This window comes from Heterocephalus glaber, unplaced genomic scaffold, assembly GCF_053883595.1.
Source record: "Heterocephalus glaber isolate CG9 unplaced genomic scaffold, H.glaber_assembly_v1.0 deba00001497, whole genome shotgun sequence".
NCBI lineage: Eukaryota > Metazoa > Chordata > Mammalia > Rodentia > Bathyergidae > Heterocephalus > Heterocephalus glaber.
The window spans coordinates 61,512,231-61,656,409 of record NW_028258320.1 but is presented as its reverse complement, the minus strand read 5'-3'; the positions used below and the strand labels follow the sequence as shown (position 1 = coordinate 61,656,409).

The 144,179-nt window shown below is 41.6% G+C and overlaps 2 long non-coding RNA genes across 5 annotated transcripts; one reads left to right on the top strand and one right to left on the bottom strand.

Moving 5' to 3' along the window:
- The first annotated feature begins 29,928 nt into the window (after positions 1-29,928).
- On the top strand, positions 29,929-124,463 carry LOC147825718 (uncharacterized). The gene is made up of 3 exons (XR_015440441.1): positions 29,929-32,491; positions 35,221-35,297; positions 123,082-124,463. It is a non-coding gene; the product is annotated as an uncharacterized LOC147825718 (long non-coding RNA).
- Positions 54,243-67,917, bottom strand: LOC110347811 (uncharacterized). Of its 4 annotated transcripts, XR_015440440.1 has the most exons (4): positions 67,474-67,888; positions 60,618-60,661; positions 56,722-57,085; positions 54,243-54,550 (listed from the first exon to the last, which is right to left on the bottom strand). It is a non-coding gene; the product is annotated as an uncharacterized LOC110347811 (long non-coding RNA). The 4 variants fall into 4 exon arrangements; XR_002392654.2 differs by having other exon boundaries at positions 54,243-54,622; positions 56,722-60,661; positions 67,474-67,917; XR_015440438.1 differs by having other exon boundaries at positions 56,722-60,661; positions 67,474-67,916.
- Positions 124,464-144,179: the final 19,716 nt, after the last annotated feature.

Sequence of the window (144,179 nt, the reverse complement as noted above, 5' to 3'; positions counted from 1 at the left end):
AAAATACATTTGTGTGAAGCTCTCTGCTTACTTTTAAGTACATTCTTTGGGATATCTCACATATTTTGTTTTTGTTTTGGTACTGAGTATTGAACCGAGGGACTCATGCTTGCTAGGCAAGCACTCTTCTACTGAACTTTACCCTCAGCCCCTTTTTAAAATGTTTATTTTGAGACAGGATTTTGCTGATTTGCTCAGGTTGGCCTCAAATGTGTGATGCTTCTGTCTCAACCTCCCACATAGCTGAGATTATAGCCATGAACTACTGTGGCTGACTATCTCACAAGTTTTGATATGCTGTATTTTATGACTGTTTTTTGCTACACTATAATTTCTACTGAGATTTCCTCTTCTAGTGAGGAATTACTGAAAAGTCCATCGAAAAGTATTTAGTCATGAGTCTATTTTAGTCTATTTTTTTCCTTCCTTCCTTCTTCCCTTCCTTCTTTTCGTCCTTCCTCCCTTCCTCTCCTTCCTTCTTTCTTTGCTTCCTTTTTTCCTTCCTTTTCTTTTTTTGTGGTCGGTGATCAAACCCAGGGTCTTGCACATGCTAGGCATTTTACCACTGAGCTACATCCCAAAAGTGGGCTACATTTTTTTATTGTACATTGAAAACTTAATGACATTGTAACCAGAAAGAATGGTCTGAATGTTATGAATTTTATGTGATTTTAAAAGTTTTCCATTTGACTTGTGTACATCAGCAAATAATTTTCTCTACTTATTAGATATAGTGTTCAATTTACATATATATATTAGATTATTAATTTTGTTCAATTATGTTCTTATTAAAGTTTGAACTACATTAATAATTTTCTGATAAGTTAAGCTCATTTATTATGTTGGTTTGTTAGTTTTTGCTTGTAACTCTTTGCTTTATGCAATTTTTTGTTTTTGGATTTTTAATGTATTTTATGAATAACATTATTTTTAGACTAATTTATTAGGTACATACAACTTTATGATTGTTACATCTTCTAGATGGAGTGAGTTTTCCTTTAATTATTTGTATGCTTCTGCATTCCTATTAATACCTTTGTTTTAGATATTATCTTACCCCCCCCCAAAAAGGATATTATCTTACCCAATATAATATTATTCTGTAAACTTTATTTTGGTTATCATTTGCATATGATATATATGTATATTCCATTATTTTCAGCCTTTCTTGTGGGTTTTAAGCATGTCTATTTTAAGCATCGTAGCTAGTTTTAAAAAAATGCATGTGCAATCTAATAATTTCAGTCTAACAGGTGGCTTTAATATATATTATACATATCATAGTGATATGTATGTGTATTTCTTCATTCCTACAATCTTATTTATTTGAATATTTTTATTGAAATTGCTTTTTCTCTTCAGTGCCCCCCCCCCAGTACTAGAGCCTTCACACTGAGTTACACCTCTGTCCTTTTTACTTTCTTTTTAATAAATTTTATTTTATTTTATCCCATTATCCCCTCATGCCCCCTCCCCTCCCCATGTACAAAAGTTTTGTTTCATTTTTTCCTTCTATTTTCACTTTTTTCTTGTCCCTTCCTTCCTTTCTCCCTTCTCCCTTGTCCCCCTTCCCATTGGAACACTTTCTTCCCATTTTCCAGCATCCATTACACATCTCAGTCCTTATTTCCATTTTCGGGTTCTCACACCAGAGAAACAATGCAGTATTTACACATGTGTGTCCGATTTATTTCACTTAAGCGTGTGGTCTCAATGTCCATCCATTTAGCTAGAAATATCTGAAGCTTATCCTTCTTTATCACAGAGTGGTATAAAAACCCCCACATCTTCTTCATCCACTTGTCGGTTGATGGGCATTTGGTCTGTTTCCAAACCTTTTTACTTTTTTGAGACAGGAGATCTTGCTATATTGTCCAGGCTGGGCTTGAACTTCCAACCCTTCTACCTTAACCTCCCATTCTGCTAGCATTAGTGGTATATACCACCACACCCAGCATCTCCTCTGTTGCTTTCTGTTGGACTAATAGTTTTTCATATTCCTCCCATCTTCTGTACCTCATTTCTGGTTTAGAAGCTATATATTAATAGTTTCTCTTAAAGTTTTATTCATCATGATTATATTTTTATTACACTCTGTAGTTGTTCAGTGATTCTAGCCTCTTCTCCACAATAACAATTGTTTTTCACATGTTACTTGCTCACCAAACACTCTCCACATTATCCTATACTTTATATTTACAGTTTTAGTCTTCTCCAATTTTAAAATAACAAAGTTAGTTATTTTTATAGTTCAACAGTTAATTACATGAGCTAGCATATATGTATTTAAAACTCTACCCATGGTTTTTTCCATTTGGGTTATTTTTCCTTCTTGCTGAAATTTTTTATAATTTTAAAAAACAAGAATCTTAGCATGTCTTTGTATTGCAGATAATGTCTATTTTATTTGTTTTTAGGAACTTGCTCATACGAAATGGAGGCTTGATGAGTCTAACATTGAATAGGAAGGATGGCAGACAGGAGACTCAGGAAAGAGTTGCAGTTTAACTCCAAAGGCAGTCTGTTGGTGAACCAATTAGAGTCAGTGTTGCAGAGGCAGTCAATGACAGAATTTCCTCCTGATTGGAAGAACTCAGCTCTTCATACTGTTTGGTCCTTTAACTGATTGGATGAAGCCCACCCACATTATGGAGAACAATTTGCTTTATTCAAAGTATATCAAATTAATTGTAAATGTCATTTAAAACATCCTCACAGAACTATCACAACAATGTTGATTAAATGTCTGGGTACTACAGCCTAGCTGCTTTAGTATAAAATTAGCCATCACACTCTGGAAGCTATTACACTTGCCCATATATATAGTTTTTTTTTTTTTTTTTAAGACTTTACTTTTCTTTGCATAACTCTTACATGCAGCCTAGCAATAGAACATAAAACTACAGTATTGTACTGTACAGTTCATTCAGCAAAAATTATAGTACTATCCTGTAGAAGAAGTCACCATAAAGCTGTACTGCTGCTCACATTCCTGTGTTTTAAGCCCAAATGTGGGTCTTAAGTCCAAACCGTGAGCCTTGGTGTGGGTTCAAATAGCCGTTAAACAGGTGGGTCATTAAACGAGGAATATCATTCCCCAGGATTTGGTTGTCCTGGTGTCCTTGAGGGTCATACAGCCAGTGCAGGGCACAGGGTGACCCAAGGCTGACCATGTATGGCCTCTCAGCAGCAAACACAGACTCCAAATGCCTCTTTATATTTTATATTAACTGTTATATGTCTAGTTGTGGATTTATTTTTATTTCTGCTTGGTGCTCAACATGTACAAATCTTAAATTCTTGAAGATTTTCAGCATTGCTATTTCTAAATATTGCTTCTCTACTCTTCTCTACATTCTCTTATTTGGGTTCTCCTAGTTGATGAATGTTAGAAATTAACAGTTTTTATTTCATATCTAATTACTCTTTCATATTTTAATTTTATTTCTTTCCATGCTGCAATCTAGGAGTTTCTTAGAAGTCTCTTGAAATTTACAAATTCTCTCTGTGTCTAGTCCAGAATTTATTTCACTTAGTAATTGTTTTCATTTCTAGAATTTCTATTTCATTTCTTACCTACTCCTTCTTGTTTTGTATTTACTTATTTTTGAATTGTTTTTAAATGAAGTTATATCTTCTTTTACCTCCTTATATATTTTAAACATAGAGTCTTTGGTGGCTGGAACTATCAACTTAATCTGAAGCAAATGCATTTATAGATTTTGGTGTTGATGACTGACTTGTAGTTTGATCTTCAAGCTTATTTTGAGTGGAGGACTAATTTTAGTCCTTTGCTAATTTTTCTCTTTATACTTGCCTCATCCTGCTTAACAGCTCCCATTTGCTCAGCAGAAATTAAACTTGCTGCTGCTTCCTGCTTCTGTCCCTAGAGATCAGCAGTTCAACTCTGCAGAAATGTTTATCTTGTGTTTTAGAGTCTGTCTTTCTCTCTCTCATAATTTAGCCCTCATTGCTGTGGTGTTTGGAGGGTGATGAAAATGTGAGCTTATTGTATCAACTTGACTAGTTAACTCATGTGACTTAAAATATTTTGCTTTAGTAATGATGTAAGATATATTATCTTGATGGAAATAACCAGAAAATAAAAGAAGTAGTTCAAAAATTTAGTCTTCTCTGTTGCCTACATTGAAAAAGATAAACTTTGGTTGGCAAAATGAAAGTGTCACTACTAGGTCCTTTTGTTTTTGTTCCACTTGCCTGAGACAGGAGTTTACCTTCCCTCTTGCCTTCTCATCTGGAAACTTCAGTAGTGTGAAGTTCCATCTCAGAGTTAAATGAGTGGTTTTAAAAAGCCCAGAGCATTTTGCTTATCATCAGCCTCAAACATGATTCACTTTCCAGAGTTTTATCTGAATGAAGCTTTTCTCATCCCTGAGGAAAGACTGTGTTTTATTAATCTTTGATTTCTGGATATAGGACCCTAGAGCTTCAGAATGGTTCTGAGGTACATGCCTAAAGGCCCAGGAAGGCAGATCAGACTCAGCTATTCCCCTCACCCTCCATCTTCAAACAGCCTAAGGAAAGTATTTGTGATGAGCACACCCACAGTGCTGGCACTGTCATCTCTTCTTATTGTCGCTCATGTGTGCTGGACCAGGAAGGAATGCATATTGGCCATGGAACCACTGAGTGGGAGAGAATTCAGATGTGATGTGGTAAATTAGAATGGTACTTCTGGCCTGCTGAGAGACGACTTTGATGGCCACCAGGGAAATGAGCCAGGAGCTCTGTGGCCTTAGGCTGGTAGTAGCTTCATCATTGCTAAGATGAGGGGCTGCAGGTGGCAATGGCTCAAAGTCTATGGCTGATGAAATGGTACTTTTCATTGCTCTGGGTGAATCTGACCCAGGGAAGGGCCTGGTTCTTGTGTCAGGTTGGGGATGTGTGGTTACTCTTTGAGTCTCAAGACACGATCCTGAAGATTGCTTCCTTGTCTCTGTTTTTTCTTTGAAGCGACCTCTTTAGATGGTGCTTTGACCATCTTCTAAGAATCTGACCAATGCCAATTCCTTTCTGAGTTTTACCTACTCCAAAGTCAGGAAACTAAAATGAAGCAATGAGATCAATGTTCTTTCCTCTCCCAGTCTCCTGAGTAAATAAAGGTTAGTGTTGCTGAAAAGTGGGATGATTATATTAAATTCACTGCTTTTCTGCTAAATCTTGATAAATACTAAAAGCAAAGGGAAAAGGGGGAGGGGGATCCTAAACCAAGCCTGGAAGTTTTTGAATGGCTAGAAAATCATTGCATTAAGCCATAATAAACATCAAACTGCAGGTATGTTATAATTTTATTTTTTTAAGAGAACATCAAATGACTGTAACTGCTTTTGTATTGGAGCAGGGAAGCTGTACCCAATCTTGAAAATCTTTCATCTGTTATCCCTAATACATACTCACAAGTACATTGCAGTCTTGAGAAAGTACAATTAAAAAGGGGGTAATCCTTTTTTCAAGTCTTCAGGTTTAATTTTCCTGATTATGGTAGATTATGAGTCATTCTGTGTCTTGGTCTCCAAGAGAGACAGCGCCTTCTCTTCAGTCCCTTTCAACAGTTGTTTATGGCAGTTTCAGCCTTTTTCTGCCTCTCGGAGCCTCTTTATTTTTAAAGCAAGACAGACAAGGCCTAAAATTATTCCATTAAAGAGGGGCAATTTTTGTAATGGGACTTAGAGTGCTTTGCAGAAGTGCAGGCAAGTTTCTTCAATATCCTGAGCATTATTCGCTCATTTAGTTAAATGATGTTTCTAATTCTCTGGTAATTACATGTAATGAGGCACTTTTTCTCTTCTTGATGAGACTTTAGCTTAATATGAGATGGCGTATTTTTTTCCTTTTTTTTTTTCCCATGGGGATAATTACCCCTTCCCAGGAAAAGCAGGGTTTGTTGTGCAGAATATAGCAAATTATTTTATTTCCTGCCTTCTTGACTGCCAGTAAATTATAAAATTAAGTTTCAGTGGTGCATTAGCACCATTTTGGAAAAGGCTTGAGTTTTCTTTTTTTTCTTTTTTCTTTTCTTTCCTTTTTCTTCTTCTTTTTTTTTTTTTAAAAAAATTCATGTACTGCTGTCCACTGGGACTGTAGAAGCTATTATTCATAGAATAGGCATTTTTCTGCCAATTCCTAGTATTCAAATGTATTGAAGTAGCAACATAGGTTTAATTTTTCTGGATGATGTCCAATGCAGAACGTTCTTATAAGCGCTTTTGTGCTCGGGTAATTATCATTATAAAGTTAAATAATATGTTCCCTCTTTTTCTCTGGTCTTTCCTCTTTTGGATGTCAAATTACCTTTTTTAATGTAATCCTTCAATTAGATGCAAAGCAACTAAATTTGAACCACATGAAGGTGGTGACACAAACTATTAAATGCAAGAAATTCAGAGTTAATATAGTCACTCTACTTAACTCATCCTGTTGTTAAAAAGTAAATTTGAAGAGAGAAAAATATGGGGAGAACGTTATTAATTAAGGACAATGTCATGTTGATTTTGGTCTCTTGGACTCAATTATTTTCACTGATATTAAGGATAATATATGCGTGTGTGCGTACACTTTTTCAGTTTTTGTTTCTGTGGAAGAAACATTTCTGTGGATGAAGTGGCAGACTAAGATGGATAGAGGTCAAAGAGGACCGGGAGCCAGGGGCTGAGTGTGGAGGTGGACTTAGTTTACTCCTGCCCAGCTGCATGGTTTGTGTAAGGCCATGCTTTCTGAGCTTTAACTCTCTCGTATAAAATGCATTATTTCCAGCAGATGGTCTCCAGGCTTTAGAGACTCCAAAAGGTCTTCAGATCACATAGTGAAAAGATCATGTGTTCAGGTCATTCCAAAGTGGCCCAGGTTTGGCGTTTTTTAAAAAAAATATGTGGTTCCCATTGGCTCCACTATCCCTTGTACGATGCTGTTTCCCATGGGTCCAGGTGTCTCCATCCCCTGGCTTGCCAATGGCCTGGTGATTATTGTCTGATGTCTCCTAAGCTCTAAGGCATGAGAGTGGGGAGAGACCACCCAATGTTGTGCTCCCGACCCCAAGACAAGTGTTTCAGGAACAAGTGAGCTGGAGTCCTCTGGTGCAGCATGGTTTCCCTTCAGTAGGACAGTGTCCGAGTGGGTTCTGACAGATGTCCTAATATTTCCCTCTTCTTGAGGGTGACCAAGACTTTTTGTGTGTTGTTGTTGGTTTGCATGTTTGAAATCAATGCAGTGTGTTAGAAACAACACTGTCCTTTTTAGATAGGATGAAAAAGCCTGTTTGATGTGGGCTGTTTTCTCCATGTTTTGAGAATGGGAATGTTTACCAAAGTGATGAATCTTTCTCATTTGTGTAATTAGCCTGCAATAAAAAACCACCCATCTGGAGTTTTTATTTTAAGTAACTGCTGTTTGGGGTAATTTTGTTTTAGAATAGCTATGTTGGTCATTTCACTTTTCTCCTTGGGGTCACCGAGGAGGCTCAGGCCTCCTCCCTGCTGGGCCCTCCCTCTGTGCGCATAGCTCCAGGCACAGCCTCTGTCTCCCTCAGTTCACCACAGCGGCACCCTGACGACCACTTGGCAGTATAAACTTTAAATCTCAGCAGAGACTGGAGGGGCCCAGAGTCAGATAAAGGGTCTAAGGTCTGGGTCTGCCATTTAGAAATTCTGTGACTTTGTGAAAATTGCCTCCCTTCTCTGGTCTTGTTTCCTCAAGTAGGAAGAGAGCATCATAATAATACCTTATAGGATAAAATAAGAGTCATGTACTTTACCTGCTCAGTAGTATGTGCTATCGCTGTGGTGGCTGTCATTATTATCTTCCTTCTACTGCTTGTTGGGCTGTGTGCAAGTGACATTCTACCCACCATTCCCGTAACTTGTCCCAGCCTTCCTGTCCTTGTGCCTCTGTCTATGCAGGCCCCTCTACCTAGCATCCTTTCCCTCTCTTATTTCCCTTGCCATGAGTTCACTCATATTCTCCTGCATTTATTTATCAAATATTTATGGTGCATCCATTATGTGCCTGTCCCATTTGCCTGTCCTGTTCTTCTCAGACATGTCTCTGGTGACTGCCCTGGCAGGAAGAGTCTTGTGGTTCCCCTGAGACCCACAGGCCCATGCTCTGCTGTGGCCACATATGCCACCTCAGCCTTTCTTATTCACCCCTGCTCTCATCTTCTCGGGATCCAGTCCCCAGTACCGCATCTCCCATGGAGGTGGTACATGAGCAGGACTGAATGGAAAGTAATCACTTCAGGAGTCTCAGCTCTCCCCACCCACTCACCCCCATCGTCACCCCAAACCCCGCTGGAACAAGAGCTTTCCTGAGAGTGAGGCCCCCTTTTCTGAACTCTCTTGGCTCTGAAAGTCCCCAGGGTGGTACTTGCACCCACTGTTGCCACCTGGTTGTATGTGTGCTGAAGTGGTCAAGCACCAGCCTGCGGCTGAGACTCCCTTCTCAGCAGCATATGGCCTTAGGCAAGTCATGGAGCCTTTCTGCTGACCCCCAACCCTTCCCATTTTCTGTTCTGTCAGTTCACATGCTGATCCCTTGATCCCTCTCATGGAGAGAGGCAGATAGAGTGATTGTGTGAAGCACTTAGCTCTGTATTTGGCTTGCTGATGTTAGCTGCTCTTGTTATCATTACGATGACTATTATTGGTTTTTCTACATGAGATGTTCTCTTTTTAAAAATGTTTTTATTAGTGTACTATTGTGATACAGAGTAAATGCATTAATTGTGGGGAATTGGGTACATCTACATATTGCATCTTGATCCCTTTTACTTTCCCTTCCCTTCTTCCCTCCCTCCTGTCTCCCGCATCCCTAGATCCCCTTCTTACCTTTCCAAAGAACCAATTCTTTGAATCACCGATCCTTTGTATTGTTTTTTAGTCTCAATTTCGTTAATTTTCACTCTGATCTTCATAATTTCTTTCCCTCTTTTAGTTTCAGATTTGGATTGTTCTTGTGTTTCTGGTTCTTGAGATGCGTCATTAGGCTATTTATTTGGGATTGCTCTGTTCTTATTATGTGTACATTTACAGCTATAATCTTTCCTGTTAGAACTGCTTTTCATCCCATAGGTTCTGGTATGTTCTGCTTCTATTGTCATGTGATTCTAGGAATTTTTTTTTTATTTCTTCCCTAATTTCTTCTGTGATCCAGTGGTTATTCATTAATATACTATTTAAACTCTGTGTGTTTGAACAGTTTCTTTGGCTCTTTTTGCTGTTGATTTCTGCTATGATTTCAGTGAACAAATTTTTTATACTTTTTGAGTCATATTCTAATTTTTCATTTATTCCTATAATTCTGAGGTTGGTTTTTTAACTTTTAATTTTTGTTGAGTCAGCTAGCAACTGTTCGATCCCGCTTGCATGGTGTCTTGTCATTTTTAGGGCATCACTGAGTTTATGATCTACTACATCTATCTTGTCTTCAGACACTCTGTCCTCATATTTGTCAAGTCTGCTACCCATGCTTTCCACTGAATTTTTCATGTCATTGATTTCTGCTTTCTTTCTTTTTTTTTTTTTTTTTTTTGGTACTGGGATCGAACTTGGGACCTTGCACTTGTGAGGCAGGCAGTGGAACCCTGAGCTAAATCCCCAGCCCCCTCTGCTTGCTTTCTCTTCCTATAATTCTTTTTCAAAGTAGTCATTCATGTTTTGTGTTATCTTGTTTAACTCAGTTTATTGTTTATTCCTTCTTTAAGCTCACAAAATATTTCATTGGTAAAATTCTTTATTTAGTTAAATCCTCCTTGAGCTCATTGAACTTTTGCAATTGCTTAAATGTTTTTTTTTTCGATCTCTTCAAACATTTTGACCACTTGGATTTTGAATTCTTTGCCTATGACTTCCTCTGCTTCAGTGTCCATGATATCAGCTTTTGGACTTCTTTTTCTCTTTGCCACATTGTTGCTTTCAGGATGTCTTGATTCTAGGTTTTGGAGACTATATATATATATATATGAATGATACACTTTTTTTTTCTTTTTATGGTACCAGGAATCAAACTCAGGGTCTCCCACTTGCTTAGCAAGTGGTATACCACTGAACTACATCCTCAGCCTGGAGAGACTATATTTTACTGTTAGCCTGTGCTCTGCCATTTTTAATCTCATCTACATGAGATAATCTCATACTTGCCTGATATCCTTAAAAATCACAGACCTTCAACATAGACTCCTGGATCCCACCCTGAGTTCCCAAGTCAGAACTGCCAAGGTAGAGTCTGGGAAGGTATTTGTTGCTTGCTCTGTGGATGGCTGGGAACTCAGCCTGGGAAACCATGAGGCACACATTTCTGGCACAGGTCAACACCTGTGTCCAGTGGGGCCAAATATTCCCCAGTTGAATTAAGAAGCGTGGTCTCTATTGGATTGAATACTACCCCCCCAGTTTTCTGTCCTTTCAGAATGTGACTTTATTTAGAAATAGGGTTTTTGCAAGTTTATCAAGTTAAGATGGGGTCATACTGGATTAGGATAGGTCCCAAATCCAATATAATTGGTATTTTGATAGAAAGAGGGTACTTGAACACAGAGACAGTCAAAAGCAGAAGTAGACCCTGTGAAGGTAGAGGCAGAAGTTAGAGCGACGATGTTGCAACCAAGGAACATCTGGGGCTAGGAGAAACTGAAGCAGACAGGGATGGATGAATGGAAGGATGGATGGATGGATGGATGACTCTCCAGAGGCTTGCAGGGAATATGGTCTTGTTGACACCTCGATTTTGTTCATGGCTTCCAGAGGTATGAGAAAATAAAATCTTATTGTTGGGAGTCCCCACCCCCCCATTTATGGTTATTTGTTACAGCAGTTGTAGGAAACTAATACAGGCTCTAAGTCACCTTCTGATAATTGCATTAAGGCAGAAACTCTGCCAGTGATGTCTGTTTTGTGAGTAGTTTGACATACTTCTCGCATTTATAAACATCTGTAGAAGGCTTAGAAAATAAATTCACCCTCTAGGCAAAATGGGAGTTGATACTTAAAAAAATACTTATGCTTAAATATTGAGGGTATAAGACACTTCTGGACCATGTGAAGCCTTCTGAGTCTCAGGTTTGTGTCTGTCCTATTAGATCTTAGCATTTGCAAGGAGGAAGCCAAACACTTGGCGGGGCAGATAAGCCACCAGTCATTCGTCAGTACTTTGAGGATCCTTGGATGTTTTGCAGACACTTTAGGGGAGGTGAGGTCAGCAGCAGTTCTAGTTTTGTCTCTCCTTCTTCCTAAGGCCTGAATGCTCCCGGCCAAGTCATGAGCTTGTGGATCCCCAGTTTTTCCACTTCTAATGTGGAACTACTAACACACTAACCTGTTGTGAGCAAGCATTAGGTGAAATCAAGCACATGTGTTTTAACTCTGTAGATAATTTTTGTTGTCTTTTTGATTTCAGTGTGATGAGTTGGCCATCATTGGCTCTAACATGGACAGAGAGGGAGAGAATTACTGTTGCAATCCCAGGTTACAGCTCCAGAGCTTTAACTGAAGTAGAAGGAATTTTTTTATTTGTGAGGATGAAAAATGGGACTAGGAACTACTGGGACACAGAATTCAGGAACTAGAGCCACCAAAGATAGTGGTGGGGACACTGGTGTCAATTCTGCAGAACTTGCTTGGTTCCTGCTTGAATCAGTACCTGTTCAGTGCAGTGAGTCCCTGACAATGTCCGTTATGGAGATCATCAGGTCCCAGGGTAGAGATTGAGAGAGCATGTAAAAAGTCGAGGGCTGGAAAATTCCTCTTAGCTTAGTAAGAAATACCCATTTGAATATTCAGTCCTCAGGGTTATAAATAACTGTGAGTTTTCATTGACACGTAAGCAGTGATACATTTCGTACAATAATTAGTTATTTGATTACTTTTGTTTTAGCCTGAAGTAGAGGACAATTGACAAATGTGAATACCTCTGAGACTGATGGGGCGCAGTAAACTAACTTTATTTATTACAAAATGCAATTTTATTAATATGAATTGACAGTAATTAATTTGCTAGTGTTGATGTTGTTAATAATTGCATGTAATTTATGAAATATTCATGCTAGAGTGGAGTAAAGTAATGCATAGATCCTCTGGCTTATTTGTTAAAAAGTCTGAGAATATTTCAACAAAGCCTTTCTAATTCAATGTATTCACATTGCAATGGTTTGAAATCCCCCAAAATATTTTAATTCCTTACCTTAGCATTTCTTAACTAACTTCTAAGTACTTCCAAGAATTTTGTATTTCAGGGGATCATGAAATTCCCTGAAACTAAATCACAGGGTATAGTTTTTCAGAGCTTCCCTCAACAGATTAAGTACCACTGCATTGTCAAAACTCACTTTCATAAAAGTTTCAAAAATAGTTATTTTATTCCCATTTCACAGATAAGGAAAACAAGGCTATGGGAAGTCTTTGCTCATAGTCACATGTGAGTTGGTGTCAGAGGGAAGACTCAACTCCAGGCACTCTGTCTCCTAAATCCAGGGCCCACAGAGTAAAATCTAATTTTGCTTTTATTCCATTTTTTTTTTCCCTCTGAATGAAAGTATAGACTGTTTCCCCCTCTAATTCAGTTTGGCCCTCTTGTTCCTAGAAAAGGATTATAATTAGAGGGAATCACAATTGAATTCAGCTAATGCGATCAACGACGTGGGGCCCCTGCTGGAGCCTGTGGTCCGTCTGTGTCAAGGCGCCTCAGCCTGAAGTCTTGCTTCAGAGGACCCTCCCTCCCTGGGGGCTGCGGGGTGGGAACCAGAGGGACAGCAGAGGCAGCTGTAGGGTGCCGGAACATGCTGTAACCTTCTCAAAGTCCTGGCTGCCTTCTTGACTCTCAGGGCTGACTTCTGGGGAGAGTGACCCCTGCTGTGCTGAGAGGGGCCTCCCTCCAATGTAGTGCTCCACTGCCGCCATCTTGAAATTCTAAAACATTTTTCAACAAGGAACCTTACATTTTCATTTTGTACTGGTCCTGCAAATTGTGTAGCCAGTTTTGTATTCCTCCTGGAACTCTGAGACAGGGTAGTTCTCTTGAGCTTCACTTCTTCATCTATGAAATGGAGATAAGATGATTTATTCTACCAGTCTCTGGAGCAGTTAGATGAGAGCATGCCTATGTGCCTTGTCAATTCTGAAGCCTAGGGCCCAGGTCAGGGATTTATGTTCGATTATCTCCTAGCTTCTGCATCTTCCAGTTCTCAGGGGAGTGATCTAGAAATGGAGCTTCTTCTGGAAGTAGGACAACTAGGAGATGGAGTTCAGTCCAGGGCTCTTTCTTAGCTTCCTACTAAGCCTATGTTATAGGTCAGAGGAATCAAATGGAGCCCTAAACATAGATAATCCAGGATGATAACCATGTCTCACACTCTTGGCTAGGGAACTTGGAGGTCAGCTCTAGAATCAGAATTATGTGGGAAGTTTGAAGTTTAAGACACCATCATCATTACCTGTGTCTTTTTACCCCTTGGGGATATGCCTTATTGGTTTTGAGAAGAAAGTAAAAGCAAAATGCTTTCCAACTGATGAGTATTTTTCCAGCTGTGAGACATTGGACATGTTTTCTTTCCAAAGTCAGTTTACTCTTGTATAAAATGATGTAATAATTGGAGTTATCTTTTTGGGCTATGGTGAGTCTTAAACAAGAGAATGCGAGTCAAACTCACGTCCCAGTGCCCAGCCTGTAGGCAGCACTCAGAAAGATCTAGCTTTTCTTTATTTTCTTCTCATTACTGTGAGTTAATCAAGTTTGTGCCGCTCACAAAAATCTGTTATCCTTGACAGGGTGGATGAAGGGTTATGGTGGGTGTGGCTGCCACTCCAGGCCTGCCCAACCCCTCTGTCACTTCACTTCCATTTTCTTCCTGTGTTAGTCCTCCTTAGTAGGCCAGGAGAGACTTCTGATCTCAGGTGGGACTGGGCTACCACCTGCAGATGCCTTCTTGCCTGACTCTGGAGTCTTCTTTCTCGAACCTCACAGCAATGATCTGCTTGCTCTGGAGTTGTGATCTAGGCGAGCTCCTAATCTAAACAGGACTTTATCCCACACCTTATCCAAGCTGCTTAACAGACACTCACTCCCCCTAGCTAGTTCCCAATGGATCTCTATTGAACAAACAAGGAAACTGAGCCTTGAAATGAAAGAAACTTCTAAATATGGGTAACACTTATTGTTATCCCTCCCTTCCTTTTCTCCTCTTTCTCCCTATCCTCCCCCTTCTTCTTCATCCCTCCTTCCCTTCCTTCCATTTTAACCGTTATTAAATGTGCAGCCCAATGGTATCAAGTACACTCACAATGGTGTGCAATCACCAGGCCCCTCTGTATCGAGGAAATCTGAGGGTGGTGCTCCTGGGTGGAGGGGGCTTTGGACTTCTCTGTCTCCTCCCTGAGTGGTGCACATGCTCTTTATCTTCCTGTGGGGCTATAAGGGGCCATTTCTGATATCTGCCACATCAGAATCAAGGTGGGCTGGGTGAGGGGCTTGAGAGACAACAGTCTGGGAAGAGACACCAGCAGGAGAGACAGGCTGACACTGCTGGGAGAGAGACCAGGAGTTTGCTGGGCACAGAGTCACTCTCGTTACTTGGAGGCCTGGCACCAAGAAGCACCCTTTCCCTCCTGTTCAGCGGCAGCCTCTTCCTCTCCACATTCCCTGACTTGCAATTTGCAGTGGACCAAGGTGTGATTCCTGGAGAGCACTGGAGAGAAGGCACAGGTCATGAAGAAATTAATGCTGAGTGCCTGGGAAAGAAACATCAGCTAGAGACAGAGGAGTGGGCAGAGGCTCTTGTGCCAGTGCCACTTGCCCGGGTTCAATGGATCAGGCCCAGGTAAAAGCTGGGATGCTAGCTTTGGGACTCCTGAGGTGAGTCAGCGTAGGTCAGTGTCCTTGTCTGCTCCATAATTAAGCATCAGCTGCCACACAACAAATCACCTCACATTTAGTGGCTTTAGACAAAAATCGTTACTTCAAACAGTTTCTGTGGTCAAGACCCAGGAGTGGCTTAGCTGGTGGCTCTGGCTCAGGCCTCTCACAAGGCTGCAGTGAAGCTCTGGAGCAGCTCCTGTCATCTCCAAACTCACCTGGGGTGGAAGGGTACCCTTCACACAAGCTTGCTCATGTGCCTGGCAAGGCATGCCTGATATTGCTAGGAGGCCCTGATTCCTCGTGTGGGTGTCTCCTGAGCTGCTTCAGTGTCCTCCCTACAGGTGGGTTGGTTTCCTGAGAGCGAGCGACCCAGGAGAGAGCAAAGTGAAAGCAATGACTTGTACGACCTACCATTTCCACAACATACTCTTGGTGACACAAGACAGCCTTATTTACACAAGGATGTAAATATACAGAGACAAGGCACATTGGGTCATCCCGAAGCCTGGCAACCACACTGGCTTCAGCATCCTCACCCGTAAGGAGCAACTGAGTCTTCCCAACACTGTGAGGATAAGGGAGCTCCTGTGTGAGGAGGGTGGGAAGCACTGTGGTACTCTGGAGCTCAGCACAAGACAGATGTGAGGGTTGGGTTTAAGCATCAACTTAACAGGGTTAGGGGATGCCCAGATAGCTGCTAAAACGTATTTCTCAAGGGTTTGAGTGAAAGCGTTTATGGAAGAGATTAACATTCGATCAGCAGACTAAGAAGATCTGCCCTCACCAAGGTAGGTAAGCTTTGTCCAATCCATTGAGGGCCTGACTAGAACAAAAAGACAGAACATGAGTGAATTTGCTTGGTCTTCTGCTTACACTAGCAGGCTCCCCATCCCCAGGTCTCAGGCCTTAGAGTTGCAACAGATTAAGAGTCACACTCCTGGCTTCCCCGGTTCTTCAGGCATCAGAACTCAGATTGGCTTATGCCTCTGGCTTTCCTGGTTCTTCAGCCTGCAGATGTCATATCATGGGGGCTTCTCAGTCTCAATAATCACATGAGCCAATTCCCATAATAAATTGTCATATTTGACAGGTTTGGTGCATGCACCTGTAGTCCCAGCTACTCAGGAGGCTGAGGCAGGAGAATTGCTTAAGCTCAAGATAGTGTCTACTTATTTAAGAGATAGGTAGATGCTATCTCTTAAAAACCAAAACAGTACCTTCCTTCCTTTCTTTCTTTCTTTCTTTCTTTCTTTCTTTCTTTCTTTCTTTCTTTCTTTCTTTCTTCTTTCTTCCTTCCTTCCTTCCTTCCTTCCTTTCTTTCTCTCTTTTTCTTTCTTTTCCTTTCTCCCCCCACCCCCGTTTCTTTCTTTTTTTGAGGTGGGGTCTCACTATGTAATTCAGAGTGGCCTTACACTCACTATGTAGCCCAGGCTGGCCTTGAACTCATGGCAATCCTCCTGCCTCAGCCTCCCAAGTGTTGGGATCACAGGTGTGCACCACTACACCTGGCTACAAACTTTCTTATATAACTATACATATCTTCTTGGTTTTGTTTTTCTGAAGAACACTAGTGCAAAAGTATAAGACAGATTGAGATGTCTGAACTGAGATATTATGTAAATGGAAAATATACTCCAGATTCTAAGACTTAATATGAAAAAGCTAAGAGAAATGATCTCATTCCTATGTTGAGGTGGTATTTTTAGCATGTTAAGGAGATTTTCAATTAAAATTTCACCTGTTTTTTTTTTCCTTTGTTAATGTGACTGGCAGAAAATTTGAAAACATATGTGGCTGGCATTCTAACACCCAGTGCTGGCCTTGACTACAAACCTAGGAGGATAGCGTTCTTATTTGTATCACCCTAGAGCTTCCAGAGAACTCAGTGTACAGTAGGTGCTCACTACATGTACAAGAAAATGCTGGGAACATAGAAGGTGTCGAAGGAATGTGGAACACACAGCCTGGGGCAGAGGGAGCCCTACAATATTTGGAGTCAGACAAACATGGATTCAAATTCTGGCTTAAGTCTTGGTTGGAAGAGTGCTTAACTTCTATGAGCCAGAGGCTGCACATCTGCAAAACAGGCTTGCTAGTCTGCTCAGCTCAGTCCCCTAGTGTGCCCATGGAGGGCTTATCATGCTGGTTCTTAGGGTCAGAGCATGCTGGCTTCAGGCTGAAAACAGCTCAGGCCGGGTACTGGGGTGAGGCTGAGGTGTAGCAGCTAAGGAGGACATGTGCGCATCCTGGGCTCAGGCTTATGCTAGCCACATGCTGGCTGTTAGCAGAAGCCTTTGAGTTTTCTCATATTCCTGTTGTATTTCTGTGCCCTACTGTGGCCTGGTCTTGCTCCTTGGTGGAAGCAGAACCTGCCTACTAGATGGTGAGAGCAGAGTGGCCTGTACAACACTGTCCTGTCCCCTTAGCCCAGCATGGGTGACAGCTTAGAGGAGGCACCTCCTGCAGTACAGACTAGTCCCAGGGCAGCACATAAGGGCACGCCAGAGGGGCAACCCTCCCCAGGGGTCTGCCTATGGCTAGCCCCCTGTTAAGAACTAGTTCTGAGCTTCACATCCCATGTCTGTTCCTAAAAGGACTGGAGACAGACAAAGGGGAGCTGCATTTTCTGTTATCAAGACACAAAATCCCTATACTTAATTAAAATGTGCCATGGCAACCAGTGAAGTATGTGGAGCTGGGTGCGCAGAGTGGCGGTTGCTGCCGAGGGCAATACCCACACGCCATCCCTTTGTTCTGGGCTCTGGGAGAGGTGATAGTGCAGTGCCTTTTGTGAGTGTGGCCTTTGTCTGGAGCATAGGACAGAGCTGCAGGGCTTCAGTGGGGCTGATCCTGTGGCCTTTTCGGGGTCAATGCCTTGTCAGACTGGGGCACCAGGCAATCCCAGAGCAAGCTTGACCTAGGCAACATCAGCGGAGGACCAAGCCAGGGACCCAGGGATGATAAGACCCAGTACTGCTGGTGGAGGCAGACGCACAGGAAGATTGCTGGAAGATGAGGCAGAAGGACTTTGGTAGGGTGTATGGGAGGAGAAGCCCAGTGGAGCTGAGGCGAAGGGCTGAGATCAGAGAAGCCTTCCTGGATAAGTCAGCTTCACCGAGTGGCTGAGTACAGGAGAAAGGAGAGGAGTGAGAGTAAGGCTGGAGGTGAGGAAGGAAGGGATGTTTCTGGTGGACGGAGCAGCTCGAGCTGAGGCATGGAAGTGAGAGAGAGAGAGAGAGAGCCGGGTGCAGGGATGTGTACTGGCCCCAGCTCCCATGCCATAAAGTGTTGGGGGACCAGGTGGGGGCTTTGGAGGCTGGGGAAGGATCCTGGAGGGCCCCATGTGCCAGGCTGAGAGGTGTAGATATTTTGCCGTGTGGGTGATGGTGAGCATAGAACGTTTCTCCATGCATTAGAGTCAGATGAGAGGTGCTGAGCCTGGTGGCTGCCAACCTGTGCTAGGGAAACTCAGATGAGTCCTCTGTCTCCCTGTGAGGTGTGACGTCCTGCAGGTGAGAGTGGGGTGACCTCAGTGAACACTCACGCCCACTATGGAAGGATAGTATAATGTGCACACTTAGTGGATGGCAAATTTGCAGAGACCTAAGGAGGAGGCAGCTGAACATCAAAGGACCAGAGCAAGTCTTGGAGTCAGATATCATTCTGCCTGTGTGACCTCAAACGAGTCACTTAACCCCTCTGAGCGTGGGCTTTTCATTTTTAACTTGAGGAAATGACATCACTTGCAGGAAGCACGTAACAAGTGATTGCTGCACAGCAGGTCTTCCACAGATGACATTTGCTACTAGTTTAAAGTAACACATAAGAGAACAGACCCCGGCAAAACAAAACGAAACAAAACAACAGAACCCAGTGAAGTTCACTTCAATCAGAGCCTATCAATTTAAGGTTCCTCCAGGATTCCGAGGGCTGTTGGGCTGGCTGCCAAGAAAGATGGACCACGTTAGGAACACGTTCCCTTTCTTTAGTGATAGAGAACCCAAGAATGCAGCAACAAGTTTACCTTCCTGAAGCCAACCAAGTGCTTGCCCCAGAACGTGAGCCTCAGTAGCCTGAAATATGATTGCCCAGGGCAGGGGTTTGTCAACCTCGTCCACTGACTGTATGCAGTGGCCACCAAATACCAACAGAATGGGTGAAGAAAGGTGGTATTGCCCCACATCCCAGGCTCCCGCCAGACCCTGTGGCTTGAGCAAGTGTCAGGAGATAGCAAGCCAGTAGTGACAGCACTGGCTGCAGACAAACTGTCATTAGACTGAGATTTGGTCACCACAGCTGCCGCAATACCTTAAGTCAAAGCCATATTAAGGCCTCTTGAGTGTTCCAGATGCTGCTTGTTGCCTTTGAACGGCCTGGAGAACAGCTTGGCTTATATCTTGAAAGGCGCAGCTGGGCAGGGGACTCATAGGGCCAAACTGGGAGCCTAGAAACCTCAAATGGCAACTTCTTGGCCCAGAGAGAGAATATACCTCAGTACAAGGGCTGTTGGTTGTGGGAGATGACTTCTAGGATTGTTTAAAAGACATCAAAACAGAGGCCGTACAGCCCCTGGGACAGTGGTTTTTAAAGTCATTTATTCATTATGAGACTCCTTGCTCCATCCAATTTTATCCTCTGTCTTCTTAGGGCCTGCCTAGCAAGGAGGAACCCATTCTCTTTAAATAAATACGGGCTGCTGCATCCAATTCAAAGAGTCGAAGTTCTCTTGGGACTTCTCAGTTCCCTTGTAAGGTTTAGGACTGTGGAATAGAATTAAAACACTAAAGACAAGAAGCCTGGAAAGGAGAGATGATGATCCCTGCCAGTTCTTCAGGCTCCTGCAGGGCCTGTGGCAATCTGCCCCACAGGGAGCCCATGCCACTGAGAGGGAAATGGTCCAATTCAGGACTGGTTAGAAATTGGGCTCATATACCAGCCATTAGGGAACTTTACTAGATGAGAATATGAGAACTTTCTGTAGTTGCTAAAGAAAGCACCATTCTTAATTTGACCTCTTCTTGGCTGTGGGAGATGGGCACTTTATCTGCAACTCAAGTGCCCAGACTGAGAAGAAAAAGGAAGCCTGCTGGTGTGAGAAGGGGAGGCTGACTGTGTCCTGTTCCCCTGTGGCCGCATGTCCATGCTGTGTTCTTGGTGTGCGGTCCCTAGAGCAAGTGCAGGTGCAAGGGCTAGTACAGGATCATCGGCAACTATGTGTCCATCAGACCGGCAGTGATGCTCTTCCCTTTGTAAGATGCACAATAATAGGGCAACTTGGAGTTGTATGAAGGCCTTCTAATTTATGAGCAGTGGAAGAAAACTGTTCAGAGCAGCAGCCGAGAAATCTATATTGGTGTTTGGCATTACATTCAAATAATTTGGTGATCTGGCTTACCCTGTGGGTCAAGTTGGTTGCCCAAGGTTTATATGAGGGTGCAGTTCCCTTAGACAAATAGAGTTGACAGTCAGTATCTGTAGGTTCCACATCCTTGGATTCAATCAATTGTGGATCAAAAATGTTCAAAACAATAATTGTATTTGCACCCAACATGTAGACTTTTTTCCTTGTCATTATTCTCTAAACATAACATTGTTAAAAACTATTTATATAGCATCTACACTGCATTAGGTATTACAAGTAATCAAGAGATAGTTTATAGTAGATAGAGGGATATGCACAGGTTATATGCAAATATTGCATGATTTTATATCAGAGACTCGAGTATCTGTGGATTTTGGTATCCCAGGGGTCCTGGTACCAAGCCCCCTTGGATCACGAGGGATGACTGCAAGACGAAAAAGAAGTGGTATGAGGTTAAGAGAGAGAGAGGCTGGGAGATTTGAGCTCTGGAACATGGTCCAGAGCTGTTTGACCTTGAACTTTGTACTTCACCTTTCTGAACTTCGTTTTCCTGAAAGATGAAACACGGATTCATGCTCAGTATTACATTCAGGTCCAGGTTTTGTACATCTGTAATGGTCTCCACTACCCTAGACTCTCATTAAAGCAAAGGTCAGCTTCCAGGAAACCATTCTTCTTTTTTCTCTTTTTTTTGAGACAGGGTCTCACTGTGTAGTTCACACTGGCCTCGTAGCAATCCTCCTGCCTCAGCTTCCTGAGTGCTGGAATTGCAGGCGTGGGCTACCACAATTATCTTGCTCCCTCTAGGCAGCTAAGGAGCAGTTAACCACAGTTAACCACTAATAATGGCACCTATACAAATGTCTGTTGAAGGTGCGTGTGGGAGACAGTTGGACAATTATGACGCTGGAAAAATGTTTTAAGCATGGTGTACACTGGCTCAAATCACCAAGTGGTTTAGTACTTGCACAAATAAACTTCACAAGCAAGGTTTGAAAGATGCTGTTTTGCAGTACCCTGGGACAAAGCCAGCAGGGAGGAGAGTTTGGAGGGAGCACATCTGAGGATTGCTTTCATTTCCATCATGGCCGACTTACTGCATTCTCCACATATCAATGTATGATATTACAGGGAAGACTCAAGATTGACATCAGGCTTTTTACCTTTTACCCCTCTGCTCCACACTGTCGTGGTTGAGCCTCAGAAATCTGGTGACTTGAATCTCAGTAAGACTGTTTTTCAGAAAATAACTGAGAGCTTCAAATCCTAAGTCCTTTTCAGAGAACTTAATTATTCTGATCATTTTTTTTCTCCAGATTTCACTTCTTGCCCAGCATCCATCCCCTGCCTCCCCAGCCTCTCTCGGAAGCCCTGGAAATCTCTTTGCTGTTTGGAAACGGAAATCACAGAGCCCCCTAGGCACACGGAGGTGTCACTCTTTCACTACTCTATGTCCATTAAGCGACAATTGCCCCCTCCTGAATGTTCACAGGGCCCCACGATGCACCCCATTTTGAAGGAGTGCCAGAGTACCTCAGTTCTTAGATTTCTATCTGTTAATGCAGATAGGAGCCATCGTCAAATAAAGCAAAACAGCAAATTTAAAGAGCTTTTGTTTTCGTAAAGATTAAATTTTCTGCTTAATTCTTTTATTTGCTCAGCAACTGCACTTGTTTCTGTGGTTATAAAGTTATCACTGTGCCTTGCACATAGGAGGTGTGCAATACATGATTTTTAAATGAACACAATCTTTAAAATTTTTTTATTTATAAAAATAAAGTTCAAGGGGCTGGCGATTTAGCTCAGTGGTTCTGGCGCCTGCCTCGCAAGCGTAAGGTCCCAAGTTCAATCCCTGATACCCCCCCAAAAAAAACCCCAGATGTTTTTGGGCCGGGGATTTAGCTCAGTGGTTTCACTGCCTGCTGTGCAAGCGGAAGGACCCAAGTTCGATTCCTGGTACCAAAAAAAAAGAACACAAAAATAAAGTTCAAATAATATACAAGTATCTGAAATTAAGTATAAATTTCTCCTTGCCCCCTGCTTTGATCTTACTCCCCAGAGTAACTGTACTTTGGTATATATTATTCTAGACTTCAGAATTTAAATATAATCTTCATGCATGTTTGCATGTGAACACATACATTGCATATACTGAGATTTTTCTCTCTGAAACTGAGATCATTTTATCAATAATGTGTTTTCGGTTCATTTTTTTTGACCCCCTGATATATCATGGATATATTTCCATTTCAGTTACTATACATTGATCTAGTTTTAATGGCTGTAAAATAATCTATTTAGTCAATTGCATTGTTTTTCCATAGTAAACGAGGCTGCAGCCAGCGCTTGTACAGCTGGCCTTGCACAGCTGAATAAGTGTCTCTGTGCATAGATCCCTAGAATAAGATAGGCCTTTTAATTAAAGCCCCCAACACTGGCCCTAAGCCTTAGTGGGCTGCTCCATAAATATTGGTTGATGACAATACTATGTTGTCATATTAATTAGAACAGGAAAAGACCCATTAGGGCAACAAATGCACATTCATAGGGCAAACTGGTTCTAAGGGAAGAAGATATAACCCTTAATATTCTCCTCTGTGAAAAGACAAACCACATTAAATGTATTAAGTAGCAAGGTGCCTGTGTACTAGCATGTAAAATATTCCCGAAGGAATGTTAGCTTGACATAATCCATAAAGATACTGCATTAACGATAAAACAGAGGGACTATTTACACAGCATGGTTACTGAGAAAATACACAATTTGATCTAGATAGAGGATTTTACTGTATAAATTATTGTAGCTTCTACTTCAATCACAAGCAGCCTTCAAGTTGGGCAATTGCCTTATAAAAAAAGGAGAAGAGAACAGTTTCCAATTGTCTGGAATGAGCTTCAAAAACAGGTAGCTCAGTTCTGATAGAACAATTTAAACCGCCCATCTCCTTATCTGATGTGGACATCGTTTTTCAGAAGGGGCAACCAGCTCAAATTAAATAGTTCTGCTGCAGACAGTCTGTCTGTCCCCCACACCCCCACCCTCTTCCCTTATGGGGTGCTGCAGGCCTCTGCTAATTTAGGAAGATTGGTCTGGGCAGTGGTAAAGTGAGATGAATAGAAACAACTTTAACAGAGAAAAAAATATAAATGATATTAAAAAAAAGAATAATGGGTAGTCTGAGGCTGATTTGACATGGGAGACTATATTCCTGCCTGGTTGATTGTCTCATAAACCCTTCTGAAACCCTGGGCTTTATTTGCAAATGATCTTCACTGTGGACCAAGAGTTCAACGGGAAAAATAATGAGCAAAATCTATGAGTTGGCTTGAGCCAAATAGGGCTATCGTGCCATTGTGAGAAGAGGTGAGAGAGAGCATCTCAGGGACCATTTTGATCAAATCGCCATGCTTCCGGCAGGGGCTGGTTATCTTATTGTCTCAGGTGCTTCAAGGGCCTCCTGGACTTGCCTGGTCCTCCTGTGGCCATGACCATTTTCACTTGGACTGAGTGAGCTCAGCTGCAAGGAGAGGAGGGGCCTCTCCTTCCTGCTGGCTGAGCAGCTGAGCAGCATGCGGTGGGCTGCAGAAAACACACATGAATTAGAAGACTCTGGGAAATCCAAGAACGTTTCCCTCCCTCTTCCTTCTTCTCTTTTCTGATGGGCTGCCAGATGTGACAATGCAGTCTTCCCTAAAACTCTCCTCCCTTCCCCACTCCCCCCCCCAGATTTTAGAAACTTTAAATTTTGAAATAATTTTAAATTAATGGAAAATAGCTCCCATGTTACCTAGATTTACCAGTTGGCACCATTTTGGCACGTTCGTTTTATTTCCGCAATTCTTCCTTTACTCACAGAGACTTTATTGTATATCTCCTGAGAACAAGGATATTCTTTTACACACCACGGTGAGGTTATCAACATTGGGAAATGTAGCGTATACTCATGCATAATATCTGATGCACAATTCACATTCAAATTACTACAATTTCCCAATAATGTCCTTTATAGCAAGTCAGTCTGCTCCCCCACCCCTTCTTTGGACATAGGGTTCTATCAAGGATCGTACATTGTTTGCGTTTTCCTGTCTTTTAAATCTGGAATATTTCTTCAGCCTTTTTTTGCCTTTTATTACCTTGATACAGATGCTTCTCAACTTACAACAATTATGGCCCCCATGAGCCCATCAAAAGTGAAAAATATTGTAAGTAAAAAATGCATTTAATACACCTAACCTACCAAACATCATAGCTTAGCAACACATACACTTTAGAATATGATTGTTTCCCCTCATGTTTACACACCTGAGTTGAGGTACGGCCACTGCTACTCCCCAGCATCACCAGAACATGTTGCATAGAGGTATCCTGAAAAAAGGTCAGGATTCAAAAAAGTATGATTTTTATTGAAAACATACAGTTTTCCCACCATTTGCAAAGTAAAAACAAAAAACCAGAAAACACTAAGTTGAACCATTGTTAGTTGAATAACTGTAAGCCAGGAACCACTTGTATTTTTGAAGAATAAGATCAGTTTTGCTTTTGCTTATGTGAAATGTTTCTTTATGATTTAATTCAGGTTATACATTTTTAGCAGAAAACCATAGCTGTCATCTTCCTAGTTGATCACATCAGGAAGCACATGAGATTCATTTGTCTCGTTACAAGTGACATTAACTTGGATTAACATCAGATAGGTAAAGTAGTGTCTGCTACTGTTAAATTACTATTTTTCTCCTTTATAATTATGTAGTAATCTAAATCTTACAATATCCTGTTCTCCATTAAACTTTCAGCCAATAGTTTTAGCATCCATTGATGGTTTTCACGTAGATTTTTTTACAGTTAGTGGGATGCAATAGCCAGATTTCTGGAGATGCAGCTGTTGGACAAAAGAATATGTCTCTGGACAGTCAGATTTGGTCCAGGCAGTTCAGAAAGAGGCCAGGTTCCCTGAAGTCGATTAAAATTTACCCTGCTTTTCCCTGCTGTAGGGGCTGTGACATTCTTCTTCCAAGTGGTGCAGGCTGTTTTGTGATGGAACCAAGAGCAAGGCAGAATCTCTTTTTGTCATTTGCAAATATTTACTGAGAGTCTACTTTGATCCAGGCTCTGTTTGAGGGGATGTAAAACAGAAAAAAAAATAGCTTAGTCCTTGTGCAGAGGTTGGTGGGAAGACAGATATGGATGCGGACAGGGCTGTGGCTCGAAGGGCAACATTTTGGAATTGGTAAAACTCTTGAAGACATAGGCATTAGGCAAAGCCTTCCTGAACAGAACCCCAACTGTGCAAGACATATTACTAAGGTTCAACAAATGGGATTATATCAAATTGAAAGGCTTCTGCACAGCAAAGGAAACAACCAACACAGAGAAGAGACAATTTACAGAATGGAAAAAATTTTTTTGCCAGCTAGTGGTTGGACAGAGGACAATATCTAGAATATATAAAGAATTCAAAAAAAATTAGACTACTCCAAAATAAAAGATCCAATCAAAATAAGGGCAATTGAAATAAATAGGCACTTCTTAGAAGAAGTACAATGGCCAATAAACAGATGAAAAAAAATTCAGCATCTTTGGCCACTAAAGAAATGCAAATCAAAACAACACTGAGGTACTATCTTACTCCACTAAAAATGGCTGTTATCAAGGACTCAAAAAGGAACAAATGCTTGTGAGGTTGTAGTGAAAAAGGAACTCTTCAACACTGTTGGTGGGAATGTAAACTAGTACAACCACTACAGAAGTTAGAATGGAGTTTCCTCAAAAAATTAAAAGTAGAAATTTCATTTGACCCAGCTATTCCTTTTTTGGGTATTTTAAAGTCATTATATTACAATGATACATGCATATCCATGTTTATAGCAGCACAACTCACAATAACTAAATCTTGGAAACAGCCTATATGTCCATCAACAGACAAATGATTAGAAAATGTGGTATATATGCACAATGGAATACTGCTCTGCCATAAAGGAGGATAAACGTGAGTCATTTGTAAGAAAATAGACGTATCTTGAGATCATAACACTAAGTGAAATAAATCAGAGACAGAAGATGAAATATCACATAATTTCTCTAATATGAAAGATCCCAAATATAAACTATTTAAAGAGCAAAATAAAAGAGGCGGTAAGAAACAAGGAGGTAGACTTTGTGGAGATGGGGAGGGGGTTAGGGGAAGGAAGGGGGAAGGGTAGAGTGGGAGTGGAGAAGGTAGAGTAAAAATGACCAAGATGTGAATACCAATTCCCCAAGATGAATGTAATTACTATTTATTGCAAACATAATGCATTTTTTGAAGGGCAGGCTTGGGAGTTGAGGACAACTTCACTGAGGAAGTATCCTATTTTGAAACTTTTTATTTTGAAATAATTATCAATTCACAGAAGATGCAAAGGTGATACAGGGAGGCCTCATATGCTTTTCATCTAGTTTTTCATTATTTTTTTTTAAGACAGGGTCCAGGCTGGACTCTAACTTGCGGCAGTCCTGCCTCAGCCTCCTGAGTGCTGGGATTACAGGTGTGCACCACCATGCCTGTTACATCCAGTTTATATTTAATGGTTTAATGGTTTACATTTTGCACGAAGCACAATTCCAAACCAGGAAATTGACATTAGGACAATGTGCATGTATTCTATGCTATTTTATCACGGGTATACTTTTGTGACCTCTACCACTGTCAAGATACAGAACTATCCTATCACCGCAAATACATCCTCCTTTAGGGTTTCACCTGTCCTCTCTACCCCTCCCACCATCTCTAGTAAGTGGTAACCACTAACCTCTTTAATCTTGCTTCAAGAACGCTCCATAAAGGAAATTATGCTTTATGTGACCTTTTGAGATTGGCTTCTTTTTTTATTCAACATAGTGCCCTTGAGATAGATCCAGGTTGTTGCATGAATCAACAACCCTTTCTTCCCTGAATCGCATTCCGTGGTGTGAGTGTACAGCAGTTTGTTTAACCATTTACCCTTTCAGTGACATTTTCGTTTTTCCAGTTTTAGGCTATTACAAACAGAGGTGCAATGCATAATTATGTACTGGAGTTAGTGAGGACATAGCTTCATTTCTCTGGTGTAAATGTCCAGAGGTGGAATTGCTCGGTTTTGTGTTAAGTGTCTGTTGGTTTCAGGATTGTTATGTCTTCATAGTGGATGGGCCTTTTTATAAGTGTGTAACATCCCTCTTTGTCCCTGGCAGTTTTCTTTGCTATGAAGCCTATTTTTCTGATATCAATATAACCATCCCTATTTTCTTTTTATTGATAACTGGATGATATATATTTCCACCTTTTACTTTCAACATGTATGAGATATACATGTGTGTATATATGTATCATGCATATATGTAAATATACTTCATATATTCGAAGTGACTTTCTTACGGACAACATGTAGTTGGATTTTTAAAATATATTGGCATTCTCTATTTTTTTAATTGAGGTGTTTAGATCACTTATATTTAATATATTATTGCTATGTTAAGATTAAGTTCCATACTTTATTATTTGTTTAGTGTTTTTTCTTTTTTTTGGTACTGGGAGTTGAACTCAGGACCTTGTGCTTTGTGAGGCAGGCGGCGGAACCACTGAGCTAAATCCCCAGGCCACGGTCTTGAACTTCAGATCCTTCTGCCTTAGACTCTCAAGTAGCATGCATTACAGTGTGTGCCACTGTGTCTGATTAGTTTTTTTTAAGTGGTTGTTCTAGATATTTCATTTTATATATCAAAATTCACTAGTGTCAACATTTAATAGTTCAAGTAAAGTGTAGAGAACTTATTTCCCTTTAGATTCTTTTTCCATTCCATGGTTATAATTGTCTTAAATGTTTCCTCTATGTACATTCAGCACCACTTAGGGAATTTTATAATTCTTGTCTTAGTGCCAAACATAATTTAGAAAACTCAGGAGAAGGAAGACTATTGTATTCACCTGTGCTTTTGTACATCTTCTTTCCTAATGTTCCAAGATTTCTTCTCTTGTCATCTCTTTTTGTGTTTAGAGAACTTCATTTACTCATTCTCTTAGACTAGATCTGCTAGGGATACATTGTTTTAATTTTTATTTATCTTGGAATGTCTTGACTTCTCCATTCATGCAGGATATTTTTCATTGGATATAGAATTCTACATTGACTACCTTTTGCTGTTGTTCCAGTATTGGAAAACGTCATTCCAATTCCTTCTGGCTTCTGTGGTTTCTGATGAGAAATCTGGTATTTGAATTGTTTTTCCCCTGTAAGGTATGTGTTGATTTTCTTATGTCTGTTTTCTATATTTTTTCTTTCCATTTAAATTATTAGAAGTTTAACTGTGATGTGTATTTTGAGATGGATTCTTTCAGGTTAATTTTATTTGGGGTTTGCTGAATTTCCTGAATTTGTAGTTCTATGTCTCTTGCCAATTTAGGAAATTTCTGACCATTATTTCTTCAAGTGCTTATTTTTTTTAAAGCTCTACCCACTTTCTCCTCTCTGACTGATACTCTAATGTCACAAATATTTGATCTTTTGTTATAGTTCCATAGGTTCCTGAGGTTCATTACTTTCAGCTTATTTTCTCTCTGGTCAATAGTGGATAATTCCTACTGTTCCAGATCTATCTTCTTCTTTGGTATGAGAAGTGATTTCAAATAAAACGTCAGTATTTGGGGCATGATGTTATGAGACTCTGAGTCTCAAAATTTGTTTTAGCTGGGCAGAGTGCAAATGGCTATAATCTCAGCTACTTGGGAGGGTGAAGCAGGATGATCCTGTAAGGCCAGCCTGGGCTATTGAAACTGCTGAACTACATATGAGATCTTATCTCAAACCCCATGCCCCCGAAGTTTGAGCCTCGCCTGGACAACTTAGTGACTTAGTGAGACCTGGTCTCAAAATACAAAATAAGAAAGGCTGGGGATGTAGCTCAGTGGCAGAGTGAATGCACAAGGCCCTATGTTCAATTGTAAGTACAGCAAAGTAAAACCCAAACCAACTTATTTTAGCAGGCTTCCTCTGGCACCCTTTCAGTACGTGAGGGGGACCAACTCCTTCCTGCCGGGTGGAAGTAGAGTTCAAGTCCTTCACTTAGCCTGCACTGATACCAAAGGTGTGAGGGCCTCCTTGTTCCTGCTGGGTGAGGTAGGGTTCATGCTGCTTTGAGGCGTCTGCTGATACCTCCAAGGCTGGGAGGGGAATAGAGGCCTTTTTATACCTGGTGGTGTGGAAGTCTAGATCCCCACCACCCCAGTGAGGGCTCCCCAGCCTTGAGCCACCCTCTGATGCTATGGTGGTCAGGAAGTACCTTGCTATTTCTGAGGAGATGAAGTCCCAGCTCCCACTCAGCCTTCTTTGCCACCTCCCCAGTGGGGTCAGGGCAAAGATTGGGGTGACTTCCACAGCCTGATGAAGGTGCACATCTAGGCTCCCCACTTGGCCTTGGGGGGTGCTGGAGGGCTTTGGGGTGTGGCAAGATCTGAGGACAGCGTTCGAGGTTTTACCCTGGGCCAGGGCGCTGGCTGGAGCAGGAGAGCAGTGAGAAGGCTGCTGTGAGACACAGGGGAACGCAGACGACAGTGGTGGGATGAGGATGGTGGGAGCTGGGTGGCAGCAAGGGAAGGGGTGAGACTGCGCATCTGCTGTGAAGGTGGAGTCAACAGTGTGCACCGCTGGGCCGGCTGTGGAGGTGGGATGGGAGGGAGGGGGCTGAATGAGCCAGGGTGGGGTGGGAGCAACGGCTGACCTAGGAGGTGTTTTGTTTATTTATCTTTTTTAATGTGACAGAAAGTTAGTGTGTCCTCATTTATTAACAGGAGCAAGGCATGTGGGCAGGTGGCTTCCCATAGCAAGGTAGGCTAGATGACTGACGGGGAACAGGAAAGGTGCTTGTGAAGACCGAGCAGCTGTCTGATCTTGGACAAGTCCTCTGGCCTCATATGGTTACTTCCCACACTTGAGCCTGGTTGGATCATCTGGACAACAGTGATGAAGAATCTGCCCCCATGCACCATCCACTGTGAGAATGAAAAGAGATGAAGGATACCTGTGCCTCATGTCTGTAAGAGAACCACGATGCTGATGCTTTCCCTTCACAATGGAAATAGGATGGAGCTGCCTCTTCTGTCCCATGGCCCTGAACCACGATTTCTCTTAGGGGGGTTCCAGGGCTGACATCCCAGAGGCAACAGGGCCTGATACACAAATTTGCCCCTGATCATGAACTCTGCTGAAGAGCTTCTCTCAGATCTGAAGGTGCTGTGGACCCCCTGAAAGCTGTTGAGGGCTTCAGCATGATGAGGCTTGGTGCAGGGCAAGCTGGGCACTATGCACAATTTAAACCAGCTATTTTTTGTGGAGGTGCTGTCCTTCCTGTGAGTTTAACAACATCCTCGGCCTTTGTCTAGTAGGAGCTAGTAGCACCCTTCTCTCTCTTTTTTTTTTTGGGGTACCGGGGATCGAACTTGGTTCCTTGCACTTGTGAGGCAGGTGGCAGAACCACTGAGCTAAATCCCTGGCCCATTTCTCTTTTTTTTCCATTTAGTTTATTGGTACATTTTAGGTATACAGTGCAGTTACATTCATCATTGGGATCTTGTACTTGTACATGATGTAACCTGCTTCTTATTTTTTCCCCATTTCCCTGTCCTCCCTTCACTCCCTCCACCCTTCCCTATTTACAAAGACTTTGCTTCCATTTTTTCCTTTTCTCATATTTTTTCTTTTGCCTTCCTTCTTTTTTCCTACCCCTCCCACTTCCCCTACTCATTTAGACCTTTTCTTCCTGTTTCAATGATTAATTATACATTTATCCGTATTTACACTTTTAGTTTCTCACACCAGAGAAACTATTCGGTATTTACACACGTGTGTCCTATTTATTTCAGTTAAGAGTATGGCCTGAATGTGCATCCATTTAGCTATAAATGTCTGTAGTTTCTCATTCTTTATGGCTCAGTAGTACTCCATGTTATAAAAAAACCCACCTCTTCTTTATCCAGTCTCCAGTGGATGGGCACTTGGGCTATTTCTAAGTTTTAGCTGTTACAAACTGTGCCACTAGTAGCACCCTTCTTTTGATATGACAACCCAAAATGTCCTCAGACATTGTGAAATGCTTTTAAGGTAGAAAAATCAACCTGTTTGAGAACCGCTGATGTAGACCAGCTACTGAGTTGCAGGGGCTGGAGAGAAGCAAAAGAGAAGATCCTTTGGGACTGTTGGATGAGGCTTCGGGGTGGGAGTTACCTGCCTTTCAGACAGAACATCTGGCTTCCTTTCGGCACTTTCACTTTCATCTGGAAATGGTCTCAGGGTGTTTGGAAGGAGGAGGATGGGGATGAGGGTCTCTTCCCCCTGTTCCTCCCTCCTTCCTGACTGCCCTTACTCTGACCTGCCTCTCATTTGCCCCTGCCCCTGTGGCTCTCCACTGTAGGCCAGCTGTGGGGCTTGTGCTGTAGAAAAGGTCACAGAAGTTCCAGAGCCATTACGAGAGGATACAGGGCCTCCCTGCAGTCGCTCCACTGAAGTATACATCTGTAAATAAAGATTGGCTAAAGAAGAGAACTTTAGTCAGATGTGGTAGCACATGTAATCCCAGCATTTGGGAGGCTGAGGCAAGAGGATCACTGCATGTTCAAGACAAGCCTAGTAGTCTTCAGTGGGTTCAAGTAAGTTCAAGGGGAGCCTGAACTCCATAGCATGACCCTGACTCAAAAAGCGGGGAGCAGACTTTAGATTCAGGCTGTTCCGTGAGCACTTTGTGCTTCTGCCATTTCTTAGCTGTATGGCCTCAAAAGTGAGTGACTTCCCCCCGGGCCTTGATTTCCTCATCTGTTCTCTGGGATGATGACATCCCTATTCATAGAGCTGCTGTAAGGCTGAAATGCCTTAGCAGATGCAAAACATTTAGTAGGAGTGTCTGGTACATAAATATTAGATGTCATCGTGGTTGTCATCATCATCATCATCATCATCATCATCATCATCATCATCAAACGATTCTATGCTAAAATGCTTGTTGGATTGTGGGGCTCTATATGCACGGTAGTTGCAGAAAGGGGGTGTGTTCAAAGACTCAGGGTTGCCTTAATGCTGCGTGTGTCATTTAATAACCAATTTAATGCATGTTTCCAGCCTCAGCAATACCTAAGCTCTCTCTTCTAGGACCAGCAAGCATAGGACTGGCAAGGGAAAGGGGATACCAATGTCACCTGCCTTGGTACTGACACACTTCCCTGGACAGGAATGGGCAGAATGGAAAATAAAGTTCATGACCAGGTAAGTGGTAAGGCACCCCTAGAAATGGGAAGAATCTCCCATGCAGATAGCCAACATGACATCTCCCCCATACTGGTTGGGTCCCATGTCTTCTGGGTCCATTACACCTCAGGACACATTTCTCAATGTCCAAGTAAGATATGGTGTCAGTTTAACCCAATTCCCCATACCCTGGGACCACAGCTTAGCTGCCTGAAAGCAAATTAAGAGAAGAAGCTGCCAGCTGAAAGTTATAGGTTTCTTCCCCTGCTAATAATTGCTCTTGTCACCAAAGAATGGGTCTGACCCTCCCGCCTCTGATGATGGATTGGAAAAGTTTAGTTTGCTTGAACTTGGTGGGAACTTTATAACCACATCTGTCACAACAGTCTTCTGCTCATTTGCTTGTGCATCCTGGAGAAACTTTGAGCTTTAAGGCCCAGTCTCTGTGATCTACAGCACTGGCATTCTCAGAGGCAACCAAAGGATGGCTCTTCCTAGGTTGAAGCGATCTTTTTCTGGTATTGATTGGAAAATCTCCCAGTGTGACATAGGTGGGATGATCACTTTTGACTCTTGACCTATGGATTGGTCCTTCCCTCCAAGTTGGTATTGTGAGACCAAATCTACCCTTACTACCCAGTTTAACTGTATTCAACTGGAAAGGGGTTTATTCAATTAAGGAGTTTTTTTTTTTCTTAATGGGGAAAGGGTACATGGAAAAATTCTTACACACACACACACACACACACACACACACACACACACAGCTAGTAAGAGAAGCCCACTCCATACTGCAGTAAAGAAAAATGGGCACTGTAAGCAATTCAAGATTACTCAAATTACTGCAAGTCCGCAGAGGGAGGGGAAGCAGGAATTGGAAAGGGTCATGCACTGAGGGTCATGTCTCTTGAACCTTTCAGCCACATCTCATAGCGGAAGATGGCTTCCCCATAACCTGGAGAGTTTACTTGTCTCCAGATTGACTCCAGTCAGTCTCAGGGGCCAGGATAAATATACTCCAGCTTCAATTCTAACCTCCATCCTAAGGCCAATCTCGTGGTCAAGGGCAGAGTTCGGTATCACCAACATAGTCCCCTGGGTTGGGAGAAGTAGCTCTCACAGAAAGAAGTTTTTAGTAAGTTTGGGAGATACCTGTTTCTGTTTTTTATTATTATATAGGAAAATACTCCAAAATAGTAGATTAAAATGACAATCAACTTTGTTAATTCCCACGATCCTGTAGGTTGAGAATTTGCACCTAGCACAATGGGGGTGCTTTGTTTCTTTTCTGTTTGAGGTCTCCTCAGCTTAATAGCCAGGATGGTTTTTACATTTTATATGTCTTCTGGCTCAGCTGGAAGGTCCAACCAGGGTCATGTTCCCACCTCAATATGTCTCTATCTGGAGTCTCTAGTAGGGTAGGTGGGTGTTTTACATGGCAGCACTGAACTCCTTAGAAGTTAAAAACCTTCTGGAAGCCTAGGCTCAGAACAGGCTTGGTGTCACCTTCGGTGCATTTTATTGGTTAAGAAGGTTGCAGGCTTGGCCCAAATTCAAGTGAAGGGAATCGCACAAAGGCCCAGACAGCAGGGGTATGGTTCACTGGGGACCACTAAGGTAGCAGATTACCAGAATAATCCAAGATTGTCTACTACAGGAAACAACCAGGTCAACTTTATTTGTCTGTCTTTTATTTACTTCACTAGCTGCTCTAAGACGGTGTACACATACTCAGTACAGCCAAGTTAGCTAATCTCATTTACTATGGAGATCAGCACTAATCTGCAGCCTTGTCCTTAACCCAGAAGGTAAATTTCCACTTTGAAGTACATCTATGATATGACAGAGCTACTTAACAACTGGTTCCTCCCACATCTTACTTAGAACTCCATACGTTGTAGCAGACTGCCCTGTTGTTTCTTAAATGATCTGCCCTTCATCAAGTGCATCTGTTGCAATCATCCTGAACCCTGCTGCCAGACTGATCTTTTTAAACTGGCGCTTTTACTGTGTCCCTTTCCTGCCCTAAAACTTCCAATGATTTCCTTTTTATCTACCAATGAACTCTAAAATCTTATCCTGATGTTCAGTGTTTTCTGTAGTCTGGCCACAACCACAATCATTCCAAAGTTATGGCTTATGTGCTCCGACTCAAATCAGTCTTCCAGCCACTGCAGTTTTCTCTCTGGGCCTGTTCTGGCTCCTTCTTTTCATTCTCCCTGGTCCCCTATGTTGGAATATCCCTCCTCTCTCACATGCATCCACACTGGCCTTTTCTACTAGGCTCCACATCTCACTCCTCTCCCAGCCACTCCAGGCCACAAGAGTCTTACCTTCCCCCGGAGGGGATCTGTAAGTTTTAGCAGTTATATTTAGCTTGGTAGTTAGAAGGAATTTAGGAGGGTGTATTAGTTAGTTTCTTTGTTGCTGGGACAAAATACCCAACACCCACACTTATGGAAGGGGAGGTTCATTTTGGCTTATAGTTTGTAGAGGTTTCAGTCCATTGTCAACTGGCTCCAAAGCAGGTGGCATGACAGAGTGGTGTGGTGGAGGAGGTTTGCTCGTGGCATGGCAGGCAGGAAGCAGAGAGGGATCAAGGGAGTGGGTAGGGAGATAGACCCAGGCCACGCCCCAAGTGACCCACCTTCTCCCACCAGGATTTACCTCCTAACATCACATTTGGCAATAAACTCATCAGTGGATGAATCCATTGGTCACATGACCTTTTTTTTTTTTGGTACTAGGATCGAACTCGGGACCTTGAGCTTGGGAGGCAGGCGGTGGAACCACTAGCTAAATCCCCGGCCCCACTAATCCGCTGGTGAGTATCACATCTCCATGATCCATCACCTTCCTATAGCCCCACCACATGAGGCTTTGGGGGAACATTTTAGATATAAACCTAAAAGAGGGATAATTGAGTCTACTTTTAGAAAGTAGGAACCCCTTCTGTAGTAGAAGGGATGGGCACTCTGGTGGTGAAACTCATGAGTATCAGAGTTGGTCTAGCAGAGTTGCATCTTGGCTCTTCATTCATCAGCCATTTGCTTGGGTTTTCCTCTTTTGCAATTGACAAGATATCAGTATATCCTCAGAAGAAGTAATGAAGTAACACCAGTGAGCAGATGGCAAAGAGATCGGAAAAACACAGGCCACAATCTTCATCCTTTTGTCACCTGCCTCCAGCTTCCTGGAGGCCATCTCAATTTTCATAGACTCTCATTCTTTAGTTTGGTGGCCCAAATCTTAGAATGTTCTTGGTTTATGGAGCTTCAGTTTATTTTTTCTACTTTAAAACCATTGGTCCTTGCTCTGGCCTCTGAAATGACCCAATAATTAAGACACACTCTTTTCTGTGAACATTCCACAAACATCAAAGGCAGTGTATGATCTGAGTGAGTGCCTTAGCCTTCAGGTTGAAACCTACCTAATTCCCAGTCTGATAGTGTTAAGAGGGGGATATTTGGGAGGCGAATAGGTCATGAGAGAGATTAAGGCCCTTATAAAGGATGTCTAAAAGCACTTGTTTACTGTCTTCCTCCACATGAAGACACACTGAGAAGGTGCTGTCTATAAGGAATTGGCTGCCGCCTAACACGTAACCTGCCAGCACCTTGTTCTTGGACTTCCCATCCTCCAGAACTGTGAGAAATAAATGTTCGTTATTTATAAGCCACCCAGCTTACAGTACCTTTGTAGCAGCAGCTGGGACAGACTGAGACAGGTAGTTCTTCTGTGGTGTGAAAGCGCCTCTCCAGGTACAACTCCCCATTTCCCTACTCCATTGCTTAGATGGATGGATTTGAGATCCTTGAGACTTAGAGTTTACAGATCTGTCTTCAGCCATCGTCAGAACACATCAGCACAGCAAGAACTCCTTAGTGATCAGCGGTTCCTCTTACTCTCCCACCCTAGAAGGGTCAATTTCAGAATACAGAGGAAAGGATTCACGGCCCATCCACTCATGGGAGATTTTAAATTCTGTTTTGTATCATGTTGGGTGATCAGAAAGTGACACGCCCAAATCATCTTAGCATGTGCTCCTGTAGAAGGTCCTTTCTGAATTAGATTGAAAGTCCATTTCTCATTTTTTGATATGAAAGCAATGTGGTCAAATCTTGTTTGCACTTTTTGCAAACTGATTGCTGTCTTCTCTCATCTCTTTGTCCCTGCAGTGCCACTGGGACTCTGTTCATGACCACAGAAATCTCACACTAGGAGGAAGAACTAAGCCTTCAGCACTCCCTTGGCTCAGTACCAATTAGGGGCCCTCACCTGACACAGCAGCCTTGGCAGAGAGCTACCCCACCCATCTCTGTGTGTCTAATGATCAAAGCGAAGCCCTCCAGTTTGTATTGGTTTCAAAAACACTTTAAAGTTTTTTCTAAGGGTGGCTTCAGGCAAAGAGAAAGGAAATGTTTTCATAGACCTGCTGGACATTTGGGGATTTGGAATTTCTTTGGAATTCACAGAGAATTTAGCATTTTGTGGTACCCCATCCCCTCTGGCTCTTCATGTTTATGCTGGTTCCCATATGCTTTCCCCTGTGCAGCTAGTTAAACATATGTTGGTTTACTCGCACAGTTGCTAATAACAACGTTATGATAGATGGGATCCAGCTACGGCACCCTTCAGAGCATCTGTAGTGCTACTTGTGTACCAAGACAGCCTGTTTGGTTTTGCATAGACTAAGCAAGTTTAATTTTGAGACTACCCAAATGAAATACGAAGGCCTTCTTACCTACATGGTGAGGGAGAGTAGTGCATGATACTGAAAATCCATAGACAGGGCCTGGGGCTCTAAGGATTTCCAGGAGGAATCTGGGATTTTTTCCTAAGGAACAGATTGGCTGGGGTCCCTTATGAATTTTAAGTATTTTAAGTGAAATCAATATTTGTTGATGTAATAGAAAAGAAACCTCCAGTTGTCTGAATAGAGAAAAGCTCTTCGATGCAGTGATAAAGGAGGCCCTGGTAGGTGCGCTCACCCTGTTCCCTCCCTGCCTCCCTTGGGGTCCCCACCCGGCCACCCCCCCCCCCCCCAGAAACACATTTGTAACCATTACTTGGGTGTCATGTTCGTAGATGAAATGCATTCTCGCCCTTTGCCTTGGCGGCTGCGTGCAGGAACAGGTCTGGCCACAGAGGTGAGTAGGAGGCCAGGCTGGGCTGCTCACTGCCCAAGGCCCATGAATCATGTCAGGCTGGCTGGTAACCTGAGCCGGCTCACCCCTTGCTACAGACTCCACGACACTCCTTCCAACTTAATTTCAGCCTAAGGGATGCTTTTAAGAAGATTTTAGAGCGCAAAAACATCTCCTCAGAAGAATTGTAGTTACATTAAAAACTAATTATCGGAGCTTAGGGGTATAGATCCCCTGCCATATTTTACACAGAGAGCTATTCATCTCCCAGACCCTGAAATATCATTACATAATAGGCTAAGGACACTAACCCAGGGGATACTGGGGGAAAGCTGGTAAAATCACCAAATGCCAGAAAATGATGAGTGAGATGATTATGACCGCATAACTCTGCCCTCTTGCTAAAGCAGTTCTAATATGACACAGTTTAAAAATAACACCTCCTAAATGAGCCCATGCATAGTGTGGGCAGTGTGGTTTGTCTGGGAGACCTCTGGTTAAATGTGATATTTATCTTTGAAAGATCTTGGCTTCTTTGGGCACAAAGAACTAGATGTTGGAGTGAGGAAAAGAATGATGTGATGAACCTGGCTGTTCATAAATGGATTAGAAAGCTCACTTGCCATGGACATGACTGTGCCAGGCATTCTTATAAGTTACCCGAGCGTCCCAACACACTAATAAAGGTGAATGCTACTACTGTCATTTTTTTTTTTGGTACCGGGGATCAAACTTGGGTACTTGCGCTTGCACAGACTACTGTCATTTTACAGTCGAAGAGGCATTGGGAATCATGTTTTTGGTTACTGTTAACAGGAAACTTAATTCAGATCGGTTTAAACAGTAATGTACTGTTACAAGTGCTTGAAGATTCAGGTTAATGGCAGATTTGAGTTAGAGATTCACCAGGTTATCTTGGACCCCGTTTCTTTTTCTTTTAATTTTATTTTTTATTAGTACATGTTTGTAGTACATAATGATTACATTCCTCATGAGGACTGGTGCATGTACACAGCATATCTTAATTCTTTTCTCAACCCCTTCTGACTCCTTTCTATTCTAATCTCTTGATCCCCTTCGCATTTGAGAAAGGTACCCTTTCCCCCCAGAGATTGGATCAGGGCCTTGCACTGACCTACATCCCGAAACCTTTTTTGAGACAGGGTCTTGCTAAGTCTCTAAGTTGCTCAGGCTGGACTTGAACTTGTAATCCTCCTACCTCAGCCTCCAGCAGTACTGGGATTATAGGCATGTGGCACCATCCCTGGTTTAGACTCAGTTTCTTTTCATGTCTCTGCCCTCTAGAGTGTCTGCTTCTTCCTCAGGCCAATTCCCTTGCTGTTTCCAAGGTGTCTACCAGCAGCTCCCAGGATACCATACTTCCTCACTCACATCCAATGGGATATCTGTGACCCAGCATTCCCTTCCAGAGTCCTGGAGTTCTTTCTGATTGAAGTAGCTTTGGTCACATGGCCATGGATAAATCAAGAATGGGCTGATGGGCTTAACTGAGGTCACTTGTGCTATCCCTGGAGCTGGTGTTGAGTCTTTTTGTTGTTGTTGTTTGGAGACAGGGTCTTGCTATGTAGCCCAGGCTGACCTCGAACTCATGGCAGTCCTCCTGCCTTAGTGTCATTGTTCTTGAATCCATGAGGACCCCAAATGGAAGCCTAGGGAATAGTTGCTGAAGAAACCCCAGATGTTTACCAGAGACAAGGACCTAAGATAACTGGTCCATGATTCATGAAGGTAATTAGTGACAGAGCTGGAATTGGAACTTAGCCTTATTCAAGTGTCTTTTCTCTGATCCATGGTCCTTCTAGTATTCTCTGACTCTTGAAGTCTTATAATGGCTATCTTATATATATCCCTGTGGTTTCCTCACTAAGAATATCACTCTGTACCTAAGTGATGCTAATTTTTAGCAAACGATTCCAGAGAAACCTTAGGATGTGTTGTCTTATGATATAAAGTGGTAGAAAGGACATTGAGTTATGAACTGAAACTTGGTTGCTCCATTAACCTTACAAACCTGGATCAAGCCAGGCAATGCTATTTGAAGCTGGCATGGTGGCACAGGCCTTTAATTCAAGCATTCTAGGAAGCCTTGACAGGAAAATAACAAGTTCAAACCCATTCTCAGCAATTTAGTGAGACCCTACCTCAAAATAAAAAGTAAAAAAGAGCCAGGGATGTAGCTCAGTGAGAAGGCTCTGGATTCAATCCCTGGTACTACCCTCTGCCCACACAAATAGCGCTGTTTGAAAGAAAAGTGCTAAACATTTATGTGCATGTAAATTATTATCTTTATGTATAGGATCATGATCTCTTTTGTCCCAAATATGAGAAGCTGACACCGAAAGGGTCTCTTTTAAGCCTCAGACACATATTTTCTTTCTTTTCTTTTTTTTTGGTACCGGGGATCAAACTCGGGTCCTAGCAGTCAGCGAAACCACTGAGCTAAATCCCCGGCCCTCAGACACATATTTTAATTCAACAAGATTTCTCATTGATACAGCCTATGAATATCACTTAAACAGAAAATCTGCAAATCTTCAGGAATGTTTCAGGAAACTGATGCCAAAGTGGCGGCAGGACATGCATTCATAAGAAGCTCTTAGTGGCCTCTTGTTGAGGTGTGATGATTATGTATGTAAATGTTATTCTACTTTTAATTAAACTATAGCCTCATTGATATGGAAGGTGGAAAGACCCTGACCAGTTCCATTTCAAGTTACAATACAGCTAGTGTGTAGAAAAAAGCATGGGGAAATAGCGAGAATCACAGGGAACTTAGATGAGATCTAGGGCCCCTCCCACACTATTACCTGTCTTCTCTGTGGCTTCATTATGAATGGACTCTGGCAAATGAAGCCCACACTTTCAACAAAATGGAAAGGTCACCCAAAGATTTGACACTGATTCTCAAAGAGATGGTTTCAAGAATAACCGTGAGCTTTTAGAAATTATGTAACCACCAGGTATGAGCATGCGTACAGACAACTGCATAGGGTGACTACAAAAGGGAATCATGTGGGGAGGTCAACAGCATCCTTCCTTCCTTGCTGGCTTCTATTCATTCCACAATTATAATTGTTGAGCACCTACTATTTGCCAGGCACTGTACTCAGTGCCAGGGATATATACACGGCAGTGAACAAATAGAGAACAGCTCTTGTGCTTGGGATGTTGCAGCCAAATGGAGGGATCTGGGCATTGCATGTGTTTCCTTCAGTAAGGTGTTAGACCAGGCTTCCCTTGAGGCCCTGGCACGAGAAGGGGATGCCACATGTTGATTTAAGATGCTAACTAAAGGGCTGTGTTTCCAGGGTGAGTGAGGTGTGTGCCAAGGGCTCTGAGCTGTTTCATCTAGGGTATTGGGCGGGGGCACAGTAGACTCCTCCTCTGTGATCCCACCGCACCTAGCTTTATGTATTTCCCGGAAGATACTAAGCCTCTTCTTATGTCTGAGCTCTGCACATGCTGTTCCTCCTACCTGAGTGTAAACCTCCTCTCTACCATTCATCCTCGGCTTGCTTAACTCTTATTGTCTATCCCTGAGCCCTAAAGTTTGGGTTAGGGTTTCCTGTAGACTGTTCCTGGTTCTTCTTCATTACTGTCATTAAATAAGTACTTACTTAGCTACCTATTGTTCTACTAGACTTTGACCTTGAGGTCAACTTGGAGAGAATGACTTGGTCAACATTCCATTTTAGGATCTAGCATGACACCCTCCTCTTCACCTGCTGTTTTCCAAGGTAGCTGAAACTCCATACTTTTCTTCATCTGGACTCTGAAGACCTGCACAGTTTCCAACATGACAAGATATTCTGACAGTCCAGAGTCCTTTGGTGCTCCCCAGGGTAGAATTTATCCTGTATGCAATCACCATGAATTTGGCCCAGTTTTCCAAAGGAGACAAATTTAAATGTAGAGGGAGGTGCTCGCTTCGGCACCACATATACTAAATGTAGAGGGAGCCCTTTTCCATTCTCAGGGTTGTACAATTTGAGCAGAAACAAAAGGAATCCACAGAAAGAAAGTTAATAAAACAGCCCACCACCCAGAATCAGTGTTTTCTCAAGAGGCAGCACAACTGAATGTATCAAATATAACCTTGGAAAGTCAGATATTTCTTCCTTGGGTTGGACTCCACCCCTGACTTCTTACATGATTAATAAAGCAATTTGCATTGTCTTGCTTCCTGGGAGCAACTTCTATCTTCTAGTGACTCTAAGATATTTTAAGGGACAATTTAACCAGCTAAAACACTGCTTCAATAGCAAATTCAGTTTCTTTCCTCAGATAATTTAAAGTGTTGCTTTAAACATTCTCAAGACCGTATAATTTGAAAAGAGCTACCTTTGTTGAGCACATAGTCTGAGGCAGATGCTGTAAGAGGACCAGTGGATACAGTTTGAGAAGACAGAAGCTTTTCTCCAGGGAACCTGTAGTCTAGTCTAAGGTGACCGATATGAACATATGTCAATTAAGAGTGGTGAATACTTATGAGAATGAAGTGCAGGCAGGTTGAGGGGGTGACTTCACTCAGCATATACTTGCTGAGTGTCCCCAGTGGGCCAAGCTCAGTGCTAGGCTCCAGGGATATGGTGCTAGGGTTGAGACACTGTGAGCTCTCTCTTTCTCTGTACACATACACCTAGGAAGGGCCAAACGGGCACACAGTGAGAAGGCAGCTGTCTGCAATCCAGGGGAAGAGGTCTCACCAGACACTCACCCTGCTGGCACCCTGATCTTGGACTTCTACTCTCCAGAACTGTGAGAAAGTAAATTAACATTGTTTGAATTACCCAATTCCTGGTATTTTGTCATGGCAATCTAAACAGAGTAATATTTTCAGCAGCCTGAAAGCAGGGGCCAGTAAGCTTTTCATGCCAAGGGCTAGATAGGAAATATTCTACGTTTTGCAGGCTGCACACTCTCTGTCTCAACTACCCAACACTGTTCTGACATGTGAAAATAGTCACAGATAGCACATGAATGACTGAGCACAGGGTGGGTATGTATGTATGTATGTATGTATGTATGTATGTATGTATTTAGTTATTTTTTGGTATTGGGGATTGAGCTCAGAACCTTGCTCTTGCCAGGCAGATGCAGCACTACTAAGCTACATCCCTGGCCCAGGCTGTGTTTTAATAAAACTTTATTGATGGGCACTAACATTGGAATTTTATATCCTTTTGACATGTCCTGAAATATTCTTCTTTTGACTTTTAGAAACCTTTAAAAAATGTAAAAAGCAGTCTGAGGTCAAAGGCCATATAAAAATGGGTGGCAGGCCAAGTTAGGCTGTAGTTTAACTCTTTATGCTAAATTGTAAAAGGGTATGTTATGTCATACCAGTGTAAGCCTTGAGGGGGAAAATGAAGCTTTAGAATAGTGTCTCATTTTGGGGTTGGTTTTGAGTTTTTTTTAGGGTACTGGGGTGTAAACTCAGAACAGGGCCTTCATATTGGGCTATATCCCCAGATATTTTTAACTTTTTACTTTGAGACAAGATCTTGTTAAATCACTAAATTGCCCAGGCTGGACTTGAACTTGCAAACCTCCTGTCTCAGCCTCCTGGAGTGCTGAGATTACAGGCCTGTGTGGCCACACCTAACTTGGATAGGGATCTTGACCTGTGGTCACACAAATTACTCTTGAGAAATGGATTGTCTGTAGACCTGCGTATTTGTATACACTTTGTATGCTGGCTGACCTGTTTTGAGGTTATTGAATAGATCAGATGGCAAGTTACATATATAGCTTGTTTTTCAAATCCTAATTCAGGAGTGTGTGCCAATGGGAAATTGAATATATTCAGGATTTTCAGGCTATAAAAATTTGAACTTGAATTTGTGTACCTTCTGGGACACACTTCTTAGCAATTCTTGGATTCCTCCCTCTGTTTGCTTTAGAGGTAGGATCTCAGCTGGGGGTGCCTCTCAGTGGTAGAGCACTTGCCCAGCATGTGTGAGGCCCTGGGTTCGATCTTCAGCCCTGAGAAAAAAGGTGGGACCTAATGGAAGAGCTGTGGTGTGGAGAGTTAGTGACAAATTTTTCAGTCACCACATGTGCTTCATGTTCAATCTGTATTTAAGTTTATCTTTCTGTGCTTGCATGCTCTGAGCAATCCCACCTGTTGCCATCAGTGGAGAGAACTGCTTGGAATGAATGGCTTTCCAGTAGCAGTATTGCTTTTCTATTTAGGGAACTTCTGCCGTCTCAATACCCCAGAAATCAGCAGATTTGAAGAGGTTGCAACTGCATTATGCTGAAAATGATTATTGAAAGGAAAATAAAGCTAAGTGTGGTGATGCAGATCCGTAATCCCATACTGAGGCTGAGGCAGAAGGATTTCAAATTCAAAATCAGGCTGGAAAACTTACCAACACCTTGTTTTAGAATTTAAAAAGTAAAATTTAAAATGTAGCTCAGTTGCTTAGCATGCACGAGGCCCAGGGTTCAATCCCCAGTATTAAAAAAGAAAAGAAAATAAACATAGGAGATGGAAGTATGGAGGAAATTGGAGTGGGGAGGAAGAGTATGGAAAACAAGCAAGCAAGTGGAGTTTCAGTTTTTATTGAAGAAGAAAATTGAAAATTGAAGGCGTGTCGAGTTTTTTGAAACCTGGATGGGCTGGGAGGCCACATGAAGTGTAAGAACAAGCTCGTGGATCACCTGACATGGCAAAGCTCTGGTTTCCCATCCTCTGCTCTTCCTTTGATGAACAGAGCTTTCTCTTAAGTAAACAGTTAAGGCCTAATTGGATCATTGGTGTGGTGTCACGGTAATTAACACACAGCCTGGAGTAGTTATAAATGTCAGCCTGAGCTGTACCAAGTACTGCTGGGTAAGTGGAGGGGACTGTGGGACCCAGCCAACATTACCCATGCTCCATTGTTCTTGGTGAGGAGGAAGAAATAGCAGGCATATCTCCCAGATACATAGTGTATTATACAGAGGTTTAAAAAATGCCCATCTAGTGATTAGGGCGTTATTATAATGCTTAGCTAAGAATCAGTCAAAATGATCCCAAAGAGAAAAAGCAGTAAAGCAATGTTCTCATTGATCTTGTGTCTTGCTCATTGGCTAAGGCTGGGATGCCGAAACCGACTTGAACAACTTTGGAATTCACTGGGGCCTTGTGGGAGAGGTGTTCTATTGGGATTCAAGTACAGAACAGCTGGACCTCTGGGAGGAGTGGCCTGAGGTTAGGGAAGTTTGCAGGGCTCTCACTACACCTCCAGTCTCTGGTCTGTGTAAAGCCTCATTATATCACCTCTACCTGGATGTTTTCTCCACTGGAGTTCAAGTAAATGTTGAACATTCAGCTGCCTGGTGAAAGAAAAGCCTTCATTTGGAGGGGTGTTTGCCCATTTCTGTGATGTAAATACATCTGCCGTGGAAATTGGCAAACATTGATTCCAAGCTGCCAGTATGAAGGCACACTGGGGAGCAGGTATGCAGCATGCACCAGCAGATAGTATTTCCACTATACAGATGCATGGATGCCAATAAGCTCAAGAACATAGATAATAATCAAATGCAGCAAAATAACCAGGAGGTGATGTGTTCTGAGTAGTTGTTACCTTTATTTTTAATATAATTAATTTAAGTTTATATCAGTTAATTTTTTTTAAGTTCTGGGTTGCACATGCCAGTCAAGTGCTCTACCACTGAGCTATGCTACCAACAAATTAATTTTTAGTAATGACAGTGTTGAACACTTTTGGCTTGCAAAATTCCTGATAACTTAATAATTAGCTCTTGGGAGCTTGTATATATGAGCGGATTCTAGCACATCACTGTTTTCCCCCACTTTTCAGTATATAACATGGCTGTACACAGCTGTATTGCCCAGAGGGATTCCCTAGTGGCCTCATTTTATCTTCAGAATTCCACATTCTGGCCATTAATGCTCCCAGTTTACAGATGAGGAAACTGAGGCTCAGAGAAGTTTAGTGACTCAGGAAGTTGTAGAACAGAAACTCACATCCAAGCCCACCCTCATTCTCAAAGCCCTCTTTCCATCAACCAGGTTATCTCTCATGTGGAGATAAGATGTGGCATAAAATCAGATGCTTGACCAACAATAATGAAGTTCCTGATCCTGTGGAGGAATTGCGGAAATTGGGATATAGAAAAAGAGGGTAAGGGCTGGGGATTTAGCTCAGTAGTTCCGGCGCCTGCCTCACAAGCGTGAGGTCCCAAGTTTGATCCCCAGTACCAAAAAAAAAAAGAAGGTAAAAGAAGATAATCTGAATAAGAGAAACATGAGCAAACACATGTATTATCCCCCCCCCTTCCCCCATCCAATCTCTGTGCAACTGCCTCTTCTAATCTCTGGAGGCAACAGGCAGATACTGACTTCATTGTAATTTAGGGTTTTGTTGCCGATCATGTTGAGCTGAATAGGAGTATGGATGCTCATTTTTACCTCATTCATTGTTTGTCTTCTCTGGCCACCTTTGTATGCTTCTGCCTCCAGGTATTGGGCACAGTTAATTCTTCCTGCAATTAGTATTCACGGTCAGCTAAGCAGAACTAATGCAACAAACTGTTTTTACTTTGAAGGTTATATTACGGGTTTCCAAGCTCCTACAAAAAAGGCTCTTTATGAATAAGATATTCTTGACTATCTCTAGGAATTTAATTTTCCCTTTTCTGAATTTTCAAACCTGCCCATTGAATTCTTTAATGTGAGTCCCCAGGAAGCACCCAGACCAGGACAGACCACAGGATGGAGTCAAATTGTTAGTATTTAAAGACATTTCCTTCTCTGAGGGTGCAGGACAAGAATATATACTCCTTGTCTGAGAGTGGCTGTCTCTTCATTTTCTCTGTTCCTTTGATATACGTATTATCATTATTATAAATTGCTTTGGAGAAAAAAAAGATGACCACTCATATGAAATAGGTACAAAGAGGGGGCTAAGAATTCTGACTTCTGATCATTTCAAGAGTATATGTAATTATTGCAGGTAATTCCCAGCTAGTAGGAGCAGCAAGAAATATTCTTTAAAAAAGATTCTTAAAAATAATTTTTTAGAATACCAAAGTGTGACCTCACACTAAATGCATGATACCAATTAATATTTTTTTTTTGGTACCGGTGATTGAACTCAGGACCTTGCGCTTGTGAGGCAGGCGCCAGAACCACTGAGCTAAATCCCCGGCCCCACCAGTTAATACTTTAAATGGCCCCAAATGGTCAGAAAATTCATTTAGCTGCCTTGTAGAAATTTTAATGGCTCCAAAATGATGATACAAATCAGCCAATTCAGTCGTGTAAATGTAGTTCAACACAGTGAGTACATTCTCTTTCTCAGCTGCTCGGCATTTAAGATGTGCAGACAATACTATTTTGCTGTATCTTATTTTTTTTTTGTCCTCCTTATAACTAAAAACAGCATCAGAATTTCGAATGACATTTTCAAAGATTTACATTGCTTGAAAAATCAAGCAAAGTCTTGGAAAGACAATCTGACTTTTAAAAAGATGCCCTCAATTCTTGGCTTCTGAATCTTAACATATCAAATTTTGTTCACATTTTTCTTTTCAAACTTGAAGTTTTTTCCTATTTTAAAATTTATGTTGAATCTTTTAAAACCAGTGAGTCATCTGCCCATGGGGTTGTGTTTCTCATTTTGGTTTGGCCACTAGGAAGCTCTGGGCCAAACTTCTGGATGGCTTCTGGCAATTTGTAGGACTGTATGGTACTGAACCAGATATATACACCCTATCTCTGACTCCACTCCATGCCGTGCACACTAGCCCTATTGTTTCTTATTTGTTAAAATTGTTGTGTATGATTTCTATAATCACCTGATCCTCTTTTCCACCTTCAGAGAATAAGGTGAAGTACATAGAGTGTGAGAAAATAGAGACAGACTGCCCACTCCCCCAAGGGGCTATCATTTTTTTCTGCTGGGGTTGAGGTTTCCCGCTCAGGCACCTCTGCTTCATCACATACTACCAAGGAACCCACCCAGAGAAGGGCCCTTTGATGCCCAGTAAGGGGGGCAGTCAAAAAACACAGTAAGGAGATGAGAAGGCTGGGAGTTGCTTTAGAAGGCTGGAAGTGGACTTTCCAAAGCGATTAAACATCATGGGAAGAAGTGATTCTGCTCTTTGTCAGGGAGTCTCCCTAGTGCCCTGCTGGGGAGCATGGCCTGGACACAGGAGATGGGCTGTTCTGGCTGGCAGGTGAGTGTTTTTTTACCTAGCTCACAGACCAGAGCCTGCAAAGTCTCCTGTGGCAAACTATGTACATGCAAATTCAAAACTATCACTTCTCCTCCTTCTTTGCTTCCCAAGAGATCTCTCTTGAGGCAGTCTCCATCAGATGCCCCAGAGGCCATATCCATTTGAAGGGATATTGCAGAGTTGCATCTACTACTCTTGTCCAGGACACGCAATACCCTCACCTCAGGGGAGAAAGGGAGGTCTTGTTTGAAAATATCTATTTTCCCCAGAGGATTCACTGAAAGAACTGGATAAACCTAGAGCTACTTCTGGAAGAAAAAGTAAAGCAGAGGTTTCTCTCCTAAACTCTGTTCAGTTAGTAAGATTCCTAGACACACACACACAAACACACACACACACACATGCGCGTGTGCACACACCTGAACATAATGCAAAGGCATAATTTGCTGTAATTAAAGCATAAAATCTATTCTCTTGCAATACATCCAATGAGCTGGCCTTTCTTCTTCCAGAGAATGCTGCAGATGTGTAATCCAGTCTACTGATGGCTCACTTCTCACACACACACAAAAAAGATATCTGTTGGTGGACTTCTCAAAATGTGTGACTAGGACAACAGAAATTTCTGACAAGTCAAGTACAGGTGATTAAAGCTTGCAGTGTAAATCAGTTAACATCTGTAATTTTCCTTGTTCTCCAATGCTATTAGTTATTTGAAGGGTAAAAAAGGATGTTTTACTTAATTTTTTTGAATCTTACTAGGTACCCGTAGCTTAACTTAATGATTTGTATAAGTGATAGTAATTGCTGGGACTACAGTTGAGTATTATTAGCTATAAAATGAACATAGTTACATGTCCAACAGAACTAGCAAGGGACAGAAATGCAGTTGTATCCAAGAGAAAATAATTACAGCAATAATCAGTGTAATTCATGATAATGGCTGAATTGAATTTCACACCATAGCTCCAAGCACTTACATTTAATGAATGTAGTTTGTGCTTGTTTACTAAAAAGGTTTTTAGCAGAAAATCGATAATGTAACTTCAGTGTTTCTAATTGCAAATGCAATTATTTTTTTTAAAGTAGTGGTTCAATAAGGATTTTGTAGAGAAAATTGAGGCATGTGAGTGCTGCAAATGCTGGTGCTTTAATTAGTCTACCTGTACATTAGTGCCATGGTGCCTTAATATCTATTTATTACAACATATTGATTAAAATGGATTTGTATTCAATTTTAAGGCTAGCTAATGTAATGGACATTGAAACTTTTCTGGAAGCATTGGCTGGGATTACAACATGCCACTGGGTAATGAGGCTTTCTACAAGAGGTGATTTCAGAACTCATCTGACAAAGCTGGTGGTGGGACTAAGGCAGGCAGGGATAGAGCACGCACAGCCTCTGTAGGGCTATTGGCAGGGCCACCTGTCCTGTAACTCAGGAGTGGGAGGGGGTTCACAGTCTTACAGATTCCTGCTTACTTAGGATTGCTGTGTGAATCTTTTCAAGCCTGTCATGTGCCTGAGGTGGCCACGTGGAGTCCTTGAAACCCTCCGATGGATTTTGAGTATGGATTTCCACAGCTACTAGTTAGCTTGACCACTTAATGGGAAGAAGCCTAGGGAATATGCCTGAGTTCTCAGCCTATGAATAAATTGGTTGACTCTGTTTAGGTCTGGTGTTCTAGGTCCACACTGTTGTAAAATGGATCAGCATTCTTAACCGAACAGCAATTCTTTCTCAGAACTAACCCTGGGCCTAACTTTCTCTTTTCCCTTGTTTAAGACATCACTGTCACCATCAGGCCACTATCACCACCATCATCATTGTCACTTTCCTCTTCCTTGATGTCTTATCTCCATGGCCTATGGTTTTTATAGGAGCATTATGCCCACAAAAGAGTAAAGATTATCTCTTGAGAAGCTGAAAATTCCTCCTAACTACATGCATTGGTCAGGGATTTCTTTTTGTTTTTTTTGGTTTTTTTTGGTACCGGGGATCGAACTCGGGTCCTTGCACTTTCAAGGCAGGCGGTGGAACCACTGAGCTAAATCCCTGGCTGGGCAGGGATTTCTAACTTTGCTTTGATCATATCCTGGAGTTGCTAGCTCAAAATCACATCAATTTTGAACTTGAGTTACATATGACAAGGAGCAGAATTGTATATTTATAACCAACACAGACATACTGTTGAAATCCAAAGGGGTTGTAAGTCCTGACTCACATAATCTTGCTAAGGGTCTCTGTGAGAAGCAGGTTTACCTAGAAACCTGAGCTCCAACAGGGTCTTCTATCATAGTTGCATTAAACATGAGCTACTGGCAGAGGGCCGACTGAGTTTCTGGGTTGTCATGACCAGGCCTGGGGTGCCTGCTTTCCTCCCACCACCTCCAGGCAGCTTTTCATAAGAAAGAAAGGCCTGTGGGCCCTCCCTCTTCTGGCTTTCCTGTGACATTTCAGAAAAGAGTCCACTTGATGTATACTTTCTGCATGTGCTACAGATGCTAGATGCATCTCATGGATTATCTACTTTTACAACTCTTTGAGCCAGACAGTACTGTTACTTCTATTTTCCAGACAAGGACAGTGGGTTGGAAAGTCAGTGGAAGAGCTGGAGTTCCAAGTGCTTCCCCATTTACCTCACTGGCTCCCTGGGGTCTGTCCAAGGTTCAACACCACCTACTATTTATTATTAGGTTGTGCCATCAGATGTGTATTTTTCTCACTTCTGAGCTAAAAGTGTGCTTTCTCTCTATCCCCTGGCCTCCTCTACTCCTGGTACGTTGTCCAATTACTATTAGAGAAGGGCATGCAGGTGAATCTGACTTGACCATGTCTCTCTTTGCACAGGGGGGATGCTGTTTCCCACAGCCAAGTGGGTCCATGCTCCATCTCCCTAGAGTTTGGAGGGTGAGGCACCTGACCTGAAAGCCTGCACACAGGGCCATCTCTGTGTGTTGAGAAGTGCTGGCACCTGCTTGACAGCCATGTGTGTAACTTTCATCTTCACAGGTGCCACTCAGGTAGTAAGGGGGATGGAGCCCAGGTGCTGAGCTGAGAAGGGGTCAAGTCCCACCCATCCCTGAGCTGAGTGCTCTCTTGGGAGTTCTTCTTCTTGACCTTTGATTTGCACATCTGCAAAGTGGAGCTAATTATCCCTGTCCCGACTTCCTCCTCAGGTGAGACCTTTGATTCTTCCTGTTTTGGAAAATCTGAGGTGATGGACTAGGGCAGGGCATTCATCTAATTAAGGAGGAAAAGATAATAGCCAGAGGATGAATTGGGCTCCTGGTATCTGGTTTGGTCCAGTCCATAGGCAAACAGCCCGTAACGCCCCCATCCTTTGCCACCCCCAATCCTTTGCTAGCTAGACTCCTTAATCCATGAATTAGAAAGCTCTTGCTTGGCCTATCCTTCTTCATCTTTTTGGCACACAGTATAGGTATATACAATATGGCTCCATGGAGCCAACCAGGAGTCCCTGCCTGGCGGAATGATCTCTCTGCCAGGCTGAAAAAGACAGACAGCCTATTTGACCAACAAATGTATAGAAAATAGCGGCTGGTAAGTAGCAATTACATAATAATCTTGTCCAAAGAAAATGCGGACTCAAATTAAGATGATTTCACCAGGAAAACATTAAGGTATACAAAGAGTTCTTAATAAATAGAAATAAATAGTACAGGGTTTGCGCCATGGTTATTTTCGATGGTTATCTGCCCTTGCCGCTGCTGCTCGGGCTGCATTTTCCGCAAGGCTCAGTGCGGCATTTTGCTCTACAAAAACAACTAGCTCCTTTCCAGCCAATGATTACTTGTAATTATGCTTTCCCCTGCTATTATTCTAATAGACCTGTCATGTTGCTCGGAGGACTCTGGCGTTTGGAATATACAACAGCTTTTATGGATGGACTGCTGGAACACTTAATATAGCTCTATTTTTGAATTATCAAGTTCTATCCTTTTGAAGTCTGTGTTAGTGGAACTCCTATTTATGAGATGTGCTGTGTTTAAAGGTTTGCTATTGATGAAGAGGTCCAACAGAGCCTTTATCGTAAGTACAGCAGCATTCTCCCTGAGAGATAAATAGCCGTGCTAAAAGGTATGGTGTGTACCTAGGCTGCAAATTACTAGCCAAGTACCTCGTAACAGTATACTTCAAAAATACCTTTATGCTTCTTGTTTGTTCTCTTTTCCATAGAGATGAATGACATTTCTTAAAACAGAGAGGGGAGGAAGCATGCTGGCCATCGTTGGTCATCATCATTAATTAGGCTGGAGGACACATTTGTTCTGGCACAGGGTGTCTGTCTGAAGACAGATGCACAAACATAGCTCACATCCACTGTGCTTTCTGTTTTGGGATTGGCTTTGCTTTAGGTTCCTTTAACTGAAAGGTAGACTTGGCTGAATCTAAGCCCTTCTGGAAGGGAAAGGAGGGTTTACGAAAATGGGTCAGCCAGGCAGTGGTGTCTTTTTGGGGAAGGGAGGCTGAGAAAACTGCTGGGGGCTGAGCAAGGACCTAGAGCTTCAGGCAGTGGTGGGTACAGTGGGCAGTGGTACTGTGTGTCTGGCAGACTGGGAGGCAGCTCCAGTGATCGTAGAAGGGGGTGGCTTGGTACAGAAGTTGCCATCCACTGTGGTTCTCAAAGGTCTGTATTTCTGGGGACTTGGATGATCACTAGCTCGAATTGAAGTTTCCTTTAGCACCTCCACCAAATAGCTTGTTTGTAGGCCCAAAGGTTGGAGGTCCTTGAGACTGGAGTAAGTGGACAATGCAGTCACTTCTTTTGGCCCTGGGTAGCCATCATGTGAAAAGCTACATTGTGTAGTTGGTGCATACAGGGACTTAAGGGGAATATGTGCTCTGGCCCCTTGGTATTGTGCAGAAATTCACTTGAGAAACTCCAAGCACCTAGCAAGGGTCCTGGAAGCAGACCTAATTCTCTAAAAGCCAACATGGAAAACATAGAGAGGGGCCCACGAGCAGATTTTGACCATGTGGCAAGAATTCCCATCTATTCCCTGAAGAAAGCAGGCTATTGCTCCAGAATGTTTGCCTGTTGTTTTTCATTTGGAACCTTTATGCATCAGAACCCTGACTACACACTCCCTGTCTAATTCATCTTCACCCATATATTTTACCATTACTGATAGCCTTCCCCTTAAGCTTGTCTATTTACTAGCTGGTATGACAGATGACAGCGACTCTGAGCCATGTTAGATGGCATTTGTATGGCTCTGGTGCCAGAAGCATTCTAAGCGCTGGTGTTGCATATTTATTGATCTCCATATTCCCAATAATCGGATGCCCGTCACATTTGACAACATTATGTGGAGAGGTCAGCTAGATGGGGCTAATGAAACTGTTTCCAAGATGGATGTTGTTTTCCACAACATTACCCTTGCAAATAGCTGTCAGTGGGGGGATTTCACTGTTGGACCAGGCATTTGAGAACCTCCTCCCTTTTTTTTTTAATAGTTGACATTAACATTAAACAAAACCTGAAGCTATTGAATCTTAGTATTTATATACGATAGAAAACATGGATGCCCTGGCATCTTTCCAAATGAAAATCTTATTAACAGACCTGGTGCTTGTGGCAAAGTCCTCAGCAATTGCAGATTGGCTTGGCTGTCTAAAATGCTTGACAGATTAGCCTGAGATGATGTGAAGGACCAAATGGAAAAGGGTAAAGTCTGGAGGATTAAACCAGCAAATAGAGAGGCTTGCTGCAGACCAGAGGCAGGCAGTACTTTCTGTTTGTTTTCTGCGCTACTGTGAGCAGTCAGCACAAAATGCACTGAGGTTCAGGTAAAGGAAAAAAAGGATTTACAAAGAGGATCCGATTTGATGAAGTGCTGCACATGAATTAATGACTCTGGAAATGCATTGAGGGCAGTAATGAAAATATTACAGATCTCCTATATCTTACGTGGATCCAGAGCTTTTCAAAAGTCTTGCAAAGGGCATTTAGAAACTCCTCACTGTCTGTCCTATGTTGGACAGTAACCCTGAAGAGTCTTTCCAAGGAATGCCTCCTGGTTATGTTCCAGGTGGCTACTTAGTCTGCCAAAATTCATTGGGTAGTTGTAAGCACTTATATGCCCTTGTGTTTTTTCCTTTTGCGTATCTTGGATAATTTTGAGTTCTTTAAGAAAAAGATAGTAAATACTTAGTTTGAAATGCAATATTTTACAAAAGCACGTACATGTAGTGGACTCCTTCATAGAAGTGCTCCTCTTCCAACTCTGCCTTCGAGCAGACACACACAGGGATCTATAATGGAGTTAATAATCCTTGACTACTGGCTCATCCAGAACTTTCTCAACAATGAATTCATTTATCCAGTGCTAGCATTTAGGAACATTAATTCACCACATTGCTTATAGTCAGAAAGATAGAATAACTTCTCGACTTGTTTATTTTGTACTTGTTGAAGAAAGGATAGCAGAAAACTGCTGATTAACTATTGAGCCTTTTTCATTTGTGATTTTCAGTACGTCTTTCTGTGACATCCCTTTTCAGGTTATGCCTTTTGGATTGTATGGAATGAAGAGGCAGAAAAGAATTGTTGAGTTCAAGAGCAGTGAAGTTTAGTGCTCGGCAGATGTTTACTTTCTTTTCAGATGGAGAACTTGTTTCTTCTTCATCCCTCTCCTGCGCTCTCCTAGAATATATACCATCAAGAAAGTGTATTCTCTTTGATGAATTCTTTAAAGTAATAAGGGAAACAAAGTCAGACAAAGACAGCTTCAGGTGAGGTAGAGTGGTGCAACATACTGCCTACAATTTAAGAGATAAAATTCTCATTAAAGAAAAACATCCTAACCAAAAAAAAAAAAAAAGAAAAACATCCTCAAAAAGTAATATATGAGAGATGCAAGTTACAGCTACCCTAGGTAGCTTTAATTTAGGCTTGAGCAAATTACATGGATAGTAGTTGCTATAGTAACTAGTAGACAATATGGCATTTATGTTGCTATTGAGATATCTTGTAGTTTACTAAAATAAGGGATGGGGGCTTCCAGGAGCATATGAACACTGTACAGAGGGAACAATTCTCGTAAACATTTTACTTTTTCCATTTTAGTGTTTTTTTATAATGGAATGAGTATCTACAATTATATACAGCCCGTGGGTTGGTTTGTTGTTGTTATTAATATTTTTTCCCAAATGAGATGTCCCTTTCAAAATCTGGTCCCTGTGGCACAGCTGAGGATACCATGGATGCCAGATTGGCTGGTTTCCAGGAGGAGACTTCCATGTTTCCTATACTTGCTGTGCAGTGTGCATCAATGTGGGCCTGTTGAAATCAGACTCAAAGACCAAGACAGCTGGAGAATTCAGAGCAGGAAAGATGCTGTCAGAGGTTGTGATTTTATGCACTTGGGAATATTTGGTAATTAGCATACTTTTGAAAAGCATTTGAGATCCCTTTTGGAAACCGTTAAGTTGTTTCAAAGAGAACTTGTGCTCAAATGCATTGTTTCACATGTGAGGTTCTAAGAAGGCAGTGGAGAACATGCAAAGTAGGCAGTTGTCATTTTTGCCTTGAGATTTTGGCAGGTAGACCCAGGTAACTCAGGCCCTATTTTGGGTTTTAGAGCCCAGCAGCGAATTCCATAACAGATTACCCAGTGGTCTATCTGGTTTTTCACAACTACAGATCACCAATTCTAAATTTGGTTTGGGCAGACTCAGCATGTTTTCAGTCCCTTCAAATTCTTAAAGCAAAGCAGATTTATACTAATTTAATTTAACAATTCATGTCAATCAGGACTTCTTGCACTTGGGATGGAAAGGGGAATTCTTAAGAAGAGGAAATGTAGAGGTAGGGCCCCAGGATCCCTAAATCAGTGATGGCAAATCTTTTAGAAACTGAGTGCCCAAACTGCAACCCCAAACCCACTTATTTATCACAAAATGCCAACCCCGCAATTAAACCTGAATGGTTGGCTGCTGGGGCGATGTTGGGGTGACTTGGCTTACATGCCAAAAGAGAGGGCTCTGTGTGCCCACTGCAGCACACATGCCACAGATTTACCACCACTGCCCTAAATGATGGGAATCATGGAAACAAAGTGGGGATGCACTGAGATGTCTTGAGTCTGCACATGTTCTGGACTTGTACTCTTAGCACAACTTCACATGCAGTTTCCTCTCCACAAAGCAACATGAAATAGAAGACTAAGCATAACCTTTGATGCTAAACCTGAGTTCTAGTCCCAGTCCTGCTATTTCCTAGGATTGTGGCCTGGGGAGGGTAAGCGGTCCAGTAATCCTTCTCCTTTGTAGAATTCATCTAATAAGGCCCACCTGGTTAGTTGGGACTTGTGTTAATCAGCTTCCTATCACTATAAAGCAAATGGGAGGTAATCAACTTATAAAGAGAGGTTTATTTTGGCTCACAGCTTTGGAGGATCCAGACCATAATTGATTGGCCCTGTTGCTTCTTGGCCTGAGGCAAGATAGCACATTATGGTGGGACAAAATTTCTCACCTTATGGCCAAGAAGCAAAAGAGACAGAGGGATAGAGAAAGGACCTGGGGTCTCACAATTGCCTCTGAGTGCATGCCTCAATAATCTAAAGACCTCCCACTAGGCCCCACCTCTCAAAGATTCTGCCATCTCCCAATAACACTAAGCTGTGGTACAAGCAATTATTATTAATTAATTATACTGGGGATTGACCCAAGACCTTGCACTGAGCTCTACCCCCAGCCCTTTTTATTATTTATTTATTTATTTCTGAGATAGAGTCTTGCTAAGTTGCTCAGGCTGACAACTGCCTCAGCCTGCCACATAGATGGGATTACATGTATGTGCCACTGTGCCCAGAAGGAACAAGATTTTAACACCTGGACCTGTGGGGAACACTTACCCAAACCATAGAAGTCCTGTGAGCAAGAGAGTGCTGGGATGCTCAGATTCCAGATCTGGGCTGTGAATTCCACCTCTCAAGAGCTGTTCTTTATCCCTACTCCCACTCTGGCCAGTCTGGCTGTCAGTATCATTGGGCTTGTTAGCCTCAGAGGACCCTATTGTTTCTCATACTCTATGGTTATAAGGCATACTCTTTTCCAGTTTTCTAAACACTGCATCTTTGCTTTAATAAATGTGTGCAAAGACCTCTCCTGTCTTCATAATCAAACACAAATTCTTCTTTTTCTGAATTTAAAAAGCTGCTCAAATGAAAGTTTGATTTGAAACGAAGTCATGTATCTATCCAGGTATGGCTTCTGGAGCTGGAAAGAACAGAAGAAATCATCAGTTTGAGCACTTTGCTCCAGGCTGAAAATGGATTTTAATTTCTATTTTATAAATGAAGCAATTGAATTTTCCCCCAGAGTCCAGGTGACCATGCTATCTCATGACCTTCAGTAATTTGGAGGCATCTATTTCTATGCATTTATATTCCCAGAATTTGCAAGAGGGAGGAAGTTCCAAGGGAAAATGTTTAAAGGGTGAATGAGTCCAGTGAATCTTTACTCAATTACTGTCAAAACAAACACTGTCACCAAGAAATGGATGTTGGGCCAGGAACCTTCAGGAGTTGCAGAGGGAGGAGGAGAAGGTTCACTGAAAAAGAACAGCATCTGGTCTCCTGACTGGATTCTAATCCATCTCCTAAGCCCTCAGTGCCTGAGATACTTCAGCATCTCACCGTGTGGAATTCATTAGACTGTGGAGGAAGTTGAGTAAGAATCAATTTTTTGTCTAGCTCCAGAAATTCTTTGGAGTAATAATGTCAAAATGATTATCTCATCTGTTGAAATTGGCTGGAAAATATCAGAATTTCTCTGGATATTTATGAGATTACTATGTACCAGCAGGTCTGTACATGTGAATGTGACTACACAGATGCCCGGAGAATGTATAGGCAGCCAAGTACATTTATTTTTACAGAGGGTAATTATTACAGTCTCTCCTCCCAGAAATGAGCCTTTTGTTTTATGTTTTCAATGAGAACTTTGAAATATTAAGATATTTTACTGCCTTAATGTTCTGAATTGTTTGCCTCTCCATATTGCAATCTAAAACTCATTAACAGTTGAACAATTTAATCAGAATGAATCAAATTGTGAAATGGATACACAGGCAGTTCACATAGCCATAAAGCATGGCTGAAACTTTTCTGAACAGCTTAATAAAACTTAGAAGGCAGCAAGAAATAAATGATTAGCCTAGACAGTATCAGGGTAAACAGAACCTGGAGCCATGAACTTGGTAATTGTTCTCCCTCACTCAGCACATTTGCCAAGTCTTGGTCTTAATTCATGAGATGGACCCACGGTTATAGGATTTAAGCTGGCAGTTTTTCTGTAAGATTTTTCTCTTAATAGTGGGCATGATCAGGGAAGCAAAGAAAAAGTATGCACATTAGGCCTGACCTCAGTTCTGGGAGTATTCTTCAATTAAAAATACATCCCAGTTTTGGAAGAAGGATTCAGTTTCAAGAGTGATCTTTTCATTTATTTAAAAATATTATTTATCCCAGAATTTTCTCTGTAGAGGCAGTTAAATATGTTTTGTGAAAGTAAGCTTTCATTTCATTTGGGTTGTACCCACATCCAGTACAGTAGTACATCCATTCCCGGACACTTTTGTTTGTGAACAATTTGGTTCACAAGCAGAAGCATTTGGAAAATTTTGTTTTTGTCTGCAAACTCTATGAGTAATGTGACAAACATGACTGCAGTCACCTTTCCCAACAAACATAAACGTGGCCATCTTTTCCAAAATCGTGGAACAAATAGTTTGTGATCCGAGGTGCCACTGAACTCCAAATGTGTGACGGAGCCAGTGTTATCATGCATCTGAATTCAAGGCCACCAGTAGGTGACCAACTTGACCTATATTGCCCCAGATTGTCTGTGTTAACACAGAAAGCCCTGTGTCCTTGGAACCCACGGACTCTCAGGCAAAGGGGATTGGTTTCCTGAGATAAAGTCCCATGTTCCAGAGACTTCCTGGCCTCAGGGCCTGAAATCATTCTCTCTCCCAACATAAGTTTTGCTTACAACCTCCTAGGTAGATGGTTGTCCAGAATTATTATGTGCTTTTGTTCACAGTACCATCTCCCCTTCCTGCTTCTTTTTCTGAGGATGAATTGAAGCATCTATTCAGTCCTCCAGCACAGGTCTGGATATTTGAGCCTTTCCCATTTCTATGTGGCCAGTGAGAACTTGTAAAACAACAATATAGTCTACAATCTTAATACTATAGCTTCAAATGGTACCTCCTAAACCATATGTCTTTGTTGTTTTTATAATCTGCACCAGCAAACACCATCTACACCTGCTCTGCACAGAACTTGGTGGCTCCAAAGTGGAAAACTCTTGATCCGTGATTCAGGGACATCTCATGGCCCACGGCCAATGAAGAACCATCAGAGCAAGGGCCAGCTCAGTTCCTCATAAATTATTGCTGCCCTTGTGGAATGTTTCTAGTTCAAAGTCAAGTTGATTATTGTGTAACAGTTTACATATGGAATAATTCCTTCTTAGATCCTTTACTTGAGATTCTCATCTACTTGGGTTTACTTCTGATGCTTTTTCTAACATCCTACATTGGATTAATCAAGATTTGGAAGTTGTATGTGTTATTTCTGCTTGTTTAGTGGCTACCCTTCACATTTAACGTCCTTAAATTACATGTAACATGTTTATATTAACAAAAACTTGTTTCTTAATCCTTCTAAACAATATGAAGTCAATAGAACATTACATATCAGTCAGCAGTTACACTTGTTATTACTATTAATACTATTACTGTTTTATTATGATAGAGTATTTTGTAGCATATGCCAGATATTAAGTCTTTTCACATAGAAATACTGTAGCTAAAAATAATTTTCTTCCTCTTCAATATAACCAGTATGCCATTAACAGTAAACAAAATTAAACGAAAGTAAAACAAATGCTCTCCTATCCCTCTATATTTAAATTTCCCCAGCTGCCTCAAAAATTTGTTTTGTAGATGGTTGGTCTGCATAAGTAGCTGAACAAATATCAGATTTGATATTTTATTAAATACTTCCCACCCCTGTGTTCCCATTTAAAAAATCCACTTGTATCTTAAAGAAAATGTGAAATGTTCCATAGTCTGAGTTTTGCTAGTTGTTTCTAGCTGATGTGCCACAATTTGTCCTCTTATTCCATAAGATAAACCAGTGTTTGAATCCAGTGACTATTTTACATTCAGGACTTTTAGGGTAAGACAACTTTGGAGAGGTGATTATGTATTGGTTGCACTACTTTGAGAGGCACAGAAGTGTCTTGTTTCCATTTTTATTGATTGATCAGGGTTTGGGTGATACTAGCTGACCCCCCCCCATTATGTAGTCAAAATCCTCACTTAATATTTTATTTTAGTGTGGTAAAATATGCATATATGTAAATATGCATGTTAAATATAAATAAAAGTGGTTAAAATTTACCATTTAAACCATCACAAAGTATATAGCTAGTGTCTTTAAATATTTTCACAATGTTGCACAACCATCACCACCATCCATTGCTAGGTCTTTTCATTGTCCCTATGGTTTGCATGTATTTCCTCCAAAATTTAAGTATTGTCAATGTGGTAGTGTTAAGAGGTGATTCTCCTCCTTCACAAGTGGGATTAAGGCTTCACTCAGTGTGAGGCTCACTTGCCCTTCCAGCCTCTGCCCTATGGGATGCTCATGACCAGTGGATTGTCATCTCAGGGCTCCTTCCTCCACTCATGAAGATGGAGCCAAAATGTGCCATCTTGGAAGCAGAGAGTGGTCCTCACCAGACACCAAACCTCTGTTGTCTTTATCTTGGATGCCTCAGTGTCTAGAAGTGTGAAAAGATAAATAAATACTGTTCTTTATTTTTTCAAGACAAGGTCTCACTGTGTAGTTCAGGTTGGCCTTGAACTCACTATGTAGCCCAGGCTGGCTTTGAACTCTTGGTGATCCTTTTGCCTCAGCCTCTTGAGTACTGGGATTACAGGGATGTACCACCATTTCTGGCCTAAATTACTATTCTTTACAAATTACCCACTCTCTGGTGTTTTGTTACAGTAGCATACATAGATAAAGACCATACCCACTGAATCTCTGCACCCACTGAACATTACCTTCCCATTCTCCCATGTTCCTAGACCCTGTAAACCCCCAATTCACTTTCTGTCTCTAAGAATTTGAGTAATCCAGGTACTCCATATGGGTGGAATCATACAGAATTTATTCTTTTCTTTTTTCTTTTTTTTTTGGTACTGGGGATGGAACTCTGCAACTTGTACTTGTGAGGCAGGCGGCAGAACCAATGTGCTAAATCCCTGGCCCTAGAATTTATTCTTTTCTGACTAGGTTATTTCACTTAGCATAATGTCTTTAGGATTTATCCACGTTTCTGTTTAAGACATTACTTATTCCTGAATAATAGTCCACTACATGTACATGCTACATTTTCTTTATCTGTTGATGGGCACATGGGTTGCATCTACCTTTCGGCTACTGTGAATGATGTTGCTATTAACATGGATGTACTCAATGCTTTTATCATTCATTGATGACATTTCTCTAGATCCATTATTTTATTATGAGTTACAAAATGATTTTTAAATATTTTCTATTATTATTATTATTTTTCTATTATTATTATTATTATTATTTTTATTCTAATGTTTTCAGAATAATGCATCGATGCATTTGTATTCTACAAAGGTGACCCAATAGTTTGTTTTTTTGTTTTGTTTTATTTTTGTGTTTTGAGACATGGTCTTGCCGTGCAGTTCAGACTGGACTTGAACTCACTATGTAGCTCAGGCTACAAACTCATGGCAATCCTCCTGCCTCAGTCTCTTGAATGCTGAGATTACAGGCATGCACCACCATGTGTGACGCAAACATTTTTTTTAGCCGATTTTTTTCATAGCTTTTCATGTTGTTTGCTGTGTCCTTTGTCACAACGCTAGCAGCCTTTTATCACCCCTTTGTTTTCTGGAACTAAACGATATCCCAGATTATTGTTGTACATTTTCTACCCATCCTTGAAATCATCCAGTTTTCCAAATAGACATGGTTTCTTTGGAACCAGGTACTTAGAGACTACAATCTGGGCATGTGGTATGCTCATTACCAGCAGATTGTCATTTTTTCTAGGCTTTGCAGTAGAGCTAAAGTGTGTTATTTTTAAGAAGAGAAATAATCATGAAGTCATACTGATATTTTAAATTCAAATTTGGAATCAATGCATTTAGTTGTTTGATTCTCTGTGCTATCTGTTATGATGATTTTCTTTCTAAAACAGGACTCAGTAAGTAGTTTAGGCTGGCCTTGAACTCCTGGCGATCCTGTTAACTCAGCCTCCTGTGCCACCACACCTGGCTTTCTTTTGATGACAGTCTTGATTCTGTTAGATTAACACAATTGTTTATTTTATTCTAGACTATTGTTTGTGGCTTCATAGTTAACAGTAGCTATGTTTATATGATAAATAAATACGAACACTGTTAAAGGTTTTTTTCCCTGTTCTTTTTGTCCTTAGGTTATCTCCCATTAGGGATATGCAATTTTTGCACTGTTTTGTCAATTGAAGTAACTGACACTAAGTTTCTTTGTGTGTCTGTGCCACCAACTCGATACACAGTTATGTCCATTTGCTTTAGTGTGTTTTCAAGCTTCAGGATTTTTTTCTTAAAAAAATTCTTTCAACTATGAAACTGTACTAAAAAAAAAGACAAAAACTTTAAATATACAATAGGGACAGCCTCAGAGGTCTTGTTTCCATCTTTCCCTCCTCTAGTTTGTTTCTTTCTCCTCTATGTAATCATTTTCATTAGCTTTTAGTTTATCTTTTCATTATTTCCTTTTGGAAACAGAAAACACATGCACACATACTGTCTTTTCTTAGACAAAAGACAGCATACTTTTTGGTATGCCTGGTACTCTTGTGATACTATTCTAAATGCTGGGCATTTTGATTATTTGTACCATTTGGCTATTTTAATCAATACTGAAACGGATGACTTTGTGATTATATGGCTTTGCATTTTTGTTAATATATCTTTGCGACAGAGTTTTAGAAATGGGATTGCTGAGTTAAGGGATGATGCAGATAGATTCGTCAGATGGTACTGAATCCTGGCCACACGCTTGTCCCATTTGTACCTGGCTCCAGCAGTGCCCTCTTTCCCACGCACCATTACCAGTAGAGAGTACTGTAGCACCACCTCAGCTACTGGGACAGTCCAACAGTAATTGTTTTGTTTTTAGATTCTTGTACCTCGTGGACTGTCCAGATTTGGATTCCTCACCTCTGTGTGCTTGGGGTTTTGATTGCTTGGAGGACTGGGGGATTTTTTTCCCCCTCCACTCCTTGAGCCTCAAGGATAGTTCTTTGCTCCTTCTCAAAGTGGGAATTTTCCAGCCACACTTTGATGGGGGAAGTAGCCTTTTGGGGCTCCTGTATTCTGTTGTTTCAGTGGGGCATTCCTTCTTGGTGAAGGCTGACGCCTTCCTCATCATTGCATTCTGCCCTAGGCCCTGCGCTGTGAGGTTGTGTGTGGATGCAGTGCCCTACTGGGCCCCACACTATCTCCTTTCCTTTTTGCCACTCTGGTTTTGAGTGCCCCCTTCAACTCTGGCACCTAGAGATTTCCCGTTACAGTCTGTCTGTTGGGGGTTACATTATACCCAATGTTTCTATGAGAAATAAGAGGAGGGGGTTCTTCAGAATTTTAGATCTTCTTGTTGCTGGAAGAAGCATGATCCAGATTTACAATAGTTATGCCAAAAGGGGAAAATAGAATGGGAATTGGGAATGATTATTTGCTATGCAAGTTTCCCTTAAAGGAGGACTTCGCCTGGAGTGTTGAAACAAATTTTATCTTTAACCGAAAGTGAATGTGTAAGTATTGCCCCAAATAGTGTATCTCTGTTTTGTGGCAGAGTCTCTGTCTTTGTCGTTAGGAGTTGGTGCTGTGGGCACACACATTTCCTCATTGCAGGCCTGAGGGGAGAAAAGTCAATCACTACATCCTTTTGGTCTCATCTCATGGTTGAGACTGCAAACAAGCTGCAAAACAAACTGTAGGAGATAGGCCTCTGGGAGAAATACATCACAAAGAGAAAGGAAAGGGGGATTATCCCTAATGGGATAATTAGGAAAATCCTTTTGTCAATACTGTTTAATTTCCTTTCATATTCCTAGTTGTCCTATTAACCATGTAATCAGTACCTTCTGATAATTTCAAATACGACCTAGAATTGACCTATCCCCCCTCAAAGTGCAGTGGGCCTTTGGTTTTCTTTTCTAAAACCCCGGATACTTCTAAACACTGGACTCCGTTAGCTGTGGTTTTGTGCCAGAAATCCCTTTAGATTGGCATTAGCCCAAATGGTGGAGAATGGTATATAATGCTGAGGTTTGCTAGGGCACGAGATGAGCTTGGCTGAGCCTCGGCTGCTAACAAGCCTGGCAGGACACCAATGACTGAGTTTATAAACAGAGAACAGGTTTTGGTGTTGCCCGTGGCTGTTGTGTCCTCCTTAACGTCTGTCAGTGTATCCCTGTTAGGTTTTGAAGAAGGGTGTTTGGAAACCACTCCTAGCCCAGAGAACTCCTCATTGGTCTTCCTTTCTCTGATTTATCCCAGTTGTAAAACATCCTAAATGAATAGGCCAAAATAGAAATTCAAAGTTTTCTAAACAGAGACCTGTCAGATTACTCCCCTGCTTCACACTTTTGGGTAAGTCCCCAAGACTAATTTCCTAGCCTGGTGCTGAGGCCTCTTCCATCTCAAGTTCAAGCTCAGCCTGAGCAATTTAGTGAACCAGTGAGACTCTATCTAAAAAAAAAAAAAAAAAAAAAGAAGCTCAGGGATGCTGAGGATGTAGCTCAGTGTGAAGGTTCTAGGTTCGATACCCCAGTAGTGAGGAAAAATAAAAAGGAGGAAAGGAAAGATTTGTCCCTTCTACCTAACTGTTGAGCTGTGACATTGTCTCTTGTCTTCTGTTGTCCTCGGTCTTGGACTCACAGCATCGACTCCCCTGTTTCCAGGCCTTTGGACTCAGAATGAAACTAAACTATGTTCCTGGCTTTCCTGGGTTTCCAGCTTTTGAAAACTTGAGAGGGCAGTTTGAGGGACTTTTCATTCTCCATAAGCCAACCCTCAGAATGATTCCCTTTCTTCATATATTCTATTAGCTCTGTTTCTCTTAGTAAACCTGAGTGCATCTGCCTAGTAAATGCCTACCTACTGCTCAGGAGTCATTGCCCCAGCTCCCAGAGCATGTCCTCTGTGTCTCTGCTTCTGAACATTTGGCGTGTTCAATTGTAAACATTCTTCAATTTCTGGCTGGTGTGCATGTCTGAGGAGGACCTGGCCTGCTCAGAGGACATCGATGGCAACAAGAATGAATACAAGAATAAATTCAGGCAGGGTGTTTTCAGTTAAATACCCTTTGACTGGAGGAAGTTGGAGCAGATGATCTCATTACCTTCCCTTCCCAGGCTGGTTGTGTGAGGAAATGAGGCAGATTTTACCCTGATATCAGCAGTCCATTGCCCTTACTCTGGCCTACCATGCCATGAAGATGAGGCTAGTTCCCAGGATAAAAGTATCAGAGGGCAGAGACTGGAGCCTCTCAGTGCTCCATGAGGGTAACTGTTCCTATCAGAGATGCTGAGTGAATTGATGAATGGATCATTGTGAGAATGTGAAGGGATTTCAGATAATCCATTACTATGATGGAAAAAAAAAACAACCTACGGGAACACAGGGAAGGACTTCAGGACCTATCTGAAAGTGATGGGCAATACAGGATCCCTCTAGTCAAAGAAAGAAGGTAAACTGAGCTTTGTATGCAAAAGAGACAATGGTAGGCTAAATATAAAGAGGAATGAAGTTAAGGATCCTGGGCTTGGCTACATTGTGAACTTTTATATACTTGCCCATCTATCTATCAATTCATTTATATGTCCATTAAACCATTTATTTGTCTACCCAGTCATCCATCTATCTTTCCATCAACTCACCAGTCTCTCCCTCTATTCAAATTTCCACCTACCTACCAACTATTTATCCATCCATCCTTACCAAATATCCACAGAACACTAGGGATTAGAAACCCAAACATGTCTCTACCTCCATGGAATTTGATATATAATGGGTAGAATGTCATATAAACAATTATTGTGTAATAAGAGAATGACTTCAGAGGATGTACTATCCACCTTGCAGCGAGTGAAAGCACTTAAATTTGTGTGGCTTCAGAAAGGCTCCCCAAAGGATGTTTGGATCCAGACCTGAGCAAAGAGGAGGGGTTCAGGGCCTTGGGTCTCAAATTCTGCCTCACCTGTGCGAAGTAAGCATGGGGCCAAATGACATCCAATGAAAAGTTCTAAGTGGCAGGTACAGATTTCATATTGAGCCAGTCAGTAGGCCTGGGGCTCCCCATTTTTGAGAGGCTCCTGGATGCTGCCCAAGAACTGGCCATTGTCCACCAGTAGTTAAAGGACCCCCTCTGTTACTTGTTTCTTGGGACAAAGCTAGAAGTGGGCTTTCTGGGCTGTTCAGGGCCCAGGGCCCATTGTCTGTAGTGTGACAGGAACCCCATGAATTTTAATAGCCTCCATTCAGAATGATTAAAACCTTAATGAAATTTAATTATCTTGATGTTAAGTGTTTTGTGTTAAGTTATTGCATTCTGACCACTCATTGTTTGAGGCAAGCTCAGGGCAGCTCACCCTACCTCTACCTTAATGGAAAGGAAAGTTGAATATATTTAAATGAAATTTCCCCCAAAGTAATTGCCTTCAATGAAACACCAAGTAGGCGTCAGGATTGAATTTATAAATTGGCCTGGCTGCAGATGAGAGCTACCATATTTGGCACGGTTCTCATTAATCCAGGGTCTCCAGAAGGAGCCATGTGAAAAGTTCAGACTGTAAGTGACAGGTGTTTATGGTTTGCAATTGCATTAAACAGCCTCTTAAATGCAGGTTAAAGGCTTCTGTGAAATATGGAATATACCTTAAAACGTGGCCAAAATTTTTGCCATTTTGGACTTTGCATTACTTACCTACAGAATTAGTAGAGTTTTCGGTTAATCAACTGTCAGTGTAAATTGCAGTCGAGTGAAATGCTTATAAATACCGCTAAGCACAGTTTGCTTTGGCCTGTTGCTTTTTTTTTTTCTTCCCTCCTCCCTTCCTTTTTCTTCCCCTGGGCCTTCTGAAGGCCTTCAGCTGATGGAGAGCCTTTAATTTCACATTTTGGCCCCCACCGCAGGTGATAAACAAAGGTTTCCCCGCTGCTCTGGCTGGGGTCAGTTATCCGGCCTCCAGTCAATCCCACTGCCCGTAATTACACACAAAAGGTGCCTGAGATCCGCAGCTAATTTTCGGCCTCTGTTTAGCAGAATTTAATAGCAGGTATTACTGCTGCCGCGGTAATTAAGGACCTTTGTCAATAAGACGGAATGGATGGCCACACTTGGTTGTAATCAGTGGGCTCTCGAGAGCCAGAGGAGTGAAAAAGGAGAGAAGCAATCCATTTTGTGAATAACGCCGCCCTCCTCGGCCTCCCCTCCCTCCCAGATCCGGCGATGGAATAATAATTCCCCAGGCAATGAAAGTACAGGAATAAAAGTACTTACCCTCCAGCCGGTGATTTTTTTTTTGACTTTTTATTTACTCTACTGAGCTTTCTTATTTGCTCCGGGCTGCATTTGATGAAGTATTGTTTAAACAGCACAGAGCAAAATGGATGTAGGGAGGTGGGGAGAGGAGGAGGAGGAATTTTAACCAGGTGGTGAGGAGGCGCCCTCCTTTAAGGTGGACGGCTGCTCGTTCGGTTTATCAATTATTTCTGTCGGATACAAAAAAAAAAAAATGACAAAACCAAGTGGCTTCATGAAAAGGTGGAGGGTGTCATTTTGTGCCGTCTCTGAACATAGTCATTCAGCTCTAAATGGGTCGCCTGTAACAAGCGAGAAGTGAACTTGGGGGAGCGCTGTCACCCTCCCGCCTCCTCCCTAATGCACCTCTCAATGGCCCCGGGAGGGGGCGGCGTGGGAGGGGAGGGGCAGGGGCTGGCGGCCACAATTCAAAGACACCGTCAAGGTGTGTGCCCCTCTCGGTAATTGGAGAGGAAGCTGCCTTCCCTCGCCGATTCCCGGCCTTTTTACTGGCTTTAACAAGCATGATGCTTTTAATAGTGCTTTGAGTACCATCTCTTTATACGCCTCTCCCTTTTTAAAGCAGCTTTAACTATACTCTTTCTGTCGCTAATGTCTGAAAAACTTCTACCTTTAATCATTCCCGGATGAGGCAGCAAACAAGCGGCCCTTTCCTCTTGCAATTATGTGCTGGGCAGGAGCTGCTTGGCAAGGAAGAGGCGAGTGGTGGTGAGCTGGAAGGGCCAGGGCGGCTGCAAGTGCAGGGATTGTGCGGATCTGCGGCCAGGCCCGACCTTAAGGGAGGCCCGGTGGTAGGGCAGGACATCAGATTTAAATGTCCAGATCTGCATAGTGGAAAACAAAGATCCACCTGACTCTTATGAACGAAACACTTGGATTTGGTTAATAGGAAAAAGGTAGAAATTAGGTTAGTGGCTATTCCAGGACCTATTCCCCTCTCCCTTGCCCAACATGCGTTGCTCCATTCCCAATTAGGAGTTAACCCCAAACTGGGCTAATGGGTGTGGGCTGCCTGTGTCTTGAGCTCAGAGGTTTCACACCCACTCCTGGGCTGGCCAGGGAGTCAGCGGGGCTGGCTTCAGCAGCGGCTTTGGCTTCGGCTTTGGAGCAAAGCTGTATCCTTTGAGGACCAAAGGTGCACAGCTTTAGGGTTTTTCAAAGGGGGTGGTGGGGGGAAAGCTGGGAGTTTGGGGGCCTTTGAGGGGCTCTTGGCTCACTGTAGACTCAAAACCCAGGAGTGATGAAAGTCACTGCTTGGTCCCCATTTCTTCATCTGTTTCACTCCTCCCCGAAAACGGGCTTCTCTTTCTGGAAGCATTTATCAAACCAAAGTCTGGCAGGTGTTCTAGAGGTGCAGTTCTTCCTAGAGGGCAGGTGAGGAAGAGGGGAAGAAGGGTTTGTCTGTGCTTCTCTGTCCCTTCTCTGAAGTGGCAGTCGGAAAAGAATCCCTTCTCTCCTCTTCTCTCCAGGCTCCTTGGGGTGCAAGTTCCAACCCTGGGGCAGTCTAGTTCGGCCTGTTAAACTCTTTTTTTTGTTGTTTAAATTTGGAGAGAAGGTAAGAGCACCTCCCCTCCCCATCTTCTCAGTAGGGCTTGCGAGGGTCCTGGAGTTGGTGCTGGTAGCTAAGACTCTGAGGCAGCCCCTTTCTATTTGGCAGTTTTCCTTCTAGGATCCAAAGATCCACTGGATTCCTCTTAATTATCTTGAGGGTGAGCTTGGTCAGAGTTGGAGTCTGATTCTGGGCTCAGGTTGGCAGACCATATTGTGGATATTGTGGATTTCCCCGGATTGTTCGTGCGGGAGTGGGCCAGTACGCTTGTACCACCAAACCAACCGCTTGACAGACTGCTTGGGAAAGCTTCCCTTTGCACAAATCACAGGGAAGGAGTGAATGCAGCCGTGGCTGGCAAAGCAGGAGGAAACTGTGCATGGTGTTGTCTTCTATGTGAAAAGGGTCTTTCCAGGTGTGACTTTAGTATCTTGAGGTGGGGAGCTTATCCTAGATTTTCCAGGTGGGCCCCTAATGCAGCCACAAGTGTCTTTCCTCAGAAGAGGAAGGTGGAGAGAGACTTGGCAGAGATTGGAAAGGAGGAGGCCCCAGGAAGATGAGGCAGATGGGCGTGAGGTAGCCTCTGAGGCCTGGAAGAGACAAGGAATGGATTCTCTCAGGCCTCTAGGGGTGGCACAACCCTGCTCACACCTGACACAGGCCAGTGACGGCAAACCTTCTAGAGCTTTCCATGATACTAAGAGCCTCCTGTGGCACCAGTGCCATATGATACCTACTTCACCTTGTGGGCTCCAGAACTGTAAGGTTGTAGATTTCTCTTGTTTAAAGCACCCGTTTGTGGATATTTGTCCCAACAACCAAAGGGCACCAGCACAGATACCCTAAAGAGGATCCAACTCCATAAATAGGGCAAGCTTGAGCTGGGGAGAGACTGAGAAGTTTCCGCGGTGGGCTTCTGGTCTGAAAGGCAACATGGGCTGGGCTCCAGGTATGCAGCAGTGTGTACTGATACCTGTGGAGTTTTGTGGTGGTATCGCTCTGAGTTTTGACTTTGGGTTGTGCTGCACTGCAGCCTTTGAAGGGCTATCAGTCAGGTGCGGGTGGGCTAGAGTGGGGGGGACCATGGTGACTAGAGCTTGGAGGCAGGGGTCTGATGTGGGCACAGTACAGGGTTGGACTGAAGCTGTGAGCTTCGGGTCTTAGGTCCCTGTGGCTGGCATATCTGGGCAGGCCATGAACGCAAAGAACATGTTAGCAAAACAACAAAAATATCCCACAACCTCTCAGGGTAATTTTGAATGCAGAAATGAATAGATTTTCCCAACTCACAGAAATTTTCTCAAAGGTATGTTTTCTTATTCTTTTACACAATTACCTGGATATTGTGGGCCCAGTATGTTTTTTTGGTAAGTGGAGATTGTTTCCACGGGGTCAGTTGTAAGCTCTCCTTATGGATAGTGAGTCTAATTCAATGACGTTTAGGGTTCAAAGATAGAACGTGTTTCTTGATTGATTTTTTTGCTGTTATTTATTGGGTGCTTGATTTGTGTTAGGAGAATGAAATGAGAGACTGGCTTAGAAGAGGTGAGAAACTTGCACTGGTGGTGTTGCCCCTGGGCTGGCCACACAGCCACTTGTCTTTGGAGTTTTGCTCTTCATGCCACATTTTTGGGAGGCAAGGGTGAGAACTGTCTCTGGCACCACAGTGTGTTATGGGGAGGCCTAGGTGTGCCCCATGAAGATGGACCTACCCGGATGGCCGTGCCCCAGCCTGGCCTTGTCCCCTTGGCACATGGACCTTCAGGCAATGTTGAAACATGGTACACTGAGAATCAAAGAGGCCTCGGAGCATCCATGCTAAGTGGGATCTAGAAAGGCAGCTCTGCTCATGGGCAGAAGTCAAGTTTGGCAAACAGGATTCACAGACAGCACAAGCAAGAAAGCGCATCCTTTTCATGCCTACAAAGATTGTTCCTGTGTTCTAAAACCACAACAATTAAAGGACCAATGATCATTGATAGGTCTCCCACTACCTCAGCAGCTATTATGTATAGTAGCTGCCCTCTTCCTATGGTGCCTTGCCCCCTCCCCTGTGTGGCATCATGCCAAGATGGTTGCTACCACCAAAGAATAAACCCTTCTTCCCAGCATGCCCCTGGTCCCATCTAGAGAGTAACCTAATACTCACTCACCTCCTACCATCTAGTGACATCACCGGCTCCTCCATTCCCTAGTCACTACCTCACTCAACCCCACCTCAGCCCCTACAAACCCCACCCCAGTCTCTATAAAAGACTCTCCCTGCCCCGGCCTTATTGCTTTTGTCTCTCCTTTGTTCAGAGCCAGCCTGGCAGATCTATTCTCCTAATAAGGGCTTGTTGTGGCCTGGTCTGGTCTTGGTCTTCGGCCCTTTTACCTGAAAATCATAAAATGGAATTTTGGTTTGTGTCAGTGATGGCAAAATCCACAGGCAACCCAAGTCTTAACTTCCATAGCGGAGAGAGTCTGTCTGTTTGAAGGGAGCCTGCGTCAGCTGGGCTATGACATACCACACCCCAGCCTCTCCCACTGGTGCTGAATGCCTATAATTCCAGCTACCCCGGAGGCCGATACAGGAGGATTGCAAGTTTGAGTCCAGCCTAGGCAACTTAGTGAGACCCAATCTTAAATAAAATAAAATAACATAAAATAAAATAAAATAAAAATTTAAAAGGGCAGGGGATGGAGCTCAGTGGTAGAGTGCTGCCTAACTACAACAAAAACCCAACTTGTATGATGCCTGGAGTGGTGACTGGCATAGATAGTCACATGCCACCAGGGTGGCTGCTCTTAGGACCTTTGTGGAAAGAGCAGGCTCTAGGAGTCGACACACCTTGGGGAAGCCCTGTTCTTGCCACTCAGGAAGGCCTTCTCCGAGCCTCGGGTCCTCCTCTGTGAGGTTCCTCTGAGGAATGATTTGGAAGATGACCTTGGAGAAAGCTCCTGGTCCATGTAACTTCTAAACTGAGTAGCTTCCTTCCTTCTGTCTATGTCTTTAGGTACTTCAGGAGTTTTGTTATTTTAGTAGGTTTTTGTCCCCAAGAAATGTCCCCTCACAGTTTTTCTAGATAAAAACAGGATGCCCAGTTAAATTTGAATTTAAATACTCAATGAGTGAGTAAATATTTCATAGAGCACATGGGATATGCTTATACTGAAAATTATTTAATGTCTATTTGAATTAAAATTTAACCAGCTGTCTGGATTTTCATTTGCAAAATCCAGCCACCCAGTGGCCCTTCCTTCTGCATGAAAGTGTCAAATTTGGGGTCACTTCCTGTTGCTTGGGAGAGTCCCTCTGAGATTGTTAGTACCCAGGATGGGATCCCCTTTGTCCCTTCTTTGGCCCTGAGACCTGAGAAAACCCTCCCGTCCTTCTGTTCTCTGCCTGTTACCTTCGCTGCTCTGGCTTATCTCTCAGTGGTCCTTCCTAGTTCCTTTTCCTTGACTTCAGAGCTGGTGGAAGACATCTGGGCAAGCTGGCATTTTGGTATTGTGTAGACAAAATAACCCACTGGCTTAATTGCATCTTTCACTTTTCAAACACTTGTTTTGGCTTCATGTAGACACAATCCAAGTGCCACTGACCTGCCCTTTCAGTCCCAATTCTCAGCACTTGTAAGGAAAAGTCTCCTTGTAACACAGCTCAATTCCCCAAGCTGGGTCTCTAAAGGGCATTTCGAAGCCCTTTTAATTTCCAACCCATTAAAAAAATAAATCTTCAGAGGGCTTACTTCCTACACAGCAGCTTGCTTTTTGGCTCGACAGCTGTCAAACTGAAAAACATTCCATGAATTCTCCAAGTAATTTGAAAGTTGCTCGGACTGAAATACAGGGTGATGCCTTCTCAGCTGAAAGGGGAGCATTTGTACCTGGGTAATTCAATTCACTTGATTTTTTTTCCAGGGAATTCATTTCCTAAGGAAAAGGAGAAACTATGCATTTTACTCAATTATGAGATGGGAGTGCTGATCTAACTTGTGACTCTGCTTCTAACCAGTTCTGCCTTTCACTGCACCTCTGGGAAGGGCCATCTTTTAAGCTGTTGCTTGTTCTTTGGCAATAATTACTTTCGGATGTAAAGAGAGTCCATTTTGGAGACCGTGTTCTGTGATGTATGCCTATATCTATATATCTGTATCTATATACTGTACCTATATAGAATATTTTGGAATTTAAGCTTCCTGCTCACATATGAGTTTCTTTCTCTTTAGCACTTAAAACACTCCAGCCACCATTTGTTTTGAGCAAATACGGTGCTATGAAACCCTACAATAACTCGTTGGGGATTTGGAGCCACAAATTTTTTTTTATTAGCGCTGCTAACACCTTGGAAGTTACAGGATGTCTCCCAAATGCACAAACTTCATGCTCATTCTCATGAATTCCTCATCCATTTATCCTTCTGCCCTCAGTAATGCTTCTGCCAGCCTTATTTGTCTCTGTCCCTTTCCTCTCTTTCTTTTACCTCTCTTCCCCCGTCCTCCTTTCCCCCCCCTCCTCTTCCCCCTTCATGGCTTTCCACTTTTTAGTCTCAATAAAAGAGCTTGATGTCTGCCATTGGGAAACCTTACTTCCATTTTTTTCCCCTAGAAAAATGGAGCAGGTTTCTTTTAACTAGTGCAAGGCTCTCCTCTCTAAAAGGTTTTTATTATTGAGTGCCTGGGGTCTTTAGTTTCTGACATTTATCTTCCAGCTAAGCAGGAACAAAAGAGGGAGGTAGCCTTCTGCACCCCGAGTTTCTGAGTAATCACCCAGCAGTTGAATTGAAGCGACCACGACATCTTCTTCATTGTGTCACTTTGGACTTGCTCGTTAATTTATGAGCCTCAACTGTCAAAATAGTTTGTGCAACGGACCCTAAAAATGGTGATGGGTCGTATCAATCAATCGGGTTTTATAGCCTTGGTTTCCCTCGTGCAGGCCTACCTGCTGTGTACAGCGTATTAAAAGGAAAACCACGTGCACAATAGATGTGCCCCAAATGGATACATAACCCCAAACAATGCCTCCCTTCACACAGGGCTCCGAGATGCTTATTATGCCAATGATACTCCATCTGCAAAGTTCTCATGATGATGGTGGAAGCTCTCAGACCTACTGGGGTGGCTGTCCTCATCCCAGAGAGCCCCATCCTATCTTGTCAGTCATTGCTCATGCTCATAACCAGGTGATGTCAGAATGCCACTTTCAGAGGTTTATGGTCCCAAATGTGGGGGTGAGTTATAAAAAGCGGGGAGGGAAAAGGAAGGGCAGGGAAAGGGTGGGGAGGGCAGGACTGGGCAGCCAAAGCTGCCCCAGTAAGGGAAGCTTTTCTTAGTCTTTGTGATTATAGAATCTAAATAGGTCTTAATAAGTCTTAAAACCTATTTGCAAATTTATAGTTTGCTTTCAGATGCTGGCCTGCTCTCCTGAGCACCTTTGATAACACTCTGCATTCCTCTGGATTCTAGGCCCTGGCTAGGGTTTATTATGCAGAATTTTCACTTTTGTTTTTCTGATCATAAACACAAATTCAGTATTGAAAACTTGGAAACTACAGAGAGCTGTGGAGAGGAAAAAACCTGTTCCTCTCAATCTAGGGTCAACCACTGCTAACATTCAGTGTATTTTTTTGCCTTGGTGCATGTGATTTTATGTAGTTGAGACAATCTGTGCAATTTTTTTTTTTTTGGTACCGGGGATTGAACTTGGGTCCCTGCACTTGCGCAGCAGGTGGCGGAACCACTGAGCTAAATCCCCGGCCCTAATCTGTGCAATTTTATTTCCTGGTTTTAAAAGAATTCTCTAAAAATTTAAATTTCTTATAATTAAATGCTATTTTTGGTATGTGCCATAGCTTATTTAGTCAGGGTGATAGGCTTTCTGAAACAGCCTCCGATGTAATGACCTGGCACAGTGGATACTTCCTAGCCGCCAAAATACCTGCTCTTTTCCTGAGAACAGCACTGAGCGCCAGTGCCCTCTGGAAGGGTATTCACTCCTGCTAGGTGTCCTCTCCAGACCTTCTCTAAGTAGCCAACTCCTGTTCTTCCCTTAAGACTGCACCAAAGCAGCCCATCCTCCAAATTCTACATTCTCTTTCTCCATGGAATTGGCTCCACACCGCCCCCCTTTTTTTTGCTTAAATTCTTCTATGGGTACATTTTAGGTATACAATACATTTACATATGTCATTGGGTGCTTGTACCTGTACATGATGTATCTCGGTTCTTATTTTTTCCCCATTCCCTGCACGCCCTTCACCCCCTCCACCCTTCCCTATTTACAAAGTCTTTGTTTCCATTTTTTCCTTTTCTCATAATTTTTCCTTTCCCTTCTTTCCTTTCCCCTACCCCTCCCACTTCCCCTACTCCTTTAGACCTTTTCTTCCTATTTCAAATTATCAATTTTTAATCCTTATTTACACTTTCAGTTTCTCACACTAGAGAAACTATTCTGTATTTACACATGTGTCCTATTTATTTCACTTAAGAGTATGGCCTCAATATGGATCCATTTAGCTATAAATGTCTCTAGTTTATCATTCTTTATGGCTGAGTAGTACCCCATGTTATAAAAAACCCCACATCTTCTTTATCCAGTTTCCAGTTGATGGGTGCTTGGGCTGTTTCCAAGCTTTAGCTGTCACAAACTGTGCTGCTATAATTATGAGTGCACATATATTGCGGTGGTATTATTCTTTTGGGAAGATCCCCAGCAGGGGAATGGCTGGGTCAAATGGGACTTCCAGTCCTAGTTCTCTGAGGTATCTCCATACTGATTTCCACAGTGGTTGCACCAGTCTGCACTCCCACCAATAATGGAGAAGGGTTCCTTTCTTCCCACACTCCTGCCAGCATTTGTTATTGGTTGTTTTCTTGATAGCAGCCATTCTTTCTGGGGTGAGGTGGAATCTGAGTGTTGTTTTCATTTGCATCTCTTGAATAACCAGTGATGTTGAACATTTTTTCATATGTTTATTTGCTGCTTTTATTTCTTTGTCTGAGAAATGTCTGTTCATTTCAGATGCCCATTTTTGAATTGGGTCTTTGAATTTGGGGGGTCTGATTTTTTTCAATTCTTTATATATTCTAGATGGTAGTCCTTTGTCTGAGGTACAGCTGCTAAAATGTTTTCCCCATATTATAGGTTGTCTCTTAGCTCTTTTGGTGGTTTCTCTTGCAGAGCAGAAGGTTTTTAATAAGATGAGATCCCAGTTGTTGATTCGTTGTGCTAGTTCCTGTGCTCCTGAGGTTTTGTTCATGAAGTCTTTTCCTATGCCAATGTCTTCAAAAATGCAAACAAAGTCTTTGCAAATAGGGAAGGGTGGAGGGGGTGAAGGGAGGGCAGGGGAAGGGGGAAAAAATAAAAAAAAATAAGAACCAAAAGTTCTACCTAACTTATCTTCCAGCAAGTTTAGTGTTTCTGTTTTAATATTTAGATCTTTAATCCACTTCCATCTTAGTTTAGTGCATGGTGATAGATATGGGTCTAGTTTTAATGTTTGGCAAGTTGAAGTCCAGTTTTTCCATCACCATTTACTAAATAGGCTATCTTTCCTTCAATGAGGGTGGTTGGGTCCTTTGTCAAAGATGAGGTGGCTGAGTATATCTGGAGTTGTTTCTGCATCTTGTAATCTATTCCACTGATCCTCGGGTCTGTTTCTTTGCCAGTACCATGCTGTTTTTATCATAGTAGCTTTGTGGTTTAGTTTCAAGTTGGGGATTGTGATACCCCCTGCCATGTCTCTGTTGCCTAGAATTGCCTTTGCTATTCTAGGTCTTCTCTGGTTCCAGATGAATTTTTGGATTGTTTTCTCAAAGTCCATGAAGTATGCTGCTGGAATTTCAGTTGGGATTGCATTGAATCTATAGCAGTTTTGGAAATATGCCCATTTTCACTATATTGTTTCTTCCTACCCAGTAACAAGAGATGTCTTTCCATTTTCTTATATCCTCTTCAATTTCTTTTTTCAGAGTGCTGTAGTTTTCAGTGTAGAGATCTTTTGCTTTTTTTGTTAGATTGATTCCTAGATATTTCATTTTTTTGGATGCTATTGTAAAAGGAATTGTTTCCCTAATTTCTCTCTCAGTGAGTGTGTTATTTGTGTATAAGAAGGCTATTGTTTTTTGAGTGTTGACCTTGTATCCAGCTACTCTACTGAATCTGTCAATTAAGTCTAGAAGTCTTTTGGCAGAGGTTTTTGGGTCTTCTATGTAAAGTATCATATTGTCAGCAAGCCTCCACTCTTCTTTGTGTTGACCTTTGTGTTAGCTTATCAGTGGGCCACCACATGACATTTGCTTGTCTTACTGGCCCCCTTGGCTGGTCCTTAGATGTCCTTGCATATCTCCATTGGAGCTAGAGTCATGTGTTTTGGTGACTGGTCACACTGGGCTGCCGAGGATCTCTGGTATATATGAGACCTCCAGTTTTTGGGACTGGCTGGCATGCTCACAGATAAAGCAGTCATTTGGAAGAATAGCCCAGATGTCTGGGGGACTGAAATTAAAGCACACTAAAACCTTTCGGCTCCCAGACTCTTCCTTGATTTTCCTGTTGGGTGTGAGGACATTCCTCTCAAATGTCCCTGTTGTTGATAGCTACTGTCAGAGTTCACAGTGGCATTTATACTGAAAACTCCTAATTTGATATTTCTCTAGTGAATTTAATGAGTATGAAAAAGTGTCATTTAGAGCTAGTTTTCTCTTTGTGCTTTGAAAAATGAAATGCACGTAGTTATCTGTAAATGAGATAATTACCTCCCTACTTTGCTAAAGGCACCTACTAGTGATTTTTTTTAGCTTGCTTCACTTAATGAAAGCTTTATAAAATGGGGAGCCCAGAGCTGTTAATAGACTTGTTGTAATAGTCTCTGATAAAGGGAAATAAAACCGGTTGTTCCAAAACAGTCCCAGAAATAGCCTGATGAAATGGCTGGCAGCTCAGGCATAAATTTGTCTTGGTTGCATTTAGAGAAAATGTAATAATAGCTGCAGCCAATATTTTTAATATTACTGATCTTTCAACAATAATTACCTAGAACTTTTAATGTCTGCAATTAGAGCGCTAGCAATTCAGGGGCCCAGCCCAGTGGTGAACTGCACGAAATTGGATACTTGCTGTAATTGGTAATTAATCACTTTTCATTACCAGAAAGGGATGTTGTAGTTATTCTGAATAGATACATCACACTAATTACAGGCAAACACCAACCTACATATTTGAATTTAGGGCTTTTAGGAAAATAAGCAACCCCTGCCAATAATCTATGGCAGAGAGGAGATTAGCCCGCCCAATTAAACAGTGAAGAAGAGGCCGTGTGTATTTTGACAAGAACCCATCAGGGCAAGAGTTCCCTTTTCCCAAGGGACTTGATCACATGTCCATTCACGTCTGTGGGTAATTTAAATTCTTGTCCTTTATGCACATTTAGAAATTGTTCCAAATAAATATTTGCATGTCTCCTTTGGTGAGCTCACATGATCACAGGCCCCACTGACTGCCTCTTTGTGTGTAATGTGCACATCCATTTTTCCAGGTCTCCCAGGGGTGTCTGCCAGCATGCCCAGCTCTGCAGTCTTCACCTTCCCTATGGGTCTTTATTATGTAAATGAAACCACAGGTCCCTAGACTTGAGACTTCCCTCATTTCTCTTTCTGCCCACAACTTTGTCTCAGACCTACTTCATCTGTCATCAAGCCCTGGCTTTTTTATTGTCACCATCTCTGCCACTTTTGCAGCCCACTTCCTTTCTCACTGCTGTTGCACAGCACTGGGGCTCCCTGTCACCTCAAGGTTGCACCCCAGGAAAACACAACTGCAGAGAGGACTTACACGTGGAGAATATGCCCCTGAGAGTGAATGTGAAAAATAACTTTCCTGCCTCGGACCCTGCCCTCTCTTGATGCCACCCTGCTGCCATCAATAGTGCTCAACACGCCTTATGGAAACAATGAAGCAGACTCATGGGGTCGAGTCAGGCTGTCTCTCTGCTGTGACAGGGACAGGGTGGGGTTGCCCCCACCCACCTTAGTCCTCTGCACACCTGCATCTGGAAGCCCAGGTCTAGATCTGGGTCCAGGATGGAGATATCTGTGGGGAACCTGAGAGCCTTGAGTCCTCTGCGTTCTCCCCAGGAAAGCAAGAGAGAAGTGCTCACTGCTTCTTTCACAAATATTAGCATCCTTGATATTATAATAATATAATACCAATAATATTATTTCAAAATTGGGTCTAGGTGGAGAAATATGTCCCATGTAGATTAGCTCCTTATGGGCAAAATGGCAGTTGAGAAGCCAGCAAAGCCCCATGAGACCCCCATGCCCCTCATGTGTACCTCTTTGAATCACAGGCTTCTCTCATCTGCTCTGTGTCCCAGGTTACATGGGTGTCTCTGAGCCCTGGCAGTTCTAATTCTGCTGTGGTCACCAAATTGCATCCACTTGGCATCGAAAGCTGGCCTGGGCTTACATTCAGAGGATTCCTCTCTTTCCTCCTGGCAGTAGATAAACAATACCTAAGAAGTATGTGTAGAGAGTGTGTGGAGGCCTGATTTTAAAGTTACAGGTGACGATGGATCTAGCCTGTTCTTTAACTCCAGAAATAGACACCTCTCCATTTCTGCTCTGGTGGACAATTGCCTCCAATAACAGCCTCATCAGTGACGTGCTACAACCAAATTAATATGAAGGTAGAATTTAAAAAACCATCCAAGAAACAAAGAGCCATTCTGAGAAAGCATATTTCATTCCACTTGGTCCTTCAGAGGACCTATTACCCAGTGCTTCTTTAGCCAAATTTCATTTTGTTCCCTATTCTGCCATCACCAGAGACTCTGAAATGGTTCCTTGCCCCATAGCACCATTTCAGCCAAGGTCTCTTTCCTCTGCCTTTGTGTCAGAGCTGAGTAATGATGTGACAACATGTGATTGGGCGATTGATGTCAAATGTTAGCAGCAACACTCATTTCCCCTGAAATGAACAAGGAAGAGTATGAGTCATTTAGAAATTTCGTCGGAAAGCTGCACCTCACGAGTGATGCTCCAAAATTGAATTGGTCTGAAATTTAAAGTGGCTTTTTAAAGTTCTTCTCCGTTGATTGTTCTTCAGGTCACGCAGAGTGGCGAAAGGTTGAGGGAGCAAGTTAGTGATGGGAACTGCAAATGTCATTTGTTACCTCCCTGACTCCTCTGCAGAAATCCATTCCTCCAGTGACAAGAAGTTCTTGGGACCTCATGTCACCTCTAGAAATGCCCAGGGCCTTTGGAGATGCACCAGTCTAGGCTCCAGGCTTGCTATCCCTTATTGCTTCCTTTTGAGCCTCAATTTCCCCATGCCTAAAATGGGATTAGTAATGCATAAGCCACGTTGCTGTGCAACCTAGATGGGACATGGAGTGAGCTTGTGTGGACCCTGGCTCCTGAGGGGCACTTGTGATGCCTGTGTGTTTCTTTTTCTCTTCATGTAACTTCCTAAGGATTATCTAATTAAATCCCACAAAATATGGATTCGTGTTATCTTTTCGTAAACAAAAGTTTATAGAGGTGAACAAAGGTCCCCAATTCCAGAGCTAGTGAAGGGCAGAGTGGATCCCTCCCTCCTTTAGGTTACTGATCACTCAGCTCTTGTCATGACAGGGAAGGTGGTTCTGTCCCCCAGCCTCATCAGAAGGGTGCTGGGGTATCAACATCACCCTCAAAAGCTCCCTTCACACCCTCTAGAAATAACCAGCTGATGTGTGTCTATGCAGGACTTGGAGTCAGGGACAGGGGACCCCCATGACTATCCAAAGCCCATTTCAACAGAACCAAGAAGACCTAGATGATGAGAACTTAAAATTCCTGCTCTCTCTGATGAGCATTTTTCACAAGAGAAATATGCAGCTGGCCGTGCTAATTCTCTAAAGTCTGGCATGGTTCACTCTAGCCCTCTGAGCATTGCACAGTTACCCATATCATCATTAAAAATGGTTCCACCTATGGCTCTGATTCATGGTCTGTTGATGATTGTGATTCATGGTCTTGGAGGATGTGATATCTTACCCAAAAGCACCTGGCCTGGCAGGTTCATGGTGCCTAAGAATAGGACCACCATAGCCATGCAGTCAGGTATGCTAATGAGATCAATGCAGTATTATATTAAAAATCTAAACTCATTTGCAAATGAATGTTAATAAGAAAAAGTTCAATGGGGGCTGGCTCAGAATCAATGGTGTGACTGGTTCTTCTTTAGTTAAGTAACGTAATTTGTTCAATTTGTTTTATGTCAGTAAGTGAGGAACCTTTTACTCACTTTGATTCATGGAAGGAGGTTAGAAAATGGTACAGTAGGAAGGAAATTAACATTTAACCTGCCTGCCTGGATTTCCTAATGGATGTCTTGATATAACTGTGGCTGTGTGCGTAAATTCTCCTGATAAACCAAAATGAAGCAGCAGCTATTTCATTCCCAAGGAAAACCTAGGTGGCAGATATTACACTCCCAAGTGAGACCAGTAGATGTTAAATCAGGAACTGGAAGACCACAATCCTAGTCTCATTAACTGTTTGTGGTATGACTGAGTCACAAGCTTCTGGGCCTCATTTCTTGCATCTGTAAAATGGTTTAATGCTGCAAACTGCAAAGAGATATTATTGTGAGTTTATAAACTGTCACATGCCAGCTAAACATACTCTATGTCAATTAATTGAACTAACAATTATTTTGAGAGCCCCCCGCTCCAATGCTAGCCACTGTGCTGGTTGCTGGAGGGACACTTGAAGATGGAATTGCCTGGGCCTCTGACCTAAGGGAAATTATAGTATGATGAAGCACCTTTTAACCATTTTTTTATTATGACAAATTTAAAATCTTCATGAAAGTGGGCAAAATATTATAATAAACTTTCCTATATTCATTACTCAGATTTAAGTATGATGGAGATTTTTCCAGGTTTGCCTTGCCTATCTTCCACACTTTTTAAATTTATTTTAAAACAGATCATTGCCACTGTATTAGTGTCCTATTGCAGCATGTTATTGTTTATATCTAGATGTCCCCCCGAAGCCTCACAGACTCATGAGTAGAACCTGTGGAAGGTGATTGGATTATAGGGGCGTCATAGCTGGATTGCTGTGAGGAGGTGGGGCCTAGTTAAAGAGGTGGGTCACTGGGGGCGTGGCCTGGTAGGGTTTATCTCCCTTCCTATCTCCTCCCTTCTCGGCTGCCCTGCGATCAGCTGTACTCCACCATGGCGGCTTGCCATACTGTTCTTGGAGCCAGCCAACTGTAGGCTCAAACGTGAGCCAAAATAAACCTCTCCTTCCTTTACATTGAGGGTGTCAAGTATTGTGTCAAAGTGATGAGAAAGTGACTAAGAAGACACAGCACAACCAATTGCCATGAGTTTAGCTGCTTAAACAGCACACATTTGTTATATAGCAGTGTCTGTGGTGTAATGTTCATGACTTAGCTGGAGCCTCTGCTCAAGGTCACATAGCCGTTCCCAATACATAGAAATGACCAATGTTTGAAGAGATGGAAATGCTAACTACCCTGATCGATCATTATACATGCATCAAGTCATCATACTATACCCCATAAATATATACAAATATTATGTCTCAGTTAAAGATTGAAAGAGTACATGATATTTGGTGAGGCAATTCAAAAACTTCATATTTTTTCATCCTCACTAATTGCAATCTTATCTTCTATATCTGAAATTCTATCCTCACATTGGGTCATTCTGCTGCGCAGACTTTCGATGGAGTTTTTAATCTCCTGGAAATCTGTTTGTATGTGTTTTATGGATTCCATTTGTTTCCTATGTTGGAATTCCATCATATTCCTCAGATCCTCTATTTTTTTTTATCTGTGTCCTCTCTAGATTTATTAATCATGTCTTGCACCATGAGCAAAATCTTTGCTGTTATCTGAGTAATTATTTCTGATTTCATTTTTCCCAGATCCTCTTTTGTTGCCAGTTCAGAGAGTCCAGGTGGTTGAGTATCAGAGTGTTCCATCTCGTTTCCCTTTGGGGTTGCTGTAGGTGATCCTGAAGTCTGTTTTTGAGGCTTGTTTATGTGTCTTCTCATTTCCACAGGGGCGTGGGGTGCTTCTGGCACCCACATGGCTCACCTTCTCCGCCCTAGGAGCTTGGGATGGCAGCGGGGGAGCTTCCTTCCAGGTGTTGGGACCGGCTAAGCTTCTCTGCCCTAGAAGCCTGGGATGGAGGCGGGGAGCTTCACTTCCCTAGGAGCCTGGGATGGTGGTGGGGGACTTCAAAACTTCCTATTTTTAAAAGTGAAATTCTTAGTGTTTAATCCTCACATCCATTTATCACACATTTATTGCTGATCATGTCCCAAATAAGACTCAGGGAAATGAGTTAAATAAGAAAAGGCCACTCTCTCAAGTGTCTCATCCTTTAGTTGGAGGGGACAAATTTTAAGATAATGCAATGTGACCAATTAGATAAGAGAAACAAAAAGTACCAATAGCAAGGAAACAAGTAAAACTGTCTCTATTTGCAGAAAGCAAATCTTGTATTTAGGAAGTCATAAGACACCTTTTCTCCCTACAAACCATTTAGAGCTAATAAGAGTTTAGTGAAGTTGTATGATGTAAGATCCACAAACAAAAATCAATCGTCTTTCTGCACACTAGCAATGAGCTATCTAAAATTGAAATTAAGAAAACAGTTTCACTTACAGGAGCATCAAAAAAGTAAAATATTTTGAAATACATTTAACAAAAGAATTATACACTGAAAATTACAAAATAACATTGATAGAAATTGAAAACACCCTAAATAAATGAAAGACATCCTATGTACATGACTTGGAATACTTAATACTGTTAAGATTGTAATTCTTTCCAAGTTGATATATAGATTCAACTCAAGCCTTACCAAAATCTCAAGGGGCTGGCTCTTTTGGAGAAATTGACAAGTTGATCCTAAAGTTCATATGGAATTTTGAGAGACTCAGACCAATCTTCAAAAAATATAGCCAAAAACAATCAAGGAAAAGATTGAAACAATTGAAGGACTCACATTTCCCAACTTCAAATCTTAATGCAAAGCAAAAATAATCAAGATGGTGGGATACTGACAAACAAATAGACATATAGATCAAAGGAATAGAATTGAGAGTTCAGAAATAACTCATATAGTCATGGTTAATTGACTTTTGACAAGAGTGCCAAGACCATTCAGTGGGGGAGAGAATTTTTTTTCCCCAACAAATAGTGCTGGAAAAATTAGATTATCTACATGCAAAGAATGAAATTGAGACCCTACCTCATACAATATACAAAATTAACTTAAAATGGATAAATTTAAACCTTTAAATGTAAAAACTAAAGTAATATAACTCTTAGAAGAAAATATAGCTACAAAACATTGTGACCTTGGAATAAGGAATGTGAAACCCAAATTACAAGCAACCAAAGAAAAAAAATAACTTGGACTTCATCGAAATGGAAGTATTTCTGCTTCAAACTATTTAAAAAGGGAAATACACATGTGTCCTATTTATTTCACTCAAGAGTATGGCCTCAATATGCATCCATTTAGCTATAAATGACTCTAGTTTCTCGTTCTTTATGGCTGAGTAGTACTCCATTTTATAAAAAAACCACATCTTCTTTATCCAGTTTCCAGTTGATGGGCACTTGGGCTATTTCCAAACCTTAGCTATTACAAACTGTGCCGCTATAAACATAGGTATGATTCTTTTAATTCTTTGGGGGTAAGATACCTAGTAGGGGAATAGCTGGGTCAAATGGGACCTCTAATAGTATCTCTAGTGTGAGAAACTGAAAGTGTAAATAAGGATGAAAATAATTAAAATGAATCATTGATAATTTGAAATAGGAAAAGGTCCAAAGGTGGAGGGGTGGCGGGAGGGGAAGGGGAAAGGGAAGAAAGGAAAGGAAAAATTATGAGAAAGAAAAAAATAAAGGAAACAAAGTCTATGTAAATAGGGAAGGGTGGAGGGGGTGAAGGGCGCATAGGTAACGGGGAAAAAAATAAGAACTAAGATACATCATGTTCAGGTACAAACACCCAATGATAAATGTAAATGTATTGTATACCTAAAATGTACCAATTAATATATAAAAAAAGTGAAAGTACAATTTAATGAATCAAATCATATGCCTAGTAAGAGTCTGGTATTCAGAATAAAGAAAACTCAGCAAAAACTAAACAATCTTGATAAAAAAAACGAGCAGAAGACTTGAGCACACATTTCTCCAAAGAAGATACATAAAATCACCAACAAACATGTAAAAAGAAGCTCAATGTCAGTAATCATTAGGAAAATACAAGCTGAGTTTAGCAGCGTAGATTTTCCTTTTTGGGTGGAGCCCTCCTCCCCCAAACATCTGAAGAAATCCACATAATTCTCGGCTTCACTGGCTTGAGAGTAGTGCCGGCTCATCTGCACCTGAAAAGTGTTAGCACCTCCTTGGGCTTTGTGGTCGCAGTTCATTCCTCTCCATGGTCTCCACAAGTACATTGTCAGGTCCTCCCCTCTGCCTCCATGGACCATTTCCCTCAGCCCTTCCCACTTCTGTCTCCTTTACCCTGTCCTGAAACCGCCGCATCTGGTAACTAGGTTGATGGTGACCCTCCACACTCACCACAGCCATCTCAAGCTCTGCCTGACTGGCAGAGTTTGTAGCTGTGGCCCTCTCCTTTGAGTGGGTCCTACCATCTATCTCCTTTATTTCCTTCCAGCTCCCTGATATATTCCTGTCATAATCAAGCTTGAAATTTGATGAGTTGGCCCTGAATTCCTTGGTGGTTGCCCACCTCAGAGGAGCCCAGTAGAATGTGGAGACTTGGCCAGGACTCTGGCCACTCCTCCCCGGCCATCCTTCTCAGTATACATGAGATGCTCAAATTATGATGTTTTATTCTAATGATAAAGAGTATAACAAGCACAGGAAATGGCCTGGCATTAATCTCCACTCCATCTTGTGGCAGTGACTGCAATGAAAATGAGAAATAGTTTAAGCTTAACCCATTCTCATTATAATCATAATTACATTTTGTGGTCATTCTTAGTTTCTAGCAGAACCCAACTGCTCTCCACGTCAATTTGAAAGATACAGACAGCCCTTAATTTTTCTCCAGCATTCATTTGCCTAGCCATCTGCCGAAGACTGATCCTTGGGAAACTGAAAATTAGGCTAGAGGAACTTATCTGTTTTATGTTTAAATGGTTTGGCACGGACCTGCTAAACATCTGGATAAATGTAATTTACATCCATGTGCCTCAAAACACATTGAATTGGACAACCTATTTATCTTTCTAATAATATGTTTAATAGGATACTCACATTTGGACGCTGATTATACGGTTAATGGCACTGAGAATTAACCAAGAAGCAGCTGGATGGAAAGAGGGGAGGAGGAGGGGACCAAACTTTGCTAGGGACAATCCCCTCAATTGACAAACTGGAGCACCAAATGTCTAGGTCCCTATGTGTCATTGTACAAATGGTATTCTCCAAAGTGACTGCACAGTTTGTGTCTCTGCAGGACTCTTTTGTGGGTATTGGATAATAAATCTATTTACCAATAAGTATCTTTACTAATGGTTTCCTCATTTTTTTGCATATATTAATTGACCAAATACAATGACCTAGGTGTTGTCTTGGAGCTAGGCAAGCAAAGACAATGAAGCTAAGCTTTTGTTTCTAGGAAGTTCATTTCTAGTGGTCAACAAGAGAATATAACCTGGCATAGCTAGGGGTGCAGGAAGAGTCCCCTCCCAGGAGGTGAGTAGGGACAGTCCTGCAGCATCTCTAGATCCTGACTTTGTCTCAACTAACTTTGGGCAGTGTATGACTCACCCTGCATTTCTGGGGCCTCAGTTCTCCTCTTTAAATGCATCTACCTAGGAATGTTGAGAATGAAAGTAGATAGTTTTGCTGTCTCCTAGGAGCCCAGTAAGTGCGAGATATAATGACTTCCCTGAGGGTCCCTCATGAGTAAAGTTGGTGGGGCTTTAACTAGAGCAGCATGTGAACTCCAAGGTGAGGTCAGGGACTTTGAGAGAATGTGCAAATGTGGCTGGATCTGGAGGAGAGGGAGTGGCAGCACACGCTGACCAATCCTGGAGTGTCTGGGGTACTGGCTAGAAAATTGGACTTGGCCCCAGTGCAATGGGAGCCTTGCAGGAAGGGCAGTGAAGGTGCGATGAATACATTCAGTGGAGAGCGAGTCCCCCCAAGCTTGGGACAAGACCAGAGGCAGAGAGGCTGTGGCAGTCATTCCAAAGCAAATCCCCGTGGCACTGTTTAGTGGATTTCATTTTATCATGGATAGTATTTTACAGAGTTTTGTTTAAATGAGCTCTCTGAGAATTTGGATTCTTGGGCCTGTTTCAAAATATTCCTTATACTAATGCCTGTGGCCCAACCCAGTGAACAGAGAGCTGGGTTAGAATTTTAGTGCAAGCATCCAAGGGCAAGGAGTGGAGAGTGATGCCACAGAGTTGGGGCACTGGGGGTTATGGCCTGGCCTATGTTCAGAGTCCCTGGGATGCGTCCCTTCTCTTCTGCAGAAATTGGTCTTTTCCATGAGCAAAGCTTTAGATAAACAAGGAGCAGTTGAGGTAGAGGGCTGACTATACTTGTCCTTACTGTCACATGGCCTGGGGTACCTATGGGGTACCTATTGGTTTCCCCAGGCCTCCCTATCCTTAGCTCTAGGTGAGACCCAGAGAACCTAAGAGCCATGCCATCGCTTGCTGGAGGGCTTGATATCCCAGTCCCATCTCCTGTGATCTCTTTCTGATTCCTGGACTGACTTTTCCCATGGGTCAGAGTGTAGCATGTCAGTCTGTGTACACATGGTAACCTGCCTGTTTTCGAGTGGTCTTGTTTCTTTGTTGGAAAGAAAGGTCAAGTGTCCTGGACATTTCAGACATGGGTTTGTATTTTCCATTTTGAAATATAATGTTAAGTCTTAATACTATTTAAAAATAAAGACACAGATATGAACAGGGCAATTGGCAAAGGAAATGAGGACAGTAGATGTCCACTGAAGGGGAAAACATGGTGATGAAACAGGAAAAATAAATTACCATTTGCTTCCAGAACTGGCCAGAGGAGACCAGTGCTAATTAATACAGTTGGTCCTTGCAGGAGCCCACAGTTACAGGAGGAGCCTGCCCCTTCCCCAGCCAGCTGTCTTCCCCTGACCTGCGTCATCCTCAGCTAACCAAGCTGCAGCCTCGGGTTTGGCAGCTCTTAATAGGCAGTGGAATTAGATCTGACCTTTGCAATCATGGCTTTGTTTTTAAACAAAAAGATTATTAAATTAAAAAATGTTAAATCTCAAATGAGCTGAAATCTTTTGTATGAAAAACCCGTCTATCATTGCTTTTGCCCACAAAACATATTTAGCCTCACCTCATAATTAAAGCCGGTGAATCCATCAGGCCCATTGGGCTTATTGTGTGCACAGAACTCAGCCGCTCTGATTTGAAAAGGACAGTGCTGCTTCCCTCGCAGGCATTTTCTTGAGTTGCTTGGCAAAAGCTGTACATAGGGAGTTGAATCTTGTCTGGAATAACTTTCACTTTACCTCCTAGTCCCTCCCCCACCCACAATCCACACTGAGCAGAAAATGCTTCTCAATTAGAGAGAAATGCCCAACAAATGATAGTTAGCCAGGCTAAGGGCACATTCTGGGGGTAAGTGTGTCTAACTAGCTTAGATTCACCGGGCCCGGATCAGCATTGTCAATCCTCCAAGCTAAAGCCCAGCCTCAGATGCCAAGCTGCAGTTTGTAAGCAGAGCAGAGAGGGATCTGTTCAAATTCAGTGGAAGACCATGGTGATTCTGAACATGGCTCTGGAAATCTAGGCTTCCCTGGAGAAACACTGAGATTGTAGACTTGCGAATCCACTTGACTTGGGTTAGGGTTTGTATTTCTGCTGCCTATTTGGTATGTGAATTTGGCAAGTTATCAAACCATTCTAAGTCCTATTTTCTTATTTATAAAATAAAGGTAGAAATAAATTCTACCTTGCAGGATTATTATGGATTTAATGGCATAATATGTGTCAGATTCTTAGCATAGTTCTTAGTATATAGAAATCAGCTACCATTCTGCTTTCTTTTCCTTTTCTTCTTCCTCCTTTTTACTACTGGAAAACAAAACTAAGAAAATAGCCAAATAAGTTGTATATGCCCAGAGCGTGGATTTCTACTCTATTAATGTCAGGACAGATTATAAAGCTACATATAAAGTCACTGTGCAGTACTGGCCCAATAGACAAAGATCTTGTGGCACCAAATACAGAGCCCAGAAGCAGATCAGCCATCAATTGCACTGCAATGGTTGTGAGAAAGTGTGAATCACTCAATAAAAATGCTGGGAGCATTGATTGGCCACATCAAAGAAAGGAATCTCTATCTTGCACTGTACACAAAATTTGTTTCCAGATCATTTAAATGTGAAAGGTAAAACTCAAACATTTTAAAGAAGAAATTAGAAGAGACTATGTCATGATCTCAGGTTTTTTTTTTTTTTGGTTTATCAAGAGAGGGTCTTTTGATGTAGTCCAGGCTGGCCTCGAACTCACAGTGATCCTCCTACTTCAGCCTCCCAAGTGTGAGTGCTAGGATTACAGGTATGTGCCGCGGTTCCCAGCTTAGTTTTCTTAAGCAAAGAAAAACAGGTTGGTAAGTTAGACTACATTAAAATTCAGAACTTCTTTCAACAAAAACTTGGATATTTGTAACACACATAACAAAAGATTAGTATCTAGAATATAGACAGTTGGGAAGTAATAAGAAAAAAACAATAGAAACGCAGTCAAAAGACATGAATAGACATTTTGTGGAAGAGTAACCTGGAATCACCAATTAACATATGAAAAGATTCTCAACCTCATTTGTAAGCAGGAAAATGCAAATTAAAACCACAATGGCATATATCTTTTTTTTTTTTAATTTTTTTAATTTTTTTTTTCATATATCTTTTTTTAAATAGAGGTTTGGGCTAAATTGTCCCAGGCTGGGCTCAAACTTGCAGATCCTCCTGCCTCAGTTTCCCAAGTAGCTGGGATTAGGGGCATGTACCACTATGACTAGTGGCATACCATTTTATACTTGCTTGGTTGACCAAAGTTAAGTCTGACCATACGTGCATAGGTGAAGATGTGGAGAATGGAATCTTATGTATATTGCTGGTGAGAAAGTACAATGGAAAATGGATTTGGTAAACAAATTGACATTGTCTTCTAAAGCTATACACAGGCACCCTCTATAACCCAGCAACCTACTCTGAGTATACCTGAGTGAGGCTCTCGCTCCTGTGCAGCAGAAGAATGCACATACTTATGGCAGCTCTGTAAAAGCTAAACCCTATTGTCTCCTGAAAATAGAATGGATAAACATACTGGATTATACATATGAAAAAGCTAATGAGCTACAGCTACCTACAAACACCTGTATGGGTCTTTGAAACACAATGGTGGGTGAAAAAAGCAGCTCACAGATGATGATCTAGAGTGAAGTGTCTTTTTTGTAAAGCTCAAAACCCAATAGCACTAAAGGTTATTGTTTAGATAATGGAATGATAAGCACACAGTTCAGGATCCTGTCTACCTCTTTAGAAGACACAAGAAGATGAGTTAGGATGGAACAAATAGGCAGAGTCAGCAGTGTTGGAATTGTTCTGTTGTTAATTATTCATCATGTGCATAATTAAAAACAAAAATGAAAATAGGGCAAAATGGAGGGGCTGGGACTAGGCATGCTGCTGCTATAGTTTCTAGTTGGCACTTGGGAGGTGGGGAGGAAAGAGAGCACTGCAAGGGGTAACTAACCCAAGAGACTGAGCTGACACTGGCGAGAGAGAACATGAAGGCACCCAGGAGAGCAGAGCTCGCAAAGGATTGCAGGCTCCATCCAAGGCCCAACACCTTCAGTCACATCCAGGGAAAGAAGGAGACTAGCTGTGGAAGCAGTTGTTCTTTGAGCATGAACATGTATGTGGAACAGAACCGGGAGCGTCTGACCAGGGGAACCAGTTGCCAGTTGAACTCTCCAGGGATTTCTCTTCCTACTGAAAGACTGATGCTAATGTCATGCAGCGGATCCTGTTATTCAACTCTTTAATATGAAAAATAAAGCTGCCGCGGGAGGGCCATGTAGGGGAGCTTCGCCTCCCACAGTTTATCTGTCTAGAAGAACATGGAGCTGTGGGAAAGAAACTCTGGTATGTTCTGTTTTCTAAGATATGGGGACAATGGTTTGGAGTCAGGGAGCTGGTCTTTTAAATTCTCATAGTTCCAGAGCATTTTCTATTGCAATTTAAAATGTATTTCAATTTTAGGGATCATGTGAAGGTTCTGCCCCTCAGAATTTAGGAGCAGGCCGAACTGGGGATACTATGTGGGTGACTGTGTCTCCTGCTGTCAACCCTGCGCCTTCTTCTTCTGGTCACATTAAGAATGCCCTGCCTTATCTGGGTGCAGCAGCACATGCCTGTAATTTCAGCACTTTTAGAGCCTGAGGCAGGAAGATCTTGTTTGAGTCCCACCTGGGCAACTTGGTGACACCCTGTCTCAGGACGAAAAATGGAGAGGTCTGGGGATGTAGATCAGTGGAATAATGCCCCTGGATTTGATCCCCAGTACCTCAAAGGAAAAACAAAGCTCTGCCCTTGGTGCAATGGACCTGAAGGAATGTGGCCAGGCCATTGTTTCAATGGAACATGGATTAACACTCCTGAAGTATGCACAGACGCTGACAGTAAGGCCTTTTATAGTTCCACTATGGCATTGTAATGACCTGGATATAATGGGTCAGTGACAACATTTGAAACTCAGTGTGTGCTTTTCTTATTTGTTTATCCAGAAAATCTCAATTTGGGCTTGGTTTCTGTTCATTTAGTGAAAGTCCCAGGTTGACTCATTGTCTTTTATGACAAAGGTAGTAGGATCTCCTGACCAGCAGAAGCCTAAGGAGCTTTGCTTTATGGCTTCTCTGATCCTGCTGAGACCATTGTTAAAAATGCCATTCTGTGGAAATCCCAAACTGGGTTTAGCAGGTGGAGCTTGTTGCCAGAAACCTTAATTTGATCAATATCAGGATTTTACTTCTATTGTGAAGTTAAAAAGGGATTCTACTCCTTCCTTCTGCTACTTTTCCATCATCTTCCATATTTAAGATTAAAGATTTCCGCCCCAAATTGATCTGAGTGGGAGCTCAAGGAATGAAGATGATCTTCAGTGAACAGCAGGAGCATTTTAATTGCAAAGCTTAATTGGATCACGCATGGCTTTCCTGTGCTTTACAAAGAGAGGGTTTCAATGTGAGTAACACTAGAATGTAGAAAGCCTTGCCAGTCGTCCCACTTCCACCCCATGATCGCTTACATTTTCCTAATGTTTAAAATATGGCGAAGGTAACAACTAACACTGTGCTTCTAGCACATGTGCTGGCTCTAAATAGCTTATGGGCACTGTGTACATTTAGAAGCAATAAAGTCATTATTACATAAAATAAAAGAAGCACCTTGGATCATTAAATATGAAGATCTCTTTTCCAGCGGGCAGGAGAACCATGGGGCAGAGATGCTTTTCTTTCCCTTCACCACCAGCCTGAGACTCAGGAGGACAGTCAGAGAAGCCTGGAAAACCAGTCGGCTTCTAATTGTGTCTTTACAGCCAACTAGGCTACCAAAATGATTATCTTTTTCTCTCTGAGCCTTACTGACCTGTGGCTAATGAGATTTGTGCTTCGATTAGTTGTAGAACATAAATTAGCTAATCAATGGCAACGGATTCACATTATTCCTCCTACATGAGTTCCGCTGCAGTGATCTGTATGTAATATTCAAATCAATTTTGAATACTCAGAATGGTTCTGTTCATGTGGCCTGCTGGAAGCTGGCGGCATCTGTAGCCTCCTGGCTGATGAGGATGAGGCCGGGCCGCCCATAAGCTTCGGGAGCTTTGCAAATTGCCTGGCCTCCAGTTACACCTGGTTAGAGACAAACGGGGTTCCCCAGAAAGCTGCTTGGAAAAAGCAAGAAGAGGCCTGGGAGAATGCACAGCCTGACATGGCCTTTTTTTCCCGAAAAGGAAATAAAAAAGCAGACAAGCTCATTTCAGGGTTTTGATGTGGAAACTTTGCAAAGAGCTAGGTCCTCGGTCAGTGTCTTCACTTTTTAGCACCAAGAAGCCTGTCTTTGCGCTTGCTGTAACTGTCTCATCTGTACAATTAACCGGCATCTTGGCATCAAATCTGGAAATTTGTACAGTCTTCTAGGCATCTGTGGGCTTTATGGTACAAGTTCTGTTAGTACTGAAGCCACAGAAAATTAAATGTTCCCCAAAGAACTTCCAGATGTGCTTTATTCTAATAGGGTCATTATACAGTAAATTAAAAAGCAGGGTAAATGGAACTGTAAAATTTAAATTACTCTAAAACCACATCTCTTTGCTTTGAGCATTCATTTGTGGGGTTGCATTTGCAATAAATGTGAATTAGGCAGCTGCAATAACTGTTAATCATATATTTATAAAATAGTAATGAGGAAATGAATAGCAGAGTAAGACAGCTGCACATTTCTCTAATAGTGTGTCAACTGTGAACATAATAAGATGTGGAACATTGTTTGGTGCTGGGCCGATAATACAGCTGAATGTAAGAGATCTCTTCAGCCTCTTAACTTTACATGAAATTATACATAAAATCCATAAAAGCCCATAATAATGCATTATGCCTCTGAATTGTATTCAATATTTTTCTTTGCTTTGATTTTCTGAAATGAGCTCTACTTTCACCAAAGTCATCTTCCAGGGATCAGTGAGGCTTTTGTTTCAGGCGCTGTCAGCCTTCTAAGATTGCAGTGGGATTTAAAGAGACCAGCACTGGTACGGGCAAGGAGTTCATGGCAGTACTTTGCTTTGTTTTCTCTCAGTTGCTGTAAGCGGCCAGAGGCCTGTGTTGCCTTGGGCTGAAGTCAAGGTGTGCACAGGCCTTCCTGGCCACCTCCTGGTATGAGGATTGTGGACAGACGCCAATCAATGTCCACTGGAGCCCCAAGCTGTAGGCTCTGCCTGATGGGGACAGGGCCATCGCCTTTAGACAAAGTCTTTGGGGTCCATGACTGGGGAGTAGGGAAGGTCTAGGACAGGTGACACAGATCCTATGGACTAATTTTGGGGAAGGACAGTTTCTTTCCTGAGCTTGAACCCAACTGACTGCATGCCTCCTCAGGGTTGGGTGGTGGCGGTGGTGGAGACTGCTTCAGTGATGAGCAGAGAGAAGGTTGAAGCCTGACTCAGGTTTAGCAAGGCAAGGAATAGGGCAGCTCTTCCATGGAGCAGTAGGGGCCCTAAAGCCTCCTTTGGCCTAGTCTGGGCTGGTCATTGGACAAACTCCTCTGTAGTAAAGTTGGGGCTTTGGGATACATTTCTCTCTGTGCCATACAGAGGAGGGGAGGGGGTTGCTGAGATGGAGTGTTCACTTGGAAGCAGTCTTATGTCGCCGCACAGTGCTGCTGGGATGCAGATGTTCTCAAGAGCCACACTCAGGGCTCAGCACAGGAGGCCTAATCACAACTCCCTCCACCTCCACATCAGATACCTGTGGGGGCCTAGATATGCCATGGTCTTGAGTGTGGTGGCTTGGAAGTGTCCTGTTGCCTTATCTGGAATGTTCTTCCCTGCTTGCAAACTCCAGCCTCTCTTGGATTTTTCCCTTGGAAAGACTTCCTAGATGCCTGCACATCTTTCCTTAGTCCCTGGCATTCATTATGCTATGTGTGCATCTTTGTACAACAGCAATCTTATTGCAGCTTACTGCTATAACTCAGTGTCATCATCCCCTCACTGAGGGCTTCATGAATGAGTCTGAATTTTGGTGCTTGCTACATCTTGTTTTGGAGCCAAATGCATGAATGCATTCACTGGGTACTAGTAGAAGTTAGAGAAAATGGCTTGGTTGAGTCCAACTTGAACTCTGTTGGTGTTTCTGAAACTAAGACAGGCCCTCATTTCCTAAGGGCAAGATCTTGGGAAGAAAGGAATCCATCTGCGAAGGGCTGGAGAAGGAGCAGTTCTAATGGCAGTGAACCCCCAAGATGCCCAATGGGAGCATCTCAAGTGGAGCAGCAAGAGCTGTACCCATGAGGCCCATCACAGGGCTTTGGTAGGACGCTCACTGAAGGCAGTGTACTGGGGGAAAGCTGGAGCCCTTTGCGCTTCCTGGGAAGAAGGGAGCAAGGGATCAGAGAAAGGAGGAGAGGGAATGAAAGAGAGGAAGAGAAAAGGAGAGGGAAGGAAAAAGAGAGAGAAGAGGAGAGGAAGAAAGAGGAGAGCAGGAGGAAGGAGATTGCTCCATGCACATACACTGAGCATTCTGTAATCTAAGCTATGTTCACTTCCAGTATTTCAGTTGTGAATTTTTAAACTAATAATACGTTATCACAAAGTACTGTATAGTCATTATAGAGAATATAGAAATAAGTACAAAGAAGAAAGTAAATATTTGCTGTAACCACCCCCTACCCACAGATAACTCCTGTTAATACTCTATGCACCTTCTTTCTAATCTTTGTTTTATTTGCATCCACAACCAGGGTTCCAAATATCATTAGACTATACATGATATTTTGAACATTCCTGCATGAGGAATGTTTTTCATATCATTAAATGTTCTTCTATATCATAGTACATCATTTAGTGTGACTTCTTAGATTGTCTGAAATAAAAATTCCATGATTCTTTAATCATTCCCATATTTGTTTAAAAATTACATAGTTTAGTTAGGTATTCTTTACATGTTTAACTGTCCTCTTATTGTCTATTTAACCATTTTCTACTTGCTGAATATTTATGAACATTCTTTGAAGATTTATGTTGTTATTAATGTCCTAAAAACCTTTGTCGATTTCATATGTGAAGTATGATGATTCACTGCAATTTTAATTTGTTATGTTTTATTTCTATAACGTAGAAATGTTCCCTTGGTTTTTTGCTTATGAGTATATATATTTTTTTGAGATGATTAAGTACAGCATTGTTAATTGAAGGAACAGTGCTAGTGCTGAGGAGCTTATGGGATGCATATTTCATTTAGTCCTTTCATTAACCCCATGAATAGACACTGCGCTCTGCCTTTAAGAAGGGGAACTGAGGCTTGGTGAGGTTGAGGGTCTTGTCCAGAGCCACAGAGTTAATGAATGGTGGTGCGTGGTGCATGGCAATATGTATCTGATCCTTCTGCTAGGTGCTGATAGGTTTCTCTAATTTATTGAAGCTGTTTGCATATTAAATATTTAATTGATTATTCATATACATACAACATAATATTCTAAGTGGCAGCTGATGTGTCCAAGAATCAACCAAATCTAACCTAACTGAACCAAACAAACAAACCCTAAAATGGTATTAATAGGCTCATACTGGGTGTAGAGTTGCCAGGTTAAATATAGACTACCCAATTAGATTTGACTTTTAGAAAGACAACCAATACTAAAATTACTACAAAATAGTAAAAAATGGTGATAAAATATCTTATGCCAAGTGGATATCTTTACTTACACTGAAAGTATTCCTTGCTACTTATCGGGGAGTCCTTTCTTTTTGCTTGTGGTAGCTCACAACCCCAAGTGGGAAGGCTGGGTCAATGCACTAACTGGCTTGATATGAGCACAGTCAGAAGGATGAAAGACCTGACATGCCAAGTTCATTTTTGTTTTTAAAACTTTGCTGTCGATCCTTTGCACACATTTGTGCACACTGAGTCGTTCAGGGTTAAGGGCATGGCACCTGCCTGTCTCTGTGTTGATGCATGGGTGAGGGGTGGTGGTACAGGTCTCCTCACCAGCTTTGCATGGCAGCTCTACATTTCTGGACTTCCTGATGCTTGCAGATCCTTCTGGGAGGACTCCCAATGGGAGGGGTTAATTAGGAAAGGAGCCAGCAGGGTTATTATATGGTGTCTCTTTTAAAAAACAAAGCAATGTCTTACTTTTCGCATTACTGAGGCAAAGTACCCAACAACCAAAGTTAAAGGAGGAAAGCTTTATTTAACTCACAGTTTGTAGAGATTTCAGTACATAGTTGGCTGGCTCCAAGGCAGCGTGGCATGGCAGAGGGCATCACAGAGGAGAAACAGTTCATGGTGGGCAAAAAAGTAGCAAAACAAGTAAGGGAACCAACAAGCGACTTATCAGCTTCTTTCTGCCTCTTTTTATATTCTGTCTAGGCTACCAGGATTAAGGTGGTGCCAAACCAATCAGTGGACTGATTTAGTGATCAGACATCCTTAATCCTAGCTTCACACACTCTAGATTCAGCCATCTCTGAAAAAGCCCCACCTACGACCACGTGAGACTTTGGGGGGACAGCTAGGCCCAAGCCATAACAGCATACAGAATCTCACTTTCTTTTCTGTTCAAAAAGTTAATCATGTGTGGGGTGTGATGGTGCACATCTGTAATCCTACCACTTTTGGAGGCTGAGGCAAGAGAATCACAAGGTAAAGCCCAGGCTAGACAACTTAGTGACTTAACAAGACCCTGTCACAGAATAAAAAATAAAAGGGCTGGGAATGGAACTCAGTGTGAAGACCTTGGGCTTAATCCCCAGTACCTTAAAAAAAAAAAAAAAAAAAAGTGAGTAGCCAGAAAAGGTGTTTGCCCAAAGCATCAGTTTGCAATGATGATTGTAGAAAACTTAGGAACAAGAAAATGAAGACCATCCAGTTCAGTCTCCCAGAATCCCTCCAGAGACAAGTACTGATAGCATTTTAGGGTGTTTCTTTCTGCCTTTTTTTTCTGTGCTCCTCACTTTCTTCCAAGTGTAAAGGACAGAATCCTAGGGGAAAGCGGTCTATTTATCAGAGGTGGCAAGGCACTGGGGATGGCATCAAGGTTCAGCCAATGTTGAGGCACCTGTGCTGGCCAGGTGGACCCCAGGGGTGGTAGACAAGAAAGACTTTTCACCTTTTGGCTGGCGTTGGGGCTGGCAGTCCCCAGAGCATGGGCTATAAACTTTGTGAAGAGCCTTTTGGTCTTTTTCAAATATGATTTCATTGGGTATCCTAATACATGTTATAGATGTAAAAGGTCATATTAGCCACATAAATTTATTTCACAAGTTCAGATGAGCAAAATTTCAAAAACAATCAAAAAAGAACAATATGACTATTTTGAATTTGGGTTTATGTCCTACATTTACAGCCTTTAACAGCCTCAGCATCCAATTCAGGTGAGGTTATTATATTTATAGCTGTGAATAAATCCTACTTGCAAATGGCAACTTTAAAAAAGCTTATTTTGAAATTTAAGGAAATTCATTAACCTTGAAAAAGAAAGTTACTCTGAGATGCACTCAAAAACAAGTTGAAACACTAGTTAATACATCAGAGTGCTCAACTTTGAAAGGCATGCAGTTATGATGAAAATTATGTACAGTAAAAGGTTGAATCACATATTTGTAGATTGCTGAGTACCCAGGAAGCCCCAGGCTGGGAGAAATGTTTGAGGAGGCCAGCCTCTGTCTGTGGCTCTCTGAACAAGATTGAGTTGTAGGTTTGGGCTGGTCAATGCCCAGTGTGAAACTGTTGGTTACATTGGGATCAAGGGCTCTCACTGGAGGATGAGCCCATGGCCTGGTCTGAGCCTCACTGGTAATATCAGGGGCTCATATGTTCCCAGGGAAACCTGTGGGCTCTTGATGGGTGGCCCTCCTTCCCTCTGGAATAACCATAGCTAACATTTATTGAGCATCTACTAGGTGGTGGCTTTACATCATCAGAAACATACTGTGGTGGAGAAATTAAGAGTGCTCATACCAGCTGGGCACGGTGGCACATATCTGTAATACCAGCACTTGGGAGGCTGAGGCAGGAGGATTGCTGTCAAGTTTGGGGCCAGCCTGAGCTACATAGTGAGTTCAAGGCCAACCTGAACTATATAGCAAAACTCATTAAAAAAAACCAACACAAGTAGGTATTGATGATTCTCTGGATTTCTGCTGGGCCTATTGTAATTTCATCCTTTTCATTCCTAACTGCATGGATTTGGGCCTTTGCTTTCCTTTTTCTGATAAGGTTGGCTAAGGGTTTGTCAATTTTGTTGATTCTTTCGAAGAACCAACTCTTGGCTTCATTAATTTTTTTGTATTGTTTTCTTGGTCTCCATTGCATTGATTTCTCCTCTGATCTTTATAATTTCCTCCCTTGTATGAGCTTTGGGTTTGTCCTGCTCTTCCCTTTCTAGAAGTTTGAGGTTCAGCATCAGGTTGTTTAACTGAGATTCCACCTCACTCCAAAAGGCTGCTATCATGAAATCAATCAACAACAAATGCTGGCGGGGCTGTGGGGAAAGAGGAACACTGCTCCACTGCTGGTGGGAGTGTAGACTGGTACAACTACTGTGGAAATCCATATGGAGATATCTCAAAGAACTAGGACTGGAAGTCCCATTTGACCCAGCTATTCCCCTGCTGGGTATCTTCCCCAAAGAATTAAAAGAATCATACCACAGTGATATATGTGCACCCATGTTCATAGTGGCACAGTTTGTAATAGCTAAAGCTTGGAGACAGCCCAAATGCCCATCGACTGGAGACTGGATAAATAAAATGTGTGTTTCTTTTTTTTTTTTTTATAAAATCGAGTACTACTCAGCCATAAAAAATGAGAAATTAGAGACATTTATTGCTAAATGGATGCACATTGAGGCCATACTTTAAAGTGAAATAAACAGGACACACATGTGTAAATACCGAATAGTTTCTCTAGTGTGAGAAACTGAAAGTGTAAATAAGGACTAAAAGGTATAATAGATAATGTGAAATAGGAAGAAAAGGGGCAAAGGGGAAGGGGAAGGGGGAGGGGTAGGGGGAAGGAAAGAAGGGAATGGAATTAATATGAGAAAATGAAAAAATGGAAACAAAGTCTTTGTAAATAGGGAGGGATGGAGGGGTTGAAGGGAGGGCAAGGTAATGGGGTTAAAAATAAGAACCAAGAGAGATAATGTAAAGGTGCATATCTCCAATGATGAATGTCATTATATTGTACATCTACAATGTATCAATAAAAGGATATACAACCCCCCTCCAAAACCCCAACACAACACAACACAAAATCCAAGAGTGTTCACACTGTTCCCAGGCAGAGGGAGGGAACATTTGGGAAAGCTTCTAAAAGTAGGGGCAGGTTTAAGTGACTGCAGCTAGCAGGGCCTTCTGCTAAGCCATATAGCCTTCGACTCGATAGAAGGGCCATTCCACTGCAGAGTGGGATGCTGTTCCTAGGCTCTGCCTTCTCTCCCTTCCCCTTTCTCTCCTCTAAGTAAGACACGATACAGCTGTGGTATCACTCAGGAAATATTTGTCGAGTAATGAATGCAAACAGTAGACTATGAGCCTTCTAGGGCATGTTTGTGTCTCAGTCCAGCCCTGATAGGACACCTGAGCTACTACAGCTCGAGGGAGGCTGATGCCTGAGGCCACCACTTGCTCCCCATGGAGCAGTGAGCATGGTACATAACCTTTCTGGAGCTCAGCTTCTTCATCTAAAAATGAGGCAAAGGATGATAGTAGTAACAGCCCACAGCTATAGTGGCTGCTTCTTTAGTACTATATGCCAGATACTTTCTAAAAAAAGTCACTTGTATTAACTCACTTAGTTTTCTCATTGACCCTCCTTGTGAAATAGGTGTTTTTATTACCCCAATTTACATATGAGGACACAGAGAGACTTGCACAAGCTCAACAAGGGATCTGGCAACAGAAGCTATGGGCTTAATTTTCATAGTTTCCCACTCCTGTGTGAAAGCTATACACCAGTTATCTTCTAGACCATTCTTCCCTTTCCTGAGCATTACCTGTCATATCCTGTGTGACCTTGAAGCTATATTTATGCTATATTACCTGTCTCTGGAACATAGATTGGACCACTATAGACATTTAACCCAAGCGAGGCCTTAACATTCTCTCTAAAAATGTGGAATTGGGATTCTGAGTTGTTAGTTTCCACTGTTCACTTAAACTCAAGATGTATCGAGTCAGGTGGCAGGAATGTGCCTGTTTGGTCAAGTGATATCCAAAGGAGAGAAAGGAGAGAGTGGTCAGTGGACCCAGCCCTTGGATCCTCATGCTACTCCCTCCTGGAGAATGCAATTGAGAACCCACCCCCTGAGTTTCAATGGGTATGTTTCTCGAAAGAACAGCACTCCTATGTGAAGATATTAAACTATGTCGCCGTGGGAAGGGTTTTATAAGCTGTGATCTGAAGGCACATTATAATTTGTAATGCTTTCAAAGTTAACAGATATGAAGCCTTTGGATCCTTGGTAATTTAAGTTTCACTAAGACGGACCCTCTGCACCATGTCCACTTGATAGATATATTTTTTATTTAATTCATGGGGAAGGCACAATGACTGAGAGGCCCTTTTCAGCCTTTTTGGTGGTTGCATGTGGGCACCAGTGAGACTTGGTGACAAAGCACATCTCCCCAATACACTCACTTTGGTTTGAGTTCCATTAGTGAGATCCTGGCGACAGCAAAGAAGGCAGGTTAAATAGGTTTCTGTGGGTTCTTTGTGAAGGACTGCTAATCTCCCCCAAATGACTGCCCTTTGAGTCTCTGCTGCATCCAGCTTCCTTTTTTGTACACTGGCTCCATTTAAAGTCATTAAAGTGGAGATCTGATTGGATAAGTTCATCCAAATTCTGTAAACGCCACTTCCACACAAATGAATGCTGGCAATCAATTTAATTTTTCAAATAAAATGATTAAATTGCTATTATTGTCAGATCATTTTTTATTAAGAAAACCTTTTAAAATGTTAATTATTAGACCCCTTGAAACACTTTCATCTTTCCCGACTTTGCTCTGGAGCAGAATGTGCCTGCTTGTTCCCAACACCAACTGAAGGGAAATGCGGGCTTCCCTTTTTTACACCTGCAACCATTCTCCTTAGCCTAATATTTATGTGAATTTAACTTTAATTTTTCAGCCTTTCATCTTCTGAATTAGTCATATAATGCATAGATCACTCCTTCAATGCTTCTTTCCTGTTTATTTGCCTTAACAATAGATTCATTAACTAGATTTGGGTGCTCAAGCCATGCGACCACATCCATTTCAAAGGAAGATTTAATGGCATTTCATATTTTTCTACATTAAGGAAGATTAAAGTATATTACAATACCCTTTACTGCCCTATTTTCTTCATTTTAGAAGTGGTCAGTTTTAAAATTTTTTTCCCCTCTCTTTCTTTCATCTGCAGTGTTCGATAAATTGTCCAGGCCTTTCAGATGATAGCCCCAGCAAATTGAGTTCTATATTACAACTCGGACTCATTGTTTAGCCCATCAGCAGTCAGATAAAGCACCCCTATTCACACAGGACATCAAAAGAACAAATATATGTTCGAAGTGGGTAAAAAGAGGACAGAGACTCAGATATTTCATTTTCTTAATTGTTAGTGATTATTCGGCTAGTTTCAGGGTGATCATTTTGCTGACTGTGAACCTAGATTTACTCGCCTGATGTAATGGTGGTGTGAAATCCATATCCATATCTCCACGGACCTAGATCTATATTCATGACCACAAATTATACCATTGGCAGACGGGGCAGGTGCATCATCTTTTAATAGCCCAAGGGGCCGTCGTACTAACATTTTAATAGTGGGCAGTAAGGTGAAATGCAGGATCTGGACTTATGCCTTTTTATTTCAGCCATGTACCATCTTGTGAAATAGTCAGGGGACTTGAAGGCATTCTCGGCTTGAGCAAGGGAGATATTAAGATTTAAGCTTTTTATTTTTATTTTTTGTAAGGCAGAGGAGATCAAGCCTTTTGGGTACCTTTTGGGATGAAGTTTTATTTGGGTGTACCATCTATCAGCCCAAACTGTTGTGGGAGGGCTCCCCCACCTCAGTAAATGCAGTATAACCTTGCTTGACACTGCATCTAAACAAAGTTTGGGGGTGTTGGTAAGATATGGGAGGAAAAGGCAGAAGACAGATTTTATAACAGTACAATCATGGGGTGTAGGTTTTAGGCAATAAGCAGGTAGCCTAGTTTTCTCAAAAGAAAAAAGAAAATAATGGAAAAGTGTAACATTCATTCGGAGGCCTCAAAGGCATAAAAAACCCAATTCCAACTGTTATAGGTCCCTGCAGGAGTCTACAAAAGAACTAAGCTTTTTAAGTAAGAAAACTAGATTCTGGCCCACAGGGCCCTGTCATTGCTGCTTAATGGATGAAACTCTTTGGATATAAATATGCTGTTTACGTCTCAGCTTCAGCTTTCATAAAATATAACCTTTTTATGATTTACGACCCACAGGAAAACTGGAGGATGGATTTTTAGCTCTGAATTGGTTGGATGTCAACAAGAAAAATATAGATAACATATCGAGGTAGCGGGGTGTTAATGCCACACAAAATGATGAAATTATTTTTGTTTAGAAAAGTTAAGTTTGTTCTTAAAGTTGTTAGTGGATGGTGGTTGTATGAGGCAGGCCTGATGAAAACCTGTGAATGTCTCTCATTTTTAAGTCCATACCCGGTGGCTTACAAGTTTGAGCATGTTGACTCAGTTCTCAATCAGTAATGTCTCTTTGAAAAGTTTGGGCTAACCACAGATTCTTCAAAAGTGGGAATGGTGGTTCTGCGTCTAAATCACCCAGAGTTTCAAGTGCTGCCTTTTGGTCACATCTTCCAACATCAAATGTAGAAGCCACGCTGATGCTTCTGGCAGGAGATGGCAGAACAAGTCTTTTTTTTTCTCCTGCAAAGATGACTAGAAAAAATGAAAACCAAAAATGAAATAAACAAATAAAACTCCCAAATCAGCAAGTAAGCAAGCAAACAAAAGTAAAACCCTTAAATCAAAAGCAACCATAAACTCCACTCCCCGTGGACTTGCAAAAGCCAATCCATTTGCCATTTTTTGTTACTTGAGAATCTGCATTTTTTTATAGGTTTTTTGTCTAGTAATACACACATGCACTCGCACATATAATATATACTTTAAACACATTTATACATATACACACATATATTTCCCTATTAATGTCTTTTGTTCGTGTTGCTTGTGTATTTTTTTTCATATAACAGTAACAGTATATTTGATTTTTCAGATGCTTAGAGAATGAGCTCTATCCCTGATGAATCAACCCAGCCCTGCAGATGAGATGGGCAGGCAAAGGGCCGGGTTTCTGGGAACTGAAAAGGTCTTTTGGCTCTTGCCAGCCCTGCAGGAAGAGATTTACCCTGTTGTTCGAGAGCTACATTTACTAAATTAAAGTCTCATGTCTACTAACCAGGTTTTCAGTCTTTCCGTATCCCCAAAAGAGCAGAGCTGTGAGGCCAGGCCTTGGGGGCTGCCTTGTGGTGGCCAGAATGCTCTTTCTGGCCCAGTTTTTGGGTTTTAGACAGTGTCCACTGAGAGGAATGCCACCAGTGCCTGCTTCCTTGGATGGCACAGCACAGCCTGTCTCTGGGAGAGAGAGAGATGTGTGGCCTAAAAGGGGAAGCTGGCATCTGCTGTGCATTTATGGAAAAGAGCATTGGTGAGCATTTTGGTGGGAACACTTCATGGTCAGTGTAAGCACCTGCCTGCAAAGTATCTCAACTGCAGGGCTCTTCCAGCAACCAAGGTTCAGGAGGAACCTTCAAGAAGACTTGGCTCTCTGTTCCTTTAGAGAACTGGGGAAATATTCCCAAGGTTTACATTTTGTGCAAGTCTTCAGGATGGAGAAAAGGGCCTGAGCATCCTCAGCCAGCATCCCAGCCAGTGCTGAGATCACCCAATGCTCTGTGAACTGATAGAGGACCTGGGCTCCCAACATCTGACCTGGCTGTTAAGGAGGATGCTGAGGAAAATCTACTCATGTTTTCAGTCCTTAACTCCCATCCTCATGGATCCTATTTGAAGAATATTTCTTTGCTTTCCAAGAACCTTATTACCAGTAGAACAGAGTCCCTCTTTGACCAGGGGAGCAGCCTGTGATTTCCCCCTTCTATGCTTTACACCAAATTGTCTGGACACAGCCATAATTGTGCATGATACTCAAAGTTATATCTTCTTCATCATCATCATTAATATCTTCAGAACTCTCTTACACACAAAATGTATGTAATCTGTCTAACAGTCTTGAGATGTGTGTAGTATGAGATCATTGTCACAATTTAATAGATGCAGAAAACTGCTTTGGAGCTTATAGCTTGTGCAAGACTACATAGAAGTATGAGTCCTTGCATACCCTCTATGTCAAGATGAAGTTAGCTCCCCTGACAGAGATGTTGGAACAACATCTACAACTGCAAGGAGTGCTTTGGGCACAAAGGTGCTGAACTGGGGCTGGGGCTTCTGGTGTGACTGGCTTGCTCTGCTGTCCTACATTAACAGAAATAATTAAGTGCCTTGCAGGGAAGAACATGCCAACTGTCACAGATGCTCCAGAGGAGCCAGTTGCCCCTGTTGCCCCTGGGTCAAGGAGGAGGCTTGTCCTCTGGTGGTGGGCACAAGTTGTAAAGCTGGGAAGACTGAGGTCTCTTTGCCACCTCCAGGGGTCATTTTGGAAACTCTGGAAGGTCAAAAAAGGATGGGAGCAGGCTTGACTCAGGCCTGGGAAGTGATTAGGACTGTGTGGCAGTTAGGGCTCCTCAGGAGGGGTCTCTTTCTAGGATCCCAGCTACATCTCTGAGTACTGGGCCAATGAGCCTCGCCAGACTTTGCCCTGCACCAGGACCTCAGTGTGGTCCCAGGGAACTCTGCAGACCCATACTGGGGAAGCATGTAAATGTGTGTGAGTCAGAGCTCCCTCACTGCTAGGGGATGTGGGACTTTGGGTTTCTGGAGGCCAAGAAGGGCTTTCCAAGCCTGGCAAACCTATAAACCCAGCAACTTGGAGGCTGAAGCAAGAGGATTTCAAGTTTGAGGGCAGCCTGGACCACTTAGTGAGACTGTGTCTCAAAAAAAAAAAACATTAAAAAAGGGCAGGGATGTAGCACAGTGCTCCCTGGGTTCAGTCTCCAGTACTAAGGGGGAGAAAAGATTTTTCCCTTGTACAGAACCAGAGTGCAGGCTGGGGTCCCAGGAAGTAAGGTAAGAACTCCTTCCTGCCCTTACAGAGAGGATTTGGAGTGCGCGTATCGGTGGTCCATAGGAGGCAGCCATCAGTAGTCCTGGAGGCAGTGACCCTTAAATCACCATATGTAGAGTCTTCTAGACCAACAAGGACAGAGGAGGCATTTCTCCGAGTCAGAGAAGAAGTTGCCCTCTTCCTCCTACTCTGGGCAGGGAGGCTCTCTGGCAGAGGTGGCCTCCATCTGGCGGGGTTGAGGCTGGGGATAACTTAACTAGAAGTCACTGGGGGAGCCATGATGGGGCAATAGGAATAATAGTGACAGCAGCAATGGTGGTGACCAGCAATGGGCCATGTAGATTGACAGCAGTACAGACAGCAGATTGGACCTCTCTACACTCATTTTCTTCCTGTGGAAGTGGGGGTTTATAACACATCTCTGCATACAAGGCAGTCACGGGTGGGGTAGGAATTGTTTTCTTCCCTGGTTGAAATAGTTCTTGATTTTTTTTTCTTCCCCAGTGTATATTTCTGAATGAGAGCCCAAGGGTGCTCAATAAATATTTGTTAAGCTCTGAGATCAGGTGTAGGGGGTCATGCTGCCTACAGGAGAATGGTGATTACTAGGGATCAGGCATCCTACAGGCCTCTGCCTGGGAGTAAGATGACAGGCAGAAGCCATGGGCTTAGTCGAAGCAGGAGGGAGCTGGCCTGGAAGCAGATGGAGCAGGCAGTCAGGATCTGTTCCATCCTCTAGTGTCATGGGGCGACTTTGGGCAGGCTCCTGAGTCAGTTCTCTTGACTAGAAGAGGAGGGTGTATTGGCTGCATGGTCCGAGAGGTCTGTTCCAACATCCATAAGACAGTCCTTTAGGGCTGTGAGGCAGGGATCTTCCTGGGCCAGAGGGTCACTGGTTCAGGTGATCTTGCCTCCTCCTCACTCTAGGAAGTAGTTGGTCTTGGGGAAATAAAGCAGGTACACAGTTATTCAATGGATGCTTGTCATATCTCAGATATGCTCAAATGCAAGGCCCTGGGCATAGGGCTTGAAGTCAGGCAAATTGTCTCAAAATAAAAATCTCCATTCTTTCTTGTTCCTCCTGGGGTTCTTTCATCCTGGCTTAGAGAGGAATTTTTGCAGGTAGGAGTTGGTATCATTTCTTTGGTTGAATTTTGGGTAAATCCGTTCCTATTGTTTCCTGAACTTCAGCTGTCAGAATCCAGACCCAACATCCAGGCTAACCCTGTGCTTCAAGCTAACACCCAAAAGGAACAATTGGTAGGAAAAAAATTCTTGGTGCTTTAATTAAAAATCCATGTTTGGCTTGTGTTCAGGGGAATATTTTTGCATCTTAAAATGTTTCTTCTCTCTTTGTAGTTGGGCTTTGCTTATAAACAGAGCTGGCTCAAAGTCACATTAATTTAATTTTATCTGTGATTCACATCAGCTGAGAATGCTATTAATTTGGATTTGACTGCCAGCAGAAAACAACATTTACTAATATCCACTTTTTAGCTAGGTAATCGTGTAGTAATTAGGATGCGTGTTGTACATAATCTTGATTTAAATAATCCTCGCTTAGTTTTTTGTCTACATAGATAAAAAAGCTATTTTGTCAGTATTTTAGAAGTAGGAAATCATCTTGATTATTCTAATCAAAATCAGCATTTGTGAATTGTGGCATTCTTTTAGGAACAATTAATCTACAAGGCAGAGATTTGTCTCTATGCCCTGCCTTGTAGATCCATCTCGAATGCACTAAGATAGAGGAGAAGTGCCAATCTCAGGGCCACAAACACACCCTGATGTGGCCTTATCCTTACTTTGGGTGGCCTGAGAGTTAGCTTTGGAGGAAGTTCTATGTGATTCCCAATACTATCTCAACTTCTTAGGATCTGGGACCTTGGGCAAGTACTTAAAATGACTGTACCTCCTCAGTTTCTTCATTTCTTGACTCTTCCTTTTTTTTTTTTTGGTACCAGGGATCGAACTCGGGACCTTGCACTTGCGAGGCAGGCACTGGAACCACTGAGCTAAATCCCCAGCCCAGTTTCTTCATTTCTTAATGGAGAGATTGCTATCTACATAGAGATTGGATGCGATGACTCAGTTACAGCATGTCAGACTCACCCCAGTATTATTTCTTCATGTTTTTGTTACCTTGAGGCAACATCTCACAGTGATTTGGAGCAGAGGTTATCAGGTTTTTTTGCCTAAAGAGCCAGACAGTAAATATTTTAGGCTTTGCAGGCCTAGGATCTCTTTCAAAATTATTCAATCCTGCAATTGTAGCTCCTCCATAGTAGCTATAGAAGTTCAACCCAGCTTGGGCAATTGAGCAACTCAGTGAGACCCTGTCTCAAAGTGGAAAAAAAAGGGTTGAGGATGTAGCTCAGTATGAAGGTCCTGGGTTCAATCCCCAGTACCACAGAGAAACAAAAACAAACAAAAGCAGCTGCAGACAGTGCACAGATGAGTGGCAGGAGGAATGGTTCACAGGTGGCATGGCTTATATCTAGCTTCCCCCCAAAGCCTCATGTGCTCATAAGTGGGGCTTCTGGGAGTGGGGCTTTTGGGAATATCATGGGTGTATGATACTGGATCATGGGTGTGTGATACTGGATTAGTCCACTGCCTGGGTTAGCATAGTTGCCTGATTCTTTTTTTTTTTTTTTAACATTTTCTGAAATTTTTAAAATTAATTTTATCGGTACATTTTAGGTATACAATATAATGACATTCATTATTGGAAATTTGCACCTTTACATAATCTCTCTTGGTTCTTATTATTTTCCCCATTCCCCTGCCCTCCCTTCAAGCCTTCCATCCCTCCCTATTTACTAAGACTTTGTTTCCATTTTTTCACTTTCTCATATTAATTCCATTCCCTTCTTTCCTTTCCCCTACTCCTTCCACTTCCCCTTCCCCTTTGTATCTTTTCTTCCTATTTCACATTATCTATTATACCTTTTAGTCTTTATTTACACTTTCAGTTTCTCACACTAGAGAAATTATTCAGTATTGACACGTGTGTCCTATTTACTTCACTTAAAAGTATCGCCTCAATGTGCATCCATTTAGCTATAAATATCTCTAATTTCTCATTTCTGATGGCTGAGTAGTACTCCATTTTGTTTAAAAAAACCACATTTTCTTTATCCACTCTCCAGTTGAAGGGCATGTGGTCTGCTTCCAAGTTTTAGCTATTAAAAGCTGTGCTGCTATGAACATGGGTGCACATATATTACTGTGGCATGATTCTTTTAATTCTTTGGGGAAGATACAGCAGGGGAATAGCTAGGTCAAATGGGACTTCCAGTCCTAGTTCTTTGAAGTATCTCCATACTGATTTCCACAGTGGTTGCACCAGTCTACACTCCCACCAGCAGTGGAGCAGTGTTGCTCTTTCCCCACAACCCGGCCAGCATTTGTTATTGGTTGATTTCATGATAGCAGCCATTCTTTCTGGGGTGAGGTGGAATCTCAGTGTTGGTTTCATTTGCATCTCTCGAATGACCAGTGATGTTGAACATTTTTTCATATGTTTATTTGCTATTTCTACTTCTTTTTCTGAGAAATGTCTGTTCATTCCCGATGTCCATTGTTGGATTGGGTCTTTAAATTTGGGAGGTCTGATTTTTTTAAGTTCTTTATAGATTCTAGACAGTAGACCTTTGTCTGAGGAACAGCAAATGAAAATTTTTTGTGAGTTTTCTCTTCATACTGTTGGTGGTTTCACTTGCTGTGCAAAAGCTTTTAAATAAGAAGATTCAACTTGTTGATTGTGCTAGTTCATGGGCAACTGAGGATTTGTTCATAAACTCTCTTCCTACACCAATGTCTTCAAGAGTTCTATCTAACCTCTGTTCCAGCTGGTTCAGCGTTTCTGTTTTAATATTTAGATCTTTAATCCATTTGGGTTTTAGTTTAGTGCATGGTGAGAAATATAGGTCTAGTTTTAATCTTTGACCAGTTGAAACCCAATTTCTCCAGCACCATTTATTAAAGAGGCTATCTTTCCTCTAGTGAGGATGTTTGGCTCCTTTGTCAAAGATGAGGTGGCTGAGTGTGTCTGGAGTTGTTTCTGTATCTTCTAATCTGTTCCACTGGTCCTCAGGTCTGTTTCTTTGCCAGTACCATGCTATTTTTATCACAGGAGCTTTGTAATATAGTTTCAAGTTGGAGGTTGTAATACCCCCTGCCATGTCTCTGTTGCCTAGAATTGCTTTGCTATTCTGGGTCTCTTCTTGTTCCAAATGAATTTTTGGATTGTTTTCTCAAGGTCCACAAAGTATGCTGCTGGGATTTCAATTGGGATCATATTGAATCTATATAGCAGTTTTGGAAGTATGGCCATTTTCACTATGTTGATCCTTCCTACCCAGGAGCAAGGGATGTCTTTCCATTTTCTGATATCCTCTTCAATCTCTCTTTTCAGAGTGCTATAGTTTTCAGAGAAGAGGTCTTTGATTGCTTTTGTTAGGTTGATTCCTAGGTATTTCAGTTTTTTGGATGCTATTGTGAAAGGAATTGTTTGGTCTATTTCTGTCTCAGTGAGTCTGTTGTTCATCTACAGGAAAGCTATTGATTTTTGTGTGTTGACCTTGTAACCAGCTACTTGACTGAATTTGGTTATTAAGTCTAGAAGACTTTTGGTGGAGTTCTTGGGGTCTTCTATATAGAGTATCATGTCATCTGCAAATAATGACAATTTGACTTCTTCATTTCCTATCTTTATTCCTTTTATTTCTTTCTCTTGTCTAATTGCTGTGGCTAATGTTTCCAAGACTATATTGAACAGGAGTGGTGATAGTGGACATCCTTGTCTTGTTCCTGATTTTATTGTGAAGGATTTCAGTTTTTGACCATTTAGTATGATATTGGCTGTTGGTTTTTCATAGATGGCTTTTATCAGATTGAGGTAGAGACTGTCTATTCCAATTTTTTGTAGGGTTTTTATCATAAATGAGTGTTGGATTTTGTGAAATGCTTTTTCTGCATCTATTGAGATGATTGTATGGTTTTTGTCCTTGGCTCTATTGATATAGTGTATTACATTGATTGCTTTGCACATGTTGGACCATCCCTGCATTCCTGGGATGAATCCCACTTGGTCAGGGTGTATGATCTTCTTGATGATGTTCTGCATTCTATATGCCAGTATCTTATTAAGGATTTTTTCATCTATGTTCATTAGTGAGATTGGCCTATAGTTCTGTTTTTTGGTTGGGCCTTTCTCTGCTTTGGGATCAAGGTGATGCTTGCTTCCAGGAATGAATTTGAGAGTGTTGCTTCCTTTCCAATTTCATTGAAGAGTTTAAACAGTAGTGGCAGTAGTTCCTCTCTAAATGTCTTGTAGAATTCAGCAGTGAAGCCATCAGGACCCGGGCTTTTCTTAGTTGGTAAGTTTTTAACTAAGTTTTCAATTTCATTGATTAATATTGGGTCGTTTAGAATTTTTAGGTCATCTTCGTTCAACTTTGGTAATTCATACTTATCTAGGAATCTGTCCCTTTCTTCTGTTTTCTATCTTATTGGTGTACAGGTTCTCGAAGTAGGTATTGATGATCCTCTGGATTTCTGCTGGGTCCACTGTAATTTCATCTTTTTTATTCCTAATTGCATGGATTTGGGCCTTTTCTTTCCTTTTTCTGATAAGATGGGCTAAGGGTTTGCCAATTTTTTATTCCTTCGAAGAACCAACTCTTGGCTTCATTGATTTTTTGTATCATTCTCTTAGTCTCCATTGCATTGATTTCTGCTCTGATCTTTATAATTTCCTCCCTTGTATGAGCTTTGGGTTTGTCCTACTCTTCTTCTTTTAGAAGCTTGAGGTTCAGCATCAGGTTGTTTAATTGGGCTTGCTCTAGTACTATATTCCTAGTATTCACTGCTATGAATTTCCCTCATAAGACTGCTTTCATTGTGTCTCATAGATTCAGATATGTTGTATTGTCATTGTCAATTTAATTGAAGGAACTGTCTGATTTCTTCTTTAATTTCCTGTGTGACTTATTGGTTATTCAGAGGTGTGTTGTTCAATTTCCATGTGTTTATGAAATTTTTTGAGTTTCTTTTGCTATTGATCTCCAATTTCATCACACTATGGTCTGATAATATACAGGGGATAACTTCAATTCCTTTGCACTTACTTAAGCACGTTCTATGAGTGAGTATGTGATCTGTTTTGGAGAACGACCTGTGTGCAGCTGACAAGAATGTGTATTCTGATTTTGTGGGGTGGAACACTCTGTAAACATCTGTTAGGTTCATTTGTTCAAGAGTTTGATTGAGTTCTAGTATTTCATTCCTTGTTTTTTGTGTAGTTGATCCATCTTTTTGTGACAGTGGGGTATTGAAGTCCCCCACTTCTATTGTGTTAGTGCTTATTTGATTTTTCATGTCCATTAGTATTTGTTTTATATAGTTGTGCACACTAGTGTTTGGTGCATAGATATTTATGATTGTCATCTGTTCCTGTTGGATTGTTCCCTTTACAAGGATGTAGTGTCCTTCTTTGTCTCTCTTCATCAGTGTTGGTTTGAAATCCACTTGATCTACAAAGAGGATAGATACTCCTGCTGTTTTTCGGGTTCCTGTAGCATGTATTGTTTTCCACCCTTTAACTTTCGGTCTATGAGTTTCTTTTTGAGTTAAGTGTGTTTCTTGTATGCAGCATATTGTTGCATCTTGCTTTTTGACCCATTCTGCCAGTCTATTTCTTTTGATTGGTGAATTGAGATCATTAACATTGACTGTTATAACTGATACCTATTGACTTATTATTGTCATGACTTTTTCTTTTTGTTGTATACTCCCACTTTGTGTTTAATTTCTTGTCATGCCTGATGGATTCATTCTGCTGGGCTTCCAGGGGTTGTGATCCTCAGTGCCTTTTCCTAGGATATTTTCTAAAATTTTTTGGAGTGTTGATTTGGTATTCATGAAGTTCCTCAGGTGCTCTTTGTCATGAAAGTATCTTATTTCTCCATCAATTTTGAAAGATAGTTTTGCAGGGTACATCAGTCTGGGTTGGAGGCTGTTTTCCTTTAGGGCTTGAAATACATCACTCCAAGCTCTTCTTGTCTTGAGGGTATGCATTGAGAAGTCTGTGATTCTGATGGGCTTTCCTTTGTATGTGATTTGTTTCTTTTCTCTAACTACTTGTCAAACTTTGTTCTTCTGTTGGGTTTCTGGAATCTTAACAATTATATGCCTATGTGTAGATTTTTTTTGATCAAGATTTGTTGGAGTCCTATGTTCCTCACTCACCTGTATGTCAAGTTCTTTTCCCCTGCTTGGGAGATTTTCTGCCATCACTTCTGTGAACAGATTTTTTTATGTTGTCTGCACTCTCTCTTGCTTCTTCATTGACTCTAGTCACTCTGATCTTATTCTTCTTTGCAGCTGCTTATTCATCTAACAGCTGTTGGATTGATTTCTCGTTGTCTCTTACTATTGAAAGAAATGTTTCTTTTCCTGGTCACTAATTGTAATCTTATCTTCTATATCTGAAATTTTGTCCTCACATTGGCTCATTCTGCTGTGTAAACTTTCAATGGAGCTTTTAATCTCCTGGAAATCTGTTTGCATCTGTTTTATGGATTCCATTTGTTTCCTATGTTGGGATTCCATCATGTTCCTCAGCTCCTTTATTTTTTTTATCTGTGTCCTCTCTAGATTTATTAATCATGTCTTGTACTATGGGCACAATCTCTGCTGTTATCTGAGAAATTATTCCTGATTTCATATTTTCCAGATCCTCTTTCGTTGCCAGTTGAGGGAGTCCAGGTGGTTGAGTATCAGACTGTTCTATCTCGTTTCCCTTTGGGGTTGCTTTAGGTGAGCTGGGAGTCTGGTTTTGAGACTTGTTCAAGTGTCTTCTCATTTCAACGGGTGTGGGTTGGGGGGATATGTGTGCTGCTGGTGCCCATGCAGCTGACCTCCTTGGCTCTTGGAGTGGTGGTTCAGCAGCGTGGAAGATTCACCTCCTCTGTGCTGGGGGCAGCTCTGCTCCTTGACACTGCAGGCTGTAGTACGGTGGCCCAGAAGGTTCACCTCAGTCTTGAATATCTTTAGCAGTATATTTTCATCCATGATGCCTTGTTGGAGGCCATTCTTGGGGATGAAACTGAAGTATCTTCAAATCAGCTGCATAACTATGTTAATAGCATCCTTATATGGTTAGTGGAGGATTCAGTCAGTCCACAGTCGGCTCATTCCAAAGCAAGGTAGCAAGGAAGAGCAGCAGGACAGGAGCAAAACAGTTCATGACCAGTTTAAAAGGCCTTGAAATGGAGCTACTACCAAATGGATTTTCCTGAAGGTTCCTTGAGACTTTTTTTAGTGCACCCTCTTGCGCACTACCTGCCATGAACCAGGCCCCTCCTCGGAGCAAGGTCCTACTAACCTTGCCTGATTCTTGAGACTGGGGGATAGAATCCAATCTGTATGGCCCAAACCATGTACATCTATAATACTTAGGAGCTTCAAGGACTGTTTGACAGTGGGAGGCTGAGAGGTGTGAATAAAGTAAGTAGGACCCATAACTAGCTAACCTAGTTAACCTACACAGGTATCTCAGAATGCCTGCATGATTGTATTAATTTTGTTCCAAAGAGGGTTTCTGGCTCCGTATCTGTTGCAATTTAGTACCAAGTATTCTTTCAATGAACTCTTGACAGATTCTGACAGTCTACTTGTGTTCCTCCCATTACCACAGCAGAATGACTTAATAAAAATTAGAAAGTACTGAATTAAAAAAAGTAAAAACACAATACCCAGAAAACCTAAACCCATAGGGAGGGACAAGCTGAAAGATTTCCTAATGGCCACAGCTAGAACAATTTGAACAATAAAATAGAATTGGATTAAAACCCAAAGTATAAAAAGAATGCCCATGAGTCTGTACTGATATAAATAAATGATTAAATAAACACAAGAGAAAAGACAAATATCAGAGGTATGTTGGGACTGCACACCATGACGTCCTTCCAGAGCACAATATGGAAAGTGGGGAGGGGGATGTCACTTACCAGTGGAGAAATCTGACCTGCTCCTCCAACCCGTTGATCTAGGTCATCATCAACACCGATGTCACACTGACAGTCTGTACCTTGACACCATGTGATAAAAGTGACACTTTACCTTATGGTCTTTGTCCTCAAACAGATAACCCCAGTCTCTAATCAAGAACACCAGGAAAACTCAAATTGAGGAACATTCTGCAAATTGCCAGCACTGCTCAAGAATGTCAAGCCCATCAAACATGGAAAATCCAAGAAATTGTCAGAGCCAAGAGTTGCTTAAGGAGACATGATGACTAAATAAATGTGGCATCCAAAATAGGGTCCTAGAACAGAAAAAACTAAAGAAAACTAAAATGCTCCCATATCACTGCTGTTAGTATCATCCTGTAGAGAGCAGTATGAGGTAAAAACTAAAGAAATCAGAATAACATATGGATGTTAGTGATGATGTTTAAAGCATTAATGACAACACCTGCCAGTGCTAGAGTGCCCATAGCATGCTAGGCACAGTGCTCCATGCTTAATATGCACCGTCTCACTCAGTCTCACTCTCAGAGTAAGTGAGAGGGGAGGCTTTCAGTCCATGATGTCCCACACTGTATTCCAAACACTATTTTGCACACTATTCTCTGCCTCTACCTCAAGGGCCAGTTGAACTCAAGATGGGGAACACGATGAGCCCATTGTGTGGCACTTAAATCCATTTGTTTGGGTTGACAATGTGGCCTCCTGAAAAAATTCAACACATTTTATTGTTTTAGGGCTGGAGTGGTTATATGTTCTATTAATGAAATATAAGTGGAAGTCTTTGGGGACCTGGGGGAGATTTGTGCCTTTTCATATTGGTGCTGTCTCCTCTTCCTGTCTGGGATATGAATGTCAGGATGGGAGGTATAGATGCTGCCAGTGATAAATGGTGACAAGTGTGAGGAAGGGAGACACATGCTAAGATGGCAGAGTAGGAGGGTAAAAGGAGCCCAGGACAATGATGCCTTCTTGGAGCTCCTGCTCCATCCCTGAATGGCCCATCCCAATCTGGATATGTGGATCCTGGCTCTAGAGCTCTGTGGCTGATTCTGTGCCTACCAGAGAGTAGATTTCAGTAACTGACTTCTTGCCCTGTTTCTTAGGGACTCCAATTCCTGCACTCATCCTCTCTATGCTCAGATATTTGCCAAGCTCACAACTTTTAAAGCACAGTGTGGAGACTCTGGGACCAGGGCGACAGTGTCAGGTAGTGTGGGTAATGTTTTAAGCTCTTCAATTCCAATTCCAGCTCTACCTTTTGCTTTTCCTAGGAGCTTCACTCTTGGTTTCCTCCTCTATGAAGTGGCCCTAAAAGGCTGGTGAAAGTACTTGGTGCTTAGCACAGTGCCTGGGGTGTAATGGACACTTTATATGTGCTGCCATATCACTGCTATGGCCCTCATCATCTAGAGAGCACATGCAAGGTGCCACATAAAAGTTATCGTCATCATGATTCTTCTCCTTCCTTTCAGTCTTTCTTGGGAGGGACACTTAGATCCCCAAGACATGTGCCTCTCAACTGCCTTCATGTCTCATACTCCCCCACCTTCTCTGCCAATTCTCCAAAATGCTCTCCATTGTGCCAGCTCATCTGGGTCTGGAACCTGTGCCTAGGAAGTCCCTTCAAGTTTTTGTTCCTCCTACCTCTATTCCAGTTGTGCTTTGCTCCTGGTTCTGACATGGTGTGTACTAGGTTTGGAGCTGTGTAGCTCATAGTGGTTATTTACACCACCATCTTCTAGTGGATGGCCACTGAGTAGCAGGGATAGTCCATAGGGAGGCTTAGCAGTGCCCCAGGTCTTAGTCCTCAGGCATCTACATCTCAGAGTCATTATTCTCTTAATGTAAGAGGGCAGCAACACTGCAGAGGTGGCTGGGGTGGAGGCAGAGGAGCCCACGTAAGAGATGGAAAAGAAACATCTGAGTATAAATTCCAGGAGGAAACAGGGCTCTAAATGTCAAAGGAGTGGAGAGGTTCAAGGGGGAAGGGATCAGCCCAAGCAAATGTGGTTCAGAGACTCATCTGGATAATCTCAGAAAACCCTTGTTGGATTTAGAAATTAGTTGATCTTCATTTTGTGCAGATTTTGCATTTGCTAATTCACATACTCACTAAAATGCATTTGTAATTAATGCTCAGAGCTCTCACCTTCATTTGTGGACATGTGCAGAGTGGGGAGAAATCTGAGTCACCCCAGCCAAGGCCACACAAGCGGATGCTCTTCCTTCCTGTTTCTGTGCTCACACTGCAGACAAGTGCCCTTCATGCATGCTCCTTAGTTCTTTACATTTTGTTGCTTTTCACTGGTTATTTTACTGCTTAAAAGAGACCTCAGATGTTGCTCTGAGCACTCTGTTTCTAAGCACAAGAAGGCTATGCTGTATGTTAGGTAAGTTTCATTCAGAAGTAAGTTGTGCTATGAGTTGTGAATTCAGTGCTAATGAATAAATAATATATATTAAATAAGGTATCTTTAAACAGAGACACACATAAGTCAAGGCCATACAGTTATTGGTTTTGAAAATGTTGCACCCAGACAAAGGCTTGTAGGAATCCAACCATGACTTTCCCATCTGAGCAATCATGCAGTCTTTGCCAATTCAAGCATTCACCATGGCTTTACAGAATGTAACTACTGAAAATGAGAACCAACTCTTTTTTAGATCATTGTACACCTAAGCAAGAATGGTTCCACTTATATTCAAACAGGAACCAGATTATGATGTGTTAAGGGCTAAATAGGTGAGAAGAAAGTGTGGAACAAGCATAAACATGTCTTTCAAGAAGTTTACTTGAGGGCCGGGGATTTAGCTCAGTGGTTCTGCTGCCTGCCTCACAAGTGCAAGGACCCAAGTTTGATCCCCGGTTGCTAAAAAAAAAAAAAAAAAAAAAAAGTTTACTTGAGAAGAGAAAACTAGAGTGTTTCTACACATGGTAGGTGCTTCACTGAATTGAGGAAGAAGCCTAAAATTCAAGTTTCTTAGTGAATTTTTATGTTTCGCATTAGCTGGACTCTCCATGCCACTTTGGAGAATCTTTAACCTTGATTGAACAAATCCCTGCCAAGAATTACCACAAGGCATACGAGGTTTTCATGGGAGAAGCAGTTCAACTTCCTGCATGGCTGTCCTTGTGGCTTTCAGTTTGGGGCTGATAGTTGAATGTTGTATTTTTTAAAAACTCTATTTCGTTGGGGTTGGCAGGTAAAACACAGAATGCTTGGTTAAATTTGAATTTTGGATTAACAACTAGTACTTTTTTAGTATGAGTATGTCCTTCTGCTTGTTGAGTCTGGCAAATGTCCATGCATATGTGACTCCCACCTAGGTTATCCCTCTGGCGTCTTGAAGAACTGTCAGTGGCTAGAGGGGCCTGGAACTTCACCTGGTACCCATTCCCTAAGTGAATTTCAGTCTGACTCCCGGACTATCCAGTAAGTCAAACATACCTGTCACATTTGGTAAAAGTCCAGTTATAGGCACTAAATTCATAAAGAAGTCTCATTTCACTCTCATTCTGATGGTGTTTTCTCTGGAGGCACAATAAGAAACAAGACACAGTGGATTATGGATCTGGAGAACTGTGGTTCACCCCAGCTTTGTTCCTTACGTGTCACATGACCTTGGATAGGTCACTTCACCCTTCCAGGCCCTGGTTCTCCTGCTCTAAAAGTCAAGGCATTGAATGAGGTGATCCCCAAGGCCATCTCCAGCTTTAAACCTTGTGAAACATTGAGAAGCTGGCAGTTATGATGGTCTGAGTTTAAAAACCTAGAATTTCTCCATTAGGAGGGGAATTTAGTTGTGATTAGAGGGAAAAAAGATGCATTCTATTTGTTTCCTAAATTGTTAAAGACATGATTGACTGTAAGAAAGAAAATGCTCAAACCCTCAGGAAACATTACATTTTATAGTGTACCCTCTTGTCCATTGAGGAACATTTGCAATCTGTTTAGGGTAGCGACTGAATCATTGCCACAACTTTGTACCACAGGCAAGAATGTTCTGTTGCTGAAGAGCGCCTGGAAACAGATGGCTGAGCTGGCGGACAGCTATGCAAATGGGCCTGCAAGGGCGAGGCCAAGGCCATGCCATGGGTAATAACTACTGAGATGGTGACCACACAGGCACCATTCTGGGTACTTCACTCCCGTTTTCTCAGGCCCTGCACTGTCATGACCATGCCGTCATCCAGAGGACTCCACCCTTAGCTCCTCCTCTCTCCTCTATGGGAATAGAGTAGGATTGGGGGATCAGGGAAGTGTAGACTGATTCATCTTGAAAGGCTGTAGAAGAGCAACGACATGATCACTGTCCTTGTTTCAGAGATGAGGAACCAGTGTGTGGAGATTTTACATGACTTCCCAGATCTCCTGCTCTCCAGCAGCAAAGCTGGTTTTCAAACCCAAGACAGGCTCCAAAGGCTTCTGATTGTGACTTCAGCCTGCTCCCAGAAAAAGGGAAAATTCAAATGGTTTTCCTGTTGTTGACACTTTTATTCCCCAGACCATTGGAAATAAGGAGCTGTGAAGTCGAGAGTGCTACCCTTGATTACAGCTCTGCGAGGCGAAAGCCTATTTGTATTTCACAGATATATTAAATTTTATGAGTCATGATCTGGCAAACACTTTCATGTAGTGGACTCTCTGATTGAAAGTAGAGAGCTATAGTTAAGGATGAATGTGCGTGTGAGGCACAACAGAAACAGAGTGTGCTGCTATGTATGTCCTGGAGCCTCTACCCTAACCTGGACTGCGTTTGCATTTACTGTCATATAGACATTATTTTAAAAATTAGTATATATTTATGATACATAATAAATACATTCATCATGGGAAATTGGTACATTTGAAGACAATCTGAAATTTTTGGTGGGGCAATTAAAACCAAGTCTTCCATTTTGAGGAGGTTCTAGGACTCAAGAATACAGAACATGGGACCAAGCCTTAAATTTAAATCTTACACAGATTCATAGTCGCTTTTCTTGAAAGTGTCATCTTGTACTGTGCAGGTCCTTTGCTCAAGTGACTTTCTCTGCATGGGATACTCTGCCAGATCTCTCAGGGCACATGAAGACACTGTTGGGATGAGCTGAAATGATCCTGGACTGAGGGGTGCACTATCCATCCCTGGTTACGTGATCTGGATTTCCTTCTCTTTCCTCCTTGAGAAGGGGAACTGACCTGGTGATTAGGAAAGGCAACACATATTTACCTCTAAAGCTGTGAGGGGGCAGATCAATGGCTGAGAGGGGCAGGACTTGCTCAGAATGAGCTACCACCCCAGAGGAGCTGAGGGGATGTGTCCAGCCAGGGGAGGAAACAGGGATGCTTGGATAACTGGCAAGAGGGTGACAAGTCTGCACATTTTACCTGGGGGCATTTTTCTATGAAACTGTGAGAATGCAACTTCTCTCTTTAAAATATGAGAATCAGGCTGTATTTTCTATCAGTGTAAACCTCCGTTAGAAGACTCAATTGCCAGGTAATCTGAAAACCTAAGGTGTAAACTTAATAAAAATAATCCAATTGATTCCAAAGTTATCATGCCTGACATTGTGGGCCAGGCCTGCTCAGTGCTTCATAGGAGCATCTTCTTTATTTCTCATCACACCTCTGTGAGGCCCAGATGATTGCAACATTTTACAGGTGAGGAAATTAAGGCTCAAGTAATATGCTCAAGGTTATATAGCTAAGTAAGGGGTGAGACGAAGTTTTACATCAGGTCTTTTGGTTCTAAATCTTGAGCTCTTTACCCTGGAATAAACCATTCTTTAAAAATTGAGGGCAAAGGAGTTTTACTTAAGACTATATCCAGGGGGCTGGGGATTTAGCTCAATGGTTTTGCTGCCTGCTGCTCAAGTGCAAGGACCCAAGTTCGATCCCCGGTACCAAAAAAAAAAAAAAAAAAAAAAAAAAAAAATATCCAGGACTCTGCCCGGGTCAGACTTTTTAAGAATCAATATTATAAAATGCTTTTAAGAATAAAATTTTTACTAAAATAAACACTATCATTTCAAAGTTGGGAAGATTTCATGCATAGTAGTAGATTCTTCAACTTCTCCTCTAAATGTAGAATAGAGTTGGAGAAGTCATTTCATCCCATTAGGAATCCTCTTTCCATCAAGTATTTACTGGAAGGGACCTCAGGGCCCTGGGAGTCATCTTGTCTTGTGAATACCGACATTTCCAGCCCAAGCATATCCTTCGGGGAGCGTAGCTGTAGTTTATTTACTGTCTAGACTCCAGAGTATAGGGCTGTTTGAGACCTGCTAGCAGACATTCTCTAGTGGCCCCTATTCCATTGGGACCTCTGGGAGTCTAGCCCATAGGAGTCCAGAGTTGGACTGGTTCAGGGGCATGAGATAGCATCCATAAAGTCACTCAGGGAAGAGTGAGCGGAGCTGGCTCTTGGGCTTGGGCTCCTGACCCCTTGGCTCATGGGCCTTTTGCAGTAATCCACAGACATGAGCATATGAATACTAGGAAGAAGCTTCCACTCTGAGGTCCTATGGAATTGCAGTTCATCCTAAGACTCAGTGTGACTTTGTTATTATCCTTGTTGAATCTTCCTTTTGAAGTTGAAGGAGTCATGAGCATCTTGATGCTTGAAAGACTTGACTGTGGGTAGGAGATGTCTAGGCTTTCCTTTCCCACATTTAAGCCCAGTTTTTATGTTTTAGGTGAGATAATGAGAGACAGAAGCTTCAAGAAGGAAATGGAAGGGATGGTGAAGGGTCTTGAATGTCTCGAAATACTGAGGGTGTTCGGTTAGAGAAGACTTGGGTAGTTGGTCACAACGATTCTCTTCAAGTACACGAAGAAATGGTACTTGGAAGGGGGTATTAGCTGGGTTTTTAGTGACCACAGAAGGACTAAGTATAACCTACTTATAGACCAGATGAACCTCGAGCTATGTCCCACGTTGGAGATTCTATGAGTTGCTGTGCACCAGCCTCCCTTCTTACCCTTTAATTGCTCTGATCTTCTTCAGACTTTCCTGCCCCATAGGGACCAAAATGGATCTGGATAGTCTGCTTTAAAATATAAAATAAAATAACCAGAGCTACTGTTATCACTGGCACAGGAGCTATAAGACAGCACAATTTAGCTCCTTCATTTTCCTAATAATGAATAAAATCACACCAGCAATTTCCCCTTGAATACATTTGTCAATCAAAGACCCAACACTTAGTTAGATCCCCCCCAGAGCATCCTCCAGGTACCATCCGAAGCAAGAGGAAGCACACTTCTCAGCATTGTTATAATGGGAGCAAATAGGCTGAGAGCTTGTTTAATTTTTTAAAAGAGGGTTCTCCAGCTTTTGGCTGGTCTAATGAAAACTGGTCTGTGTCTACTTTGGCTGAATCCTTTGCACAATGACATTGCCCCTGTTCTATAATTTCTGCTAATTGCCCCTTGAACAAAAGCCACATTGTGTAGCTTCTCGGCTGGGCTGCTCTGCAGTCTCGGAGTAGAATTGGCCAGAATGCCTAAAGCATTTTCATTGTGAAACCTTCTTCATCAGTACTGACTGTATAAGCAGAGGCTGAACTTGTATTTTCAGACTGTTTATGAGTATGTTTCATAAAAGAAGAATGCAAGCAGAAACTGTGAATTGGCAACTTGAATATTTACATGTTGATGGCATTACCTTTTAATAGTTTTATAGAATAATTGTTACTTAATAAGTGAAGACTTCAAAAATTTCTATGTCCTCTAGTTCCCTGAATGTTTTGAGAGGACTTCATTTGCTTTGGCAGAGCCAAGGGGTTATTATGGGGTTTGAACTGTTCAGGGATGATCCCAGGTAAAAGGGTGAGGTTAGGCACATCCGGTATGACTTTCCTGTAGATCTTTGATTGTCAATGACTTCATAAATGTTCCTGTCTTTCCAGGGCCTCCCTGAATGGACCCGGACAATTATGCCTGCCCAGAGAACCCTCCCTGCTAAGGGTCTCAAAAACTCAGAGACATGGGTTATAGATCTAGGAAGGGATCTTGAGGTCATTTCAGCTCAATTGCTCAACCACTGATTTTTGAAAACCTAATTTTAGCATCTTCAGACTAAATCAGAGTTTGTTCATGTTTGAAGTTCTGGTAAGAACTATAAAAACTATTAAAAAGCTTCTGCACTGCAAGAGGAACCACCAACAGAGCTAAGAGACAACCTACAATGTGGGGAAAACATTTTCAGCAGCTGTACCTCAGACAAAGGACTACTATCTAGAATATATAAAGAACCGAAAAAAATCAGACCCCCCCCCCCAATTCAAAGATCCAATTCAAAAATGGGCATCTGAAATGAACAGACATTTCTCAGACAAAGAAGTGAAAGCAGCAAATGAATATATGAAAAAATGTTCAACATCACTGGTCATTCGAGAGATGCAGATGAAAACAACACTGAGATTCCACCTCACCACAGAAAGAGTGGCTGCTATCAAGAAATCATCCAATAACAAATGCTGGCAGAGGTGTGGGGAGAAAGGAACCCTTCTCCATTGTTGGTGGGAGTGCAGACTGGTGCAACCACTGTGGAAATCAGTATGGAGATACCTCAAAGAACTAGGGCTAGAGGTCCCATTCAACCCAGCTATCCCCCTGCTGGGTATCTTCCCCAAAGAATTAAAAGAATCATACGACAGTGATATATGTGCACCCATGTTTATAGTGGCACAATTCGAAATAGTGAAAGCTTGGAAACAGCCCAAGTGCCCATTAACTGGAAAATGGATAAAGAAGATGTGGTTTTCTTTTATAACATGGAGTACTAGTCAGCCATAAAGAATGAGAAACTACAGACATTTATAGCTAAATGGGTGCATACTGAGGCCATCCTCTGAAGTGAAATAAATAGGACACATATGTAAATACCAAATAGTTTCTCTAGTGTGAGAAACTGAAAGTGTAATTAAGGATACACATGGATGAAATGGCCTAATAACATATTTCTTAGATTGTGTTTCCATCATGTGTCATATGACTGTATCAAAATTTAAATTAGGGAGAAGCTTGGCTTATGTGGAGTCTGCTAGCTAACTGGAGTTGTTTTCCAGACCACTTTTTGTTCAATGTTGGTTTTGGGGATCTTTCTGAAACAAATCACATCCTCTGGTGTCTTGTTGGTGCTTGAGATGCTTTTTAAGTTATATGGAAAAATGTTTAAGTGCTTTTCAGTTTTGTTTTGGTTGAGTTCTACTGTATTTGAATATTATTGTAGTTTTTCCCCCTTGCATTGTTCTTCTTTGAATGGTTTAAATTTTTGTATGTGTGTGTGTTTGATAATAAAGTTATTTTAAAAAAACTATTCTGCAATTTGGGTATTTCACAGACATGCTGAAATCTTGACGTGAGCTGACTCAACCCTTCCATTATCCCAGAGCGGATACTTAAGAAAATCTGATCTGGTTAAATACAGCTGATCCAAGTAAGAGAGTTTCACGGTGACCTGACTGAGTGTGTTACTGCAGACTTTGTATTTCATAGAGCAATAACTGGCTAAAAAATAGAGGTCTTAAGATAGGGTTACCAATGTTTAATTTTGTTGGGTAAAATCATTAAAATAAGATGATATATTATTATCAACATTCTATAAAAGGTAAGGTATCTTAACCACCCCACCCCCCAAATAGTATGGGCATACTCTTGCCATAAGAAAGAAAGCTTTTATTGAGCAAATTTAGTTTTATGAAAAACAGATTTAATTATTTTGCTTTTAAAAATGTACCAAAACTTTTTCAAGCCTTAGTCTTAATATTTGGTAACTACAGCTGTAACAGCTTTTGCCATTTTTCTTTCTTTGCCAAACAACATAGAGGCTACATAGAAAAATAATTTTTATAAAGGGCCATTGTTGAACAGAGCATGAGATGGAACAGAACAGAAGCACAGTGAGAAAGATTTAGCCAAAGGGGATTCAAATCCCTGGACAACCTCTTTACTCTAAACCCAGCCCTCTCCCCGAGCACAGACACGGAAGGGAAACTTACTACTTCCAAGTTGCATTTGAGGTGACTTTTACAAAGTCCTTATGGTGAGTTGGAAGCTAACACCCATACTTTGTTCTCAGTAGCCCTTAGAGACTGAAAGCAGCCACCCTGTCCCTCCTTCCTAATCTCTGTTCTTCTCCTTGAATAATATTTCTTTTCTTTTCTTTTTTTTGGTACCCGGGATCGAACACGGGACCTTGCGCTTGTAAGGCAGGTGGCGGAACCAGTGAGCTAAATCCCCAGCCCTTTAATAACATTTCTAACCCCTTCATAATTTCAAGGCAACTTATCATCCTCATTCTGGTACCAAAGGATCCAGTCCACTTTTTCTTGAAACATGGTGTGCATAACTGAGCTCTGGACCTTCGAGAGACCCAACTGCCTTAGAAGAGAGGGGAATTTTTGCCTTCCTTGTTATGGATTTGTGTTTGTTTGTTTTGTTTTTAAGTAAAAATACTCTGATATTAAATTAGTGTTTAAAACTTAGATTGAGCTTGTAACTGAGACCCAGTAAAGCTTTTCTTCATGTGTTTCGGATCAGTTGGTTGCCTCTTTCTATAAATGTGCACATTCTTCTTTTTCCCTACCCTCTTTCTGCCTCTACCAAACTTCCCACTACCCAAACTTCTTTGTTGTGAGATCAGAATTACCCTAATACAAAATGAGACAATGACATTATAAGAAAAGCGCTGCTCTAGAACTGTAGTTTCATGGATACAGATGCAAAAATTCTTAAGATTGAATCTTTCAGGGCTGGGGATTTAGCTCAGTGGTTCTGTCGCTTGCCTGGCAAGCACAAGGACCCGAGTTCGATCCCTGGTACCAAAAAAAACCCCAAACAAAACAAAGATTGAATCTTTCAATATATGAGAAAAGGATAATACATTGTAACGAAGTGGAGTTTATCCCAGGAATACAAGGTTAATTTAATATTAAAATCAATGAGGGTAAATCACCATTTTGACAGGATGAAGTAGAAAACTCATATAGTCCTCTCACTAGATGAAGAAAAAAAAATTGCAAACTAAAAAAACTTGTGTATAATTAGGAATAGAAGGAAAGTTCCTCAATTTGTTAAAAAGCATCTAAAAAACCCACTTACCTTTAACATAATTCATAATAGTGAAAGACTGAAAATTTTTCTTATAAGATCAAGAACAAAGCAAAAGCCTGGTGTGGTGGCACACACCTGTAATTCCAGCAATTGGAAGACTGAGGGAGGAGGAGGAGGATCACTGTGAGTTCAAGGCCAGCCTGGGCTACATGGTGAGACCTTGTTTCAAAAAACAAAACAAAAAACAAAAAAAACAAAACAAGAAAAGCTCATCACAATGTAAGGAAGGAGTAAAACCATCTTTAGGAGCAGACATGATTGCATACACAGAAAATCCTAAGGAATTGACAAAAAGGCTGTTAGAACTAATAGTTATGGTGTAGGAGCAAGGTCAGTACTAAAAAATCAATTGTATTTCTATACATTAGCAATGGATGATTCCAAACTAAAATTTAAACACCCATTTATAGTGGCATAAAATACTAAATACTTGGGGACAAATAAGAAGTATGTATAAGACTTATTTACTGAAAATCTCCAAACATTCCTGAGACATTATCCTAAGTAAGTGAAGAAATGTATCATGTTTATAGAATTGAAACTCAATATAGTTAGGAAGTCAGTTCTCTCCTAATGAGATGAGCTGGCTCAGAGAAATCACAGACAAAAATCCCACAGGCTTCTTATAAAAATCGACAAAGCCCAAACAATTAAGAAACATAAAGTCGGAGAACTTACATTATCTAATTTTCAGATCTACTGTAAGCTTATAGTAAATGAAAGAGTATATCAGGATATGTATTGATGTATATCAATGGACCAGAACAGAGTCTAGAAATACACCCACAACAAATATTTTGATATTTGATATCAAAATAATTCAGTAGGGTTAAGGATAGTATTTTTAATAAATTGTGTTGAAACAACTTGCTATCATGTGAGAAAAAATAAATTTTGACTCTGACCACATACCAAATGCAAAAAATAACTCAAAATGGATGGTAATTCAAAATATAAAAGTTAATACTATAAAACATCTAGGAAAAAATAGGAGAAAATCTTTGTGATTTAAGGGTAGGTAAAATTTCTTAGGCCACACACATATAAAATCCAAATCTATAAATATGATATTCATAAATTATTGCATACTTATGTATATATTTTATGGTCTTATATCTATGTATAAAAATTTTGCACTCAGAATTATAAAGAGCTTTTATAACTCAAAAAGAAGAAGACAAACAGAACGTGTGGTGAAGCACACTTGTTATCCTAGCACTGTGGGAGTCTGAGGCAGGAGGATCATAAGTTTGAACCCAACTTGGGGAATTTAGCAAGACCCTATCCCAAAATTTAAAAAGGCTGGGAATGTAGTTCAATGTGAAGGCCCTGGGAGTTTAAACCTCAGTACTACTAAAAATAATTTTTAAAAGACAACTTACATTTCACAATATTTGAAATGACAAAAGAAGATATACAAATGGCTAATAAGTGTATGAGAAGAAGCTTAGCATTAACAGTTACTAGGGAAATGCAAATTAAAATCACAACAAGACACTCCATTTATGCACTAGAGTGACTAAAATTAGAAAGACTGATAATACTAAGTATTGATGAGTATGTGGAAGCAGCTGGAATCTCACATATTGCTGGTGAAAAATCAGTACAAATTCTTTATGAAACATCTTCACAGTTTTTTCTATATTTAAATATATATTCAGTTCAAAGCCCAAGTTCTACTCTTAAATATTTATTCAGAGAAAATGAACACATACTTACAAGAAGACCTGTGCAAGAATATTCATAGAAACATTATTTGTAATAGTTTTAAATGTCCATCAATGGTGAATGGATAAACAAATTGTGCCTCATCCCCCTGAAAGGATAAACTACTGATATATGCCACACAGATAGAGCTGAACAAAAGAAGCAAGATACAGAAGAGCATCAAATACCTGATTCCACTTATGTGAAATTCTAAAATAGGCTAAACTAACCCATAGTGACAGGCTCAGACCAGTAGTTTCCTGGAGTGGGAGTGGGAGTGGGGGTGGGGATTAACTGCAAAATGACATGAGAACATTTTTTCATTTGTGTGTGTTGTACTGGGGATTGAATCCAAGGCCTTTGGACTGAATTTTTTTATTTTTTATTTTGAGACAGGGTCTTGCTAAGTTGTTAAGTTGCTCAGACTGGGCTCAACTGTGCCATCCTCTTGCTTCAGCCTCCGAGAGTTCTGGGATTATAAGCGTGTGCCACCATGCCTCACTATGAAGAAGCTTTGAGGTGATGAAAATGCTTTCTATTTTAACTTTGACTGTTTCATGGGTATATGTATACATTTATCAAAAGTTCTCCAATATTACACTTAATAGAGGTGTGTTTTGTTATATGTAAATATAAAAAACCACTTCTCAAAGCTCTCATCCCATCTGGGCTCTTGTTCTAGGAGAGAGTGGGAAATCCAACTCAACTAATTAAACCCCTAGGATGAGATTTGAAAGACCACAGCACACAGAGTGGACATTCTGTGTTTCTGATGTGTTATGCTGCTAGGGTAAGCACATAGTCTTAGTTTGGTGGGATGGCTCCATTTAAACCAGTTATCTCTGCTTGCTGTTAATAAGCTGTTTCTGGTTTGGATAAGGAAGTTGGCTGCTCAATTGTTGAGGCCCCGGACTTAGGGTGCTGAGAACTTAGGTCCTCAAGAGCATAATAATGAGTTTGTGGGCTGCTGATGAACTCCTGGACACCCTGGTTCAGATATCCAGACTGCTATCCCTCCTTAATATTTAGTGCTGTTGAATGCTGACCACATGCCAAGTACATAGGAGCAGGGTTCTTTCCAATGGGTTAATACTAATCAGTTACCAACTCAGTCCTCCAAGATAGGAATGTCTACACTACAGATGAGAATTTTCAAGTTTTGAAAAGCTAAATAGGTAGCCCCATCTTCAGATAGTTATTGTGTGATTGTGTGTGTAATTGGATGTATGTGATTGTGTGTGCATGAACACTCTCCAATTATACAGTCAGTCTATAACTCTGCCTTTAATGCATTTGATTGGCTATAATCAGACAATTTTTTTTGGTATGGGGGATCGAACTCAGGACCTTGTGTTTGTGAGGCAGGCGTGGTACCACTGAGCTAAATCCCCAGCCCCATAAGAATATTTTAAAATCAGGCTTGGTAGCACATATCTGTCATCCCAGCACCCTAGGAGACTGAGACTGGAGGATTGCAAGTTTGAGCCGAGCCTGGAAAACTTAGTGAATTAGCAAGACTGTTGCAAAACAGCAACAACAACAACAACAACAAAAAGGCTGGCCTTTTACTAGCTTAGTGTGAAGTTCCTCATTCAGTCAGAAGTATTGCAAAAAAAAGGTTTTTGTAAGCAAAATTACCTAACTCAGCATAACCATACTGATGACATTGTAAGGACCTCTGGTTACAACTCTTCAGTGTAAACTCTGGGCAGGAAGACTCCTTTGGGATAAAGAGATAAGTGGCTCAGTGCATTTGGCTGTTGGAGCCCAAGGAGGGAAAGGGAAGGACTTGGGCCATGTAGAGAGACAGGATCAAAGAGTTAGAGCACAGTTCATAAAACAAGGTTTTGAAGTTTGTTTGGCTTTGCTGCTAAGGTGAAAAATAAGGAACCTTGCAGCTATTTTTAAAATTTATTTTGTTCGTTTCCGAGTATGCGAGTGAATCTTCATCCAAAATGATTTGAATGGCCCGTGGACTTGCAGCAGCCTTGGTCTTACCATTGCATTGTGAGATCTTCATTTTTTTTCCTCCTGTGTGAGGGACATGAATTCTGCACTCTGAATAGCGGGCAAGCCGACTTGTTTTCTCAGCCTCAGCGAGCACAGTCCATCAGCAGGTTTCTCAGATGCCTGGGCATGCTGGACACGTACTGCGTCCCCAGCCCTAGAGCGTGGGGGTGAGTGGATTTTAGGAGGTTCCTGGAAACAGATGCAAAAAAGTTACTCGCCCTTTACGTTTCTCTCAAATCTTCTGACCAAGCTGAGGAGAAAGGGCCAGTTGGTGCTGATATGTCTTTCTCAGTTCTCTAACAGTGCTCATCACCATTTTGTCTGTGTCTTTAAACAAAGGGAGCGGTCTTCAGGTGAGTGCTCTCCTCAGTTTTACCCAGATACCTAGCATGCTTAGTGTTAAATTTGCATGGCCACCTTGTGGAAATCAAGTCACTTTGCAAAGTCATGAAAATTTTCAAAGATTATTAAAATAGTGTCACTATGTTAGAAAAATTCACAAATAGAGAAAAATTAAAAGAAGAAATATAACCATCCATTTTACTACTCATGATAATATTTTGATGCTTTTTCTCTTTTAAACATGAAAATTGAAATAATATACTTTGTAACCTTCTATTTCCCTCCACTACTATAATTGAATACCAATTTGTATGTTATCACAAAAGTTCTTTAAACATAATATTAAAGGCTTATTTCTTTTTTGATTACAAAATAAAATACAGAATGGTCAAATAAGAAAAGAATAATGTAATTGCTTAGAGAAAATCACTATTAAGATTTTAATATATTTCTTTTTCTTTTTTTTTTCTTACATATGGGTCAGTGTATAATACATACTTTTAATCTTTTAAAAAATGAATCACAGAACTTTAATAGTTTTCATGATTGATTAACATTTTATTCTATTATATTTTTAGGTATATATACCATAGATCACTTAACAATTTCTCTATTATTGTGCCTTTGAGTTATTTCATGTTTTGTGTGTATATTATTTATGTTTTTTTTAAACAAAGCATTTTTAAAATGTCAAATTATTTGTTTGAGTTAGAACCCCCCAAAGGAATTGTTAGTCCAGAAGAAGAGCATTTTAAGGCTCTTGTATGTATTACTAAGTTATTTTCTGAATGGAGTGGGAAATTTATGTTTCCAAGAGGAAAAAAATGAACATTTATCAACCTTCTTCAACATTTGGTACTAGTTTCAAAGAACTTTTTATTAATATGATAGGCAAAAGGTCTTATTTTCAATTTGGATTTTTAATCACACCATAGCAGACTCTTTTCCTGTCAGTACAATCCCTCTTGTCTTATTTAGACTAAAACTGTGGATCCTTGGTTGGCTTTTTATGTCAAAGGCTCGAGGTTTGTTTTAGTTGTTATTTATTAGAAAAATACATATACGTGGAGCTGCCTCTGGCTCATCTCATTTTATGTCCCCGGTATGTGTCCATGACCTTAACAATGGTCTGTTCGCCTAGGGTCTCAATAGCTAGAAAATTCAAACCACACATATTTGGAATCCTGGGACAGAGAAAGAGTACAAGTGAGAACAAGACATAAGTGAGCAAGAGAGACAGATACTTAGGCTTACAATGATTTATTAAGTCAAAACCAAAAATCCTCTGCAGGAGAAAATAATCAATATTCTAAGGTAATAGGCTCATCCCAAACCTCAGCATATTCCAAACTGACAGATTAGTACAGCAAGGTGTGTAGATAAATCTAGATCAAAACCCTGACTGCCACCATGAAGACTTGAACCCTTCTCTGCCTCTGAAAATGGGCCAATGTCCGTTTCCTCTTAGGACTTTAGACAGTTTAGTCAAATCATGTTGGTTAAATGGATAAGACCTAGGGTGGTACATGCAGACATTGGAAAAACAAGAGCTTTCAAAAAAAATCTAGATCCAGAATTTTGTGGTATTAACAGTAGCGGTGATACATGGGAGGGATGATAATTTTTGAAGTATGGTCTAAATTATTGAAAAAAAGTAGTCAATTGTACCTGTGGTAGTTTCAGTATAAATATCTTTACTGTACTTCAATATTTGACCAAGTTGGTCAGACACCGATAATAGAATTTTATATTCTCAGGAGCATTCAATTTCCCCATCACTGATGAAAGTAGGCATTTCAATATTTACTATGAATTTGTTGCAATTTTCAGGATATGGTTTATCACTACAGAGAGTAACAGCACTTAGCTTTCATGAAACCCAAGAATAGATTTCTTTTTTTAAAAATTTTATTTTATTGATACATTTTAGGTCTACAATATAACGACATTCATCATTGGAATTTTGCACCTTTACGTAATCTCTCTTGGTTCTTATTTTTCCCCTTCCCCTGCCCTCCTTTCAACCCCTCCATCCCTCCCTATTTACAAAGACTTTATTTCCATTTTTCATTTTCTCATATTAATTCCATTCCCTTCTTTCCTTTTCCCTACCCCTTCCACTTTCCCTTCCCCTTTGTACCTTTTCTTCCTATTTCACATTACCTATTATACCTTTTAGTCCTTATTTACACTTTCAGTTTCTCACACCAGAGAAACTATTTGGAATTTATTCATGTGTGTCCTATTTATTTCACTTAAGAGTATCACATCAATGTGCATCCATTTAGCTATAAATGTCTCTAATTTCTCATTTTTTATGGCTGAGTAGTACTCCATTTTATAAAAAAACACATTTTCTTTATCCAGTCTCCAGCTGATGGGCATGTGGGCTGTTTCCAAATTTTAGCTATTATAAGCTGTGCTGCTATGAACATGGGTGCACATATATCACTGTGGCATGATTCTTTTTATTCTTTGGGGGAAGATACCCAGCAGGGGAATAGCTGGATCAAATGGGACTTTCAGTCCTTGTTCTTTGAGGTATCTCCATACTGATTTCCACAGTGGTTGCACCAGTCTACACTCCCACCAGCAGTGGAGCAGTGTTGCTCTTTCCCCACACCCCCGCCAGCATTTGTTATTGGTTAATTTCATGATAGCAGCCATTCTTTCTGGGGTGAGGTGGAATCTCAGTGTTGGTTTCGTTTGCATCGCTCGAATGACCAGTGATGTTGAACATTTTTTCATATGTTTATTTGCTATTTCTACTTCTTTTTCTGAGAAATGTCTGTTCATTCCCGATGTCCATTGTTGGATTGGGTCTTTAAATTTGGGAGGTCTGTTTTTTTAAGTTCTTTATAGATTCTAGACAGTAGACCTTTGTCTGAGGAACAGCAGGTGAAATTTTCCCCCACATTGTGGGTTGTCTCTTCACACTGTTGGTCATTTCTCTTGCTGTGCAGAAGCTTTTTGGTAAGAAGAGATCCCACTTGTTGATTGTTTGTGCTAGTTCACAGGCAACTGAGGTTTTGTTCATAAAATCTTTTTCTACACCAATGTCTTCAAGAGTTCTACCTAACCTCTGTTCCAACCAGTTCAGCATTTCTGTTTTTATATTTAGATCTTTAATCCATTTGGATTTTAGTTTAGTGCATGGTGAGAAATATAGATCTAGTTTTAATCTTTGGCCAGTTGAAACCCAATTTCTCCAGCACCATTTATTAAAGAGGCTATCTTTACTCCAGTGAGGGTGGTTGGCTCCTTTGTCAAAGATGAGGTGGCTGAGTGTGTCTGGAGTTGTTTCTGTATCTTCTAATCTGTTCCACTGGTCCTCAGGTCTGTTTCTTTGCCAGTACCATGCTATTTTTATCACAGGAGCTTTGTAGTATAGTTTCAAGTTGAGGGTTGTAATACCCCCTGCCATGTCTCTGGTGTCTAGAATTGCTTTTGCTATTCTGGGTCTCTTCTTGTTCCAAATGAATTTTTGGATTGTTTTCTCAAGGTCCATGAAGTATGCTGCTGGGATTTCAATTGGGATCATATTGAATCTATATAGCAGTTTTGGAAGTATGGCCATTTTCACTATGTTGATCCTTCCTACTCAGGAGCAAGGGATGTCTTTCCATTTTCTGATATCCTCTTCAATCTCTCTTTTCAGAGTGCTATAGTTTTCAGAGAAGAGGTCTTTGATTGATTTTGTTAGGTTGATTCCTAGGTATTTCAGTTTTTTGGATGCTATTGTAAAAGGAATTGTTTGGTCTATTTCTCTCTCAGTGAGTCTGTTGTTTGTCTAGAGGAAAGCTATTGATTTGTGTGTGTTGACCTTGTATCCAGCTACTTGACTGAATTTGGTTATTAAGTCTAGAAGACCTTTGGTGGAGTTCTTGGGGTCTTCTATATAGAGTATCATGTCATCTTCAAATAATGACAATTTGACCTCCTCATTTCTTATCTTTATTCCTTTTATTTCTTTCTCTTGTCTAATTGCCATGGCTAATGTTTCCAAGACTATATTGAACAGGAGTGGTGATAGTGGACATCCTTGTCTTGTTCCTGATTTTAGTGTGAAGGATTTCAGCTTTTGACCATTTAGTATGATATTGGCTGTTGGTTTTTCATAGATGGCTTTTATCAGATTGAGGTAGAGACTTTCTATTTCAATTTTTTGTAGGGTTTTTATCATAAATGTGTGCTGGATTTTGTTGAATGCTTTTTCTGCAAATAGATGATCATATGGTTTTTGTCCTTGGCTCTATTGATATAGTGTATTACATTGATTGATTTACCTATGTTGAAATATCCAGCATCCCTGGGATGAACCCCACTTGGTCAGGGTATATGATCTTCTTGATAATCTTCTATTTGCCAGTATCTTATTAAGGATTTTTGCATCTATGTTCATTAGTGAGATTGGCCTATAGTTCTCTTTTTCAGCTGTTTCTCTGCTTTGGGATCAAGGTGATGCTTGCTTCCAGGAATGAATTTGGGAAAATTGCTTCTCTTTCAATTTCATTGAAGAGTTTAAACAGTAGTGGCAGTAGTTCCTCTCTAAATGTCTTGTAGAATTCAGCAGTGAAGCAATCAGGACCCAGGCTTTTCTTACTTGGTAAATTTTTAACTAAGTTTTCAATTTCATTGATTGATATTGGGTTATTTAGAATTTTTATGTCTTCTTTGTTCAACTTTGGTAATTCATGCTTATCTAGGAATCTGTTCATTTCTTCTGTGTGTTCTATCTTACTGGCGTATAGGTTCTTGAAGTAGGTATTGGTGATCCTGTGGATTTCTGCTGGGTCTGTTGTAAGTTCATCCTCCTAATTGCATGGATTTGGGCCTTTTTTTCCTTTTTCTGATAAGATTGGCTAAGGGTTTGCCAGTTTTTTATTCCTTCGAAGAGCCAACTCTTAGCTTCATTGATATTTTGTATTGTTCTCTTAGTCTCCATTGCATTGATTTCTCCTCTGATCTTTATAATTTCCTCCCTTGTATGAGCTTTGGGTTTGTCCTGCTCTTCTTCTTCTAGAAGCTTGAGGCTCAGCATCGGGTTGTTTAATTGGGCTTGCTCTGTTTTCCTGATATTCCCAGTATTCACTGCTATGAATTTCCCTCATAAGACTGCTTTCATTGTGTCCCATAGATTCCGATATGTTGTATTGTCATTGTCATTTAATTGAAGGAACTGTCTGATTTCTTCTTTAATTTCCTCTGTGACCCATTGGTTATTCAGAAGTGTGTTGTTCAATTTCCATGTGTTTATGAAATTTTTTGAGTTTCTTTTGCTATGGATCTCCAATTTCATCACACTATGGTCTGATAATATACAGGGGATAACTTCGATTCCTTTGCACTTACTTAAACATGTTCTATGTGTGAGTATGTGGTCTATTTTGGAGAATGACCCATGTGCAGCTGAGAAGAATATGTATTCTGATTTTGTGGGGTGGAAGACTCTGTAAACATCTGTTAAGTTCATTTGTTCAAGAGTTCGATTGAGTTCTAGTATTTCATTCCTTATTTTTATTTTAGTTGATCTATCTATTTGTGACAGTGGGGTGTTGAGGTCCCCCACTACAATTGTATTAGTGCTTATATGATTTTTCATGTCCATTAGTATTTGTTTTATATAGTTGTGCACACTAGTGTTTGGTGCATAGATATTTATGATTGTCATCTCTTTCCCTTGGATTGTTCCATTTACAAGGATGTGGTGTCCTTCTTCGTCTCTCTTAATCAGTGTTGGTTTGAAATCCACTTGATCTGCAAAGAGGATAGCTACTTCTGCTGTTTTTCGGGTTCCTGTAGCATGGAGTATTGTTTTCCACCTTTTAACTTTCGGTCTATGAGTTTCTTTTTGAGTTAAGTGTGTTTCTTGTATGCAGCATATTGTTGCATCTTGCTTTTTGACCCATTCTGCCAGTCTATTTCTTTTGATTGGTGAATTGAGATCATTAACATTGATGGTTATAACTGATACCTATTGACTTATTATTGTCATGACTTTTTCTTTTTGTTGGATCCTCCCTTGTTGTGTTTAGTTTCTTTTCATGCCTGATGGATTCATTCTGCTTTGCTTCCTGGGGTTGTGATCCTCAATGTCTGTTCCTAGGATATTGTCTAAAATTTTTTGGAGTGTTGATTTGGCATTCATAAAGTTTCTAAGGTGCTCTTTGTCATGAAAGTATCTTATTTCTCCATCAATTTTGAAAGATAGTTTTGCAGGATACATCAATCTGGGTTGGAGGCTGTTTTCCTTTAGGGCTTGAAATACATCACCCCAACCTCTTCTTGCCTTGAGGCTTTGCATTGAGAAGTCTGCTGTGATTCTGATGGGCTTTCCTTTGTATGTGATTTGTTTCTTTTCTCTAACTACTTGTCAAACTTTGTTCTTCTGTTGGGTTTCTGGAATCTTAACTATTATATGTCTATACGTAGTTTTTTTAAAATCAAGGCTAGTTGGAGTCCTATATACTTCACTTATCTGTATGTCAAGTTCTTTTCTCCTGCTTGGGAAGTTTTCTGCCATTACTTCTCTGCACACTTTTTTTTTATGTCATCTGCACTCTCTCCTGTTTCTTCACGGACTCTGATCAGTCTTATGTTATTCTTCTCTGAATTGTCTAGCAGCTGTTGGATTGATTTCTTGTCGACCCTTACAATTTTAAAGCAATTTTTCCTTTCCTCCTCACTAATTGCAATCTTATCTTTAATATCTGAAAGTCTATCCTCACATTGGTTCATTCTGCTGCACAGACTTTTGATGGAGTTTTTAATCTCTTGGAAATGTGTTTGCATCTGTTTCATGGATTCCATTCATTTCCTATGTTGGCATTCCATCATGTTCATCAGCTCTTCTCTAGATTTATTAATCATGCCTTGCACTATGGGCACAATCTCTGCTGTTATCTGAGAAATTATTTCTGATTTCATTTTTTTCCAGATCCTCTTTTGTTGCCAGTTCAGGGAGTCCAGGTGGTTGAGTATCAGAGTGTTCCATCTCAATTTCCCTTTGGGGTTGCTTTAGGTGATCTGGAAGTCTGGTTTTGAGGCTTGTTTACCTGTCTTCTCATTTTGATGGGGGCGGGGGAAGGGGTGTGCTGCTGGCGTCCATGTGGCTCACCTCCTCTGTGCTTAGAGTGGTGGTACATTGGCCCTGAAGCCTTTTCTTCTGTGCTGGGAGCAGTAGTATGTTGGACTGGAAACCTCCTCCTCTGCAGCTCAAGAATAGATTTCTAAAGTCTTGCCTGTTTAATAGTTCAACACACTAAAGTTGAACAATTAAGTTGCTTTGATTAGTGGTCAGGTTTCATTAGCCAGAGGATGCTATTTTCTACTTGCCATGACCTCCCTCAAAACACTTGCACTTGCTGCCTGAGAATACTGCTAAACCAAGATTAGAAGAGGCCACTTGGGGCAACACCCCTTGAAGCAGAGCAAGAGGCATCACTGAGCTCAGGAGATGTGCTGGCACCTTTCAGTGTTCAGGATGTGTGCTGTGGCCTCTATTGCGCCCCCTCCCCTGCTTGATGGCCACTGTCCCTTCTAGAATGGACATACATAGGAATGACTGAGGGCTGGCCACCCACATGTGTGGGAGGCTGGAGGGAATAAGGGAGTGGGATCCAGAGGGAGGGCTTTAGTTCCCAGTTTGTGTGTGTGTGTGTGTGTGTGTGTGTGTGTGTTGTGTGTGTGTGTGTGTGTAGTGAGGAGGTGGAGGCAGGAGGCCCAATAGCCTAGGTACCCTAAAGAGCTGGGCCATGAATCGAAGAAAACAGAGGGGTCTGTCTTCTGCACCTGCTTGGGTGCTAGAAGATCTGGCTGGAGCCCAAGGATTGGGAAACTCTGGTCACCCTGTGGAGTCCTTTCTGTACATATTTGGCCAGCATCAACTGTGACTAATGGCGACCAGCACCACCAGAAGGGAGTGGCATCAGGTCTGGGGTTGGCAGATTCATTGTACTTATTCAATTGATAGTGTCCAGGGACCTTCTGGTCCCTTTTTTATGTTGCAGGCTGGAGACACAGAGGGCAGCACCTGGTGAGGATGTAAACAGAGACAAAGGAATCAAACCCAATGGAACAGAGGCAACTGGAGAGATGTGTACTGGGATGAAGGGCCCTCAGAGGGGATCTCCTTCATTTGGGGTCAGACGAGGCTACACTGACTGGAGGAATTCAGTGAGTCTTTAAGGCTGAATTGGAGTTTTCCAAACAGGTGCAGGCATGGAACATATTTCTTCAGACTTTAGTTTTGCAGAGTCTAAGGGATGATAAATCTAGCTTTGAAAACAGATAGAGCTGGATGGAATCACTGGGGCAGGGCTGTCTTACTAATTGTGTGACCTTAAGTGAATAACCTAAACCCCTTGAGTGTCAGCCTCTTCACTTGTAAATAGGGTGAGTAACATTTCATACCTCATAGGGCTGTTTCAAAGACTCTGGAAATCAAAGTGCAGTGTCACACAGTAATAATTATATTGGCATTTAGGTAGTATAATAAATATAATATGATTAATGAAATAGTTGTGCCTCTGGTATTGCCACAGACCAGGCAAATCACTTCACTTCATTAGGGCTGATTCCTTATCTGTGTAAGAGACACTTTGAAGGAGATGACTTTTGAGCTTTGTTAGGGCTCGAATATGCCAATTCACCCAGCTCTGCACCACTGATTGTCTTCTTGCATAGACCTGTTTCCTGCTGGGACATCCTTAAACCTCTGCAGTGCCCAGAACAGTGGTTTAGTTACAGGGCAGCTGCATGAATGTGACCTGAGAAGCTATTGCAAACTCACTGTTTGCTTAAACACTACATGGCCACAAGTGTGGTTCTTTTTTTTTTTGGTACCAGGGATTGAACTCGGGTCCTTGCACTTGTGCAGCAGGTGGCGAAACCACTGAGCTAAATCTCTGGCCCCACAAGTGCGGTTCTTGATTAAAGTCTTCTTAAGATGTGTGAAATTTAAGCTTTAAAATCATCTGCAAAGGATACGAGTCTCTGAACTTGAAAGAAGAGTCTAAGATCAATCTATATTTTCAGAGCAAACAGGCAAACTTGTACCCAGAGCTGCATGTGGGTGGGATGAAAAGCAGACGTGTTACATTCTTAGATGTATTGGTTGGTTGAGGATTTAAGAAACAGTACTTTGGGTAGCAAGCGTCATCCCCTCCTTGATGTACTGGGAGAGACATGACCTGTATTCCTTGGCTTTTTTTTTTAGGTACTGAGGATCGAACTCGGGACCTTGCACTTGCGAGGCAGGCAGCAGAACCACTGAGCTAAATCCCCAGCCTTCCTTGGCTTTTTATCTCAGTCTACCTTCTGTCTTTTTACTTCAATGTGTATGTGTTTCAGCCTATAAAGAACTATCCTGAGGTTAATGGGCATTGCCAATCCAAGTTTCAATATTTTTGACCATATATCTATAGTAAGAGATGTTCTATCACCAAATGGTTTCAAAAGATGTAATCTCAGTAAATGAATTATGTTGTAAAAAAATTGATAGGAAATAGTATGTGAATTAGGAAATCTGAGAAGTTCATGAAAAGAAGAATGAAGTTCTAATCGTTGCTATTGTTTCCCACCTCTGCTTCCAGACCCTTCGCCAGGCGACACAGAGCACAAGGGGGCCTTTTATTTGAAAGTTCTGAGTCACTGACAGGACTTCCACTCTGTTTGTAGGTGGATGGAAAATGCATTCTATTAACATGTGTTCTTGGACATTATTAAAATTGATACCACTTTTCCCTTAATAAGAGCAGAAAATGGTTACAAATTTGAATCTGTTCTCATGAAGTAGAATCAAGGACTGGAAATGAAACAAATGCAATTTTTTTTCTTATTACAGCATTCACATTTTGATCTCTGGGACTTGTTAGGGTTCTATTCCTCCTTCCCTCCTTCCAGCCACTGCCTTCACCATGCAATGCAATGACACAATTTTTCTCTCTTGCAAAAAAGAGTCGTTGCCCTGACATCTCGTCTTGTCGGTGGGGCTCCAGGGCATCCTCCAAGTCCCTAAATAGGTTGAGTTGAACAACTCTGCAGTGGGTGAGAAAATATTCTGCTACTCACAGGATGTGATTTGGCATTAAATGGCTCCTGAATAATCCTACACAGAAGCAAGATAGGATGTGTTTCTACCTGCTGGCAGCTGTGCCGGCACAGTGCAGCACTGGGCTCACCTGGGTTTTGGGGTTATGCTGATATTGCACCCACTGCCTTTAAGTAAGGGGGAGGAGGGGAGAAACCCACCCAAAACCCTAAAACCTTTTCAACATCCCTAATGACCCATTTGTGCCAAGCAGAACCTGATGCTGGTGATCTGCTCAACAGCCGGGTGATGACATGCTTTTTGGGTACGATATATACACCAGGCCATTAGTCTGCAAGCAGCAGTTGTCAGCTTTGTTCCCATTTAGAGTAATTTTCTCACTAATATAGCATATTCTTCAGGGATAAAATGCATTTTCCAGCCAGATATTCCCCCTAATAGTGAAGTTGGTTTAATGATGGGATTTCAGCCAAGGAAGGTAAGCCTGCGATTGCCGCTGGTTGTATATTGAAGCTACCAAAATGAAAAGACTTATTTTAAAACACATTCACATGAACAGGCAAAAACGTCTCCTTTCTAGATTAATGAAGCTCATTTGAGGGGAAACTTAGGCTCGAATTTAAGAGCTAAGTAAGGCACTTAGAACCTCAGGTGCAAAGCCACATGTGGGTTTATGTTTTTGAACTGTGATGATGGATGGTGCAGTTTTAATAGGGGGGATGATGACCAGTGAGCTACAGAAAGGCAGATGTCTTCAGGCCAACCCTCCTTGAAATGACAACATATGATTTTTTCCTTGCCTGTATTGGCCGAAACTATTCAAATCAATTAAACAATTATTTCCCGCCCTGCAAACTTGCACGTCAAGCTTCAGCTCATGGCCAATTTATTTGGTTGAATTATAACCCCTGAAAGGCAGTGGTTTCTAATGGAAAAGCTGACGAAGTCTTAAGTACATGTGGTGAGTGGAGCTGCTATAATTGACTCTGCTTTGAGTCCCCCCATTAATATTTTAAAGATTTTTAATTAAAATAATTACATGAATTTATGAAAAATATTCAAACACCTGAAGTATTTCTACAGGGCCCCAATCTCAGAGGGTCCCTTTCCTGGTTGTCACTTGGGTGTGGATTTCTACCCTGGTGATTATTACCCTGGAAGAGAGCTGAGACTTCCTGTCCCCCTATCTTTGTGAATTCGGCATCAGCAACTGAATGTCCATAACCAGTCTGTCTTTCTTTCTTTCTTTCTTTCTTTCTTTCTTTCTTTCTTTCTTTCTTTCTTTCTTTCTTTCTTTCTTTCTTTCTTTCTTTCTTTCTTTCTTTCCCTCTCTCCTTCTGGAGCCTTTCCCTGCTTCTGCTGCTTTTCTCCTGGGATGTTACCCATACACAGAGGCCCTTCCTCTTTTCATTCTTCACTCTGCCTACAGTATAGTTCAGGGAGTGGCTGACTTCCCCACAGAGGACCAACGCTTTAAGCTTCATGGGTCACTCAGTTTCTCTTGCCCCAATCAAGTCCAAAGAAAGCAGCCATGCCAGTATGCAAATAATTGAGTCTGGCTGTGTTCCAACAACTCTTATTTATGGACAAAGAAATTTGAATTTCATGTAATTTTTATATGGCACAAAATATTCTGGATTTTTTCCTGACCATTTATATTTAAAAACATTCTTGATTCTCCTGTTGTGACAAGCATGGTCCTCGGACCATATTGGTCAACGTCTGGTGTAGTAGATTAAGAACAGTCTCTTTATCTGGAGTCAGACTTTGTGGTTTCTTGTTCAGGCTCTCACCACTGCCTAGCTGTGTGACTATGGACAAATGATCATTCCTCTTTATGCCTCACCTTCCTGTGTATGCCATGGAGTCGATGACAGTGGTACTTGCCTCATGGTCCAGTGGGGATGACTTATAGAAAGATGTAGATGTTACAAAGCTCACTTGTACCACTGAGAGACATTACATCTTTGTTCTGGCATTAACTTTCTGGGTGACCTTGGGCAAAGGACTTGGCTTTTCTAGATATCAGATCCTTATTTATTATAATGAAACTAAATCCCAAGCCAAAAAACCCTCAGGCTTGGACTAGAAGATCCAGAGTCCATTTCTGGCTTCAGGGGACCTGACTCCCCTTGGGATAAGTACCACTTTATTATCATTGGAATGGCAGGGCCTGGTGGACTTAGCTCCTCAGTCTGCAGTTGTTGATCAAATATGGCCTGAACACAGGTTATAGAATGGTGAGTGACCTTTCCTGGCACTCGTGGAAAGAAAGGGCTGGAGTCCTTTTATGCCAGGGATTGGCCCCCTTTGTTGGGTATTTCAGGTGTTGCAGCTGTTTGGTGCCTTGTGCACCCTGTGCATGAGGTGTGTTAGCCTCATGTTTACATGAGGAAATAACCTTGGAGAAATTCAGATCGACCCCAAGTCACTTGATAATTTGAACCAAGATCCCTTACTGTAAACCCTAAACTTCATTCTTTTTATAATTTTTTGCAATGTCTACATATCATCTGTATGATTGTCTAGTTAAGATTTGTAAAGTAATCTCACTATTTTTACTTAAGTTCCTTTTAAAAAAGATTTCCTTTAACTCAAATGTATTTTATAGAGTGGAATTGATGAGCTATTTATATTTTTACTGATAAACATTAAAATAAAGTAAAAATGAATTCATAAATGTGTGCCATTGAAAACCATCTGAAAGACGGCAAGTCTGTGCTCCTGAAAACACTGCATTAAGCTCTTTGTCACAGCAAACTGTGGCCAAAGACATGACATTCGATAGGTCTTTTGGGTGGCCTGGTCCTTCCATGTCTTGGGTACCATTTACAAGTGCATTGTTTCTGTGCTGAGGTAACAGTTGTTACAGGACCTCCTGCTCTCTGCTCCTCTGCTTGCCTCCAAACCAGCTGCTGTCTCTGGCCTGAAGCCTGTCTCTCCAGTCATCAGGACTGACTCTGCAGCTGGCCTTACCATCTTTCCTGCCACCACAATACCACACCCTGCACAGGGACGTCCTTGACTTCTGAGTACCTCAGGAAGTAGCCATGTTATCTCACCTGCTCAGCAGCTCAATGTTGTGGGAAGATTTCCCACCCCACCAAGACCTGCAGGACTCCACTCACATAAGCTGGACACACTCTACATCTCAGTATGCTTTTCTGCAAAATAAGGATATCATGCAGATATACAAAAGGAGGCCTTGAAAGTGTCCTCCATATAAGAGGAGAGGTATCAGTCAGGAGCAGAGGCTCTGGAGAAGGCCTGGGACCCAGCTGCCCCTCTACCACCTCATGACTGCGTAACAGGGCAATCAATTGATTACACTGATGACAGTCTGATGATGGGATTATGAATTCCCTGGCCATCTTCTCTGGTCACTTTCTTCCTTCCCCGACAGCACCTCTTTGTCTAAGCATGGCTTTCCTTTGGACACATCCACAAATAGGCACCCCCTGAAACCCTGCATACATCCAAGTGCAAGGTTTGGTCCCATGGCTGCTGGCCTGTCCCCCTCTCCTGGGAAAGCAGGTGGAGCTTCCTGCTGTTGTCCCAGATGGGCCAGGCCCCAGCCCAGTGCTACCATTGACTGGTACTTGAATCCAACTCATCTTGATTTTATGAGAATCATCCCTGAAAATCCTCATGTTCAAAAGACGACACAGGGGAACCATGGAGCAGGCTCATCATTTGAATAATCAGCCATTTAGTGACATGTCTAGCCTGGTTTAATGACTGAATCAGTGAAAGTATGACCCCGAGTGCCGGTTAACTTTT